Source organism: Oncorhynchus tshawytscha, linkage group LG02 (genome assembly GCF_018296145.1).
Source record: "Oncorhynchus tshawytscha isolate Ot180627B linkage group LG02, Otsh_v2.0, whole genome shotgun sequence".
NCBI lineage: Eukaryota > Metazoa > Chordata > Actinopteri > Salmoniformes > Salmonidae > Oncorhynchus > Oncorhynchus tshawytscha.
Window position 1 is genome coordinate 30,731,433 of NC_056430.1, and position 144,179 is coordinate 30,875,611.

Consider the following 144,179-nt stretch of genomic DNA (forward strand, 5'->3'; position numbering starts at 1 on the left):
TCATTAAAATACTTCCCCAGGGAGCATGACTTAGCCCCAGGGGATCATTAAAATACTCCCCAGGAGAATGACTTAGTCCCAGAGGATCATTAAAATACTCCCCCAGGGAGCATGACTTAGTCCCCGAGGATCATTAAAATACTCCCCCAGAGAGCATGACTTAGCCCCAGAGGATCATTAAAATAGTCCCCCAGGGAGCATGACTTAGTCCCCGAGGATCATTAAAATACTTCCCCAGAGAGCATGACTTAGTCCCCGAGGATCATTAAAATACTTCCCCAGGGAGCATGACTTAACCCCAGGGGATCATTAAAATACTCCCCCAGGGAGAATGACTTAGCCCCAGGGGATCATTAAAATACTCCCCCAGGGAGAATGACTTAACCCCAGAGGATCATTAAAATACTCCCCCAGGGAGCATGACTTAACCCCAGGGGATCATTAAAATACTCCCCAAGGGAGAATGACTTAACCCCAGGGGATCATTAAAATACTCCCCCAGGGAGAATGACTTAACCCCAGGGGATCATTAAAATACTCCCCCAGGGAGAATGACTTAGCCCCAGAGGATCATTAAAATACTTCCCCAGAGAGCATGACTTAGCCCCAGAGGATCATTAAAATACTTCCCCAGAGAGCATGACTTAACCCCAGGGGATCATTAAAATACTCCCCCAGGGAGAATGACTTAGCCCCAGAGGATCATTAGCTTCTTTAAAAAAATGCATGTATTTCCGTAAATGAATGTATTAATCACAGTAATTTACTGCTCTCATTCTCAGAGTGGAAACGTTGTTTGCAGAGCTCACAACCTGCTACACTTGTGAGAAATGCGTTTTGGTTTATTTCATAGCATTATTTAGGCCCTATGGGTTTTGTGTCTGGTTTGATTCTCTGTCCTGTTAATGTCAACAGTGTGCATGCCTGAGCAAGCATAAAGTAGGCTACCTGGGCTGCTGTGCGCAAATGTTAGAAAGAGCCCATTTGGGGTTGTCTGATATCTGACCACCACTAATAATAAGCTGAGCTTGTCAGTCATTGTTTTCTTCACCTCACACAGTAAGTCAACAAATTCCTCTTTTTTTTATTTTTTACATCCACTGTGAATGATAAGCTAATAGTTCCTCACAGTATTTGTAAAATATTTCCAACACATCCCCCTCAATAATCACCAAGCCTCAGAGTGAAAGAGCAAAATGTCATATATCCAGTTAAAACAACATAAAATGCCTGAACACATTCCCCTTGTGTAAAAACAGCTCTGTCCTGAGCTCACTGGTGTGGAAACTCTGAGGGTCCAGAATAGTTGATACAATGTTGCAAGGTCGCTAGCCAGTTGATTGATTTGATACAATGTTGCACTTCACTAGCAATAGCTCAAGTCAAGACCAATAGAAAGGGAGGCAGACAGGCGGAGTAGACAGATGAATGTGATTGACAGAACCTGAATTTTTATCAGGATATTTTCTACTGTTTTTATTTGTCAGTTTTATGTATTTTTACTTAGTTGACAATGGAAGTTTTCGGCCTACTGCTGAATTGGCCAATTTGGCCAATAGGCTAACTCTGAGTCCCGTGCGCTCATTTCCAATAGCTCGTGGTTTAGACCTATCAATGTGTCCATAAGGCAGAGGCTGGTGCTCTCGCATTAGTTGAATTTGAAATTTTAGATTTTTTATCATTTTCATTCAGATTTGTTTTATTAATCACGTAACAACGATTTTGAGAAAGAAAAACCTTATATTTGAAATGAAACTTCCACAAAAATGCAAATATTAAAATCATAACTGTCACACAGATGGTAGAAATGGTAGAATAAATTCTTAGCTTCCCCAAACATGGAACTCACGTGTCACGCCACCTACTGTATGTCAGCTATTGGCCTACCCAAGTTTATCAGGCATCACTTTGTCTTGGAAAATGCGGTTCGTATTTTCTTCTTCGCCATGATCAGCTAAGAAATGGATGATTAAGTTTAATTATCATGACAGTTTAGCCCAATGAGTGAAACTCCGGGACAGCAGTCATGAGTAGCCTAATTTCATTCCATAGGCTATTGTCCTGCTTTTAGGATATGGTGTGTTTGTTAACATGTTAATTCATATTCACAACGATGCAAATGTGTATTTGCTATGGCGCCATTTAGGCTATTTGATTGGAAACACACATGATGTAAAGAAGTGTCTGTCTCATATCATAAATTCGGTTGCCCTGTGGGCTACTGTGGGCTTTTTCCACTCCTCAGTTGTCCAGTGTTGGTGATCGTGTGCCCACTGGAGCCGCTTCTTGTTTCTAGCTGATAGGAGTGGAACCTGGTGTGGTCGTCTGCTGCAATAGTCCATCCGTGACAAGGATCTATGAGTTGTGCGTTCTGAGATGCCGTTCTGCACACCACTGTTGTACTGCGCTGTTATTTGTCTGTTAGCTTGCACAATTCTTGCCATTCACCTTCGACCTCTCTCATCAATGAGCTGTTTTCGCTCACAGGATTCCCACTGACTGGATGCATTTTGGTTGTTGCACCATTCTGGGGAAACCCGAGACTGTTGTGCGTGAAAAGCCCAGGAGGGCAGCGGTTTCTGAGATAGTCGCTTAGGTCTCCCGTTTCGCCCATTCTAACGTTCAATCGAACAGTAACTGAATGCTTCGATGCCTGTCTGCTTGATTTACAGTATATAGCAAGCCACGGCCACTTGACTCACTGTCTGTAGGAACGATCCATTTTCGTGAACGGGGTGGTACCTAATAAACTGGCCAGTCAGTGTATGTTAGATGACTTTGATGGAGTGTTGGTTGAGCGCAGCAATGCTCTAGGTTGCGGTCTACTCCTGCCTAGTGGGCGGGCCGGCCCTGGGCACCATTGTTAGTAACGTTACATTGAATTCCTCATGGCAGGATGGCTGTGATGTTCTGACCATATTGTTACTTCCTGCCTTGGTCACATGCTCTTAACCAATCATATTCTGACACAGACGAGCTGAAGGTGAAGCCATGACTTCCTTCCTTCCCCACTTTTCTCCCCATATCCTCAGTAGCCACATTGTCTTTCGTCAGGTGGCATCACTCCTATGAGATACTAGTCCTTTGACTGAGAATTTCACAATCTGACATAAGACAATGTCATAGCCATTTAGGGGCCTAGGGCTGACAGAATATGACTGTGATCCATTGAAAGGATACAGCAGTTATGGATCCTACCCATATCATGGCCTGTTGGCAGCAGTCACGAATGAACAGTTAAACATGCGACTAGTCTGAACTGAAGCTGTCCCACTGTCCATCATAATGCCTCCTTCTCTCTCTCTGCTGCAGGGCAGGGCCATAGAGGCAGGCCATTTACCCCGAGTTAATAATGTGGAAAAAGCACAGGGGAGAATACAGTGGTCACAGAAAACAGTCAAGCCTGGGACACGCAAACTCTCTCCTCAGAAAGCAAACAATCCATTAGGCAGTGGTGACTCAGTGTGTGTGTGTGTGTAGGGGCAAAGAGGGGTCAGGGGGTGAATTTAAAACAAAAATGGACACCAGCAGTCATCAAAAACAGGAAGTCTAAGTTACAGCATTAGAATTAAAAGGACGAAGGTTTCCATTCACAACAAATCTCCTCTGTGGTGGATGAACAGGAGGAATACTATTTTCAGGAATGTTAATGTTGGTTTCTCAAATGATTGCCTGGTTCACCAACTACTTCTCTGATAGAGTTCAGTGTGTCAAATCGGAGGGTCTGCTGTCTCTGGCAGTCTCTATGGGTGTGCCACAGGGTTCAATTCTTGGACCGACTCTCTTCTCTGTATACATCAATGAGGTCGCTCTTGCTGCTGGTGAGTCTCTGATCCACCTCTACGCAGACGACACCATTCTGTATACTTCTGGCCCTTCTTTGGACACTGTGTTAACAACCCTCCAGGCAAGCTTCAATGCCATACAACTCTCCTTACATGGCCTCCAATTGCTCTTAAATACAAGTAAAACTAAATGCATGCTCTTCAACCGATCGCTACCTGCACCTGCCCGCCTGTCCAACATCACTACTCTGGACGGCTCTGACTTAGAACACGTGGACAACTTCAAATACTTAGGTGTCTGGTTAGACTGTAAACTCTCCTTCCAGACCCATATCAAACATCTCCAATCCAAAGTTAAATCTAGAATTGGCTTCCTATTTCGCAACAAAGCATCCTTCACTCATGCTGCCAAACATACCCTTGTAAAACTGACCATCCTACCAATCCTCAACTTCGGCGATGTCATTTACAAAATAGCCTCCAATACCCTACTCAACAAATTGGATGCAGTCTATCACAGTGCAATCCGTTTTGTCACCAAAGCCCCATATACTACCCACCATTGCGACCTGTACGCTCTCGTTGGTTGGCCCTCGCTTCATACTCGTCGCCAAACCCACTGGCTCCATGTCATCTACAAGACCCTGCTAGGTAAAGTCCCCCCTTATCTCAGCTCGCTGGTCACCATAGCATCTCCCACCTGTAGCACACGCTCCAGCAGGTATATCTCTCTAGTCACCTCCAAAACCAATTCTTTCTTTGGCCGCCTCTCCTTCCAGTTCTCTGCTGCCAATGACTGGAATGAACTACAAAAATCTCTGAAACTGGAAACACTTATCACTTATCCCTCACTAGCTTTAAGCACCAACTGTCAGAGCAGCTCACAGATTACTGCACCTGTACATAGCCCACCTATAATTTAGCCCAAACAACTACCTTTTTCCCTACTGTATTTATTTTATTTATTTATTTAGCTCCTTTGCACCCCATTATTTTTATTTCTACTTTGCACATTCTTCCACTGCATCTCTACCATTCCAGTGTTTTACTTGCTATATTGTATTTACTTCGCCACCATGGCCTTTTTATGCCTTTACCTCCCTTATCTCACCTCATTTGCTCACATCGTATATAGACTTGTTTATACTGTATTATTGACTGTATGTTTGTTTTACTCCATGTGTAACTCTGTGTCGTTGTATGTGTCGAACTCCTTTGCTTTATCTTGGCCAGGTCGCAATTGTAAATGAGAACTTGTTCTCAACTTGCCTACCTGGTTAAATAAAGGTGAAATAAAAAAATAAATAAAACATGTAATTGATGCTTATAACATGTTTATTTCAACTGTTCACAATACATTCTAAAACTCAATTTCACTCCAACATTCTACAATGGTTCATTCCAACATTCTAGAACTCTTGCTTTTGAATCGATGGTGTGTCAAACAGGGCTTGTAAATCAGTGGCTTAAAAATGTAAGAGTAATGCTTATGTTTCACCTATTTTTCCCAGGTTAGCATTTTTCATCATGAATCTTGTTCAGGAGGCAGCTCTGCAGAAAGTTTACTAGCTGGCACAGCCACAAAGTCAGAAAATCTTACTTTTAACCTAACCATAACCTTAACCCTAGCCTTAAATTAAGAAAAAAAAGCACATTTTAGTTTTTTAGAATTTTTACAATATAGCCAATTTGATGTTCCAGCTGGCCTATCTAGCGGGAATTGCTCAGTTCTGCCTCCAGGACAAGACTCATCCCAGTAAATGTCAACCTGCCTATTTTTCTCACCTTGGTATTTTCTAAAGACAAGTGTTTCATGGCGCAGTTATAAATTCACTGGGTCATTGAGTTTGAGGGAGAAGGTACAAAACTGAGCGTGTGTTTGCATAGTTAGTGTGAACTTGGATCATTTGTTTTATCATGCTTTGACCTATTGCCAGGGGCCCCAGGCAAAGGCCAGCCTGAGCCCAGACCCCCTCCCCTTAATGTGCCATGAACACAATCATGAGGTTTTCATCTGATTGTCAAACAAATCACTTCAAAAGTAGGCTACCTTCTCACATTCATCCACAATAATTCCAGTATCCAAAAATCAGAGTGAGCAAAACAGCACCCCCTGTCTTACTATATGTAGCCCATGTATTGGATGCTGTCTGGCCAAATGACATGCCATACTCTTTATGACTTGACCGCATCAGATATGTGGGCTGCACATACAGCACATGTTCTATCAGCAGCAGCTGTCTTTTTACTAAAGAAATGCATTAACTTAGGTCATTCTTCTGTTAAAATGAAAATGACATTTTTATTTTCTTTGCCCCGCTCTGAAAACACCTCATTTTTGCATGTTAATTTCAATGAAAGTCCCATTTACAATCATATCATGTGAAACAATGCACGAGAACTCTGTCAGGGGGGTGGGGGTAGCAGCAGTTGGTGGGCCTTGAGACGGAGCATGGCAGGGCCTCAAGCGGAGAAAAAACAAACATTACTAGTATAGTTTCACGAGACCCCTTGATTGATGTGAGGCCTGATGGTAAATCCGCCACTGCCTATTGATACTGTCAAACCAAAACGACTGTTGAACAAAAGGATACGTACACCATAAATGGTGGCTATGTATATGGTGCCAACACTGTGAGGATTTTAAGCCTGTTTAGAATGTTTTAAATCTCCCACAATTTATAGTTTATATGTTGTTTAATTGCCATCTAGTGGTGAATAGTGAGATTGCAAGGCCATTTTCAACACCAACCAGATGCAGAGAATTGATAACAATTAAACAAAAATGATATAGATATAAGCACACTAGATACAGGTAGGAACTGGATGCACTCTATGGATTGTTTTTTTTAAAACTTCTGTTGTTTTATTTTCTAAACAAGTTAGAAGAATATCTCATTGAACCCATACTGACTGTAGAAGTATCCATCTACTAGTTTGTGCTTATTAAATCACATCCTGAGAATGAAGCTATTCATGAATGATATTTCACATCAATCAATTGCCAATACACAGTGCACTAATGACAAACCCTAACATATGAACCAACGATTATTATTGCAGCTATGAGTATAACATATTTTCTAATATTGGGATGTTAAAGAGCTCTTTCTCCCAAACAAAACTTAAATAAGATTGAATAACACAACTGAATATACACCATTTGATATATACACTATATACTCATTGACTAATATATGAAAGTATGATATCACACCAATAGAATTCATATTGCCATAGCCAATACAAAGGCTACACTATCAAATGTGTGGAACAGTCAACTTTGGATAATTGCACTCTGTTTCCGTACAGTGTAGTTTTTCAGATACATGATTTGGATCGGCTCAGGATATCTGCATGCTCCAGTTAAGTGGAGCTGGAAACAGTGCTTGTATTCATGCCAGTCCAAGCAACTGCATACTGTACGTCAGGAGTTGACTGTACTTTAGGCCCTAGAAATGGGTGGACACTGACATGAGGTCATTTGCATCTACAGTATGAACTGCAAACTGTTGACAAACTGCACACATTTCCTATACAACATATATATATATATATATATATATATATATATATATATATATATATATATACAGAACTCTAAGTACCAAAACAAACTGTTGACAAACTGCACACATTTCCTATACAACATATATATATATATATATATATATATATATACAGAACTCTAAGTAACAAAACAAACTGTTGACAAACTGTTTTACCTTACTTTAGCCTTTACTTACTGTTAAGATATCATCTATATTTCCTGTCGAAAACATTTAATGCAAGGCAATCAGTAAGTCTACAACAATATATGTAAAAGTAAAAAAATATTGAAGACCTTTCTAAGCTTTCTAAGATAATTCTAAAGCAGGGTTCTCCAACCCTGTTCCTGGAGAGCTACCGTCCTGTAGGTTCACACCAACCTTGTTCCTGGAGAGCTACCGTCCTGTAGGTTCACACCAACCCTGTTCCTGGAGAGCTACCGTCCTGTAGGTTCACACCAACCTTGTTCCTGGAGAGCTACTGTCCTGTAGGTTCACACCAACCCTGTTCCTGGAGATCTACCGTCCTGTAGGTTCACACCAACCCTGTTCCTGGAGAGCTACCGTCCTGTAGGTTCACACCAACCCTGTTCCTGGAGAGCTACCGTCCTGTAGGTTCACACCAACCTTGTTCCTGGAGAGCTACCGTCCTGTAGGTTCACACCAACCTTGTTCCTGGAGAGCTACCGTCCTGTAGGTTCACACCAACCTTGTTCCTGGAGAGCTACCGTCCTGTAGGTTCACACCAACCTTGTTCCTGGAGAGCTACTGTCCTGTAGGTTCACACCAACCCTGTTCCTGGAGATCTACCGTCCTGTAGGTTCACACCAACCCTGTTCCTGGAGATCTACCGTCCTGTAGGTTCACACCAACCTTGTTCCTGGAGAGCTACTGTCCTGTAGGTTGTGAACCTATAGGATGGTAGATCTCCAGGACCAGGGTTGGCGAGCCTTGCCCTAAAGGGATATCACACACACAGTGCAGAGGAATCTTCTCATTACTAAAACTCGTATATATAACTTATTTACAGAGAAAGCCAGCTCCTCGTCTGTGTAGAGTATATTTGGATGCTGTGAGTCAGTATGATTATTATTGGGATCAATTCTGTGTGTGGGATCTAATCTGTGTTTGTTTGAGTGTGTATAGACAACCCAGCAGAGAGCAATGTTCTGTGTTTGTGGCATGACTTCCCCTTCCTTACTATTCTGCTGTAGATCTTTGGAAAATATTGCACTTGTCCAAGACCAACAGCCGTTCTGAAAGCACTGGAGCCACTGATCTTGAATAGAATGTTCCATGAATCTTCTTGCTGTCATCCTGCTGTCAATCATCATGTAAGGGGCATGTCCTTGAGCCTACAGACACTCCTCCTCTTTTACGTACAGGATCTCATGGGCTGAACTAGGGACCTTATAGACAGACAGAGACAAGACAGTCAAAAAAACAAGTGTGTGTAACGGTGACTAACCCCATTCCGTACAAATCTGCGGAGGAAAGTTGAAAAAACAGACCCCTCTGACGCTGTACGTTAAATTGTGACCGTGTCATGACGTGAAGCACAGCGAGCACAATGCAACTCATTCTGTGTCGTACAGCCTCTCTCCACCATGGGTAGCACTTCTCTCTCAGATTAAAAACAAGAAAAGGGACAGGGACAAGGTACGGCGGATATCTAGTCATTTTTTGCTTCATCACTTGCAAGCCATCATGACTCTCACTGTTTACTTCTGAAAATAACTTTGAAGGCGCCCTAAAAACCAGATTCAAATTCGACACAAACCTTCAAATAGGTATGTAATGACACGTTATATAATCTCTTTATAGTGTTTTATTTACATTTTTGAGGTCATACGTTGGACAGATCAGGTGAAATAAGCCGTTTCCCCACACTACACATCTGTCCTTTTCACTATCACGGAAGAGGATTCGCTTCCCCACACTACACATCTGTCCTTTTCACTATCACGGAAGAGGATTCGCTTCCCCACATAACATCTGTCCTTTTCACTATCACGGAAGAGGATTTGTTTCCCCACACTACACATCTGTCCTTTTCACTATCACGGAAGAGGATTCGCTTCCCCACATAACATCTGTCCTTTTCACTATCACGGAAGAGGATTCGCTTCCCCACACTACACATCTGTCCTTTTCACTATCACGGAAGAGGATTTGTTTCCCCACACTACACATCTGTCCTTTTCACTATCACGGAAGAGGATTCGCTTCCCCACACTACACATCTGTCCTTTTCACTATCACGGAAGAGGATTCGCTTCCCCACACTACACATCTGTCCTTTTCACTATCACGGAAGAGGATTCGCTTCCCCACATGACATCTGTCCTTTTCACTATCACGGAAGAGGATTTGTTTCCCCACACTACACATCTGTCCTTTTCACTATCACGGAAGAGGATTCGCTTCCCCACACTACACATCTGTCCTTTTCACTATCACGGAAGAGGATTCGCTTCCCCACATAACATCTGTCCTTTTCACTATCACGGAAGAGGATTTGTTTCCCCACACCAGACATCTGTCCTTTTCACTATCACGGAAGAGGATTCGCTTCCCCACACTACACATCTGTCCTTTTCACTATCACGGAAGAGGATTCGCTTCCCCACACTACACATCTGTCCTTTTCACTATCACGGAAGAGGATTCGCTTCCCCACACTACACATCTGTCCTTTTCACTATCACGGAAGAGGATTCGCTTCCCCACATAACATCTGTCCTTTTCACTATCACGGAAGAGGATTTGTTTCCCCACACTACACATCTGTCCTTTTCACTATCACGGAAGAGGATTCGCTTCCCCACACTACACATATGTCCTTTTCACTATCACGGAAGAGGATTCGCTTCCCCACACTACACATCTGTCCTTTTCACTATCACGGAAGAGGATTCGCTTCCCCACACTACACATCTGTCCTTTTCACTATCACGGAAGAGGATTCGCTTCCCCACATGACATCTGTCCTTTTCACTATCACGGAAGAGGATTTGTTTCCCCACACCAGACATCTGTCCTTTTCACTATCACGGAAGAGGATTCGCTTCCCCACACTACACATCTGTCCTTTTCACTATCACGGAAGAGGATTCGCTTCCCCACACTACACATCTGTCCTTTTCACTATCACGGAAGAGGATTCGCTTCCCCACACTACACATCTGTCCTTTTCACTATCACGGAAGAGGATTCGCTTCCCCACATAACATCTGTCCTTTTCACTATCACGGAAGAGGATTTGTTTCCCCACACTACACATCTGTCCTTTTCACTATCACGGAAGAGGATTCGCTTCCCCACACTACACATCTGTCCTTTTCACTATCACGGAAGAGGATTCGCTTCCCCACACTACACATCTGTCCTTTTCACTATCACGGAAGAGGATTCGCTTCCCCACACTACACATCTGTCCTTTTCACTATCACGGAATAGGATTCGCTTCCCCACATGACATCTGTCCTTTTCACTATCACGGAAGAGGATTTGTTTCCCCACACTACACATCTGTCCTTTTCACTATCACGGAAGAGGATTCGCTTCCCCACACTACACATCTGTCCTTTTCACTATCACGGAAGAGGATTCGCTTCCCCACACTACACATCTGTCCTTTTCACTATCACGGAAGAGGATTCGCTTCCCCACATGACATCTGTCCTTTTCACTATCACGGAAGAGGATTCGCTTCCCCACACTACACATCTGTCCTTTTCACTATCACGGAAGAGGATTCGCTTCCCCACATAACATCTGTCCTTTTCACTATCACGGAAGAGGATTTGTTTCCCCACACCAGACATCTGTCCTTTTCACTATCACGGAAGAGGATTCGCTTCCCCACACTACACATCTGTCCTTTTCACTATCACGGAAGAGGATTCGCTTCCCCACACTACACATCTGTCCTTTTCACTATCACGGAAGAGGATTCGCTTCCCCACATGACATCTGTCCTTTTCACTATCACGGAAGAGGATTTGTTTCCCACACTACACATCTGTCCTTTTCACTATCACGGAAGAGGATTCGCTTCCCCACACTACACATCTGTCCTTTTCACTATCACGGAAGAGGATTCGCTTCCCCACATAACATCTGTCCTTTTCACTATCACGGAAGAGGATTTGTTTCCCCACACCAGACATCTGTCCTTTTCACTATCACGGAAGAGGATTCGCTTCCCCACACTACACATCTGTCCTTTTCACTATCACGGAAGAGGATTCGCTTCCCCACACTACACATCTGTCCTTTTCACTATCACGGAAGAGGATTCGCTTCCCCACACTACACATCTGTCCTTTTCACTATCACGGAAGAGGATTCGCTTCCCCACATAACATCTGTCCTTTTCACTATCACGGAAGAGGATTTGTTTCCCCACACTACACATCTGTCCTTTTCACTATCACGGAAGAGGATTCGCTTCCCCACACTACACATATGTCCTTTTCACTATCACGGAAGAGGATTCGCTTCCCCACACTACACATCTGTCCTTTTCACTATCACGGAAGAGGATTCGCTTCCCCACACTACACATCTGTCCTTTTCACTATCACGGAAGAGGATTCGCTTCCCCACATGACATCTGTCCTTTTCACTATCACGGAAGAGGATTTGTTTCCCCACACCAGACATCTGTCCTTTTCACTATCACGGAAGAGGATTCGCTTCCCCACACTACACATCTGTCCTTTTCACTATCACGGAAGAGGATTCGCTTCCCCACACTACACATCTGTCCTTTTCACTATCACGGAAGAGGATTCGCTTCCCCACATAACATCTGTCCTTTTCACTATCACGGAAGAGGATTTGTTTCCCCACACTACACATCTGTCCTTTTCACTATCACGGAAGAGGATTCGCTTCCCCACACTACACATCTGTCCTTTTCACTATCACGGAAGAGGATTCGCTTCCCCACACTACACATCTGTCCTTTTCACTATCACGGAAGAGGATTCGCTTCCCCACACTACACATCTGTCCTTTTCACTATCACGGAATAGGATTCGCTTCCCCACATGACATCTGTCCTTTTCACTATCACGGAAGAGGATTTGTTTCCCCACACTACACATCTGTCCTTTTCACTATCACGGAAGAGGATTCGCTTCCCCACACTACACATCTGTCCTTTTCACTATCACGGAAGAGGATTCGCTTCCCCACACTACACATCTGTCCTTTTCACTATCACGGAAGAGGATTCGCTTCCCCACATGACATCTGTCCTTTTCACTATCACGGAAGAGGATTTGTTTCCCCACACTACACATCTGTCCTTTTCACTATCACGGAAGAGGATTCGCTTCCCCACACTACACATCTGTCCTTTTCACTATCACGGAAGAGGATTCGCTTCCCCACACTACACATCTGTCCTTTTCACTATCACGGAAGAGGATTCGCTTCCCCACATAACATCTGTCCTTTTCACTATCACGGAAGAGGATTTGTTTCCCCACACCAGACATCTGTCCTTTTCACTATCACGGAAGAGGATTCGCTTCCCCACACTACACATCAGTCCTTTTCACTATCACGGAAGAGGATTCGCTTCCCCACACTACACATCTGTCCTTTTCACTATCACGGAAGAGGATTCGCTTCCCCACACTACACATCTGTCCTTTTCACTATCACGGAAGAGGATTCGCTTCCCCACATGACATCTGTCCTTTTCACTATCACGGAAGAGGATTTGTTTCCCCACACTACACATCTGTCCTTTTCACTATCACGGAAGAGGATTCGCTTCCCCACACTACATCTGTCCTTTTCACTATCACGGAAGAGGATTCACTTCCCCACACTACACATCTGTCCTTTTCACTATCACGGAAGAGGATTCGCTTCCCCACATAACATCTGTCCTTTTCACTATCACGGAAGAGGATTTGTTTCCCCACACTACACATCTGTCCTTTTCACTATCACGGAAGAGGATTCGCTTCCCCACACTACACATCTGTCCTTTTCACTATCACGGAAGAGGATTCGCTTCCCCACATAACATCTGTCCTTTTCACTATCACGGAAGAGGATTTGTTTCCCCACACCAGACATCTGTCCTTTTCACTATCACGGAAGAGGATTCGCTTCCCCACACTACACATCTGTCCTTTTCACTATCACGGAAGAGGATTCGCTTCCCCACACTACACATCTGTCCTTTTCACTATCACGGAAGAGGATTCGCTTCCCCACACTACACATCTGTCCTTTTCACTATCACGGAAGAGGATTCGCTTCCCCACATAACATCTGTCCTTTTCACTATCACGGAAGAGGATTTGTTTCCCCACACTACACATCTGTCCTTTTCACTATCACGGAAGAGGATTCGCTTCCCCACACTACACATCTGTCCTTTTCACTATCACGGAAGAGGATTCGCTTCCCCACACTACACATCTGTCCTTTTCACTATCACGGAAGAGGATTCGCTTCCCCACATAACATCTGTCCTTTTCACTATCACGGAAGAGGATTCGCTTCCCCACACTACACATCTGTCCTTTTCACTATCACGGAAGAGGATTTGTTTCCCCACACTACACATCTGTCCTTTTCACTATCACGGAAGAGGATTCGCTTCCCCACACTACACATCTGTCCTTTTCACTATCACGGAAGAGGATTCGCTTCCCCACACTACACATCTGTCCTTTTCACTATCACGGAAGAGGATTCGCTTCCCCACATGACATCTGTCCTTTTCACTATCACGGAAGAGGATTTGTTTCCCCACACTACACATCTGTCCTTTTCACCATCACGGAAGAGGATTCGCTTCCCCACACTACACATCTGTCCTTTTCACTATCACGGAAGAGGATTCGCTTCCCCACATAACATCTGTCCTTTTCACTATCACGGAAGAGGATTTGTTTCCCCACACCAGACATCTGTCCTTTTCACTATCACGGAAGAGGATTCGCTTCCCCACACTACACATCTGTCCTTTTCACTATCACGGAAGAGGATTCGCTTCCCCACACTACACATCTGTCCTTTTCACTATCACGGAAGAGGATTCGCTTCCCCACACTACACATCTGTCCTTTTCACTATCACGGAAGAGGATTCGCTTCCCCACATAACATCTGTCCTTTTCACTATCACGGAAGAGGATTTGTTTCCCCACACTACACATCTGTCCTTTTCACTATCACGGAAGAGGATTCGCTTCCCCACACTACACATATGTCCTTTTCACTATCACGGAAGAGGATTCGCTTCCCCACACTACACATCTGTCCTTTTCACTATCACGGAAGAGGATTCGCTTCCCCACACTACACATCTGTCCTTTTCACTATCACGGAAGAGGATTCGCTTCCCCACATGACATCTGTCCTTTTCACTATCACGGAAGAGGATTTGTTTCCCCACACCAGACATCTGTCCTTTTCACTATCACGGAAGAGGATTCGCTTCCCCACACTACACATCTGTCCTTTTCACTATCACGGAAGAGGATTCGCTTCCCCACACTACACATCTGTCCTTTTCACTATCACGGAAGAGGATTCGCTTCCCCACACTACACATCTGTCCTTTTCACTATCACGGAAGAGGATTCGCTTCCCCACATAACATCTGTCCTTTTCACTATCACGGAAGAGGATTTGTTTCCCCACACTACCTATCTGTCCTTTTCACTATCACGGAAGAGGATTCGCTTCCCCACACTACACATCTGTCCTTTTCACTATCACGGAAGAGGATTCGCTTCCCCACACTACACATCTGTCCTTTTCACTATCACGGAAGAGGATTCGCTTCCCCACACTACACATCTGTCCTTTTCACTATCACGGAATAGGATTCGCTTCCCCACATGACATCTGTCCTTTTCACTATCACGGAAGAGGATTTGTTTCCCCACACTACACATCTGTCCTTTTCACTATCACGGAAGAGGATTCGCTTCCCCACACTACACATCTGTCCTTTTCACTATCACGGAAGAGGATTCGCTTCCCCACACTACACATCTGTCCTTTTCACTATCACGGAAGAGGATTCGCTTCCCCACATGACATCTGTCCTTTTCACTATCACGGAAGAGGATTTGTTTCCCCACACTACACATCTGTCCTTTTCACTATCACGGAAGAGGATTCGCTTCCCCACACTACACATCTGTCCTTTTCACTATCACGGAAGAGGATTCGCTTCCCCACATAACATCTGTCCTTTTCACTATCACGGAAGAGGATTTGTTTCCCCACACCAGACATCTGTCCTTTTCACTATCACGGAAGAGGATTCGCTTCCCCACACTACACATCTGTCCTTTTCACTATCACGGAAGAGGATTCGCTTCCCCACACTACACATCTGTCCTTTTCACTATCACGGAAGAGGATTCGCTTCCCCACACTACACATCTGTCCTTTTCACTATCACGGAAGAGGATTCGCTTCCCCACATGACATCTGTCCTTTTCACTATCACGGAAGAGGATTTGTTTCCCCACACTACACATCTGTCCTTTTCACTATCACGGAAGAGGATTCGCTTCCCCACACTACACATCTGTCCTTTTCACTATCACGGAAGAGGATTCACTTCCCCACACTACACATCTGTCCTTTTCACTATCACGGAAGAGGATTCGCTTCCCCACATAACATCTGTCCTTTTCACTATCACGGAAGAGGATTTGTTTCCCCACACTACACGTCTGTCCTTTTCACTATCACGGAAGAGGATTCGCTTCCCCACTACACATCTGTCCTTTTCACTATCACGGAAGAGGATTCGCTTCCCCACATAACATCTGTCCTTTTCACTATCACGGAAGAGGATTTGTTTCCCCACACCAGACATCTGTCCTTTTCACTATCACGGAAGAGGATTCGCTTCCCCACACTACACATCTGTCCTTTTCACTATCACGGAAGAGGATTCGCTTCCCCACACTACACATCTGTCCTTTTCACTATCACGGAAGAGGATTCGCTTCCCCACACTACACATCTGTCCTTTTCACTATCACGGAAGAGGATTCGCTTCCCCACATAACATCTGTCCTTTTCACTATCACGGAAGAGGATTTGTTTCCCCACACTACACATCTGTCCTTTTCACTATCACGGAAGAGGATTCGCTTCCCCACACTACACATCTGTCCTTTTCACTATCACGGAAGAGGATTCGCTTCCCCACACTACACATCTGTCCTTTTCACTATCACGGAAGAGGATTCGCTTCCCCACATAACATCTGTCCTTTTCACTATCACGGAAGAGGATTCGCTTCCCCACATGACATCTGTCCTTTTCACTATCACGGAAGAGGATTTGTTTCCCCACACTACACATCTGTCCTTTTCACTATCACGGAAGAGGATTCGCTTCCCCACACTACACATCTGTCCTTTTCACTATCACGGAAGAGGATTCGCTTCCCCACATAACATCTGTCCTTTTCACTATCACGGAAGAGGATTTGTTTCCCCACACCAGACATCTGTCCTTTTCACTATCACGGAAGAGGATTCGCTTCCCCACACTACACATCTGTCCTTTTCACTATCACGGAAGAGGATTCGCTTCCCCACACTACACATCTGTCCTTTTCACTATCACGGAAGAGGATTCACTTCCCCACACTACACATCTGTCCTTTTCACTATCACGGAAGAGGATTCGCTTCCCCACATGACATCTGTCCTTTTCACTATCACGGAAGAGGATTTGTTTCCCCACACTACACATCTGTCCTTTTCACTATCACGGAAGAGGATTCGCTTCCCCACACTACACATCTGTCCTTTTCACTATCACGGAAGAGGATTCGCTTCCCCACACTACACATCTGTCCTTTTCACTATCACGGAAGAGGATTCGCTTCCCCACATAACATCTGTCCTTTTCACTATCACGGAAGAGGATTTGTTTCCCCACACTACACATCTGTCCTTTTCACTATCACGGAAGAGGATTCGCTTCCCACACTACACATCTGTCCTTTTCACTATCACGGAAGAGGATTCGCTTCCCCACATGACATCTGTCCTTTTCACTATCACGGAAGAGGATTTGTTTCCCCACACTACACATCTGTCCTTTTCACTATCACGGAAGAGGATTCGCTTCCCCACACTACACATCTGTCCTTTTCACTATCACGGAAGAGGATTCGCTTCCCCACATAACATCTGTCCTTTTCACTATCACGGAAGAGGATTTGTTTCCCCACACCAGACATCTGTCCTTTTCACTATCACGGAAGAGGATTCGCTTCCCCACACTACACATCTGTCCTTTTCACTATCACGGAAGAGGATTCGCTTCCCCACACTACACATCTGTCCTTTTCACTATCACGGAAGAGGATTCGCTTCCCCACACTACACATCTGTCCTTTTCACTATCACGGAAGAGGATTCGCTTCCCCACATGACATCTGTCCTTTTCACTATCACGGAAGAGGATTTGTTTCCCCACACTACACATCTGTCCTTTTCACTATCACGGAAGAGGATTCGCTTCCCCACACTACACATCTGTCCTTTTCACTATCACGGAAGAGGATTCGCTTCCCCACACTACACATCTGTCCTTTTCACTATCACGGAAGAGGATTCGCTTCCCCACATGACATCTGTCCTTTTCACTATCACGGAAGAGGATTTGTTTCCCCACACTACACATCTGTCCTTTTCACTATCACGGAAGAGGATTCGCTTCCCCACACTACACATCTGTCCTTTTCACTATCACGGAAGAGGATTCGCTTCCCCACATGACATCTGTCCTTTTCACTATCACGGAAGAGGATTTGTTTCCCCACACTACACATCTGTCCTTTTCACTATCACGGAAGAGGATTCGCTTCCCCACACTACACATCTGTCCTTTTCACTATCACGGAAGAGGATTCACTTCCCCACACTACACATCTGTCCTTTTCACTATCACGGAAGAGGATTCGCTTCCCCACATAACATCTGTCCTTTTCACTATCACGGAAGAGGATTTGTTTCCCCACACTACACATCTGTCCTTTTCACTATCACGGAAGAGGATTCGCTTCCCCACACTACACATCTGTCCTTTTCACTATCACGGAAGAGGATTCGCTTCCCCACATAACATCTGTCCTTTTCACTATCACGGAAGAGGATTTGTTTCCCCACACCAGACATCTGTCCTTTTCACTATCACGGAAGAGGATTCGCTTCCCCACACTACACATCTGTCCTTTTCACTATCACGGAAGAGGATTCGCTTCCCCACACTACACATCTGTCCTTTTCACTATCACGGAAGAGGATTCGCTTCCCCACACTACACATCTGTCCTTTTCACTATCACGGAAGAGGATTCGCTTCCCCACATAACATCTGTCCTTTTCACTATCACGGAAGAGGATTTGTTTCCCCACACTACACATCTGTCCTTTTCACTATCACGGAAGAGGATTTGCTTCCCCACACTACACATCTGTCCTTTTCACTATCACGGAAGAGGATTCGCTTCCCCACACTACACATCTGTCCTTTTCACTATCACGGAAGAGGATTCGCTTCCCCACATAACATCTGTCCTTTTCACTATCACGGAAGAGGATTTGCTTCCCCACATGACATCTGTCCTTTTCACTATCACGGAAGAGGATTTGTTTCCCCACACTACACATCTGTCCTTTTCACTATCACGGAAGAGGATTCGCTTCCCCACACTACACATCTGTCCTTTTCACTATCACGGAAGAGGATTCGCTTCCCCACACTACACATCTGTCCTTTTCACTATCACGGAAGAGGATTCGCTTCCCCACATAACATCTGTCCTTTTCACTATCACGGAAGAGGATTTGTTTCCCCACACTACACATCTGTCCTTTTCACTATCACGGAAGAGGATTCGCTTCCCCACACTACACATCTGTCCTTTTCACTATCACGGAAGAGGATTCGCTTCCCCACACAACATCTGTCCTTTTCACTATCACGGAAGAGGATTTGTTTCCCCACACTACACATCTGTCCTTTTCACTATCACGGAAGAGGATTCGCTTCCCCACACTACACATCTGTCCTTTTCACTATCACGGAAGAGGATTCGCTTCCCACACTACACATCTGTCCTTTTCACTATCACGGAAGAGGATTCGCTTCCCCACACTACACATCTGTCCTTTTCACTATCACGGAAGAGGATTTGTTTCCCCACATAACATCTGTCCTTTTCACTATCACGGAAGAGGATTTGTTTCCCCACACTCACATCTGTCCTTTTCACTATCACGGAAGAGGATTCGCTTCCCCACACTACACATCTGTCCTTTTCACTATCACGGAAGAGGATTCGCTTCCCCACACTACACATCTGTCCTTTTCACTATCACGGAAGAGGATTCGCTTCCCCACACTACACATCTGTCCTTTTCACTATCACGGAAGAGGATTCGCTTCCCCACATGACATCTGTCCTTTTCACTATCACGGAAGAGGATTTGTTTCCCCACACTACACATCTGTCCTTTTCACTATCACGGAAGAGGATTCGCTTCCCCACACTACACATCTGTCCTTTTCACTATCACGGAAGAGGATTCGCTTCCCCACACTAACATCTGTCCTTTTCACTATCACGGAAGAGGATTTGTTTCCCCACACTACACATCTGTCCTTTTCACTATCACGGAAGAGGATTCGCTTCCCCACACACACATCTGTCCTTTTCACTATCACATCTGTCCTTTTTTTCACTATCACGGAAGAGGATTCGCTTCCCCACACTACACATCTGTCCTTTTCACTATCACGGAAGAGGATTCGCTTCCCCACACTACACATCTGTCCTTTTCACTATCACGGAAGAGGATTTGTTTCCCCACACTACACATCTGTCCTTTTCACTATCACGGAAGAGGATTCCCCCCACACTACACATCTGTCCTTTTCACTATCACGGAAGAGGATTCGCTTCCCCACACTACACATCTGTCCTTTTCACTATCACGGAAGAGGATTCGCTTCCCCACACTACACATCTGTCCTTTTCACTATCACGGAAGAGGATTTGATTCCCTCTGTCCCCACACTACACATCTGTCCTTTTCACTATCACGGAAGAGGATTCGCTTCCCCACATGACATCTGTCCTTTTCACTATCACGGAAGAGGATTTGTTTCCCCACACTACACATCTGTCCTTTTCACTATCACGGAAGAGGATTCGCTTCCCCACACTACACATCTGTCCTTTTCACTATCACGGAAGAGGATTCGCTTCCCCACATAACATCTGTCCTTTTCACTATCACGGAAGAGGATTTGTTTCCCCACACTACACATCTGTCCTTTTCACTATCACGGAAGAGGATTCGCTTCCCCACACTACACATCTGTCCTTTTCACTATCACGGAAGAGGATTCGCTTCCCCACACTACACATCTGTCCTTTTCACTATCACGGAAGAGGATTCGCTTCCCCACATGACATCTGTCCTTTTCACTATCACGGAAGAGGATTTGTTTCCCCACACTACACATCTGTCCTTTTCACTATCACGGAAGAGGATTCGCTTCCCCACACTACACATCTGTCCTTTTCACTATCACGGAAGAGGATTCGCTTCCCCACACTACACATCTGTCCTTTTCACTATCACGGAAGAGGATTCGCTTCCCCACACATGACATCTGTCCTTTTCACTATCACGGAAGAGGATTTGTTTCCCCACACTACACATCTGTCCTTTTCACTATCACGGAAGAGGATTCGCTTCCCCACACTACACATCTGTCCTTTTCACTATCACGGAAGAGGATTCGCTTCCCCACATGACATCTGTCCTTTTCACTATCACGGAAGAGGATTTGTTTCCCCACACTACACATCTGTCCTTTTCACTATCATGGAAGAGGATTCGCTTCCCCACACTACACATCTGTCCTTTTCACTATCACGGAAGAGGATTCGCTTCCCCACACTACACATCTGTCCTTTTCACTATCACGGAAGAGGATTCGCTTCCCCACACTACACATCTGTCCTTTTCACTATCACGGAAGAGGATTCGCTTCCCCACATGACATCTGTCCTTTTCACTATCACGGAAGAGGATTTGTTTCCCCACACTACACATCTGTCCTTTTCACTATCACGGAAGAGGATTCGCTTCCCCACACTACACATCTGTCCTTTTCACTATCACGGAAGAGGATTCGCTTCCCCACATGACATCTGTCCTTTTCACTATCACGGAAGAGGATTTGTTTCCCCACACTACACATCTGTCCTTTTCACTATCACGGAAGAGGATTTGTTTCCCCACACTACACATCTGTCCTTTTCACTATCACGGAAGAGGATTCGCTTCCCCACACTACACATCTGTCCTTTTCACTATCACGGAAGAGGATTCGCTTCCCCACACTACACATCTGTCCTTTTCACTATCACGGAAGAGGATTCGCTTCCCCACATGACATCTGTCCTTTTCACTATCACGGAAGAGGATTTGTTTCCCCACACTACACATCTGTCCTTTTCACTATCACGGAAGAGGATTCGCTTCCCCACACTACACATCTGTCCTTTTCACTATCACGGAAGAGGATTCGCTTCCCCACACTACACATCTGTCCTTTTCACTATCACGGAAGAGGATTCGCTTCCCCACACTACACATCTGTCCTTTTCACTATCACGGAAGAGGATTCGCTTCCCCACACTACACATCTGTCCTTTTCACTATCACGGAAGAGGATTCGCTTCCCCACACTACACATCTGTCCTTTTCACTATCACGGAAGAGGATTCGCTTCCCCACATGACATCTGTCCTTTTCACTATCACGGAAGAGGATTTGTTTCCCCACACTACACATCTGTCCTTTTCACTATCACGGAAGAGGATTCGCTTCCCCACACTACACATCTGTCCTTTTCACTATCACGGAAGAGGATTCGCTTCCCCACATAACATCTGTCCTTTTCACTATCACGGAAGAGGATTTGTTTCCCCACACCAGACATCTGTCCTTTTCACTATCACGGAAGAGGATTCGCTTCCCCACACTACACATCTGTCCTTTTCACTATCACGGAAGAGGATTCGCTTCCCCACACTACACATCTGTCCTTTTCACTATCACGGAAGAGGATTCGCTTCCCCACACTACACATCTGTCCTTTTCACTATCACGGAAGAGGATTCGCTTCCCCACATGACATCTGTCCTTTTCACTATCACGGAAGAGGATTTGTTTCCCCACACTACACATCTGTCCTTTTCACTATCACGGAAGAGGATTCGCTTCCCCACACTACACATCTGTCCTTTTCACTATCACGGAAGAGGATTCGCTTCCCCACACTACACATCTGTCCTTTTCACTATCACGGAAGAGGATTCGCTTCCCCACATGACATCTGTCCTTTTCACTATCACGGAAGAGGATTTGTTTCCCCACACTACACATCTGTCCTTTTCACTATCACGGAAGAGGATTCGCTTCCCCACACTACACATCTGTCCTTTTCACTATCACGGAAGAGGATTCGCTTCCCACACTACACATCTGTCCTTTTCACTATCACGGAAGAGGATTCGCTTCCCCACATGACATCTGTCCTTTTCACTATCACGGAAGAGGATTTGTTTCCCCACACTACACATCTGTCCTTTTCACTATCACGGAAGAGGATTCGCTTCCCCACACTACACATCTGTCCTTTTCACTATCACGGAAGAGGATTCGCTTCCCCACATAACATCTGTCCTTTTCACTATCACGGAAGAGGATTTGTTTCCCCACACTAGACATCTGTCCTTTTCACTATCACGGAAGAGGATTCGCTTCCCCACACTACACATCTGTCCTTTTCACTATCACGGAAGAGGATTCGCTTCCCCACACTACACATCTGTCCTTTTCACTATCACGGAAGAGGATTCGCTTCCCCACACTACACATCTGTCCTTTTCACTATCACGGAAGAGGATTCGCTTCCCCACATAACATCTGTCCTTTTCACTATCACGGAAGAGGATTTGTTTCCCCACACTACACATCTGTCCTTTTCACTATCACGGAAGAGGATTCGCTTCCCCACACTACACATCTGTCCTTTTCACTATCACGGAAGAGGATTCGCTTCCCCACACTACACATCTGTCCTTTTCACTATCACGGAAGAGGATTCGCTTCCCCACACTACACATCTGTCCTTTTCACTATCACGGAAGAGGATTCGCTTCCCCACATGACATCTGTCCTTTTCACTATCACGGAAGAGGATTTGTTTCCCCACACTAGACATCTGTCCTTTTCACTATCACGGAAGAGGATTCGCTTCCCCACACTACACATCTGTCCTTTTCACTATCACGGAAGAGGATTCGCTTCCCCACACTACACATCTGTCCTTTTCACTATCACGGAAGAGGATTCGCTTCCCCACACTACACATCTGTCCTTTTCACTATCACGGAAGAGGATTCGCTTCCCCACATAACATCTGTCCTTTTCACTATCACGGAAGAGGATTTGTTTCCCCACACTACACATCTGTCCTTTTCACTATCACGGAAGAGGATTCGCTTCCCCACACTACACATCTGTCCTTTTCACTATCACGGAAGAGGATTCGCTTCCCCACACTACACATCTGTCCTTTTCACTATCACGGAAGAGGATTCGCTTCCCCACACTACACATCTGTCCTTTTCACTATCACGGAAGAGGATTCGCTTCCCCACATGACATCTGTCCTTTTCACTATCACGGAAGAGGATTTGTTTCCCCACACTACACATCTGTCCTTTTCACTATCACGGAAGAGGATTCGCTTCCCCACACTACACATCTGTCCTTTTCACTATCACGGAAGAGGATTCGCTTCCCCACACTACACATCTGTCCTTTTCACTATCACGGAAGAGGATTCGCTTCCCCACATGACATCTGTCCTTTTCACTATCACGGAAGAGGATTTGTTTCCCCACACTACACATCTGTCCTTTTCACTATCACGGAAGAGGATTCGCTTCCCCACACTACACATCTGTCCTTTTCACTATCACGGAAGAGGATTCGCTTCCCCACACTACACATCTGTCCTTTTCACTATCACGGAAGAGGATTCGCTTCCCCACACTACACATCTGTCCTTTTCACTATCACGGAAGAGGATTCGCTTCCCCACACTACACATCTGTCCTTTTCACTATCACGGAAGAGGATTCGCTTCCCCACACTACACATCTGTCCTTTTCACTATCACGGAAGAGGATTCGCTTCCCCACATGACATCTGTCCTTTTCACTATCACGGAAGAGGATTTGTTTCCCCACACTACACATCTGTCCTTTTCACTATCACGGAAGAGGATTCGCTTCCCCACACTACACATCTGTCCTTTTCACTATCACGGAAGAGGATTCGCTTCCCCACATAACATCTGTCCTTTTCACTATCACGGAAGAGGATTTGTTTCCCCACACCAGACATCTGTCCTTTTCACTATCACGGAAGAGGATTCGCTTCCCCACACTACACATCTGTCCTTTTCACTATCACGGAAGAGGATTCGCTTCCCCACACTACACATCTGTCCTTTTCACTATCACGGAAGAGGATTCGCTTCCCCACACTACACATCTGTCCTTTTCACTATCACGGAAGAGGATTCGCTTCCCCACATGACATCTGTCCTTTTCACTATCACGGAAGAGGATTTGTTTCCCCACACTACACATCTGTCCTTTTCACTATCACGGAAGAGGATTCGCTTCCCCACACTACACATCTGTCCTTTTCACTATCACGGAAGAGGATTCGCTTCCCCACACTACACATCTGTCCTTTTCACTATCACGGAAGAGGATTCGCTTCCCCACATGACATCTGTCCTTTTCACTATCACGGAAGAGGATTTGTTTCCCCACACTACACATCTGTCCTTTTCACTATCACGGAAGAGGATTCGCTTCCCCACACTACACATCTGTCCTTTTCACTATCACGGAAGAGGATTCGCTTCCCCACACTACACATCTGTCCTTTTCACTATCACGGAAGAGGATTCGCTTCCCCACATGACATCTGTCCTTTTCACTATCACGGAAGAGGATTTGTTTCCCCACACTACACATCTGTCCTTTTCACTATCACGGAAGAGGATTCGCTTCCCCACACTACACATCTGTCCTTTTCACTATCACGGAAGAGGATTCGCTTCCCCACATAACATCTGTCCTTTTCACTATCACGGAAGAGGATTTGTTTCCCCACACCAGACATCTGTCCTTTTCACTATCACGGAAGAGGATTCGCTTCCCCACACTACACATCTGTCCTTTTCACTATCACGGAAGAGGATTCGCTTCCCCACACTACACATCTGTCCTTTTCACTATCACGGAAGAGGATTCGCTTCCCCACACTACACATCTGTCCTTTTCACTATCACGGAAGAGGATTCGCTTCCCCACACATAACATCTGTCCTTTTCACTATCACGGAAGAGGATTTGTTTCCCCACACTACACATCTGTCCTTTTCACTATCACGGAAGAGGATTCGCTTCCCCACACTACACATCTGTCCTTTTCACTATCACGGAAGAGGATTCGCTTCCCCACACTACACATCTGTCCTTTTCACTATCACGGAAGAGGATTCGCTTCCCCACACTACACATCTGTCCTTTTCACTATCACGGAAGAGGATTCGCTTCCCCACATGACATCTGTCCTTTTCACTATCACGGAAGAGGATTTGTTTCCCCACACTACACATCTGTCCTTTTCACTATCACGGAAGAGGATTCGCTTCCCCACACTACACATCTGTCCTTTTCACTATCACGGAAGAGGATTCGCTTCCCCACACTACACATCTGTCCTTTTCACTATCACGGAAGAGGATTCGCTTCCCCACACTACACATCTGTCCTTTTCACTATCACGGAAGAGGATTCGCTTCCCCACATAACATCTGTCCTTTTCACTATCACGGAAGAGGATTTGTTTCCCCACACTACACATCTGTCCTTTTCACTATCACGGAAGAGGATTCGCTTCCCCACACTACACATCTGTCCTTTTCACTATCACGGAAGAGGATTCGCTTCCCCACACTACACATCTGTCCTTTTCACTATCACGGAAGAGGATTCGCTTCCCCACACTACACATCTGTCCTTTTCACTATCACGGAAGAGGATTCGCTTCCCCACATGACATCTGTCCTTTTCACTATCACGGAAGAGGATTTGTTTCCCCACACTACACATCTGTCCTTTTCACTATCACGGAAGAGGATTCGCTTCCCCACACTACACATCTGTCCTTTTCACTATCACGGAAGAGGATTCGCTTCCCCACACTACACATCTGTCCTTTTCACTATCACGGAAGAGGATTCGCTTCCCCACATGACATCTGTCCTTTTCACTATCACGGAAGAGGATTTGTTTCCCCACACTACACATCTGTCCTTTTCACTATCACGGAAGAGGATTCGCTTCCCCACATGACATCTGTCCTTTTCACTATCACGGAAGATGATTTGTTTCCCCACACTACACATCTGTCCTTTTCACTATCACGGAAGAGGATTCACTTCCCCACACTACACATCTGTCCTTTTCACTATCACGGAAGAGGATTCGCTTCCCCACACTACACATCTGTCCTTTTCACTATCACGGAAGAGGATTCGCTTCCCCACACTACACATCTGTCCTTTTCACTATCACGGAAGAGGATTCGCTTCCCCACACTACACATCTGTCCTTTTCACTATCACGGAAGAGGATTCGCTTCCCCACACTACACATCTGTCCTTTTCACTATCACGGAAGAGGATTCGCTTCCCCACATGACATCTGTCCTTTTCACTATCACGGAAGAGGATTTGTTTCCCCACACTACACATCTGTCCTTTTCACTATCACGGAAGAGGATTCGCTTCCCCACACTACACATCTGTCCTTTTCACTATCACGGAAGAGGATTCGCTTCCCCACACATCTGTCCTAACATCTGTCCTTTTCACTATCACGGAAGAGGATTTGTTTCCCCACACCAGACATCTGTCCTTTTCACTATCACGGAAGAGGATTCGCTTCCCCACACTACACATCTGTCCTTTTCACTATCACGGAAGAGGATTCGCTTCCCCACACTACACATCTGTCCTTTTCACTATCACGGAAGAGGATTCGCTTCCCCACACTACACATCTGTCCTTTTCACTATCACGGAAGAGGATTCGCTTCCCCACATGACATCTGTCCTTTTCACTATCACGGAAGAGGATTTGTTTCCCCACACTACACATCTGTCCTTTTCACTATCACGGAAGAGGATTCGCTTCCCCACACTACACATCTGTCCTTTTCACTATCACGGAAGAGGATTCGCTTCCCCACACTACACATCTGTCCTTTTCACTATCACGGAAGAGGATTCGCTTCCCCACATGACATCTGTCCTTTTCACTATCACGGAAGAGGATTTGTTTCCCCACACTACACATCTGTCCTTTTCACTATCACGGAAGAGGATTCGCTTCCCCACACTACACATCTGTCCTTTTCACTATCACGGAAGAGGATTCGCTTCCCCACACTACACATCTGTCCTTTTCACTATCACGGAAGAGGATTCGCTTCCCCACATGACATCTGTCCTTTTCACTATCACGGAAGAGGATTTGTTTCCCCACACTACACATCTGTCCTTTTCACTATCACGGAAGAGGATTCGCTTCCCCACACTACACATCTGTCCTTTTCACTATCACGGAAGAGGATTCGCTTCCCCACATAACATCTGTCCTTTTCACTATCACGGAAGAGGATTTGTTTCCCCACACCAGACATCTGTCCTTTTCACTATCACGGAAGAGGATTCGCTTCCCCACACTACACATCTGTCCTTTTCACTATCACGGAAGAGGATTCGCTTCCCCACACTACACATCTGTCCTTTTCACTATCACGGAAGAGGATTCGCTTCCCCACACTACACATCTGTCCTTTTCACTATCACGGAAGAGGATTCGCTTCCCCACATAACATCTGTCCTTTTCACTATCACGGAAGAGGATTTGTTTCCCCACACTACACATCTGTCCTTTTCACTATCACGGAAGAGGATTCGCTTCCCCACACTACACATCTGTCCTTTTCACTATCACGGAAGAGGATTCGCTTCCCCACACTACACATCTGTCCTTTTCACTATCACGGAAGAGGATTCGCTTCCCCACACTACACATCTGTCCTTTTCACTATCACGGAAGAGGATTCGCTTCCCCACATGACATCTGTCCTTTTCACTATCACGGAAGAGGATTTGTTTCCCCACAGACATCTGTCCTTTTCACTATCACGGAAGAGGATTCGCTTCCCCACACTACACATCTGTCCTTTTCACTATCACGGAAGAGGATTCGCTTCCCCACACTACACATCTGTCCTTTTCACTATCACGGAAGAGGATTCGCTTCCCCACACTACACATCTGTCCTTTTCACTATCACGGAAGAGGATTCGCTTCCCCACATAACATCTGTCCTTTTCACTATCACGGAAGAGGATTTGTTTCCCCACACTACACATCTGTCCTTTTCACTATCACGGAAGAGGATTCGCTTCCCCACACTACACATCTGTCCTTTTCACTATCACGGAAGAGGATTCGCTTCCCCACACTACACATCTGTCCTTTTCACTATCACGGAAGAGGATTCGCTTCCCCACACTACACATCTGTCCTTTTCACTATCACGGAAGAGGATTCGCTTCCCCACATGACATCTGTCCTTTTCACTATCACGGAAGAGGATTTGTTTCCCCACACTACACATCTGTCCTTTTCACTATCACGGAAGAGGATTCGCTTCCCCACACTACACATCTGTCCTTTTCACTATCACGGAAGAGGATTCGCTTCCCCACACTACACATCTGTCCTTTTCACTATCACGGAAGAGGATTCGCTTCCCCACATGACATCTGTCCTTTTCACTATCACGGAAGAGGATTTGTTTCCCCACACTACACATCTGTCCTTTTCACTATCACGGAAGAGGATTCGCTTCCCCACACTACACATCTGTCCTTTTCACTATCACGGAAGAGGATTCGCTTCCCCACATAACATCTGTCCTTTTCACTATCACGGAAGAGGATTTGTTTCCCCACACTAGACATCTGTCCTTTTCACTATCACGGAAGAGGATTCGCTTCCCCACACTACACATCTGTCCTTTTCACTATCACGGAAGAGGATTCGCTTCCCCACACTACACATCTGTCCTTTTCACTATCACGGAAGAGGATTCGCTTCCCCACACTACACATCTGTCCTTTTCACTATCACGGAAGAGGATTCGCTTCCCCACATGACATCTGTCCTTTTCACTATCACGGAAGAGGATTTGTTTCCCCACACTACACATCTGTCCTTTTCACTATCACGGAAGAGGATTCGCTTCCCCACACTACACATCTGTCCTTTTCACTATCACGGAAGAGGATTCGCTTCCCCACACTACACATCTGTCCTTTTCACTATCACGGAAGAGGATTCGCTTCCCCACATAACATCTGTCCTTTTCACTATCACGGAAGAGGATTTGTTTCCCCACACTACACATCTGTCCTTTTCACTATCACGGAAGAGGATTCGCTTCCCCACACTACACATCTGTCCTTTTCACTATCACGGAAGAGGATTCGCTTCCCCACACTAACATCTGTCCTTTTCACTATCACGGAAGAGGATTTGTTTCCCCACACTAGACATCTGTCCTTTTCACTATCACGGAAGAGGATTCGCTTCCCCACACTACACATCTGTCCTTTTCACTATCACGGAAGAGGATTTGCTTCCCCACACTACACATCTGTCCTTTTCACTATCACGGAAGAGGATTCGCTTCCCCACACTACACATCTGTCCTTTTCACTATCACGGAAGAGGATTCGCTTCCCCACATAACATCTGTCCTTTTCACTATCACGGAAGAGGATTTGTTTCCCCACACTACACATCTGTCCTTTTCACTATCACGGAAGAGGATTCGCTTCCCCACACTACACATCTGTCCTTTTCACTATCACGGAAGAGGATTCGCTTCCCCACACTACACATCTGTCCTTTTCACTATCACGGAAGAGGATTCGCTTCCCCACACTACACATCTGTCCTTTTCACTATCACGGAAGAGGATTCGCTTCCCCACATGACATCTGTCCTTTTCACTATCACGGAAGAGGATTTGTTTCCCCACACTACACATCTGTCCTTTTCACTATCACGGAAGAGGATTCGCTTCCCCACACTACACATCTGTCCTTTTCACTATCACGGAAGAGGATTCGCTTCCCCACATAACATCTGTCCTTTTCACTATCACGGAAGAGGATTTGTTTCCCCACACTACACATCTGTCCTTTTCACTATCACGGAAGAGGATTCGCTTCCCCACACTACACATCTGTCCTTTTCACTATCACGGAAGAGGATTCGCTTCCCCACTACACATCTGTCCTTTTCACTATCACGGAAGAGGATTCGCTTCCCCACACTACACATCTGTCCTTTTCACTATCACGGAAGAGGATTCGCTTCCCCACATGACATCTGTCCTTTTCACTATCACGGAAGAGGATTTGTTTCCCCACACTACACATCTGTCCTTTTCACTATCACGGAAGAGGATTCGCTTCCCCACACTACACATCTGTCCTTTTCACTATCACGGAAGAGGATTCGCTTCCCCACACTACACATCTGTCCTTTTCACTATCACGGAAGAGGATTCGCTTCCCCACATGACATCTGTCCTTTTCACTATCACGGAAGAGGATTTGTTTCCCCACACTACACATCTGTCCTTTTCACTATCACGGAAGAGGATTCGCTTCCCCACACTACACATCTGTCCTTTTCACTATCACGGAAGAGGATTCGCTTCCCCACATGACATCTGTCCTTTTCACTATCACGGAAGAGGATTTGTTTCCCCCACACTACACATCTGTCCTTTTCACTATCACGGAAGAGGATTCGCTTCCCCACACTACACATCTGTCCTTTTCACTATCACGGAAGAGGATTCGCTTCCCCACACTACACATCTGTCCTTTTCACTATCACGGAAGAGGATTCGCTTCCCCACATAACATCTGTCCTTTTCACTATCACGGAAGAGGATTTGTTTCCCCACACTACACATCTGTCCTTTTCACTATCACGGAAGAGGATTCGCTTCCCCACACTACACATCTGTCCTTTTCACTATCACGGAAGAGGATTCGCTTCCCCACATAACATCTGTCCTTTTCACTATCACGGAAGAGGATTTGTTTCCCCACACTAGACATCTGTCCTTTTCACTATCACGGAAGAGGATTCGCTTCCCCACACTACACATCTGTCCTTTTCACTATCACGGAAGAGGATTCGCTTCCCCACACTACACATCTGTCCTTTTCACTATCACGGAAGAGGATTCGCTTCCCCACACTACACATCTGTCCTTTTCACTATCACGGAAGAGGATTCGCTTCCCCACATAACATCTGTCCTTTTCACTATCACGGAAGAGGATTTGTTTCCCCACACTACACATCTGTCCTTTTCACTATCACGGAAGAGGATTCGCTTCCCCACACTACACATCTGTCCTTTTCACTATCACGGAAGAGGATTCGCTTCCCCACACTACACATCTGTCCTTTTCACTATCACGGAAGAGGATTCGCTTCCCCACACTAACATCTGTCCTTTTCACTATCACGGAAGAGGATTCGCTTCCCCACATGACATCTGTCCTTTTCACTATCACGGAAGAGGATTTGTTTCCCCACACTACACATCTGTCCTTTTCACTATCACGGAAGAGGATTCGCTTCCCCACACTACACATCTGTCCTTTTCACTATCACGGAAGAGGATTCGCTTCCCCACACTACACATCTGTCCTTTTCACTATCACGGAAGAGGATTCGCTTCCCCACATGACATCTGTCCTTTTCACTATCACGGAAGAGGATTTGTTTCCCCACACTACACATCTGTCCTTTTCACTATCACGGAAGAGGATTCGCTTCCCCACACTACACATCTGTCCTTTTCACTATCACGGAAGAGGATTCGCTTCCCCACATAACATCTGTCCTTTTCACTATCACGGAAGAGGATTTGTTTCCCCACACTACACATCTGTCCTTTTCACTATCACGGAAGAGGATTCGCTTCCCCACACTACACATCTGTCCTTTTCACTATCACGGAAGAGGATTTGCTTCCCCACACTACACATCTGTCCTTTTCACTATCACGGAAGAGGATTCGCTTCCCCACACTACACATCTGTCCTTTTCACTATCACGGAAGAGGATTCGCTTCCCCACATAACATCTGTCCTTTTCACTATCACGGAAGAGGATTTGTTTCCCCACACTACACATCTGTCCTTTTCACTATCACGGAAGAGGATTCGCTTCCCCACACTACACATCTGTCCTTTTCACTATCACGGAAGAGGATTCGCTTCCCCACACTACACATCTGTCCTTTTCACTATCACGGAAGAGGATTCGCTTCCCCACACTACACATCTGTCCTTTTCACTATCACGGAAGAGGATTCGCTTCCCCACATAACATCTGTCCTTTTCACTATCACGGAAGAGGATTTGTTTCCCCACACTACACATCTGTCCTTTTCACTATCACGGAAGAGGATTCGCTTCCCCACACTACACATCTGTCCTTTTCACTATCACGGAAGAGGATTCGCTTCCCCACACTACACATCTGTCCTTTTCACTATCACGGAAGAGGATTCGCTTCCCCACACTAACATCTGTCCTTTTCACTATCACGGAAGAGGATTCGCTTCCCCACATGACATCTGTCCTTTTCACTATCACGGAAGAGGATTTGTTTCCCCACACTACACATCTGTCCTTTTCACTATCACGGAAGAGGATTCGCTTCCCCACACTACACATCTGTCCTTTTCACTATCACGGAAGAGGATTCACTTCCCCACACTACACATCTGTCCTTTTCACTATCACGGAAGAGGATTCGCTTCCCCACATAACATCTGTCCTTTTCACTATCACGGAAGAGGATTTGTTTCCCCACACTACACATCTGTCCTTTTCACTATCACGGAAGAGGATTCGCTTCCCCACACTACACATCTGTCCTTTTCACTATCACGGAAGAGGATTCGCTTCCCCACATAACATCTGTCCTTTTCACTATCACGGAAGAGGATTTGTTTCCCCACACCAGACATCTGTCCTTTTCACTATCACGGAAGAGGATTCGCTTCCCCACACTACACATCTGTCCTTTTCACTATCACGGAAGAGGATTCGCTTCCCCACACTACACATCTGTCCTTTTCACTATCACGGAAGAGGATTCGCTTCCCCACACTACACATCTGTCCTTTTCACTATCACGGAAGAGGATTCGCTTCCCCACATAACATCTGTCCTTTTCACTATCACGGAAGAGGATTTGTTTCCCCACACTACACATCTGTCCTTTTCACTATCACGGAAGAGGATTCGCTTCCCCACACTACACATCTGTCCTTTTCACTATCACGGAAGAGGATTCGCTTCCCCACACTACACATCTGTCCTTTTCACTATCACGGAAGAGGATTCGCTTCCCCACACTAACATCTGTCCTTTTCACTATCACGGAAGAGGATTCGCTTCCCCACATGACATCTGTCCTTTTCACTATCACGGAAGAGGATTTGTTTCCCCACACTACACATCTGTCCTTTTCACTATCACGGAAGAGGATTCGCTTCCCCACACTACACATCTGTCCTTTTCACTATCACGGAAGAGGATTCGCTTCCCCACATAACATCTGTCCTTTTCACTATCACGGAAGAGGATTTGTTTCCCCACACCAGACATCTGTCCTTTTCACTATCACGGAAGAGGATTCGCTTCCCCACACTACACATCTGTCCTTTTCACTATCACGGAAGAGGATTCGCTTCCCCACACTACACATCTGTCCTTTTCACTATCACGGAAGAGGATTCACTTCCCCACACTACACATCTGTCCTTTTCACTATCACGGAAGAGGATTCGCTTCCCCACATGACATCTGTCCTTTTCACTATCACGGAAGAGGATTTGTTTCCCCACACTACACATCTGTCCTTTTCACTATCACGGAAGAGGATTCGCTTCCCCACACTACACATCTGTCCTTTTCACTATCACGGAAGAGGATTCGCTTCCCCACACTACACATCTGTCCTTTTCACTATCACGGAAGAGGATTCGCTTCCCCACATAACATCTGTCCTTTTCACTATCACGGAAGAGGATTTGTTTCCCCACACTACACATCTGTCCTTTTCACTATCACGGAAGAGGATTCGCTTCCCCACACTACACATCTGTCCTTTTCACTATCACGGAAGAGGATTCGCTTCCCCACATGACATCTGTCCTTTTCACTATCACGGAAGAGGATTTGTTTCCCCACACTACACATCTGTCCTTTTCACTATCACGGAAGAGGATTCGCTTCCCCACACTACACATCTGTCCTTTTCACTATCACGGAAGAGGATTCGCTTCCCCACATAACATCTGTCCTTTTCACTATCACGGAAGAGGATTTGTTTCCCCACACCAGACATCTGTCCTTTTCACTATCACGGAAGAGGATTCGCTTCCCCACACTACACATCTGTCCTTTTCACTATCACGGAAGAGGATTCGCTTCCCCACACTACACATCTGTCCTTTTCACTATCACGGAAGAGGATTCGCTTCCCCACACTACACATCTGTCCTTTTCACTATCACGGAAGAGGATTCGCTTCCCCACATGACATCTGTCCTTTTCACTATCACGGAAGAGGATTTGTTTCCCCACACTACACATCTGTCCTTTTCACTATCACGGAAGAGGATTCGCTTCCCCACACTACACATCTGTCCTTTTCACTATCACGGAAGAGGATTCGCTTCCCCACACTACACATCTGTCCTTTTCACTATCACGGAAGAGGATTCGCTTCCCCACATGACATCTGTCCTTTTCACTATCACGGAAGAGGATTTGTTTCCCCACACTACACATCTGTCCTTTTCACTATCACGGAAGAGGATTCGCTTCCCCACACTACACATCTGTCCTTTTCACTATCACGGAAGAGGATTCGCTTCCCCACATGACATCTGTCCTTTTCACTATCACGGAAGAGGATTTGTTTCCCCACACTACACATCTGTCCTTTTCACTATCACGGAAGAGGATTCGCTTCCCCACACTACACATCTGTCCTTTTCACTATCACGGAAGAGGATTCGCTTCCCCACACTACACATCTGTCCTTTTCACTATCACGGAAGAGGATTCACTTCCCCACACTACACATCTGTCCTTTTCACTATCACGGAAGAGGATTCGCTTCCCCACATGACATCTGTCCTTTTCACTATCACGGAAGAGGATTTGTTTCCCCACACTACACATCTGTCCTTTTCACTATCACGGAAGAGGATTCGCTTCCCCACACTACACATCTGTCCTTTTCACTATCACGGAAGAGGATTCGCTTCCCCACATGACATCTGTCCTTTTCACTATCACGGAAGAGGATTTGTTTCCCCACACTACACATCTGTCCTTTTCACTATCACGGAAGAGGATTTGTTTCCCCACACTACACATCTGTCCTTTTCACTATCACGGAAGAGGATTCGCTTCCCCACACTACACATCTGTCCTTTTCACTATCACGGAAGAGGATTCGCTTCCCCACACTACACATCTGTCCTTTTCACTATCACGGAAGAGGATTCGCTTCCCCACATGACATCTGTCCTTTTCACTATCACGGAAGATGATTTGTTTCCCCACACTACACATCTGTCCTTTTCACTATCACGGAAGAGGATTCACTTCCCCACACTACACATCTGTCCTTTTCACTATCACGGAAGAGGATTCGCTTCCCCACACTACACATCTGTCCTTTTCACTATCACGGAAGAGGATTCGCTTCCCCACACTACACATCTGTCCTTTTCACTATCACGGAAGAGGATTCGCTTCCCCACACTACACATCTGTCCTTTTCACTATCACGGAAGAGGATTCGCTTCCCCACACTACACATCTGTCCTTTTCACTATCACGGAAGAGGATTCGCTTCCCACATGACATCTGTCCTTTTCACTATCACGGAAGAGGATTTGTTTCCCCACACTACACATCTGTCCTTTTCACTATCACGGAAGAGGATTCGCTTCCCCACACTACACATCTGTCCTTTTCACTATCACGGAAGAGGATTCGCTTCCCCACATAACATCTGTCCTTTTCACTATCACGGAAGAGGATTTGTTTCCCCACACCAGACATCTGTCCTTTTCACTATCACGGAAGAGGATTCGCTTCCCCACACTACACATCTGTCCTTTTCACTATCACGGAAGAGGATTCGCTTCCCCACACTACACATCTGTCCTTTTCACTATCACGGAAGAGGATTCGCTTCCCCACACTACACATCTGTCCTTTTCACTATCACGGAAGAGGATTCGCTTCCCCACATGACATCTGTCCTTTTCACTATCACGGAAGAGGATTTGTTTCCCCACACTACACATCTGTCCTTTTCACTATCACGGAAGAGGATTCGCTTCCCCACACTACACATCTGTCCTTTTCACTATCACGGAAGAGGATTCGCTTCCCCACACTACACATCTGTCCTTTTCACTATCACGGAAGAGGATTCGCTTCCCCACATGACATCTGTCCTTTTCACTATCACGGAAGAGGATTTGTTTCCCCACACTACACATCTGTCCTTTTCACTATCACGGAAGAGGATTCGCTTCCCCACACTACACATCTGTCCTTTTCACTATCACGGAAGAGGATTCGCTTCCCCACATGACATCTGTCCTTTTCACTATCACGGAAGAGGATTTGTTTCCCCACACTACACATCTGTCCTTTTCACTATCACGGAAGAGGATTCGCTTCCCCACACTACACATCTGTCCTTTTCACTATCACGGAAGAGGATTCACTTCCCCACACTACACATCTGTCCTTTTCACTATCACGGAAGAGGATTCGCTTCCCCACATAACATCTGTCCTTTTCACTATCACGGAAGAGGATTTGTTTCCCCACACTACACGTCTGTCCTTTTCACTATCACGGAAGAGGATTCGCTTCCCCACACTACACATCTGTCCTTTTCACTATCACGGAAGAGGATTCGCTTCCCCACATAACATCTGTCCTTTTCACTATCACGGAAGAGGATTTGTTTCCCCACACCAGACATCTGTCCTTTTCACTATCACGGAAGAGGATTCGCTTCCCCACACTACACATCTGTCCTTTTCACTATCACGGAAGAGGATTCGCTTCCCCACACTACACATCTGTCCTTTTCACTATCACGGAAGAGGATTCGCTTCCCACACTACACATCTGTCCTTTTCACTATCACGGAAGAGGATTCGCTTCCCCACATAACATCTGTCCTTTTCACTATCACGGAAGAGGATTTGTTTCCCCACACTACACATCTGTCCTTTTCACTATCACGGAAGAGGATTCGCTTCCCCACACTACACATCTGTCCTTTTCACTATCACGGAAGAGGATTCGCTTCCCCACACTACACATCTGTCCTTTTCACTATCACGGAAGAGGATTCGCTTCCCACATAACATCTGTCCTTTTCACTATCACGGAAGAGGATTCGCTTCCCCACATGACATCTGTCCTTTTCACTATCACGGAAGAGGATTTGTTTCCCCACACTACACATCTGTCCTTTTCACTATCACGGAAGAGGATTCGCTTCCCCACACTACACATCTGTCCTTTTCACTATCACGGAAGAGGATTCACTTCCCCACACTACACATCTGTCCTTTTCACTATCACGGAAGAGGATTCGCTTCCCCACATAACATCTGTCCTTTTCACTATCACGGAAGAGGATTTGTTTCCCCACACTACACGTCTGTCCTTTTCACTATCACGGAAGAGGATTCGCTTCCCCACACTACACATCTGTCCTTTTCACTATCACGGAAGAGGATTCGCTTCCCCACATAACATCTGTCCTTTTCACTATCACGGAAGAGGATTTGTTTCCCCACACCAGACATCTGTCCTTTTCACTATCACGGAAGAGGATTCGCTTCCCCACACTACACATCTGTCCTTTTCACTATCACGGAAGAGGATTCGCTTCCCCACACTACACATCTGTCCTTTTCACTATCACGGAAGAGGATTCGCTTCCCCACACTACACATCTGTCCTTTTCACTATCACGGAAGAGGATTCGCTTCCCCACATAACATCTGTCCTTTTCACTATCACGGAAGAGGATTTGTTTCCCCACACTACACATCTGTCCTTTTCACTATCACGGAAGAGGATTCGCTTCCCCACACTACACACATACATCTGTCCTTTTCACTATCACGGAAGAGGATTCGCTTCCCCACACTACACATCTGTCCTTTTCACTATCACGGAAGAGGATTCGCTTCCCCACATAACATCTGTCCTTTTCACTATCACGGAAGAGGATTCGCTTCCCCACATGACATCTGTCCTTTTCACTATCACGGAAGAGGATTTGTTTCCCCACACTACACATCTGTCCTTTTCACTATCACGGAAGAGGATTCGCTTCCCCACACTACACATCTGTCCTTTTCACTATCACGGAAGAGGATTCGCTTCCCCACACTACACATCTGTCCTTTTCACTATCACGGAAGAGGATTCGCTTCCCCACATAACATCTGTCCTTTTCACTATCACGGAAGAGGATTTGTTTCCCCACACTACACATCTGTCCTTTTCACTATCACGGAAGAGGATTCGCTTCCCCACACTACACATCTGTCCTTTTCACTATCACGGAAGAGGATTCGCTTCCCCACATGACATCTGTCCTTTTCACTATCACGGAAGAGGATTTGTTTCCCCACACTACACATCTGTCCTTTTCACTATCACGGAAGAGGATTCGCTTCCCCACACTACACATCTGTCCTTTTCACTATCACGGAAGAGGATTCGCTTCCCCACATAACATCTGTCCTTTTCACTATCACGGAAGAGGATTTGTTTCCCCACACCAGACATCTGTCCTTTTCACTATCACGGAAGAGGATTCGCTTCCCCACACTACACATCTGTCCTTTTCACTATCACGGAAGAGGATTCGCTTCCCCACACTACACATCTGTCCTTTTCACTATCACGGAAGAGGATTCGCTTCCCCACACTACACATCTGTCCTTTTCACTATCACGGAAGAGGATTCGCTTCCCCACATGACATCTGTCCTTTTCACTATCACGGAAGAGGATTTGTTTCCCCACACTACACATCTGTCCTTTTCACTATCACGGAAGAGGATTCGCTTCCCCACACTACACATCTGTCCTTTTCACTATCACGGAAGAGGATTCGCTTCCCCACACTACACATCTGTCCTTTTCACTATCACGGAAGAGGATTCGCTTCCCCACATGACATCTGTCCTTTTCACTATCACGGAAGATGATTTGTTTCCCCACACTACACATCTGTCCTTTTCACTATCACGGAAGAGGATTCACTTCCCCACACTACACATCTGTCCTTTTCACTATCACGGAAGAGGATTCGCTTCCCCACATGACATCTGTCCTTTTCACTATCACGGAAGAGGATTTGTTTCCCCACACTACACATCTGTCCTTTTCACTATCATGGAAGAGGATTCGCTTCCCCACACTACACATCTGTCCTTTTCACTATCACGGAAGAGGATTCGCTTCCCCACACTACACATCTGTCCTTTTCACTATCACGGAAGAGGATTCACTTCCCCACACTACACATCTGTCCTTTTCACTATCACGGAAGAGGATTCGCTTCCCCACATGACATCTGTCCTTTTCACTATCACGGAAGAGGATTTGTTTCCCCACACTACACATCTGTCCTTTTCACTATCACGGAAGAGGATTCGCTTCCCCACACTACACATCTGTCCTTTTCACTATCACGGAAGAGGATTCGCTTCCCCACATGACATCTGTCCTTTTCACTATCACGGAAGAGGATTTGTTTCCCCACACTACACATCTGTCCTTTTCACTATCACGGAAGAGGATTTGTTTCCCCACACTACACATCTGTCCTTTTCACTATCACGGAAGAGGATTCGCTTCCCCACACTACACATCTGTCCTTTTCACTATCACGGAAGAGGATTCGCTTCCCCACACTACACATCTGTCCTTTTCACTATCACGGAAGAGGATTCGCTTCCCCACATGACATCTGTCCTTTTCACTATCACGGAAGATGATTTGTTTCCCCACACTACACATCTGTCCTTTTCACTATCACGGAAGAGGATTCACTTCCCCACACTACACATCTGTCCTTTTCACTATCACGGAAGAGGATTCGCTTCCCCACACTACACATCTGTCCTTTTCACTATCACGGAAGAGGATTCGCTTCCCCACACTACACATCTGTCCTTTTCACTATCATGGAAGAGGATTCGCTTCCCCACACTACACATCTGTCCTTTTCACTATCACGGAAGAGGATTCGCTTCCCCACACTACACATCTGTCCTTTTCACTATCACGGAAGAGGATTCACTTCCCCACACTACACATCTGTCCTTTTCACTATCACGGAAGAGGATTCGCTTCCCCACATGACATCTGTCCTTTTCACTATCACGGAAGAGGATTTGTTTCCCCACACTACACATCTGTCCTTTTCACTATCACGGAAGAGGATTCGCTTCCCCACACTACACATCTGTCCTTTTCACTATCACGGAAGAGGATTCGCTTCCCCACATGACATCTGTCCTTTTCACTATCACGGAAGAGGATTTGTTTCCCCACACTACACATCTGTCCTTTTCACTATCACGGAAGAGGATTTGTTTCCCCACACTACACATCTGTCCTTTTCACTATCACGGAAGAGGATTCGCTTCCCCACACTACACATCTGTCCTTTTCACTATCACGGAAGAGGATTCGCTTCCCCACACTACACATCTGTCCTTTTCACTATCACGGAAGAGGATTCGCTTCCCCACATGACATCTGTCCTTTTCACTATCACGGAAGATGATTTGTTTCCCCACACTACACATCTGTCCTTTTCACTATCACGGAAGAGGATTCACTTCCCCACACTACACATCTGTCCTTTTCACTATCACGGAAGAGGATTCGCTTCCCCACACTACACATCTGTCCTTTTCACTATCACGGAAGAGGATTCGCTTCCCCACACTACACATCTGTCCTTTTCACTATCATGGAAGAGGATTCGCTTCCCCACACTACACATCTGTCCTTTTCACTATCACGGAAGAGGATTCGCTTCCCCACACTACACATCTGTCCTTTTCACTATCACGGAAGAGGATTCACTTCCCCACACTACACATCTGTCCTTTTCACTATCACGGAAGAGGATTCGCTTCCCCACATGACATCTGTCCTTTTCACTATCACGGAAGAGGATTTGTTTCCCCACACTACACATCTGTCCTTTTCACTATCACGGAAGAGGATTCGCTTCCCCACACTACACATCTGTCCTTTTCACTATCACGGAAGAGGATTCGCTTCCCCACATGACATCTGTCCTTTTCACTATCACGGAAGAGGATTTGTTTCCCCACACTACACATCTGTCCTTTTCACTATCACGGAAGAGGATTTGTTTCCCCACACTACACATCTGTCCTTTTCACTATCACGGAAGAGGATTCGCTTCCCCACACTACACATCTGTCCTTTTCACTATCACGGAAGAGGATTCGCTTCCCCACACTACACATCTGTCCTTTTCACTATCACGGAAGAGGATTCGCTTCCCCACATGACATCTGTCCTTTTCACTATCACGGAAGAGGATTTGTTTCCCCACACTACACATCTGTCCTTTTCACTATCACGGAAGAGGATTCACTTCCCCACACTACACATCTGTCCTTTTCACTATCACGGAAGAGGATTCGCTTCCCCACATGACATCTGTCCTTTTCACTATCACGGAAGAGGATTTGTTTCCCCACACTACACATCTGTCCTTTTCACTATCACGGAAGAGGATTCGCTTCCCCACACTACACATCTGTCCTTTTCACTATCACGGAAGAGGATTCTCTTCCCCACACTACACATCTGTCCTTTTCACTATCACGGAAGAGGATTCACTTCCCCACACTACACATCTGTCCTTTTCACTATCACGGAAGAGGATTCGCTTCCCCACATGACATCTGTCCTTTTCACTATCACGGAAGAGGATTTGTTTCCCCACACTACACATCTGTCCTTTTCACTATCACGGAAGAGGATTCGCTTCCCCACACTACACATCTGTCCTTTTCACTATCACGGAAGAGGATTCGCTTCCCCACACTACACGTCTGTCCTTTTCACTATCACGGAAGAGGATTCGCTTCCCCACATAACATCTGTCCTTTTCACTATCACGGAAGAGGATTTGTTTCCCCACACTACACATCTGTCCTTTTCACTATCACGGAAGAGGATTCGCTTCCCCACACTACACATCTGTCCTTTTCACTATCACGGAAGAGGATTCGCTTCCCCACACTACACATCTGTCCTTTTCACTATCACGGAAGAGGATTCGCTTCCCCACATGACATCTGTCCTTTTCACTATCACGGAAGAGGATTTGTTTCCCCACACTACACATCTGTCCTTTTCACTATCACAGAAGAGGATTCGCTTCCCCACACTACACATCTGTCCTTTTCACTATCACGGAAGAGGATTCGCTTCCCCACACTACACATCTGTCCTTTTCACTATCACGGAAGAGGATTCGCTTCCCCACATGACATCTGTCCTTTTCACTATCACGGAAGATGATTTGTTTCCCCACACTACACATCTGTCCTTTTCACTATCACGGAAGAGGATTCACTTCCCCACACTACACATCTGTCCTTTTCACTATCACGGAAGAGGATTCGCTTCCCCACATGACATCTGTCCTTTTCACTATCACGGAAGAGGATTTGTTTCCCCACACTACACATCTGTCCTTTTCACTATCATGGAAGAGGATTCGCTTCCCCACACTACACATCTGTCCTTTTCACTATCACGGAAGAGGATTCGCTTCCCCACACTACACATCTGTCCTTTTCACTATCACGGAAGAGGATTCACTTCCCCACACTACACATCTGTCCTTTTCACTATCACGGAAGAGGATTCGCTTCCCCACATGACATCTGTCCTTTTCACTATCACGGAAGAGGATTTGTTTCCCCACACTACACATCTGTCCTTTTCACTATCACGGAAGAGGATTCGCTTCCCCACACTACACATCTGTCCTTTTCACTATCACGGAAGAGGATTCGCTTCCCCACATGACATCTGTCCTTTTCACTATCACGGAAGAGGATTTGTTTCCCCACACTACACATCTGTCCTTTTCACTATCACGGAAGAGGATTTGTTTCCCCACACTACACATCTGTCCTTTTCACTATCACGGAAGAGGATTCGCTTCCCCACACTACACATCTGTCCTTTTCACTATCACGGAAGAGGATTCGCTTCCCCACACTACACATCTGTCCTTTTCACTATCACGGAAGAGGATTCGCTTCCCCACATGACATCTGTCCTTTTCACTATCACGGAAGATGATTTGTTTCCCCACACTACACATCTGTCCTTTTCACTATCACGGAAGAGGATTCACTTCCCCACACTACACATCTGTCCTTTTCACTATCACGGAAGAGGATTCGCTTCCCCACACTACACATCTGTCCTTTTCACTATCACGGAAGAGGATTCGCTTCCCCACACTACACATCTGTCCTTTTCACTATCATGGAAGAGGATTCGCTTCCCCACACTACACATCTGTCCTTTTCACTATCACGGAAGAGGATTCGCTTCCCCACACTACACATCTGTCCTTTTCACTATCACGGAAGAGGATTCACTTCCCCACACTACACATCTGTCCTTTTCACTATCACGGAAGAGGATTCGCTTCCCCACATGACATCTGTCCTTTTCACTATCACGGAAGAGGATTTGTTTCCCCACACTACACATCTGTCCTTTTCACTATCACGGAAGAGGATTCGCTTCCCCACACTACACATCTGTCCTTTTCACTATCACGGAAGAGGATTCGCTTCCCCACATGACATCTGTCCTTTTCACTATCACGGAAGAGGATTTGTTTCCCCACACTACACATCTGTCCTTTTCACTATCACGGAAGAGGATTTGTTTCCCCACACTACACATCTGTCCTTTTCACTATCACGGAAGAGGATTCGCTTCCCCACACTACACATCTGTCCTTTTCACTATCACGGAAGAGGATTCGCTTCCCCACACTACACATCTGTCCTTTTCACTATCACGGAAGAGGATTCGCTTCCCCACATGACATCTGTCCTTTTCACTATCACGGAAGAGGATTTGTTTCCCCACACTACACATCTGTCCTTTTCACTATCACGGAAGAGGATTCACTTCCCCACACTACACATCTGTCCTTTTCACTATCACGGAAGAGGATTCGCTTCCCCACATGACATCTGTCCTTTTCACTATCACGGAAGAGGATTTGTTTCCCCACACTACACATCTGTCCTTTTCACTATCACGGAAGAGGATTCGCTTCCCCACACTACACATCTGTCCTTTTCACTATCACGGAAGAGGATTCTCTTCCCCACACTACACATCTGTCCTTTTCACTATCACGGAAGAGGATTCACTTCCCCACACTACACATCTGTCCTTTTCACTATCACGGAAGAGGATTCGCTTCCCCACATGACATCTGTCCTTTTCACTATCACGGAAGAGGATTTGTTTCCCCACACTACACATCTGTCCTTTTCACTATCACGGAAGAGGATTCGCTTCCCCACACTACACATCTGTCCTTTTCACTATCACGGAAGAGGATTCGCTTCCCCACATGACATCTGTCCTTTTCACTATCACGGAAGAGGATTTGTTTCACCACACTACACATCTGTCCTTTTCACTATCACGGAAGAGGATTTGTTTCCCCACACTACACATCTGTCCTTTTCACTATCACGGAAGAGGATTCGCTTCCCCACACTACACATCTGTCCTTTTCACTATCACGGAAGAGGATTCGCTTCCCCACACTACACATCTGTCCTTTTCACTATCACGGAAGAGGATTCGCTTCCCCACACTACACGCCTGTCCTTTTCACTATCACGGAAGAGGATTCGCTTCCCCACATAACATCTGTCCTTTTCACTATCACGGAAGAGGATTCGCTTCCCCACACTACACATCTGTCCTTTTCACTATCACGGAAGAGGATTCGCTTCCCCACACTACACATCTGTCCTTTTCACTATCACGGAAGAGGATTCGCTTCCCCACACTACACATCTGTCCTTTTCACTATCACGGAAGAGGATTTGTTTCACCACACTACACATCTGTCCTTTTCACTATCACGGAAGAGGATTTGTTTCCCCACACTACACATCTGTCCTTTTCACTATCACGGAAGAGGATTCGCTTCCCCACACTACACATCTGTCCTTTTCACTATCACGGAAGAGGATTCGCTTCCCCACACTACACATCTGTCCTTTTCACTATCACGGAAGAGGATTCGCTTCCCCACATGACATCTGTCCTTTTCACTATCACGGAAGAGGATTTGTTTCCCCACACTACACATCTGTCCTTTTCACTATCACGGAAGAGGATTCGCTTCCCCACACTACACATCTGTCCTTTTCACTATCACGGAAGAGGATTCGCTTCCCCACACTACACATCTGTCCTTTTCACTATCACGGAAGAGGATTCGCTTCCCCACACTACACATCTGTCCTTTTCACTATCACGGAAGAGGATTCGCTTCCCCACACTACACATCTGTCCTTTTCACTATCACGGAAGAGGATTCGCTTCCCCACACTACACATCTGTCCTTTTCACTATCACGGAAGAGGATTCGCTTCCCCACATGACATCTGTCCTTTTCACTATCACGGAAGAGGATTTGTTTCCCCACACCAGACATCTGTCCTTTTCACTATCACGGAAGAGGATTTGTTTCCCCACACTACACATCTGTCCTTTTCACTATCACGGAAGAGGATTCGCTTCCCCACACTACACATCTGTCCTTTTCACTATCACGGAAGAGGATTCGCTTCCCCACACTACACATCTGTCCTTTTCACTATCACGGAAGAGGATTCGCTTCCCCACATGACATCTGTCCTTTTCACTATCACGGAAGATGATTTGTTTCCCCACACTACACATCTGTCCTTTTCACTATCACGGAAGAGGATTTGTTTCCCCACACTACACATCTGTCCTTTTCACTGTCACGGAAGAGGATTCGCTTCCCCACCCGCCATTTTTAAAAAGACCCGACGGAGCTCATTGCCATATAGGATCATGCGGAGATGGGCATCATGAAGGTCTCGTCATTGATTTTGTTGGAAAGGGGAGAAATTTTGCTTTACAATGGTATTGATATTACAGTTGAGCTGGAAGTATTACATTTTTTGGGCGCTAAAATAAGGTCAATTGTACAGACCAGCGCGATGTACAAAAGTGAGTTAGTTAATGTTACGTGTGTGACAACATGCAGAGCAATATTCCAGCACCTGGTTAACTCCTCCAACCACCAGCAGGCGGTCCCTGATGACGATGGAGGAGGCGGAGCATCGTGGCATTGCCATAGGAACCAGTCTCTCCCACTTCCTCTTCTGAGGGTGGAAGGCTTCCACCGTGTCGAGAACTGAGGGTTGGTGACCTGGGAACCACACCCGGCCATCACACGTTGTCAAGACCAACTAGGTGTCAACAAAAACACACATATACAGGCACATATACACGCACATTCACACTCCCTCCCTCACCAAGTCCTCCTGCTACAACCATCCTGCCCCTGAGGAAAGCAGAGGCGAAGTCAGCCCTCTTAGTCTTCATGGCCACCGTGTCCTCTGACTTCAGCCATGACCCTGGGGGGACAGGAGAGGATGATGTTAACACTTTTTAGTGGAGGCATTGAAGTGTTGTAAAATCCACTTTGACCACTGCATAAAACATGTTTCTTTGTTCTGCCAATTCTGCAAGCTACAATTTGGTGTTCTTGAATGCTGGTGGCATCACAACTCAGTAATACTGTGCGCACCATGAATACAAATGTCCTCGCACTCACACCTGGGCACAATGCACGCACACACACCAAACTATCAGGTCAGGGCCCAAGATATTGGAAATAAGAAGAAAGAGACAATTTCACGATGAAACCAACAAGTCGGTACATTTTAATCGCTTCAAAGGAGAAAAACAAGATTATTCCCTCCTGCAGTCTGGCAGGAGGTGACCTCTGGAGTAAAATTGCATATTATTTACACTTCTACTTAGGCAAACACTTGTGTGGCTAAAGACGGTGAAACTATTTCAGGGAAACAGCAAATAGGGAGGATACACAGTGCGTTTTTCAAGTCCTCTTTTTAAGCTTTTATGTTGTGCCTCATCTGTCTGTAGGACGTTAAGTATTTCTGGCATCACAATCAGCTCCACAACTCCACAGAGAGAGACAGAGGGGGTGAGAGAGAAACTGAACCAGCAGATAAAAGCACTGTGTTAATAAACTGTTTTGATGCCAGCCCAGACTTGAACTTGAAAGGGAATAAGGCAGAGCACAGCTGGCGACAGGCACACTCCTCTGCCAAGGCCTTTGTTGTTGATGTGGTGGCTGGCTGGCACTCTCAGGGGCTTCCTCTAAATAACTTGTTTTAAACATATCCCATTCAGCAGTAAGGAAGTTCCCTTCAGATTCAGAGTGAGGGGAACACACTAACACACTAGCAGGAAGACAGATCAGAAAGTTTAGTTGCTCTACAACAGATAGCTAAACTAGCAGGGACTGGAGATATTATAGTAAGTGGTGCAGTTAATGTACAGTAACAGTCAAACGTTTGGACACACCTACTTATTCAAGGGTTTTTCTTTATTTGTTACTATTTTCTACATTGTAGAATAATAGTGGAGACATCAAAACTATGAAATAACACATATGGAATCATGTAGTAACCAAAAAAGTGTTAAACAAGATTCTTCAAGGACGCCAGCCTTTGCCTTGATGACAACTTTGCACACTCATTCTCTCAACCAGCTTCATGAGGAAGTCACCTAGAATGCATTTCAATAACAGGTTTTTCTTGTTAAAAGTTAAATAGTGGAATTTCTTCCCTTCTTAATGCTTTTGAGCCATTCAGTTGTGTTGTGACAAGGTAGGGTTGGTACACAGAACATAGCCCTATTTGGTAAAACACAAAGTCCATATTATGGCAAGAACAGCTCAAATAAGCAAAGAGAAACGACAGTCCATTACTTTAAGACACGAAGGTCCGTCAATCTGGAAAATGACATGAACTTTGAAAGTTTTTCAAGTGCAGTCGCAAAAGCCATCAAGAGCTATGATGAAACTGGCTCATGAGGACCACCACAGGAAAGGAAGACCCAGAGTTACCTCTGCTGCAAAGGATAAGTTCATTAGAGTTAACTGCATTTCAGATTGCAGCCCAAATAAATGCTTCACAGAGTTCAAGTAACAGACACACCTCAACATCAACTGTTCAGAGGAGACTACATGAATCAGGCCTTCATGGTCGAATTGCTGTAAAGAAACCACTACTAAAGGACACCAATAATAAGAAGAGACTTGTTTGGGCCAAGAAACACGAGCAATGGACATTAGACCAGTGGAAATCTGTCCTTTGGTCTGATCCGTCCAAATTGGAGATTTTTGGTTACAACCGCCATGTCTTTGTGAGATGCAGAGTAGGTGAACAGATGATCTCTGCATGTGTGGTTCCCACCTTGAAGCATTTAGGAGGAGGTGTGATGGTGTGGAGGTGCTTTGCTGGTGACACTGTCTGTGATTTATTTAGAATTCAAGGCACACTTAACCAGCATGGCCACCACAGCATTCTGGAACAACCTCAACCCAATTGAAATGTTTGGGATGAGATGGACCGCAGGGTGAAGGAAAATCAGCCAAAAGGTGCTCAGTATATGTGGGAAAAGCATTCCAGGTGATGCTGGTTGAGAGAATGCCAAGAGTGTGAAAAGCTGTCATCAAGGCAAAGTGTGGCTACTTTGAAAAATCTCAAATGTAAAATATATTTAGAATTGTTTAACACTTTTTTTTGCCCCCTTTGTTACCCCGCCTTCCACAGTATTCACAGGGTTCAAGGGGAATATCAATCTCCCCAGGGTGAGTGACAAGATGGGACACTGTCCACAAGGGGGCGCCCCTCCTCCATAGGTGGCTCATTACTGTGATTCATTGCTGATTCCTGTCTGTAGCTCACTAGTCCCTATGAGGTGTCTAGTGATACAGGTTATTGGCTCTGTAGGCATTTAGTTATTGGTAGCGGAGTCACGGGAACGAGGAGGGTTGGACACGACCATGCTATTATCCCACACACAGTCTCTGGGGTTCATATGAGCCCCCAAATGAGCTGTCTGTTAAAATAGAAAGGGTCACTGTTTCAGAGCTGTCTGTCCCTTTCCCAGCTAGGTTACAAGGTGCTTTGTCGCCAATACCTATGACTGGTCGGTAGGGTAACCTCCATGATAATGTTTTTTTCTGGGTCTATTTTTAATGCATGCGGTCCAGCGCTGGGTGCCATCCGGTTACCGGAACGCATCTTACCGCCTAAACCAATGAGGGTATGTTACTGGTCACCGGACCCAGAGTGGGACGATCGGTAGGCAAACCTTGGCACATAAACACTCTGTCTTTTTCAACAGAGTTCCACAGTGTTCACCATTGTTAAAGTGTTTCCTCCTGTATGTGAGTTAGATGAAGTCTTCCTTCTCCAAGTTCAGTCACACGGTCATCAAGAGTGGTGCGAATGGAAGAAGAACCAATCTCTCCCAGTCACTTCAGATGACACTACACAGGATTCTCACTGTCTGCTCCAACCAATGGCTGGCATGCGCAGTGTCGCCTTGGATCATGTGAACAGTGATGTCAGGGTACAGGCTACAATTGGTTGTGCGTCCCCCACACTTCTGCAGCGTTGTCATGTCGACTGTTCCCGAGGCCTCAGTGCCCGTTTTGAGGGAGGAAATATCCTCCATCTCCAGAAGCAGGCAATCTGAGTGGTTCCTGTGTCGAAGATCTGGGACTGCTGGTACAGCCGGTACTCCTGGTTACGAAAAGGGGACTTTGTGTCCCATTCTAGAGAATGTGCCCTCATCAAGCATCTCCAGAATCTACAAACAGAATGTGCACGAGCCCCCGGCTATTACAGCGATTGACTGGTGGGAGCTACTGTCCCGTATTCAGTCTCTAGGTTTCATAAGAAACTAGAAAAAGAGCTGTCTGACTGCGCATTCTGTTTCTGGGTCTCGAGCTAAACTCACGGACGGTGTCCGGGTTCCGGCTCTGCTTAGACAAATTCTGTCTGGGTCACAGGGCGTTTTCACCAGTGCCTATGTCTGCTGGGGATGATGGCATCTGTGATGGAAGTTGTTCCCATGAGGCTTTTGTTGGTAAGGCCCGTCCAGCGCTGAGTGCTATCCACTCACCTGGCCGCATCTCACAGCTAAAGCCGGTCGCTTCAGGTGTCCCTGTCAGGGTGTGGTGCGCTGTACGAAGACAACTCGATTAGGGGGGTATGGTCACTGGTGCAGAGTGCACCGCATGTCAGTTATCCGGAGTATGTGGCGCCGGCGAGAACCAGTAATATGTCAGTGGTGGCGTGCATCAACAGATGGAGAGAGACTCCTAAACTCTCCCGCTGGGGAGCGGTGCAAACATACGGTGTCCTCAACTCAGGTGCAGACCTTTTATCCAGGAGGGACCCTCTCTCTCAGTAGTGGAGGCTCTCCCAGGTATGGAACATTTTTGTCACGGCCGACGTAGATCTTTACATATTGAAATAAAACCTGTAGTGTCGTCTATTTTTCTTGATGAGGACACGAGTGTCCCGTTGGGAACCGACGCTCTGGCACACCAGTGGGCCCAGACCCTCCTTTATTTGTTTCCTTAGTGGGTCCCCCGGAAGGGTTTACCATTGATTCTTGTGGCTCTCCATTGGCCCAGGCATTCTTGGTTCACGGAGATCATTCGCCTTTTAGGTGGGGACCCGTGGAAACTCCTGTTGCGCAGGGACCTGTTGCGCAGGGACCTGTTGTCCCTGTTTGTCAAGCGAGGCTAGAGATTTGGTTCCTATGGGCCTAATCTGATGGCTCAAGGTTTACCTCTGAATGTTATTCCTACCATTCAGTCTGCAAGGGCGCCCTCCACGAGAGGGCTGTATGCGTATCAGTGACAAGCGTTTGAGCTCTGGTGCCAAGATAAAGGACTTTTCACTGCTCTGTGAGGGGCATACTTATGTTCTTATAGGGGTTTACAAGCATTCTCCACTTTAAAAGTGTACATGTCCGCTGTATCGGCGTGTCATGTGGGAATTGATGGAACCTCACTGGGGGCTCACCCCCTGGTGGTGCGGTTCCTGAAAGGTGTACGTCGTCTCGGTTTTGTGTGTAGATTGATGAGGGGCAAAATCTAATGAATCCATTTTAAAATAAGGCTGTAACGTAACAAAATGTGGGAAAAGTCTAGGGGTCTGAAGAGCAACAGAGGTTACATGCGTTCGGTGCGAGCTTTACGCAGGTACATTGAACAGACCCAGGATATCCGGTTATGTGATCAAGGTTTTGTCTGATTTGCTAATCCAGCTCGCGGCAGGGCGCTCTCTAAACAGCGCCTCTCCCATTGGATTATGGATATCTTTTGTGAGGTTTTATCTCTGATGTCACTTCTCCCAGTGTAGCTGTTCTTACGGCTGCGACAGGGGAAAGTCACTAGGCAGCGCGCCATGTGCTCAAACACCCAGACTGATGCATCTGGGTGGTCAGTTCTGGGTGGTCAGTTCAGTTCGGCCATGTGCTCAAACACCCAGACTGATGCATCTGGGTGGTCAGTTCTGGGTGGTCAGTTCAGTTCGGCCATGTGCTCAAACACCCAGACTGATGCATCTGGGTGGTCAGTTCTGGGTGGTCAGTTAAGTTCAGCCATGTGCTCAACACCCAGACTGATGCATCTGGGTGGTCAGTTCTGGGTGGTCAGTTCAGTTCGGCCATGTGCTCAACACCCAGACTGATGCATCTGGCGGGGTCAGTTCTGGGTGGTCAGTTCAGTTCGGCCATGTGCTCAACAACCAGACTGATGCATCTGGCGGGGTCAGTTAAGTTCAGCCATGTGCTCAACAACCAAACTGATGCATCTGGCGGGGTCAGTTCTGGGTGGTCAGTTAAGTTCAGCCATGTGCTCAACACCCAGACTGATGCATCTGGGTGGTCAGTTCTGGGTGGTCAGTTCAGTTCGGCCATGTGCTCAACACCCAGACTGATGCATCTGGCGGGGTCAGTTCTGGGTGGTCAGTTCAGTTCGGCCATGTGCTCAACAACCAGACTGATGCATCTGGCGGGGTCAGTTAAGTTCAGCCATGTGCTCAACAACCAGACTGATGCATCTGGCGGGGTCAGTTCTGGGTGGTCAGTTAAGTTCAGCCATGTGCTCAACACCCAGACTGATGCATCTGGGTGGTCAGTTCTGGGTGGTCAGTTCAGTTCGGCCATGTGCTCAACACCCAGACTGATGCATCTGGGTGGTCAGTTCTGGGTGGTCAGTTCAGTTCGGCCATGTGCTCAACACCCAGACTGATGCATCTGGGTGGTCAGTTCAGTTCGGCCATGTGCTCAACACCCAGACTGATGCATCTGGGTGGTCAGTTCAGTTCGGCCATGTGCTCAACACCCAGACTGATGCATCTGGGTGGTCAGTTCTGGGTGGTCAGTTCAGTTCGGCCATGTGCTCAACACCCAGACTGATGCATCTGGGTGGTCAGTTCAGTTTGGCCATGTGCCGTTTAATTTCATTTCCTTTGGGGTCAGCTTGGTACGTGATTATATTTCCCCATAGTACAGCGTTTCCCAAACTTAGACCTGGGCACCCCAGGGGGTGCTGATTGTTTTTGCTATTTTGCACACTGGTTTTCAGTCAACATTCTCTAAGGACATTAAAGAATGGATAAGTATAGCCATGATTGCGATACAGGGTATAATATCCCAGATTCCCTGTGTGTGAGTTGTAGACTCTGTGGGGAAAGAAAGATAATAAAGCAATCTGTTTCTGAATCCTGGAATTGAAACATCTCCCTCCTAGCTATAGCTGGTCTCCCATCTCATCTCCACTTAGATTAGGTTGGGAGGGGGTGTGAATGGGTCTTATTGTTTACCGTGTGTGTGTGTGTCTGTGTGTGTATGTGTGTGTGTGTGTGTCTGTGTGTGTGTGTGTGTCTGTGTGTGTGTGTGTGTAAGTGTGTGTGTGTAAGTGTGTGTGTGTAAGTGTGTGTCTGTGAGTCTGTGTGTGTATGTGTGTGTGTGTAAGTGTGTGTCTGTGTGTCTGTGTGTGTCTGTGTGTGTGTGTGTGTGTGTGTGTGCGTATGTGTGTATGTGTATGTGTGTATGTGTGTGTGTGTATGTGTGTGTGTGTGTGTGTGTGTGTGTGTGTGTGTGTGTGTGTGTGTGTGTGTGTGTGTGTGTGTGTGTGTATGTGTGCCTGAGAAGGGTAGAGTAAATGAATGTATAATACATCTGGAGTAAAACACAGACAGACAGACAGACGGCCACACTGACATTCTCACTGAGGTGTTAGATTAGTATTCAGACTCCTACTGCTCCTTTCATTTGTCTTTGTTTGGGAAAAATACAAAAATACAAATGCGTGACAAAATACCCTACTGTCTGAAATTACTTATCGATTTCTTCTCCCTGGTCTCTTCTCAATTTGATATTTTGTTATTCAGAGATTTCTTTCTGTGAGACGAAAAATAAGTCTTTTTTCCAGGAATATGAGATGTGTGTGTGCAGCATGCAGCCAGCGGGGACAAGCTTCTTACATTTAGAGAATTCATTTTCTTTGGGGAGAAATTCAATAGGATGACTGTCTGACAGGCACCTTTAAAATTAATAGGAGACACTATCACTATCACTCACACACACACACACACACACACACACACACACACACACACACACACACACACACACACACACACACACACACACACACACACACACACACACACCAAACCCACGAGCTGACATGGTACAAATCTGTCGTTCTGCCCCTGAACAGGCAGTTAACCCACTGCTCCTAGGCTGCCATTGAAAATAAGAATTTGTTCTTAACTGACTTGCCTAGTTAATTAAATAAAGGTAAAAAATAAATAAATAAACACACACACTGTTTGTGTATGTCTTTGTACGTGTGTTCTAAATTCTACATGTAGAGAGTGGTCTTTCTCCTAACTCTCTCTCAGATTTGCAGTGTGGCTTTTACAATAGAATAGGACTTTATTGTCTTCCTGGAGAAGGGAATCAGTGCACTTACATGTATGTTTGTGTGTGTGTGTTCTTGGTGGTCTATACCCTGGTTAGTATCAAAGATGTTGACGTTCTTGGTGAATTTGGAGCTCTGGTGGCCTCCTCCCTTCCTCAGCCCCCCCAGCAGACACAGCCTCCCCGAACTGTCCCAGAACATGCCCCCGTACGAACGTTTACACGGCATGTTGGGTAGTGTAGTCCAGGAGCGTGTCTCTGAGTCGTATACCTCGAAGACCTTCAACGTGCGTTTACACTGACGCCCACCTAGGGAGAACACACACACTTAGTATACTCTGCGGGCGCTGATGATGTGGACGTCAATTAAGGCAGTCCACCGCACCTCTCTGATTCAGAGGGGTTGGGTTAAATGCGGAAGACACATTTCGGTTGAATGCATTCCATTGTGAAACTGACTAGCTATCCCCTTTCCTCCTTCCCATTACACATGCAAACATGCACACACACACACACACACACACACACACACACACACACACACACACACACACACACACACACACACACACACACACACACACACACACACACACACACACACACCCCTTCCTTACCTGCCACGTAGATCTTGTTGCCCAGCAGGTGTGCGGTAGCGTCATACCGCGGTGTGGGCATAGGGGGCAGTAGTGCCCACACGTCCTTTCTCATGTCATACTGCTGCAGTATACTACGGGGGAGCAGGTCTGCACCCATACCCCCTACAGCCAACGCACGTCCATCTACAGAGAGGTGAGAGAGAGAAAGAGAGACAAAGACAGCGAGAGGGGGGTAGAGAGAGAGGAGGGAGGGGAGGAGGTAAAAACTGAGCCAAAAACATGTTTCTGGTCATGTATATGTGCAACTAACTATGAACAGTGAGCAACCCCCACCCTACACACCTTTCACAATGATGGCCACCCCCATCAGTGCTTCTCTGAGGGCGCTCCTCTTCCTCCACCTCCCCTCCTCTGTGTTGTACACCTCCACCACCTTCAGAGGGCGCTGGTCATCCCCTACACCGCCCACCACCAGGATCTGCTTGCCCAGCACCGCCACGGCTGTACCTGCCCGAGGGGTGGGCATGGGGGGAAGGCTCAGCCACCGGTCCCCCTGATAACAACAATCAATAAAGTGTAATTACATGGTTGTTTAGTCCTGTTATATTTGAACTGTGTGTGTTCTTTGTTTAATTCTGTGTGTGTGTGTGTGTGTGTGTGTGTGTGTGTGTGTGTGTGTGTGTGTGTGTGTGCGCCAACCTACCTCTGGAGAGTAGAGTTCTAAGGCTGGGGAGGGCCTCCCTGCAGCATCACAGCCCCCCAGCATGTACATCTGCCCCCCCACCTCCGCCAGGGAGTGGTAGACACGCCCGCTGGGCAGCCGTGCCAGGCTCTGCCAGTGAAACTCATGGGCCGAGGGCACAGACATCTCTATCTCAGCCCAGGGAAGGGAAGGGTTGCTGGGGGAGAGGTGAGGGTGAAGTGGGTCCAGGGAACCAGAGGGAGATGGACAGGGTTAGCACCCCGGGGTATAGAGCCGTGTCTTGGGGAAGAGCTACGAAAGTGGTGTTGTCAGGAGATCCAGTGACCCAGGTGGAAAGATAGAGGGTAAAGTAAGGTCCCGCAAAGCCCAGGCAGAGGCTCTTCCACTGGAGTTTACTACTGGCTCAGACTAGGTCCTGCAGGAAATGAGAGAGAAGGATGGTTAGTATGGAACAGGAAGGACATAAAGAGGCCTCATCTAATTTCCCAATTGTCATTGAGCAGATGCTTCTAATCAAAGCAACCAGCCAGTGGCGACCCGTCATTCACTTGTTTTCTGGCTTGCCTGTTTGCATGTTATTTTGGCATTAATACGAGTCACATATCAGTTTGCAAACAATGTAAAAAAAAAATATATATATATAATTGAGTTAATAAAGCCGCATACAAACATGGTCTCTTTGTTGTTTTCTTGAGTAAGGCAGCTCCAAAATGCAGGTGTTTCAGCCTAGTTCAGTGCTTTCTATTGTGGTGGGGCAAGCCAGCAGAAAATATGGAGCGTTGCGCCGTGATAGGCTCAGTGTTCTGTCACTCATGGGGACACTACGTCACCGCCAACTCTAAGGGTAGAGCTATAAAATTCTAGCCCCTTGGGTGCTGCCATAGAGTTACATTAGAAGTGCCCATCCATGAAGGCTCAAGGTCATTGACCAAATCACGTTATATGTACAGTAGCTTTGATTGAACTGATCATGTCAACATCATATTTTCAGTCATCATCACGAATCAAGTCAACAATCTACTGGCAAATCCTTTCTAATCCTTGTCATATGAAGAGAAATTATAGATAAAACGTATCGGTGCTCATCGGCGATTGGACATAAACATTACACAAGTTGGAAATCGCAAATTCAACAATGCGTGGTTTGGAAGGAATCAGTGACAGTGGCTAACTGCAAGCATTGCATAGCAATCACTAGCCTGCTATTCAGTGGAGTGGCTGTGATCACAAATCTGGGATTAAGGGGCTCTTTTCCAAGTTTAAAATTATAAACATTCAACATTACCCATCCTGTCAATGAAGCATGATTTGTGCCGCGCTCAAAACAACTGCTACATCGGAACTGCGAAAACTTGACAGTGAGTTCAAGACAACTGGGAAGTCGGGAATAAACAAGCTCCGACTGGGAAAATATGTTTTGAATGGTCATCCAAATCCAAATCTAAATCCGGCCTCTTTCTAGAGCTATGACCTGAAGATCAATGACGTCATCATGATTCACCTTGTTTTTTTCCAGAGTTCCCAGTTGTTTTGAAAGCACCATAAATCCAAAGAATGCCAGACTCTAATGACAAAATTTGCCCACAAAGGACCCTTGTGCCACCTTCCTGTTCAAGTGAGCACAGCAAAACAAGTTTAGTCCAAAAATGTATTGAATGCTGCTGCATAAATGATGTAATATGTCAGGGAGATATGTATACTGTAGCTAAGAAAGTAATACTACGTGTATGTTGTGTAGTAACATGTTAGTAGCCCATTTTCCTCACCCTAATAATTTGGTCTATTTACCCCTCTTAATTTCACCTACTTTTCTGACTTGGTGGTGCACATGTAGCCTACAACCTGTTTTAGAGAAATGTAATCATTGAATATTGTAAGAGCTTTCATTGTCTGCTTATATGTCCCCTTTATTTATCCTACGGTTCTGACTTGGTGTACAGGGAGAACACTGTAAGAACGGCCCATGTTCTGAATTCTGTCGCTGTACATTTCAAAAGTGCAAAACAAATAGTTATATTGACTACGTCCGTCCTAGGTAGATTGCCTTGTATCCTCTTGTCGTCCCCTTATGCCATAGTTTGTACATCTCAGTTGTCATTAGAAACCACATTTGTTTAAGCAAGTCAGCCATAACAGCTATGTTTTTTTTAAAGGTAGTAAATGAGGCTGAATGAATTGTTTCGCTGCCAGACAAGGCTGATGTTGGGACAGCTTTATGTAGGTCCTAACAGTTTGTGGGCACCGTTTGTAACCGTTATAGTGCAATTAATGTATTGTTTAGTGTTGTGGCTTTGCTGGCATGCATCCCACTTGTTATTTTTTTGTCCCCACCAACATTTCCATGCTAAAATTGCCACTGCCTACAGCAATTTACTTTTGAACAGATTGGATGTTCACTCAAACATAATTGGTCACTCAAACATAATTGGCTTACTTCAGTACAAATTTGTGTGGGTTTGGCACATTCAACAACGGAAGTTTAGTTCGTCTCTCCATCCATTTTCACTGTTTGACCACAATGCACTATATTCCCTAAAGAGTTCCCACTACTGTCAAAGTGTGCATATGCAGTAGACAGATTCTTTATCTCTCTGTCTCTCCCTCATCCCTCCTTCTGTCTTTGTCTGCTCTCTCTCTCTCTCGTCAGGCTGTCATACCTTTCTTCCAATCGCAAACAGACAAATAAAAGGAAGAGAGAGAATGAAGAGAGAGACACTTCTTTAGAATATTTTTTATTCTCTTTGGAACATTTGAGTGCAGGGATGGGTTACCATAGAAACAGTGACATGTGTTGTTGTGAGGGTACAGAGTTCCACCCAGTCAGTATATTGTTTGGTTTGGTTTTAATAATGGATTAAAGAAAAGCATAACAGCAAATAAAAGCTGTGGTGTTGTTCTCCACTCTGACCCAGGCAGGCAGAGTCTTGTTAGTGAGACAGGATTGCTTCCTCCTGTTGTGCCTTGCAGAGCATATTAATTGCAATCTGTAACCGATTTTGCTTCACCACATCTTTCTTTAATTAACTGCTTGAACATTTTGAGATCAACAGAAGTTCCACCAGCACCCACGTAAGTCGTTCACAATCAGCATGCATCTCTTTCCAAACTTTTAATTAGTTAGTCTCCCTCGGCTCGTTCCCTTTATATCCACAAATTGTCCCCTCGTACAGCAGTTCCAACAACAGTGTTCATGCTGGGTTGGGTTTAAATAAACGGACACCCAGGAGAGCCAATCAATGCTAGGGCCATAAAACTGCTGCTCTAACGTCGTCATCAAATCCAATTCAATGCAGCACAAACACAGTCCAACACGGCTTCATTCCACTCATACAAGGCTGTCCACACTAAGGTGGATGACTCACTGACTTCCAACACAGTACAATAACGGTGCTGGCCCCATGAGACCCAGACAGAGACGAGATCCAGATATATACAAACCTACCTAGAACTGTCCATGTAGTATCTTTTAATACACTACTCCTGACTGCAGTTCTACACTGGTGTTTTACCAGCCTGGGGACTTGCTATACAGCAATATACTGCTTATGCTATTATTCTTTGTTTACAGAGTTACAGCACAGTACAGTGCAAGAAGGTCGTCTATCACAGTGTCACACCACCCTGCAGGCTATCGTTACTCCTTAGAACTATTTGAAGAGCAAGAGAAACATTCTCTCCACAGGGCCAAATATAGGAATTAGAAAATCTCATCCTCATGTTTCATCACTACAAAAGTTGTATCAAGGATCGGTTCTGCCTGCATTCATTAGTATCCGCAATGCTCTCCTGCTTCCTGATAATAGAAAATGTGTTTTCAATGAAAACGATGACAAGAACAACCTAGACGTTTGGTTTAAATGTCTCCACTGTTAGCTTGAGGCAATAACTTTCTTTCAATACTTGTTGTTGTACAGTATGTATGTTCACACACAGAAACACACGGACTTTCAGCTACATCTTCCCAGTTGTATCAGCAACTGACACACAAACAGCAAATCAATAACCATGAGAAATGCATCTCTTGGAGCTACTGTACTCAGTGAAGGGCAGTGGTCACCAACCCTGTTCCTGGACACCTACAGGGTGTGCAGACTTTTGTTACATCCCATCACTAACACACAGAAATTCAGCTAATCATGGCCCTGCAGTTGATTAGTAGAATCAGGCGTGTTAGTGGTGCTAGATTAAAGGACCAAGGTTGGACCAGCTGATGTAAGGCTGTTGGCTGAGGCCAGGCCACTAAGTGATTATCCACATGACTAATTATATCTAACAGCTCATTGTCTCTCTCTCACTCAGGGGGTTTGAACTGATGAGCCTTGGGTCAATACACAATGGCAACGATGAGAGGAGGCCAAGTCAGCTCTCTCTCTCTGTCTCTCTCTGTCTCTCTCTCTCTCTCTCTGCTGTTTATACAGTAACTTACTGACAGCCAGCTACCTGTAAATTACTGTAAAAATGTATGGTAACTTAATATACCCTTTTCTTACAGTTACTTACAGGTAACTGGCTGCTAGTAAACACAACAGGATATTTGTTTTTACAATGTAGAATCAGGCGCTGTCTGTCTCGCCCTCCTGGCATCGCACGTGTGTTTGTGTATGTGTGTGTGTCTGTGTGCTGTCTGTGTGTGAGTAAATGTGCTCTCTCGCTCGCATGCTTTTCGGTAAACAGCTGCTGTAAAAGCAGACCAATCGTTTCCATAGCAACCCAGCAGCATGCATACAGGCAGCACAAGCGGATGCAAGGCGGAATGACCAAGAGGTGATGATGTCACAATGAGAGCTGAGAATATCAAAAGCTGAGACAGAATGACACCCTATCTGCCAAATAACAGACCACTGTAGACTAGAACATGTCTCTAGACCAGAACATGTCCCTATAAATGAATATAAGGCCCGACACCCATCCCAACAATAAGCTAATATTCCTTTTTAATTATAAGATAGGTGCATTTGTCCTATTTCACACATATACAAGTGTGTATTATAAGCATGTGAATTGTATATTATTTGTTGTCACGTTCTGACCTTTATTTCCTTTGTTTTGTATTTATTTCTCCTTCACCACAGGAAAACCCTTACAGAATCACCCACCTTAACAGGACCAAGCGGTGTGGTAAACAGCAGCTGCAGCAAAAGCAGCAACAGGAGAAGGAACAGAGGCAGCAGCAGCTGGAACAGCAACAGGAGAAGGAACAGAGGCAGCAGCAGCAGGAACAGCAACAGGAGAAGGAACAGAGGCAGCAGCAGCAGGAGAAGGAACAGAGGCAGCAGCAGCTGGAACAGCAACAGGAGAAGGAACAGAGGCAGCAGCAGCAGGAACAGCAACAGGAGAAGGAACAGAGGCAGCAGCAGCAGGAACAGCAACAGGAGAAGGAACAGAGGCAGCAGCAGCAGGAACAGCAACAGGAGAAGGAACAGAGGCAGCAGCAGCAGGAACAGCAACAGGAGAAGGAACAGAGGCAGCAGCAGCAGGAGAAGGAACAGAGGCAGCAGCAGCAGGAACAGCAACAGGAGAAGGAACAGAGGCAGCAGCAGCAGGAACAGCAACAGGAGAAGGAACAGAGGCAGCAGCAGCTGGAACAGCAACAGGAGAAGGAACAGAGGCAGCAGCAGCAGGAACAGCAACAGGAGAAGGAACAGAGGCAGCAGCAGCAGGAACAGCAACAGGAGAAGGAACAGAGGCAGCAGCAGCAGGAACAGCAACAGGAGAAGGAACAGAGGCAGCAGCAGCAGGAACAGCAACAGGAGAAGGAACAGAGGCAGCAGCAGCAGGAACAGCAACAGCGAGGTCAGGATTTCGGGACATGGGAGCAGAATCTGGACTACACAACTTGGGAGGAGATAGACAGGTGGGCGGTCGACCCAGGGAGAGTTCCAGAGCCCGCCTGGGATTCGATGGAGCAGTGCGTGGAAGGTTACAGGAGAATGAGGTTGGCAAAGCGAACACGGCTGGCAAGGAAGCCCGAGAGGCAGCCCCAAAAATTTCTTGGGGGGTGGCACACAGGAAGTGTGGCGAAGCCAGGTAGGAGACCTGCGCCAACTTCCTGTGCTTACCGGGGGGCGAGAGAGACCGGGCAGGCACCGTGTTATGCTGTGGAGCGCACGGTGTCCCCAGCTCCGCGTATCGGCCGGGCTAGAGTGAGCATTGAGCCAAGTGCCATGAAGCCGGCCCTACGCATCTGGTCCCCAGTGCGTCTCCTTGGGCCGGCTTACATGGCACCAGCCTTGGCACGGTGTCCCCGGTTCGCCAGCACAGCCCAGTGCGGGCTATTCCACCTCGCCGCACTGGCAGGGCGACCGGGAGCATTCAACCGGGTAAGGTTGGGCAGGCTCGGTGCTCAAGAGCTCCAGTGCGCCTGCACGGTCCGGTCTATCCAGTACCACCTCCACGCACCAGCCCTCCGGTGGCAGCCTCCCGCACCAGGCTGTCTCTCCGTCTCACCCCTACAGGTGCTCCCGCCTGTCCAGCGCTGCCGGAGCCTTCCTCCTCTCCAGCGCAGCCGGAGTCTCCCACCTGTTCGGCGCTACCAGAGCTACCCGTCTCTCCAGCGTTGCCGGAGCTTCCCGTCTGCCCAGCGCCATCTGAGCCACCCGTCTGCCCAGCGCCGCCTGAGCCACCCGTCTGTCCAGCGCCGCCTGAGCCACCCATCTGCCCAGCGCCATCTGAGCCACCCGTCTGCCCAGCGCCGCCTGAGCCACCCGTCTGCCCAGCGCCGCCTGAGCCACCCGTCTGCCCAGCGCCGCCAGTGCCGCCCGTCTGCCCAGCGCCGCCAGTCTGCCAGGAGCCGCCAGTGCCGTCAGTCTGCCAGGAGCCGCCAGTCTGCCAGGAGCCGCCAGTCTGCCAGGGGCCGCCAGTGGCGCCAGTCAGCCAGGGGCCGCCAGTGCCGCCAGTCAGCCAGCGGTCGCCAGTGCCGCCAGTCAGCCCAGAGGCGCCAGAGCCCCTCTGTCCCGAGCAGCTCCACCTCTGTCCCGAGCAGCTGCACCTCTGTCCCGAGCTGCCCCTCTGTCCCAAGCTGCCCCTCTGTCCCGAGCTGCTCCTCTGTCCAGTGGGGTCATTGAGAGGGGTTGCCATGGTTAGAGAGCCACGGAGGCAGACAATGAGGCGGAATAAGACAATGGTGAAGTGGGGTCCGCGTCCCGCGCCAGAGCCACCACCGCAGACAGACGCCCACCCAGACCCTCCCCTATAGGTCAAGGTTTTGCGTCCGGAGTACGCACCTTTGGGGGGGATACTGTCAAGTTCTGACCTTTATTTCCTTTGTTTTGTATTTATTTAGTATGGTCAGGGTGTGAGTTGGGTGGGCAGTCTATGTTTGTTTTTCTAGGTTTTGGGTATTTCTATGTTTCGGCCTAGTATGGTTCTCAATCAGAGGCAGGTGTCATTAGTTGTCTCTGATTGAGAATCATACTTAGGTAGCCTGGGTTTCACTGTGTGTTTGTGGGTGATTGTTCCTGTCTCTGTTTGCACCAGATAGGACTGTTTAGGTTTTCGCACATTTATTGTTTTGTTAGTTATTTCATGTCTAGTTCCTTTATTAAAGAACATGAATAACCACCATGCTACATTTTGGTCCACTTCTCCTTCACCACAGGAAAACCCTTACATTTGTGCATATCATATACCCACTGAGCCACCCTCAGAGAGTGGGGTCAAGGCCAGGGATCAGCCATTATTGACAGCAACCCTGGAGCAATTAGGGTTATGTGCCTTGATCGAGGGCATTTCAAAAGAATGTTCACCTAGTCAGCTCAAGGATTTCAACCAGCAACCTTCAGTTACTGACCCAATGCTCTTAACCGCTAGGCTACCTGTTGCCCATGTTTAACGTTGGCCAAACAGATATAGTCTTCATATATGTAGGCATCAAGGCAAAGAATGGAAGACACTGGAGCTGCTACTGTATAGATCAATATGATGTAATCATCATGACATAAGTTACCAGACACGGTCTCAGGGATGGCTAACCCTAGAGATCCCTTCAATCGCCATGAGTTAGGTAAATCTGCTTTTAGTTTTTATGAGCATCAAATGTGGAGAAAAATCTCCAAACATCCTTGTGTAATTGATGTGTATATAAATGCAATATGTATAGTGTCATGGTTGTTTATTGATTTGTTCATGCAGATCTCATCTGTGAAAGAGACTGTGGTGTCAGCATGACTCCCTGCTTAAATTAAGGTTAAATATAAAAAAACAAATCACAGCACATGCTGCAGGCATTCTGTTATTCAGACCAATGGACTTTATACTCAGTCAGACATACTGCTTTTAAATGCTAGTAAAACTAAGTGCATGCTCTTCAACCGATTGCTGCCCACACCCTCCCGCCCGGCTAGCATCACTGCTCTGGATGGTTCTGACCTAGAATATGTGGACAACTACAAATACCTAGGTGTCTGGTTAGACTGTAAACTCTCCTTCTAGACTCACATTAAGCATCTCCAATCCTAAATTAACTCTAGAATCGGCTTCCTATTTCGCAACAAAGCAACCTTCACTCATGCCGCCAAACATACCCTGACTATCCTACCAATCCTTGACTTTTGTGATGTCATTTACAAAATAGCCCCCAATACTCTACTCAGCAAACTGGATGTAGTCTATCACAGTGACATCCGTTTTATCACCAAAGCCCCATATACTTCCCACCACTGCGACCTGTATGCTCTCGTTGGCTGGCCCTCACTACATTTCCGTCGCCAAACCCACTGGCTCCAGGTCATCTATAAGTGTTTGCTTGGTAAAGCCCCGCCTTATCTCAGCTCAATGGTCACCATAGCAACACCCACCCGTAGGATGCGCTCCAGCAGGTACATTGCACTGGTCATCCCCAAAGCCAACACTTCCTTTGGCCTCCTTTCCTTCCAGTTCTCTGCTACCAATGACTGGAATGAATTGCAAAAATCTCTGAAGCTGGAGTCTTATATCTCCCTCTCTAACTTTAAGCATCAGCTGTCAGAGCAGTTTACCGACCACTGTACCTGTACACAGCCCATCTGTAAATAGCACACCAGACTACCTCATCCCCATATTATTACTTACCCTCTTGCTGTTTTGCACCCCAGTATCTCTACTGGCACATCATCATCTACACATCTATCACTCCAGTATTAATGCTAAATTGTAATTATTTCACCTCTATGGTCTATTTATTGCCTACCTCCCTACTCTTCTACATTTGCACACACTGTACATATATCTTTCTATTTTGATTTTATTTGGTGTTATTGACTGTACGTTTGTTTATGTGTAACTCCGTGTTGTTGTTTTTGTCGCACTGCTTTGCTTTATCTTGGCCAGATCGCAGTTGTAAATGAGAACTTGTTTTCAACTGACCTACCTGGTTAAATAAAGGTGAAATAATAATAAAAAATAAACACTGCAGGCTTACTGCACTGTACATTACTCCTGCAAACACACACAAACACACAGACACAGTCAGTACACTGGCTGCTGGGTGGGAGAACCATTAGAAATGCCAATGTGGCAGCCTGGAAAAGCCATGAGCGCAGAAAGAGAGAGGGCAAAGAGCGAGAGTAAAGAGAGTGGGAAAGAAGGAAAGAGAGATGAGGGGAGTATTGAGTAGGAGTGGGATAAAAGAGGGAGTATTGCTAAGGTAGATAATGAGAGTGAGATGACTGATAGAGCAATAAAGGGATGGAAGAACAAGTAGAGGTATTGATGGTAGTTCTATTACAGAGGGGAGCCAGGGACACAGTACCCCCTATAGGATTTTATACTTAATTACTACTACTGTGTGTGTGTGTGTGTGTGTGTGTGTGTGTGTGTGTGTGTGTGTGTGTGTGTGTGTGTGTGTGTGTGTGTGTGTGTGTGTGTGTGTGTGTGTGTGTGTGTGTGTGTGTGTGTGTGTGTGTGTGTGTGTGTGTGTGTGTGTGTGTGTGTGTGTGTGTGAGAGAGAAATGAGAGGGGGAATAAGGGGAAAGAAAGAGAGCCTACAGAACCAGTCTAACTATTTCTCCCGTGTCAGCAGAACGTGTCACTCTCTGCTGTGCTGACTGGGCCAGCAAGATGGAGACAAAAAGTGAGAGGGGTGAGGGGGAAGGGGGCTGCCAAGGCTCCCAGCAGTGAGAGGTAGCAGACTGACAGGCCAAACTCCAGAGCTGTTAACTTTGGCAGAGTGGTCGTGGGCCTCAGTCTTCTGTTTGCACAAGCAATAAGGAGAGTTACCCAGAGCAGCTTTACAATGGCCTCAAAAGTGTTTGTATTTATTTCGCATGAACCACAAGTATCTCCATGCACAATGCACAGGTCCATTGATTTATAGGGCATTCATGACTGTAGGTAATTAATAGATGCTAAGAGGAGTGGAGGATGGAGAGAAGAAGTAAAGAGAGGAGAGGATTTCAGTCGCTATTCAACTCAGTGGGTGACCCAGATCTCCCAGCCATGCTACTAGCTGTATTGCGTGTGTTTGAGTCTGGGTTACACAGCCAGCCAGTCAGCATACAAATTACCTATCAGACTGAAAATGGCATGAGTCATTATTAATTCTCCTTTTCAGCACTATTCTCCTTATCACTACCAAGAGTACAGTCATGACCAACAACAACACCATCCTCGTCACTACTACCACAATCATCATCATCATCATCATCATCATCTTACCACTTGTAAAAAATAACAAGTTAGAACTGGAAAAGAGATAATAGGTCTAGTACAATTAATAATAGGTTTATAAGCTACTGTATGTATCGCACACTTATCTGTGATTTATTGAGGTGCACTCACCAGCATGGTCACATAAACTAGCTGTAACATAGTACACAGAAATACAGGAAATTAAAATTAGTATATGTTACTTTTGGTATGGGTACATAAGACAGAAGGTTAATTAAAGGTTGGTCGGGATGGATGGATGATGATGGGCGGGTGTATAACGTCTAGCAACCCAAAGGTTGCGTGTCCGAATCTCATCACCGGCAACTATTTACCGGGCGGGCATATAACGCCAACATCTAGCAACCCAAACTTTGCAACTACTTAGCATGTTAGCTCTCCTAACCTTAACCCTAACCTTAACCCCAATCTCTAACTCCTAGCCTAGCTAAGGTTAGCTAACGTTAGTGTTAGCCACGTAGCCACATACCTAACGTTAGCCACAACACATTGGAAATCGTAACATATCATAAGAAATGGATGATCGACATCCACAAATTAATACAAACCATACCAAACATAACATATCATACTAATTGGAGTGTCCCGGATTCACGTTTACTATGTTAAGTCTACACCTGAGTCCAGGTTGCACACACACACACACACACACACACACACACTGGCCTCAGAAAAGTTGAACACAAAGCGGACACGGCGCTTGCAATGACAGGTCGGTCACATTAAGCGACAATATTTCAAATAATCCTTCTCACTTACTTTTCTATCCTCACGCTGTCCGATTTCTCCCAGATATTCTCTCCGTCTGCGTCTTTGCTGGGAAGGCTGAGAGATGGAGAGAGAAGCTTCAGTGCAATAATCCACCCGAGAAATAGACACTCCCTCCTTCCTCTCTTCTCGCTGGTTTAGCAGTGTGTTTTCGCAGTAAAACAGGCACTGGTAGTAGCGCACTCTAAAAATGTATGTTCAAATAAGCCCAACCACTTCCATCCTTCGTCATTATGTGGGTCACACTTGAAATAGGAATTTCTGCTTTCGCCGTAGCCTACTGGTTGTCATTCATACATGAATTGTGGAATAAGGAGGGTCGGCCGCTGTGCCATGCCGATAACCCACATCGCACTCTGACACACGCTGACACTTTTTACACCTTTTAATTGTAGGCCTAGCAGCCATTTTTCATACAAAGAAAATCACTGAAATGTTTTTCCCTTCATAAATATTTTATAAGTGAGTACATAAAGCGCGTGGGGATTTTAGCATGTACATATTGGTGGGGCAAACACATCATTTTTGTGGGGATGCATGCCAGCAAAGCCACTACACAACACTAAACAATACATGCACTATAACGGTGATAAACGTTGCCTACATAAAGCTTTCCCAACAGCAGAGCTTTCTTTTCAGCACCATGGAGTGAATCCTTGCCACTGCTACACCTGGCTATCAGCTGAGCCTCGACTTGCAGCGAAACAGTTCATTCATTTACTGCCTTTAAAAAAAACATAGCTGATATGGCGGACTTGCTTAATCAAATCTGATTTCTACTGACAGTTGATATGCACAAACTATGGCATAAGGGAACGACGAGCAGATAAAAGGCAATCCGTAATTTCGATTAAGACCTTAATGAGCGGGCTAGGATGGATGTGGTCAATATAACTATTTGTTCAGCACTTTTGGAATGGACACTGACATAATTCAGAACATGGGCAGTTCTTACACTATTCTCCATGTACACCAAGTCAGAACCGTATGATAAATAAAGGGGGCGATATTCAATGATTACATTTCTTTAAAAACAGGCTATAGGCTACATGTGCACCACCAAGTCAGAACAGTAGCCTAAGTTATGAGGGGAAAAGGGACCAAATTATTAGGGTGAGCCACATGGGCTACTAACATCTTACTACACAACATACACTAATTATTACTTTCTTAGCTACAGTATACATATCTCCCTGGCATATTCCATAATTTATGTAGCAGCATACAAGACATACAAGCCTTAGGCCTATTTTTGGACTCACCTTGTTGTGCTGTGCTCACTTGAACAGGAAGGTGGCACGGCGGTCCTTCTTGTGGGCAAATTTTGTCATCAAACAACTGGGAACTCCGAAAAAAACAAGGTTGAATCATGATGTTAGTGATCTTCAGGTCGGAGCTCTAGAAAGAAGCCTGACTTCCTGACTTCCTGACTTAGAATTCCGAGTTGGATGACCAGCTTGCAGTAAGTCACTGATTCCTTCCAAACCACTCATTGTTGAATTTGCAATTTCCAATCTGTTTTTTAATGTTTATGTCCAATGGCCGATGAGCAATGATACATTTTACATATAATTTCTCTTCATGTGACAAGGATGAAAAGGATTTGCCAGTAGATTGTCGACTTGATTCATGATGATGACTGCTTGTCTAGCTTGATAGCTAAAATTTTGAAAGTATGACGTTGACATGATCAGTCCAATGAAAGCTATGGTAGATATAACGTGATTTGACGTAATTTAATCTGTGGCAATGACCTTGAGCCCTCTTGGATGGGTACTTCTAATGTAAATTCATGGCATCACCCAAGGGGCTTGAATTTTCTAGCTCTCCCAGTAGAATTTGTCGTGACCTATTGTCCCCATGAGTGACAGAACACTGAGCCATTCACGGCGCAACTAGAGAACATTACCAACCCCTATACTCTGTATTTTCCACTGGCTGCTCCATGACCACAGAAAGCACTGAGCTTGGCTGAAACACCTGCATTTTGGAGCTGCCTTACTCAAGAATGCAAAAAAGAGACCATATTTGTATGTGGCTTTATTAACTCAATGACACATATTAATGCCAAAATAACATGCAAAACAGGCAAAAGAAAACAGTCATATATACAGTACCAGTCAAAAGTTTGGACACACCTACTCATTCAAGGGGTTTTCTATTTAAAAAAAACTATTTTCTACATTGTAGAATAATAGTGAAGACATCAAGATATATATAAATATATGTATTTTTTTTTTTTTGTAATTTTTATTTATTTATTGCTGAACAGGTGGGGCTCATAACAGGTGGGGCTCTGACCAAACTGCCCTGAATGACAGGTCACCACTGTATATAGCTCTGTTTGATGTTTATTGTCATAATAAACATTGAGAATTGAATGTTTCCCCCCTCAAGGCAACTCAGGACATGCCAGTAGGGCCTACTGGAATGATTCATTTCAATCTCATAGCCAACTTTCCTTTTGTTTTTGTTTTTGTTTATCTGTTTAACTGTCAACTTTTTCTGTCAATTTCTGTGCATCAGTTCAGTGCCATTGATTTAACTCATTATTTGTGTCATTATGTACTCTGTAAGCACATTTCCTTTCATTTCTGCTGATCTATGGCTACATACATTCATCATGGAGAAGAAACGTTAGTTGGCTGGAGTGATGTGGATGCGTAACCAGACAACATTTTCTTGATCTGGATTGCCTCTCAACTTTACAGCAGGCCTACATCATGAAGCTCAAAGCTTTCCTCATAATTACACTTCTGTTCATCTGTACTTAATTACTCAAATCAAGTAATTACAACATATTGAGTCTCTCTCTTTCTCTCTCTCTCTCACTCTCTCTCTCTCTCTCTCTCTCTCCCTCCCTCCCTCCCTCCCTCCCTCCCCCTCCCTCCCTCCCTCCCTCCTCCCTCCCTCAGTTATGTATGATGGAACAGTGTGTCCTACATACTCACAGTTAAACAAGTGGACTCATTCTGTCTGCTCTGCTATCTGGAGGGCCACATGGGACCTAACCTGCTAATGGTACTATTCCTCACTCTATCTTTATTCCTGCCTCCTCGCTCGCACTCGCGCACACACACACGCACACATGCACAGGCGCACACACACACACGCACACGCACACACACACACACACACACACACACACACACACACACACACACACACACACACACACACACACACACACACACACACACACACACACACACACACACCGGTGGAGGCTCCTCAGAGGAGGAAGTCACTAAATAACTGATTAAAATGTACTGTTTTGCAATGAAGTTTACAGTAGCCTCAACAGCACCCTCTAGGGTAGCTCCATGGTGTAGCCGGAAGACAGCTATTTTCCAAACATTGACTTCAATACTAAACCTAGGAGGCTCGTGGTTCTTCTGACCCTCTTCCATAGATTTACACAGTAATTTGATAACTTCCAGAGGACGTTATCAAACCTATCAGAGCTCTTGCAGTATGAACTAACATCTCGTCCAATCCAATCAAAGGATTAGAAAATTATATCTAGTACTGAAAGCATAAGCTACAGCTAGCTAGAAAGCACTGCAGTGCATAAAGTGTCACCACACTTTATGCAGTGCAGTGCTTGCTAGCTGACTCAAGTTGACTCAAAGAGAGAGAAAGGCAACCATTTTGAACAAATACATTTCTTTAAAAAATAAGACGCAGAAGAGAGAGAGAGAGAGCTAGCTATATTTTGTATATTTTTTGTCTTAGTTTACCTTTCACTTACTTAGCTAGCTAATGCAGCTCATTTAGTCTACTCAACAACCTGACTCAAACAGAGAGGAATGCTATGTATGTTAGCTAGCTGGCTAAGGCTATCCAATACTACAACTATTCCAAGTCAAGGTAAGCTTTTGGTTTTATTAATGTATTGGCTCCGGGGCCCACCGGTAGAACTGCTAAACTTCTTGCTGTACACTGTACTGCGTGATTGTACACATATATTTTATTGCGTGTCTCATTAGTTCTAGTTGCTGCTTCGTAAACAAATGCTTTGTAAACAACAGGTGTAGACTAAAAGTGAGATGCTGATTTATGGGCCCTTCCTAACACAGCAAAGAGGAATATAAAAATAGTAGAAAGATAATAACACAAGGAATATATGCACAATGAGTAACGATAACTTGGCTATATACACAAGGTACCAATACAGAGTCAATGTGCAGGTGTACGAGGTAATGGAGATAGATTTGTACATATAGGTATGGGTAGACTAGGGAACAGGATAGATAATAAGCAGTAGCAGCAGCGTATGTCATGAGTCAAAATAATTAGTGCAAAGGGGGTCAATGCAGATTGTCCGGGTAGTTATTTGGTTAACTATTTAGCAGTCTTATGACTTGGCGTTAGAAGCTGTTCAGGGTCCTATGAGTTCCAGACTTGGTGCATTGGTCCTGGATGGCAGGGAGCTTGGCCCCAGTGATGTACTGGTCAATTCGCACTACCCTCTGTAGCGCCCTGTGGTCGGATGCCAAGCAGTGTCCATACCAAGTGGTGATGCAGCAGTCAAACTTTTTGAGGATCTGAGGGCCCATGCCCAAACCTTTCAGACTCCTGAGGGGGAAGAAACGTTGTCGCGCCGCCTTCACTTAATTCCTTAGTGATGTAGACACAGAAGAACTTAAAGCTCTCGACCCACTCCACTACAGACCCGTTAATGAGGAGGGGGGTGTGCTCAGCATGCTCAGCTCACATTTTCTGGTGTCCACGATCATGCTCCTTTGTCTTGCTGAAGTTGAGGGAGAAGTTGCTGTGCTGGCACCACATTCCCAGGTTACTGACCTCCTCCCTATAGGCTGTCTCATTGTTGTTGGTGATCAGGCCTACCACCATTGTGTCATCAGAGAACTTACGGGGCAGACAGTAAGTAAGTCCAGGATCCAGTTGCAGAGGCAGGTGTTCAGTCCCAGGGTCCTGGGCTTATTGATGAGCTTGGAGGGCACTATGGTGTTGGACGTTGAGCTGTAGTCAGTGAACAACATTCTCACATAGCTGTTCCTCTTATCCAAGTGGGAGAGGGCAGTGTGGAGTGCAATAGAGGGTGCGTCAACTGTGGATCTGTTGGAGCGGTATACAAATTGGAGTGGGTCCAGGGTGTCTGGAATGAGGTGGAGATATGAGCCATGACCCGCCTTTCAAAGCATTCCGTGACTAAAAATGTGAGTGCTATGGGGCAATAGTAATTTAGACAGGTTACCTTGGTGCACAGAAAATATGGTGGTCTGCTTGAAACATGTAAGTATTACAAACAGGGTCAGGGAAAGGTTAATCAAGTGCATGCTTTGAGTACCTGTCCTGGTAATCCTTCTGGCCCCTGCGGCCATGTTAACCTAATTTAAGGTCTTACTCACATTGGCTACGGAAAGCGAGATCACACAGTCGTCTGGAACAGCTGATGCTCTCATGCATGGTTCAGTGTTGATTGCCTCGAAGCGAGCGTAGAAGGCATTTAGCTCGTCTGGTAGGCTCGCGTCACTGGGCAGCTTGCAGCTGGGTTTCCCTTTGTAATCCGTTATAGCTTTCAAACCCTGCCACATCCAACGAGCATCAGAGCCGGCGTAGTAGTATTTGATCTTAGTCCTGTACTGACACTTTGCATGTTTGATGGCTCGTCTGAGTTCGTAGCACTTTGCATGTTTGATGGCTCGTCTGAGTTCGTAGCAGGATTTCTTAGAAGCTTCCGGATTAGTGTACCGCTCCTTGAAACAGGCAGCTCTAGCCTTTAGGTCAGTGCGGATGTTGGCTGTAATCCATGGCTTCTGGTTGGGATATGTATGAACAGTGCATTCAGAAAGTTTTCAGACCCCTTGACTTTTTCCATATTTTGTTACATTACAGCCTTATTCTAAAATGTATTAAATAGTTTTCTCCCTCATAAATCTACACACATAACCCTATAATAACAAAGCAAAAACAGGTTTTTAGAAAAATGGAAATAAAATGGAAATATTACATTTACATAAGTATTCAGACCCTTTACTCAGTACTTTGTTGAAGCACGTTTGGCAGTGATTACTGCCTCAAGTCTTCTTGGGTATGATGCTTGGCACACTTGTATTTGGGGAGTTTCTCCCATTCTTCAATGCAGTATCATTTCAAGCTCTGTCCGGTTGGATGGGGAACGCCGGTACACAGTTATTTTCAGGTCTTTCCACAGATGTTTGATTGGGTTCAAGTCCGGGCTCTGGCGGGGACACTCATGGACATTCAGAGACTGGTGCCGAAGCAACTCCTGCGTTGTCTTGGCTGTGTGCTTAAGGTCGTTGTCCTATTGGAAGGTGAGTGTTCCTCCCAGTCTGAGGTATTGAGTGCTATGGAGCAGGTTTTCATCAAGGATCTCTCTGTACTTTGCTCCATTCAATTTTCCTTGATCATGACTAGTCTCCCAGTCCCTGCCACTGAAAAACATCCCCACAGCATGATGCTCCCACCACCATGCTTCACCGTAGGGATGGTGCCAGGTTTCCTTCAGATGTTACTCTTGGTATTCAGGTCAAATAGTTCAATCTTGGTTTCATCAGACAAGATAATCTTGTTTCTCATGGTCTGAGAGTCCTTAGCTGCCTTTTGGCAAGCTCCAAGTGGGCTGTCATGTGCCTTTTACTGAGTATTGGCTTCCGTCTGGCCACTCTACCAAAGGCTTGATTGGTGGAGTGCTGCAGAGATGGTTGTCCTTCTGGAAGGTTCTCCCATCTCCACAGAGGAACTCTGTAGCTCAGTCAGAGTGACCATCAGGTTCTTGGTCACCTCCCGGACCACGGTCCTTCTCCCCCCGATTGCTCAGTTTGCCCGGTTGACCAGCTCTAGGAAGAGTGTTGGTGGTACCAAACTTCTTCCATTTAAGAATGATGGAGGCCACTGTGTTTTTGGGGACCTTCAATGCTGCAGTACCCTTCCATAGATCTGTGGCTCGACACAATCCTGTCTTTTGTCTCTACGGACAAATCCTTTGACCCCATTGCTTGGTTTTAGCTCTGACATGCATTGTCAAGTGTCCAATCAATGGAATTGACCACAGGTGGACTCCAATCAAGTTGTACTGTAGAAACATCTCAAGGATAATCAAAGGAAACAGGATGCACCTGAGAACAATTTCGAGTCTCAAAGCAAAGGGTCTGAAAACTTATGTAAATAAGGTATTGCTGTTTAAAAAAATGTTTTATACATTTGCACAAATTTCTAAAAACCTGTTTTTGCTTTGTCATTATGGGGTATTGTGTGTAGATTGAAGAGGGAAAACAATCATTTAATCTATTTTAGAACAAGGCTGAAGCTGTATGTGGCTGGTATGTAAGTGAACTGTGATCAGATCAACTAACAACCTTACGATGGGTATAGGGCAAATTCCAGTATCATGTTGTAGCTTAAACCTATCGATGTTGTATACATTAAGCTGGGCTAATGGAATATGAATGATAGTCATCCAATATGCTGTGATAGAAATACTGTAAGGCCATGCTCACACAAAAAAATGTCATCCCAAATCTTGAACGGCACCTATCGCCACTGACACACACACACACACACACATATCACACTGTCATCCACCGTGATGGGAGAGAGAGGCCCCATCCAGAAATAGCCCATAGCCCAAAGGTACATTGTAGATTCTGGAGGGGAAAATGCAGTAACTACCATATAGCTATCAAATTGTTTCAGATCAACATGAAGTGCCTAGGAGGTGGTTGTGTCTGTTTGGGACCTCTGACACTTAGTGTTGTGGATCAATGGTGGGAGGCAACATCATTGGGTAGTCAAAACAACACTCTCTTTCATCCATCGGCCAGAACTGAGGCCTGGAGAGTAGAACTCCTGTGGAGTGAATAACTACAGTATCGCCCACACACACATCTCTCAGTAAGAGGGATGATTCACCCAATTACACTTGATGCAATTACACTTGACTTTATCATGCTAACAGGACCCCATTCAATCCCATTGCTGTCTAGGCATCAATGCTGATGGCAGTCTTGCATGACTCAATGAGGGTTAATTTACTGGCCAAGAATCAAATGTCATGATATGGTTATTTTTATAGCAACTCCCTCTGTGTGTTTCTAAACTGAGACCCATCTGTGTGTTTTTTTTCGAGCTTAACTGAGGAGAAGGAAAGTAGAGCATTACTCTCAGCCCCACACGTCTCACACACACACACACACACACACACACACACACACACACACACACACACACACACACACACACACACACACACACACACACACACACACACACACACACACTGTAGAGTAGAGAACCAAAGAACACATTACCCATGCACAGAACAGAGTGTGCCCCAGGCAAGTCTCTCTGTCTGGGGGCGTCTCGCTAACTGTCTGCCCTGTTCCGCTTTGATCATGGAGCCGAACAAAGTGGAATCAGAAAGGCTTGGCAATCTCAAGCCTGTGATGAGATGCAGTGTAGTGACGTCTTGGGTGGTACCAGGCTTTTGTATGGTAATTTGTTCATTAAGAAGGGGGAGTTGTTTTTCAAAGGAGTGTTTTGAAGGTTCATGGAGATATGAATGGGGGTAGAAGATTATAGTAGCTGCAGAATGCCGGGTCCAAGACAATGAAGGTGGAGATGAAAGCAAGTGAAAACATGTCAGATAAGGCCTTTAAATGCCTTTAGCCCAGCAGTAAGTAACTGTAATCTGCATGGGGATTCTAGTCTGTGGACCAAGTGAGGATTTTCTACCCTGTATCTGTTGGCTGCCATTCTGCTCATTCACAGGCAGCCAGAGATGGCTCAGTCCCAGGGGAGAGGGCATTCAGATGTTGATGGGAGACAGACAGACAGACAGATAGACAGATGGCAGCTCCCTGGATAGGTGACAGGAGACAGCCAGCTAGGAGGGAGAGAATGGAGAAGTGACAGGTAGGGGAAATACAGGAGCAGCAGTGCATCATGGGACAGTTCAGAGAGTATCCAACAAGCATTTATTTACTTCAACTTATTAAAATGTACTGTTTACACAAACATCTACACACACTTGTGCACACACATACGCATGCACGCACACATACACACACACAAACAGATATGCAATCCACAGAGCTGACAAATTAGTGTAGCGAGGGTTGGCCTCCCACGGCAACGCGTCACACAAATACACGACACATGTGCGTGCTGATAAAAACACTACAGGGGACCAACACATGCATTGTTTAAAATAACCCAAGCATTGGGGCGAGTTGTTGCAGTGAGAGATTGCTGTACTCAAATAGGCCATATTGCTAAAACTGGGACACACGTAGTAGTCTCAGAATAAAATCCCTCAGTGTGTCTCTGTAGGCAGGATGTGAGTGGCTGTGTGCTCGTTATCTGAACAAACAGAACAGCGAGCTGAAGAATAGAGAACACACAGCGTTTCACAGAAAAGGGATGAAAGCCAGAAGGAAAAACCAAACATTCCCAATGAGGAACAGAACACATAACAGTAACATAAGAGAAGGAGAATTATTCAGAGTGTTTCATACATTGTAAGTCTAGCAAGCAAAAACAAAGATATAGTAGATATTGTGTTCTGAAAAATGTAATATGAAACAAAATCAAGATCAGTGTTCCATTTTACAGATTTAAACCCGTAGAGTGTTTTTTAGTGTCTCTAAAATAATAAACAGTACCAACATAATCTCTTTTCAATCCCCTTAGTGTGTCAGCTTTTGTAGGCCTACATTGTCCTTGTTTTGGTAAGTGATGGGAGTGTGTAGGTTTCTGTAAGACAAAGGGATCAACCCTATCTTTGACTATTTCTCCGGCTTGGATTAGAGGCTGTGGCTGTGATGACTGGGATCCAACTCTGTGGTACAGTGATAAGCCTGCCTTTTTATTTGACATCCCTTATCTCAAACCAAAAACCATTAAAACCCTTGTCAGTGATCTGAGCCTCCGTCCGCCCAGAACTGCAGTGACTGCCCAGTTTTTCTCAATAGTTTTGAGGGAGAATGGATCTCAGGAAGAGATAAACGTGTAAGACTAAGAAGTGACGGGATATGCAGAGTCTTTGATACGAGCCGCTCAAAGAGCCTCACAACTCAATAGGATGCGTCTAGACGTCTGGGAGCTGCACACTGATATATTACTCCCATGCCAGATGGAGTCAGTGGACAAGTGTTCTTATCACTATACCTGGGTCGTTCCACGAAATGAGTGCCTTTTACGCTCTTTTGATATTTTAAGTAGAGATTGTGCACAAATATTGCATTTTAAAAGCCTGGTATACTAAATGAAGGGCCCTTTAATACATGTCATTGATAAAGACTTGCTTAAGTGGCAACATTCAGCATTTGGAAATGTCCCTCTGTGACTTCTGTGAAGATTTTAAACCACTTAACCCCAACACACCCCACATTTTCACCATCATTGTAATTCCCATGTTATTTTGTTACATTGGCAAAGTAATTTCTGAAGATTATGATTTATTTCATGTGATTAGTGAGCTTGCATTCATTTGCCTCTCTCTGTTGTATGAAATAAGCTTCCATTCCCCCTGTCACATGGGGATTTGTGGCCGATATTTCTGCTGAAATCGTCAACCCTGTTACGGTCAACCCTGTTACGGTCAACCCTGTTACTTTATTTGGCACTTAATAGGCACTTACTATAGTCCTTTTTTAAATGTAACCTCTTGAGATGGGATTTTATTTATTTTTATTAAGTTGAACATGTGCTCTTTATGACAGGCTGTTACGATTAGGTGAAATAAGAAATGTTATTAAAGAAATTAGGTTACACTGCTCAAAAGGCATCTAATTGGTGAAATGACCCACCTGTGTACAGCATTGTCTGGCCGCATATTTCATCAATTCAAATTCACCTCTGTAATCTACTGGTTTGTGTTGGATGATTTGTTCACATATGAGTTGTATTGATCGGTAAGGTGATTATGTGACGTTGTAAGGTCAGTCTTTTCACAGTAAAAAGATAGATCTGCAGTATGTAGCTCAGCCAGGAGATGTCACTGCTCCACTAGTAACAGGTCTGATATTGAGGCCCTTTCTCCAATCTGGGCCTTGAGATCTGTTTCTCATTCTTCCTCTCTTTTCAGACATTGATTCGGATCTGGAACTCCAGGTGAGCAGAATCTTGGCTTTGACAGACAGATAAATAAACAGAGAGGTGTGTGTGTCCATATCCTTCAGCAGTAGAACAATCAGAGGCGTCATGCTCATAGGGGGCACAAAGGCACACGCCCCCTCAGATTATTATATGTACATTTTTGTGTCAAATGCATTTTTTATCTTCATTTTTATGCCCATGTTTTTTCATAATTATTTATAAAAAGATCTGTCAACAGTATTTTGTGGAGGGGGCACACTGACTGGACCAGGCAAAGAGTACCCCCCTCTTATTCTCCCTAGTAAATGGTTCCTTCCAAGGTGCACCACGGAGCAGAGATATGCTATGCAGGATGATAGATACTCTAGTGCAGGGGTACTCAACTCTTACCCTACGAGGTCCCGTAACCTGCAAGCTTTCCCTTCTACCTGATAATGAATTCCACCCACCTGGTGTCCCAGGAGTAAATCAGTCCCTTATTAGAGTGGAACAATGAAAAAATGCAGTGGAACTGGCTTCGAGGTCCAGAGTTGAGTTTGAGGGCTCTAGAGCATGCAGACAAAATTGTCAGAGGAGGAGGAGATAGAGTGCAGAATGAGTGACACATGCAGTGTTTGATTTGATTTTAGCTCCCGGTGATGGGCAGGACTCACAGGAGGTATGTTTGTAAATTAATTTGATCAAGCTATGTAGGTTATTGATTCAGTCTTGATTAGTAAATAAAACAAACATGTTTTGTTTTTCTCTGTAATACCAGCCACCTAGCAATTTGATGAAGTTGGCTTTAGCTATAGCCAGGTATATAGGTTCCAATTTCACAACCTCATAAATAGCTACTAAGCCATTTCAGGCTATCAATAAAGTTAGAGTAGCTTGTCTAACTATATTAGCTGGCATGGCTGCTGGCAAAGTTGCTAGACTTTAGAAAAGCAAAGAATTATGAAATATACTGAGTAAGACTCATTCCTTTGACTTATTTGCCCAGATTTTAACAGAGATGCAGAGAAGCATTGGCCTATTTACACCAGTCAGGTGGATACAGACAGCTCAAGAGGTATGCTTAGACATGCAGAAAGATACTTGGTTTATATTTTGTATTTGCATTTATTAGGATCCCCATTAGCTGATACTCTTCCTGGGGTCCAGCAACATTAACATACTTACAGTACATATAATTATAAATGTACATATTACATTTCATAACACTTTTCACAACACATTAAGTGTGTTCCTTCAGGCCACTACTCTAATACCACATATCTACAATACAAAATCCATGTCCGTGTGTGTAGAGTGTGCGTAATTGTATCTGCTATTCAAATCTGATGCTACTGCTTGCATCAGTTACCTAATGTGGAATAGAGTTCCATGTAGCCATGGCTCTATGTAGTACTGTGAGCCTCCCATAGTCTGTTCTTAATTTGAGGATTGTTAACAGACCATTGGTGGCATGTCTTGAGGGGTATGCATAGGTGTCTGAGCTGTGTGCTAGTAGTTTAAACAGACAGCTCAGTGCATTCAGCTTGTCAACACTTCTTATAAAAACAAATAGTGATGTAGTCCATCTTCCCTCCACTTTGAGCCAGGAGAGATTTACATGCATATTATTAATGTTAGCTCTCTGTGTACATTTAAGGGCCAGCTGTGCTGCCCTGTTCTGAGACAATTTTTGTGTCACCTGACCACACAAATGAACAGTAGTCCAAGTGCTACAAAACTATGGCCTGTAGGACCTGCCTTGTTGAAAGTGTTGTTAAGGATGCAGATCAGTGCTTTATTATGGACAGACTTCTCCCCAACTTAGCTACTGTTGTATCAACATGTTTTGACCATGACAGTTACCAATCCAGGGTTAAATTTAGTTAAATTTAGTTAAATTTAGTCCAAACAATTTAGTCACCTCAACTTAATCAATCTCCACATGATTTATTTGACAATTTAGTTGAGGTTCAGGATTTAGTGAATGATTTGTCCCAAATAAAATGCTTTTAGTTTTTAAAATATTTAGGAGTAACATATTCCTTGCCACCCATTCTGAAACTAACTGCAGCTCTTTGTTAATTGTTGCAGTAATTTCAGTTGCTGTAGTAGCTGATATGTATACTATTGAGTCATCCGCATACATAGACACATAGGCTTTTCTCAAAGCCAGTGGCATGTCATTAGTAAAGATTGAAAAAAATAAGGGGCCTATACAGCTGCCCTGGGGAATTCCGGGTAGCCATTTGGTTAGCTGTTCGGGAATTTTATGGCTTGGGGGTAGAAGCTGTTAAGATGCCTTTTGGACCTAGACTTGGTGCTTACTGTGCGGTAGCAGAAAGAACAGTCTATGACTAGGGTGGTTGGAGTCCTTGGCAATTTTTAGGACCTTCCTCTGACACCGTCTGGTATAGAGGTCCTGGATGGCAGGAAGCTTGGCCCCAGTGATGTGCTGGGCCGTATGCATTACCCTCTGTAGTGCCTTGTGGTCAGAGGCCGAGCAGTTGCCATACCAGGTGGTGATGCAACCAGCCAGGATGATGTCGATGGTGCAACTGTATCACTTAAGGGGGAATAGGCGTTGTCGTGCCCTCTTCACGAATGTCTTGGTGTGTTTGGACCATGACAGTTCATTGGTGATGTGGACACCAAAGAACTTGAAGCTCTCAATCTGCTCCACTACAGTCCTGTCGATTAGAATGGGGGCGTGCTCGGCCCTCCTTTTCCTGTAGTCCACAATCATCTCCTTTGTCTTGATCATGTTGAGGGAGAGGTTGATGTTCTTGCACCACACTGCCAGGTCTCTGACCTCCTCCCTATAGGCTGCCTCATCGTTGTCTGTGATCAGGCCTACCTGTTGTGTCGTCGGCAAACTTAATGATGGTGGTGGAGTCGTGCTTGGCCATGCAGTCGTGGGTGACCAGGGAGTACAGGAGGGGACTGAGCACGCACCCCTGAGGGGCACCCATTGTAGAGGATCAGCTTGACTACCCTTAATAACCTGGGGGTGGCCCTTCAGGATGTCCAAGATCCAGTTGCAGAGGGAGGTGTTTAGTTGCAGAATCCTTAGGTTACTGATGAGCTTTGAAGGCGCTATGGTGTTGAACGCTGAGCTGTAGTCAATGAATAGCATTCTCCCGTACACTACCGGTAAAAGGTTTTAGAACACCTACCCATTCAAGGGTTTTTCTTTATTTTTACTAATTTCTACATTGTAGAATAATAGTGAAGCCATCAAAACTATGAAATAACACATATGGAATCATGAAGTAACCAAAAAAGTGTTAAACAAATTAAAGTATATTTTATATTTGAGATTCTTCAAATAGCCATCCTTTGCCTTGATTACAGCTTTGCACATGCTTGGCATTCTCTCAACCAGCTTCACCTGGAATTTTTTTCCAACTGTCTTGAAGGAGTTCCCACATATGCTGAGCTCTTGTTGGCTGATTTTCCTTCACTCTGCAGCCATACTCATCCCAAACCATCTACCAACGCCCATGGGATAATGTACATTTGCTGAAGCATTATGACAACTCAGCGACACAATGGTAGGGATTAACTGAGATAGTCTTGGGTCATTGATAAGTAATTGTCTTAACACAGCCTTATAATGATGTGAACGCATCCAGGAACCCAAAAGATTTGGGTGGATCCCATCCTCTTTATAATATGACCTTTGTTTCCAGACGGTATTAACATTTTCAATGAATGTTACACCCAAAGAGCTACAATAGTCAGGTAGCCAGTTATGAAGTGCTAAAAGTCTGCTGAAATGTTCAATGCCTGGAATTAGGGAGGGCACAGGGCCAGATATTATGGGGCATTTGTTGGTGTCAAGCAGAGACCCAATCAGTACATTATATTATTTGTGTATTAATTATGATGCCACGATATGTGCCTGTATTAATGTGTGTTATGATCCCATGTCCAGTGTTGTAATTTGGATGTAATATCCTAGGCATGTTAGTGCAGTATATTGAGATGTGCGATTTACAAGAGTCAGAATGACACCCTCATTTAAATGACAATTGAAAAGTTAAAATGGGTAAGCTTAGATAACCTATGCATCAAAATGTTCATATTGTTTTTATAGAATAAGGCATAGTGATTATGGCTCTAGATTACAGGGAAAAGCTGTTTCAGGTGTTTTCTCAATTCTCCAACCACCCCCCCTCCATCCTCACATACTTCGTGCCCCCTCTAAACTAGTAGGTGCATGATCCCCTAGAGAACAATTGCCTGATCAGGACTGCTAAAATTATGTAATTTTGTTTTTATGGAGATATTCTACTCTGTTATCCCAGAGAGGTATCCTCTCTCTCTTTTCCTCTCTGGTCTCCTTTTTATTCTATATCTTTCCTGATGTAAATGTGGAGAGAAAACAATCAAGTAAATCAGCCTTATTTATTATAAATAGAGGTTGCTAAATTCAATCCAAATCAATGATCAGCACTTGGCTATTCCTACAGGAACATAGTGTCTATATTCTGAAACAAGCAGTCAACAATTCACAATCGTTTCACGCCAGAGAGGCAATATTACTTTGCACGCTACACAATTGTTTTCTCTCTCTTTCAGCGTGTCAGAAATTACAGAGGCGCAGGCAGCGAGCGAAGCAATTTCCTCCTCATTAAAAACCTGCAGGAATGAAGTGTCTGCGTAACATACTAACACACATGCGCGCACGCACACACACACACACACACACACACACACACACACACACACACACACACACACACAGATGCAGAGTGATGCTGGAGTGCTTTACTCACACTAACACAACCTGACGGAGTAATCAGTCATACACATTGCTTACCACTCTCTCTCCCTCTTTCCAATCTATTCTATCTTGCTCTCTATCTTCATCTCCTTTGTCCTCCTCATTCTCTTCCCTCTCTTAGGGACAGATCAACATTTACTGGACGGTGGGGGGTTCCAATTCAAGGTGTCGTAAAATAATGAACCCCCTCCACAACATAAAAAATATTTTCACATGACCCTCCCCTTGTGCTGTGAAATAAATTGAACACCCTCCTCCTCTGCGGATGCCTCATCAGGACCCGCAGAAGGCGAGTAGGAAGTTGCCATTACCGTCAATACTACTCGCCAACGTGCAATCATTGGACAATAAATTAGACGAGGTACGATCACGAATATCCTACCAACGGGACAACAAAACTGTAATATCTTATGTTTCACGGAACCGTGGCTGAATGACGACATGTATATTCAGCTAGCTGGAGGATGGATAGAATAGCACACTCGGGTAAGACGAGGGGGAGGGGGGGGCGCGGTCTGTGCATATTTGTAAACAACAGCTGGTGCACGAAATCTAAGGAAGTCTCTAGATTTTGCTTGCCTGAAGTAGAGTATATTGTGATAAATTGCAGGCCACACTACTTGCCTAGAGAGTTCTCAGCTATACTTTTCGTGGCTGTTTATTTGCCACCACAGACAGATGCTGGCACTAAGCCCGCACTCAGTCAGCTGTATAAGGAAATAAGCAAACAGGAAACCGCTCACCCAGAGGCGGCGCTCCTAGTGGCCGGAGACTTTAATGCAGGGAATCTTAAATCAGTTCTACCAATAAATTTAATATCCATAACTTTTATGATTATTTATTTGAATTGCGCGGCCTCTAGTTTCACCAGAAGTTATTCCGCTAGCAGGACGCCTAGCCTTAAGTTAACAAAGTCAGTCAGCCCGTACAAGGAAATAAGCAAACAGTAAACCACTCACCCAGAGGCGGTGCTCCCAGTGACCGGGGACTTTAATGCAGGAAAGATTAAATCAGTTTTACCTCATTTTTATCAACATGTTAAACGTGCAACCAGAGGGGAAAAAATTCTAGATAACCTGTACTCCACACACAGAGATGCGTACAAAGCTCTCCCTCGCCTTCCATTTGGTAAATCCAACCACAACTCTATCCTCCTGATTCCTGCTTACAAGCAAAAATTAAAGCAAGAAGCACCAGTGACTCGGTCTATAAAAAAGTGGTCAGATGAAGCAAATGCTAAACTACAGGACTGTTTTGCTGTCACAGACTGGAACATGTTCCGGGATTCTTCCGATGACATTGAGGAATACACCATATCAGTCACGGGCTTTATCAATAAGTGCATCGAGGACGTCGTCCCCACAGTGACTGTACATACATACCCCCAACTAGAAGCCATACAGCTGCAACATCGAGAGCATCCTGACCGGTTGCATCACTGCCTGCTACGGCATATACTCGGCCTCCGACAGCAAGGCACTTCAGAGGGTAGTGCGTACGGCCCAGCACATCACTGGGGCAAAGCTGCCTGCCATCCAGGACCTCTACACCACGCGGTGTCAGAGGAAGGTCCTAATAATTGTCCAAGACCCCAGCCACCCCAGTCATAGACTGTTCACTCTACTACCGCATGGCAAGCGGTACGGGAGTGCTAAGTCTAGGACAAAAAGGCTTCTCAACAGTTTTTACCCCCAAGCCATAAGACTCCTGAACAGATAACCAAATGGTTACCCGGACTATTTGCATTGTGTGCCCCCACCCCAACCCCTCTTTTACACTGCTGCTACTCTCTGTTTATCATATACGCATAGTCACTTTAACTATACATTCAGGTACATACTACCTCAATTGGCCCGACCAACAAGTGCTCCCGCACATTGGCTAACCGGGCTATCTGCATTGTGTCCCACCACCCGCCAACCCCTCTTTTTACGCTACTGCTACTCTCTGTTCATCATATATGCATAGTCACTTTAACCATACCTACTGTACATACTACCTCAATAAGTGCCAATGCATCACACAACCAATAAACAAAACATACTGACATGGTTTGCGTTTTCAACACCACAATAAATAGACGATGTAAATCTTGACAAACCTTGACAAACCTCCCTACCTTGTAGGCACATCCCTCCCTACCTTGTAGGCACATCCCTCCCTACCTTGTAGGCACATCCCTCCCTACCTTGTAGGCACATCCCTCCCTACCTTGTAGGCACATCCCTCCCTACCTTGTAGGCACATCCCACCCTACCTTGTAGGCACATCCCTCCCTACCTTGTAGGCACATCCCTCCCTACCTTGTAGGCTTGCCCACTATTGAATCTTTGAATATCATTTTGGTGTTTTGTAACAGATGTCTCTTTCCATTCATCAAATTTACTCTGCACAGTTTGGATTGATTGATTGATTTTATTTGTAGGTTAAAAAAATACATATATACACAAATCATTTTGAAAGTTCCTGGGATTGCACAATGAAGTCGGGGACTTATTTCCATTGTGGACCATACATTTGCTGTAGCATATGCTGCAGTAATATAAGGACTGAATGCATGTCTAATTTACACATCTCCATCTGGCCTTTGGGTGTCACCTTATTATAATTAACAGCTACATCTACACTCAAATTAAATTATTTTTCACAGCAATCTACAGTAGGCTAGATTGTTGTACTCACTTAAAAACAAGAATGCAATTATTCGTTGTATTGTGGTGTTGTAGGCTAGTCCAGGGCAGGATCATTGTGGTGTTGTAGGCTACACTGGGTAGGATCATTGTGGTGTTGTAGGCTACACTAGGGAGGATCATTATGGTCTTGTAGGCTACACTAGGCAGGATCATTGTGGTGTTGTAGGCTAGTCTAGGTAGGATCATTGTGGTGTTTTAGGCTAGTCTAGGTAGGATCATTGTATTGTGGTGTTGTAGGCTAGACTAGGTACGATCATTGTGGTGTTGTAGGCTACACTGGGTACGATCATTGTGGTGTTGTAGGCTACACTGGGTATGATCATTATGGTCTTGTAGGCTACACTAGGTAGGATCATTGTGGTGTTGTAGGCTAGTCTAGGTAGGCTCATTGTGGTGTTGTAGGCTAGTCTAGGGTAGGATCATTGTGGTGTTGTAGGCTAGACTAGGTACGATCATTGTATTGTGGTGTTGTAGGCTAGTCTAGGTAGCAGAGGTGGGACCAAGTCATTGTTTTACAAGTCACAAGTAAGTCTCAAGTCTTAGCACTCAAGTCCCAAGTCAAGTCCCGAGTCAAGACAGGCAAGTCTGAGACAAGTCTCACATCAAGACCGTCAAGTATCAAGTCAAGTTAACTTTGAATTTCGAGTCTTAAACAACTCATAATGTGCTCTTCACCAAATGTAATACCATTTCATATTTTTAACAAGAGTAATAGTTAGTATATTACATTTACGCAAATCATGAATGCTTTTAAAAATATCTATAAATGTATTACTTTCCAAATAAACTTTATATTTCCATGGAATACATGGGTAGCCATGAGAAAGACCCCCCCACACCCCAATAGTGATCGACTATCGAGGATCGCTATGGGCGATGTAGACTTGTACACAATCGCCCAACCTTGTTTTAAGAACATCAGGCAGGATTTAGGCTACCAACTGCCTAGCCAGTTGTAGCTCAATCTTGGGTGCAATGATCACATTCCCACACTGACTGACTGTGTGGAGGCTCATTTATTTAACGTTACGCTAGCCTACATGATACACTAGTAAAGTAATAAAATATATAGCTGTCGGCTATATTAGCCATGACTTACTGTTCTTTGTGCGCAACTTCAAATGTCGAACAAAGTTGGAAGTTGTTGCGCCTCCCTCCGTCTGTAATTTTCTTTCTGGATGTTTTGCAAGTTGCAATCTGTTTTTTGATGATACAGCGTCATCTTTATATCCGAAAATAATAATTTTGTTTACCATCTTTCCAAGGGCTCCATCTGAGTTCACCCGCAGACGTTCCTCTGCACTGCCAAGCACAACATTTCTCAGCTGGCACAATTTGATTGGCTGCTGTCCGATACAAACTGTATTCCATTAAATGAAGAGTTGATGCGCTGCACACTGTTTTTAATAGCATAATTTTTAATATTTGGGCTTTTTTAAATATATTTTTTTACCTTTATTTAACCAGGCAAGTCAGTTAAGAACAAATTCTTATTTTCAATGACGGCCTAGGAACAGTGGGTTAACTGCCTGTTCAGGGGCAGAACGACAGATTTGTACCTTGTCAGCTCGGGGGTTTGAACTTGCAACCTTCCGGTTACTAGTCCAACGCTCTAACCACTAGGCAGGGAGGGTATCAAGTCAGGTCGAGTCATAAGGCTCAAGTCCAAGTCAAGTCACGAGTCATTGGTGTTAAAGTCAAAGTCGAGTCATATTTGTGACTCAAGTCTGACTGGAGTCCAAGTCATGTTGTCTAGCCCTGACCTTAGAGCTTTTTAAGTCTCTATTTTGGTTTGGTCAGGGTGTGATGTGGGGTGGGCATTCTATGTTCTTTTATATATGTTTTGTATTTCTTTGTTTTGGCCGGGTATGGTTCTCAATCAGGTACAGCTGACTATCGTTGTCTCTGATTGGGAACCATACTTAGGTAGCTTTTTCCCACCTATGTTTTGTGGGTAGTTGTTTTCTGTTTAGTGTTCTGCACCTGACAGGACTGTTTCAGTTTCGTTTTGCACTTTGTTATTTTTGTTTCAGTGTTCAGTTTAATAAAAGTCATGAACACTTACCACGCTACGCTTTGGTTCGATTCTTCCTCATCAGACGACGACGACCACACCTCTGCTAGGTAGGATCATTGTATTGTCCCTAAACAAGATCAATTGGGGAGATGTTTGAGCTGTGCGTCTCATGTCTTCACTGTTTTTTCATGCACAATGATCTCCGCTGCCTATCAGCTATTTCTATTGTTCTTGTCGATTCATAGAAAACATGTATGCAGATTTGAATGTTGTAATGTATGGTATGAATGCTGGATGGAAGACATTACATTGTCAAATCTGCAAAAGAGCAACGAGGGTAGAAAACGCACTACCCTCGCCTGTGCCCAATAAAAAATAAAAGTTTGACAACACTCCCCTATTTTGGAACATCCTTCCCACCCAGTAAATTGGTATCTGTCCACTCCCTTCTATGTTTCTCTCCACCCTCTTTCCCCATTCTCTCATATCTCCTCTCATATCTCCCTCCCCTCTTTCTCTTCATCCTTCTCTTTCTCCCATCTCCCTCTTCTCTTTCTGTGTTCACATCAGATGCTGGAAGCCTATTATACAAAGGACATGACAGGCCAGCCCAGTTTTAACAGCCCTCTCGTTTGTTCTCTGTTTCCTCCCTCTCTCATTCTCCTTCTCCCTCACACTCTCACTCGTTCTCTCTCTTTCATGCTGTTCTCTGGGTGGAGGTGGAATGCAATGCAGAGAGAGAACTGGAGCGAGACCAAGCCGTATCTCAGTCAGGGAGAACCAGGTTCACACAGGGCTGGGTTACACCTCGCTAAACCTACTCACATACACCCACGCATACACGTGCTTACACACTAGCATGCACGCACGCACACACACTCATTCACTGGTGGTAGCAATTTCCATTTTCTTTTTGTATGTATCTGTGTGTGTGTGTGCGTGTGTGTGTGTCTATCACTGTGTGTTTTTGTGTGTATACATTATACACCAGCTGCAGTGCTGTCCATCTGTGAAAAGGTAAATTGAATTTTACAGACACAAAGCGGAGTTCCCTGCGGTCCTTTGGAAAAAGCCCACTGTGAGTCTAAAGCTTTCTAAAGCTTTTCTCTCTCTGGAAATGGAGGTGTGAGAACGACTGATCAATAAGCTATTTAAAGAGCTCCGTCTTTCTAATGCTCCGTCTCAACGCAGCTCCACAGGAAACACAACACACAGAGGAAAAAAACACCTCAGATAACAGCTTTTAAAATAGTTCCTTATCTTAAACCTACCCTCACACCTCTAATGATGTGTTCCAAAGAACTACTCAGAATAGTTTTCCTTCTATAACTACCCAAACACAGGGTCTTTTTTTTGTGTGTGTAAAACTGCATTACCCCAAACACAGTAGAGATCAGTTGAATTGGGGAAATGGTACCAGTGGGGGTTCTTTCTCTCAGCTTGGGCCCACCTGGGATCTTTCCTGCATATTGTCTCTGAGCTTTCTACAATATGTTAATCAGCTCTATTATTAGAAGCCTGTATCTTGTTTTGTGCCAGCTATTACTGTCACGGAATGCACACAGGCACGCACACGCACCCACGCACACGCATGCACACACAAACACACGCACGCACGCGCACACGTACACGCACACGCACACACAAACACGCACATACACGCACACACAAACACACGCACGCGTGCGCACACATACACGCACACACAAACACACGCACGCGTGCGCACACATACACGCACACACACACATAGGGTTTTGTGATGTGTTGTTTTTGTTCTTGTAGTTTTTACGAGAGTACCATACAGTATGGTGTGTTGTGAGGTGCCAGAGAACAGATCAACAGCTGGGGAGAGAGTCTGCCCACACAATTAATTCACTATGAAGGTGTCAGGATAGAACCCAAATAAATCACTTAGAATCTCATTAAAGGAAGAGATAACGCCTACACTACTCTGCCTTATTATTTGTGTGTGTGTGTGTGTGTGTGTGTGTGTGTTTTGTATGTGTGTGTGTTTTGTGTTTGCGTGTGTGGAACAAAGTTAACTTTGGTATGTACTAAGCTCTTGTCTTGACATTCTTGCAGAAGAGTATTCAACTAGATTTATCCTCCATCAGTCCAGGTGATGGACAGGAGACAAGTAGCAGAGAGAAGACCCTCTATAGACTATTGAGATAGACCCTAGTACACCCTAGGAGTCCTGATACTTTGCTGGGTTCAGTGGCTGGACTGACCAGTTCTGGTTGTCAGGGTTACCAGGTCCCTGCGGAGGGTCAGGGTTCCGTTGCTATGCTAATGAGACTGGATCAAAGTGAGGGGGGGGGGTGTAAATGATGATTAGAGCGTGGGCAAGACAAACTTGAAAGCTAATGAGGCATATATCTGGATGAGGGTAGGAATGACGTGTGTATGGGTGGGTGTGTATGTGTCATTACCACACTGCTTATGTGATTACCACAGGGTCAAAGAGAGGCAAGAGCTTTCTTAATTTGAAATGCAAAGGAAATCATGAAATTGTTAAATTGACCAAATAACAGCAACTATTTGCCTAAGGGCTCTTAATGGCTTTTTCTAGATTTTTTTCTTATTTTTCCATACCTCCAATTCCATGCCTCTTTCTGTCTCTCTCTCTCTCTCTCCATACCTCCATACCTCCATACTTGTCACGTTCTGACCTTAGTTCTTTTGTTATGTCTTTGTTTTAGTATGGTCAGGGCGTGAGTTGGGGTGGATAGTCTATGTTGTGGTTATGTGTTTGGCCAGGTATGGTTCTCAATCAGAGGCAGGTGTCGTTCGTTGTCTCTGATTGAGAATCATACTTAGGGAGCCTTTTCCCACCTGTGTTTTGTGGGTGATTATTTTTACGTGTCAGTGTTTGTTCCACACGGGACTGTTTCGTTTGTTTAGTTTATACACGTTGTTATTTTGTATTTCAGTGTTCAGGCAAATAAACATCATGAACAGGTACCACGCTGCGCATTGGTCCGATATTTCCTCCTACTCCTCAGACGAGGAGGACCACGAGCGTTACAATACTTCCATACTTCCATCCCTCACATATACTCTCTCCCCTCCCCTCCCCTCCCCTTCTCCTTCTTTCTACCCCTGTCTCCCTCTTTATCACTCTCGGAACATTTACCTTGGTGAAGCACTGGCAGTGAAATCATGTGCTTTATAAGAGAAGAGAGGTATGGGGGAGGAGGGAGGATGGGTGGAGGAGGGAGGGGGAGGATGGGGGAGGAGGGAGGGGGAGACAGCATACATCTTTATTATGGCCTCCCATTAATGTGTCTTTATTAAGCTGCAGTCATCACAACCAGTGCTGCCTCTCTCATATCACTGTCACTTGCCAGGTAGACAACTGGCCAGGTAGACCACTGAGAAATGGTCTTCTCCACTTTATTATACATCTCTGAAAATATCACCCATCAACTGTATATTTACAAACAGGACGGTTTTATTAAAAAACTCTCAGCGCAGTTGTGAAAACCATACAAATGTAAACGTCAGGGAGTCTCAGTGCAAAACAAGAGAGCTTTAGCGCTCATTTACCGGAACAGAAACAGGAAAGAAATTGCAAGAAATAAAAATATAAATGTATTCATCAGAGATGCAGGAATTACAATATAATTTCATCATGGCTTCCTGGCAGTTTGGGTTCTTTAATAATCACAGTGCATAGCAATCTATTACTTATTCATAAACACAGATTTAGAAGGCACACAGACACACCATAGGCAGTCTCCACAGAGATGACACAATCAAATATACATGAATATCATATTACTGTAGGAGGGGAATAGTTTTGGGAGAACATAGTTTAAACACTGTTGATGTAGAGAGGGACATGGAAAAAGGGAAGATCAGGGAGTCTTCAGGGAGGGGTCAAATCCCACCCATACAACTTATCAGGTGCAGGACAGATCAAAGAAAAAAGCAATGTCTGCAACTGTGGTGTGCTCCCATGGGGATTTGATCTGACGCAAGAAAAGACAAGGTTTCGAGCCGAGTTGGATCTTCGTCAGGTCTTTTTTTGTGTGTCTGATTAAATCACCATGGGAGCGAACATTCTTTTTTTTCTTCTAACAAACCCATTCCCTCCCACTCAAACACTGTGTTATACCACAGTGTCCTGAGAAAGATTTATATAGTATTTCATATGTGTTTGTGTGCGTGCTTGAGTTCCTCAGTGTCTCTTTCACTCTCTCTATTTCTCTCTATCTCTCTCTATCTCCTTCCCTCTCTGTGTGTGTGGTCAGGTCTGGTCTGGCTGTAGATAGCTGTGTTAAGGCGAGCCTCTTTAATGAGACTTTGCTGCAAGGAGAACTTCACAGACCTCGAACGTGCTCTGCATCCCAAGCACACAGCCCTCCACCTCACACACACACAACCCTCCCTCCGGCGTGTGTGTGTGCATGCACGTGTGTGTGTTAATGATGGGTGTCAGACAGTGTCAGACTTCGCTGGGTGTGTGGGTGATAGCCTGTCAATATTGTCTGATCCGAGGGCCAAAGTCTGTCTCTGAGGATCGATACCCAGCCCTTTCCTCACACTGTCTCTTTACCTCGCCCCAGGCCTTCGGGTGGACATTTAATACAAGGCTCAGGTTAACTAGAACCTGTCTGTTTAGAACAGATATCTGCTCTGAACAACATACTCTGGAGTCTGAAATATCTGAGATCCCTCCCACGAAGGTCACTTCGATATTCTTTAAGCTGGGTTTTAGAAGACTGTTTTACTGTGGCTGTAAAGTTTCATGAATAACCCCCTTCAATCTGGGAGTAATGTATCTGATACTGTATCTCTCAGTGCGGAAATGTTTGGCTGCTCTGTCTGAGTCCTTTACCCTCTCTGTTTCTCTCTTCCTCTATTCCTCCACCCCTCTCCGCTGCTCCCTCCCTGCCGCAGAGCCCCAGGAGGATGAATAATGTAACAGACTCTTGCAGAAGCAGATTACCCCAACGTGCTCTCTCTCTCTCTCTCTCTCTCTCTCTCGCTCGCTCTCGCTCGCTCTCTCGCTCTCTCTCTTGCTCTCTCTCTCTCTCTCGCTCTCTCTCGCTCTCTCTCACTCTCTCTCTCTCGCTCTCTCTCTCGCTCTCTCTCTCACTCTCTCACTCTCTCACTCTCTCACTCTCTCTCTCACACACACACTGCTGTGCTGATGCCAATCAGATCTCACAAACAACAGAACAAAGTCGACAAACACACTGACAGAGAGAAACATACCTTGTGTTTGGAGTTACAGCACAATACCAGGGTCTCTCATCCTTACATTACAATGGATGACTGCAGTACTAAGGATTTTCTTCCCACCCTAAACCCTAGAATGCACCCATATACTATACACGAATAACACTATTGGATTTTGAAACAAGAATGATTCTACAGTACACAAGGCATGCTTTTGGTTTCACCATATCGCTGCAGAGAACTGGGGACTCTGTTTGAGAGACAGTTCTGGGTCTAGTTTTTGAGAGACACAGTTCTGGGCCTAGTGTTTGAGAGATACAGTTCTGGGCCTAGGATTTGAGAGACACAGTTCTGGGCCTAGTGTTTGAGAGACACAGTTCTGGGTCTAATGTTTGAGAGACACAGTTCTGGGTCTAGTGTTTGAGAGACACAGTTCTGGGCCTAGTGTTTGAGAGACACAGTTCTGGGCCTAGTGTTTGAGAGATACAGTTCTGGGCCTAGTGTTTGAGAGACACAGTTCTGGGCCTAGTGTTTGAGAGACACAGTTCTGGGCCTAGTGGTTGAGAGACACAGTTCTGGGCCTAGTGTTTGAGAGATACAGTTCTGGGCCAGTTCTGGGTGTTTTGAGATACAGTTCTGGGCCTAGTGTTTGAGAGATACAGTTCTGGGCCTAGTGTTTGAGAGACACAGTTCTGGGTCTAGTGTTTGAGAGACACAGTTCTGGGCCTAGTGCTCACATCAATCAATAAGTCACCATGTGTGTCTGATAAATTAACAGCTTTAATGGCAGAGGCTTTGCAGTGAGTGATGCATTCTAGTCAAGTGATGTGTGTGTATGATTGTGTGCATGAATGTGTGTGTAGGGGGTTGTATCGCAGGCAGGCACACACACACACACACACACACACACACAAACTTAATCAAACAACGTTTAGAGCAATCCCTCAGACTGTAACTGTAAGGTTCCAGTCTGAAACCCCCAGAGAAATCAAATATTAATTTAGACGAGAGCCACTGCTCAATATCGACTCTCCAATCGATGTGTGCGTGTGTGCATGCAAGGAGAGAAAAAGAGATGCAGGACAAACAAGAGATTGAGTGAAGAGAAAAAGAGTCAGAGAGGAAGAAAGAGAGAAAAAGATGAGTCCCTAGGACTCCAGCCTCAATCACAGAAGTTTGATCAAAGTTCTCTGTTTCAGTATACATTTCTGAACAGCAGGCCCGATTCAAACAGCTCAACTGCATGCACAGTAGGGGGGAAGACAATCAGTGTAGCGCTCCCTTTTCATCGAGAAATGATGAGAATACAAGCTATAGCGGCCTTCATTCTCCTCCAGTCACAAAGCAACTGGTCTGTGATTGCCCTGGACCCCTCGTTAGGCACCAAGAGCCTGTCCAATCAACTCCATCATTCCACTACAGTGCATGTGTGTGGGTGTTTTGTGTGTGTGATGTCTGAAGACAGACACAAATTGGCAATCAGGTAACGCTATCATGGATTGGACTTTCCTCAGAGGGATCCTGACTCCAATACCTTCTTCCTTTCCTCTCCTCCATCTCCTCGTCGCTCCGGAGCGGCTCCAGCTCGACCCTGACAGGTTCTCCTGACAACTTATTACCATACAATTACACGAGCTCTCTCTCTCTCTCTCTCTCTCTCTCTCTCTCTCAATCACTAAAGTTTCTCACTTGTCTTAACCCTCAATCCCTGTCTCTCCCTCTCTCTTTCTCACCCCTCCTCTTTTATCACTATCTCTATCCACTTCTATCAATCTTTATTGGTTCCCATCTCCTAGGCCCAAATAGAGCATTAGAGTACATGGCTCACTTTAATCTGCATTAGGGAAGAGATGAGAGGGCAATGAGGAGAGGAGGAGAGAGGAGAAGGTGAGGAGGAGAGAGGAGAAGGTGAGGAGGAGAGAGGAGAAGGTGAGGAGGAGAGAGGAGAAGGTGATGAGGAGAGGAGGAGAAGGTGATGAGGAGAGGAGGAGAGAGGAGAAGGTGATGAGGAGAGGAGGAGAGAGGAGAAGGTGATGAGGAGAGGAGGAGAGAGGAGAAGTTGATGAGGAGAGAGGAGAAGGTGATGAGAGGAGGAGAAGGTGATGAGAGGAGGAGAAGGTGACGAGAGGAGGAGAGAGGAGAAGGTGAGGAGGAGAGAGGAGAAGGTGATGAGGAGAGGAGGAGAAGATGATGAGGAGAGGAGGAGAAGATGAGGAGGAGAGAAGGTGATGAGGAGAGGAGGAGAAGGTGATGAGGAGAGGAGGAGAGAGGAGAAGGTGATGAGGAGAGGAGGAGAGAGGAGAAGGTGATGAGGAGAGAGGAGAAGGTGATGAGAGGAGGAGAAGGTGATGAGAGGAGAAGGTGATGAGAGGAGGAGAGAGGAGAAGGTGAGGAGGAGAGAGGAGAAGGTGATGAGGAGAGGAGAAGATGATGAGGAGAGGAGGAGAAGGTGATGAGGAGAGGAGGAGAGAGGAGAAGGTGATGAGGAGAGAGGAGAAGGTGATGAAAGGAGGAGAGAAGAGAAGGTGATGAGGAGAAGGTGATGAGGAGAGGAGAAGGTGATGAGGAGAGAGGTGAAGGAGAGGAGGAGAGAGGACAGGGTGATGAGGAGAGAGGAGAAGGTGATGAGGAGAGAGGAGAAGGTGATGAGAGGAGGAGAGAGGAGAAGGTGATGAGGAGAAGGTGATGAGGAGAGGAGGAGAGAGGAGAAGGTGATGAGGAGAGGAGGAGGGAGAAGGTGATGAGGAGAGGACGAGAGAGGAGAAGGTGATGAGGAGAGGATGAGAGAGAGGAGAAGGTGAGGTGATGAGGAGAGGAGATTGTGATGAGGAGAGGAGAAGGTGATAAGGAGAAGAGAAGGTGATGAGGAGGGGAGGAGAGAGGAGAAGGTGATGAGGAGAGGAGGAGAGAGGAGAAGGTGAGGAGGAGAGAGGAGAAGGTGATGAGAGAGAGAGAGAGGAGAAGGTGATGAGGAGAGGAGCAGAGAGGAGAAGGTGATGAGTTGGAGAAGGCGATGAGGAGAGGAGGAGAGGAGAAGGCGATGATGAGAGAAGGAGAGAGGAGAAGGTGATGAGGAGAGGACGAGAGAGGAGAAGGTGAGGTGATGAGGAGAGGAGAAGGTGACGAGGAGAGGAGAAGGTGATGAGGAGAGGAGGAGAAGGTGATGAGGAGAGGACGAGAGAGGAGAAGATGATGAGGAGAGGACGAGAGGAGAAGGTGATGAGGAGAGGACGAGAGAGGAGAAGGTGATGAGGAGAGGACGATAGAGGAGAGGAGGAGAGAGGAGAAGGTGATGAGGAGAGAGGAGAAGGTGATGAGGAGAGGAGCAGAGAGGATAATGTGATGAGGAGGAGAAGGTGATGAGGAGAGGAGGAGAGGAGAAGGCAATGATGAGAGGAGGAGAGAGGAGAAGGTGATGAGGAGAGGAGGAGAGAGGAGAAGGTGATGAGGAGAGGACGAGAGAGGAGAAGGTGATGAGGAGAGGAGGAGAGAGGAGAAGGTGATGAGGAGAGGACGAGAGAGGAGAAGGCGATGAGGAGAGGACAAGAGAGGAGAAGGTGAGGTGATGAGGAGAGGAGAAGGTGATGAGGAGAGGATGAGAGAGGAGAAGGTGATGAGGAGAGGACGAGAGAGGAGAAGGTGAGGTGATGAGGAGAGGAGAAGGTGATGATGAGAGGAGGAGAGAGGAGAAGGTGATGAGGAGAGGAGGAGAGAGGAGAAGGCGATGAGGAGAGGAGGAGAGAGGAGAAGGTGATGAGGAGAGGAGGAGAGAGGAGAAGGTGATGAGGAGAGGAGGAGAGAGGAGAAGGTGATGAGGAGAGGAGGAGAGAGGATAAGGTGATGAGGAGAGGAGGAGAGAGGAGAAGGTGATGAGGAGAGGAGGAGAGAGGAGAAGGTGATGAGGAGAGGAGGAGAGAGGAGAAGGTGATGAGGAGAGGAGGAGAGAGGAGAAGGTGATGAGGAGAGGAGGAGAGAGGAGAAGGTGATGAGGAGAGGAGGAGAGAGGAAAAGGTGATGAGGAGAGGAGGAGAGAGGATAAGGTGATGAGGAGAGGAGGAGAGAGGAGAAGGTGATGAGGAGAGGAGGAGAGAGGAGAAGGTGATGAGGAGAGGAGGAGAGAGGAGAAGGTGATGAGGAGAGGAGGAGAGAGGAGAAGGTGATGAGGAGAGGAGGAGAGAGGAGAAGGTGATGAGGAGAGGAGAAGGTGATGAGGAGAGGAGGAGAGAGGAGAAGGTGATGAGGAGAGGAGGAGAGAGAGAAGGTGATGAGGAGAGGAGGAGAGAGGAGAAGGTGATGAGGAGAGGAGGAGAGAGGAGAAGGTGATGAGGAGAGGAGGAGAGAGGAGGTGATGAGGAGAAGGTGATGAGGAGAGGTGAGAGGAGAGAGGAGAAGGTGATGAGGAGAGGAGGAGAGAGGAGAAGGTGATGAGGAGAGGAGGAGAGAGGAGAAGGTGATGAGGAGAGGAGGAGAGAGGAGAAGGTGATGAGGAGAGGAGGAGAGAGGAGAAGGTGATGAGGAGAGGAGGAGAGAGGAGAAGGTGATGAGGAGAGGAGGAGAGAGGAGAAGGTGATGAGGAGAGGAGGAGAGAGGAGAAGGTGATGAGGAGAGGAGGAGAGAGGAGAAGGCGATGAGGAGAGAGGAGAGAGAGAAGGTGATGAGGAGAGGAGGAGAGATGAGAAGGTGATGAGGAGAGGAGGAGAGAGGAGAAGGTGATGAGGAGAGGAGAGGAGGAGAGAGGAGAAGGTGATGAGGAGAGGAGGAGAGAGGAGAAGGCGATGAGGAGAGGAGGAGAGAGGAGAAGGTGATGAGGAGAGGAGGAGAGAGGAGAAGGTGATGAGGAGAGGAGGAGAGAGGAGAAGGTGATGAGGAGAGGAGGAGAGAGGAGAAGGTGATGAGGAGAGGAGGAGAGAGGAGAAGGTGATGAGGAGAGGAGGAGAGAGGAGAAGGCGATGAGGAGAGGAGGAGAGAGGAGAAGGAGAGGAGGAGGAGAGGAGAAGGTGATGAGGAGAGGAGGAGAGAGGAGAAGGCGATGAGGAGAGGAGGAGAGAGGAGAAGGTGATGAGGAGAGGAGGAGAGAGGAGAAGGTGATGAGGAGAGGAGGAGAGAGGAGAAGGTGATGAGGAGAGGAGGAGAGAGGAGAAGGTGATGAGGAGAGGAGGAGAGAGGAGAAGGCGATGAGGAGAGGAGGAGAAGGAGAAGGTGATGAGGAGAGGAGGAGAGAGGAGAAGGTGATGAGGAGAGGAGGAGAGAGGAGAAGGTGATGAGGAGAGGAGGAGAGAGGAGAAGGTGATGAGGAGAGGAGGAGAGAGGAGAAGGTGATGAGGAGAGGAGGAGAGAGGAGAAGGTGATGAGGAGTGAAATTGAGGGTTTCCTCTTTCTCCTTATTCCACTATAGATCAGTTTAATTGTCTCTCTTCCTCCCCACTTCCCCCCCCCATCTTGCAGGTGTGCAATAGTGTGGTATTGAGTAGAGAGAGAGAGGGAGAGAGGGACAAAGAGAATGCGAGAGAGAGAGACAAAGGAAGAAAGAGAGGGAGAGAAAGCAGCAGTGAGACAAAGGGAGAGAGAGTGATTAATCTCCTCCGTATGAAACACCCTCTGCCTCACTTGCTCTTCCCATCTTTTCTGACCCGAATCTAATCTGACAGCACTCGTTCTCTCTCCCTCTCCCTTCCTTCCTTTGCTCCTGCTATTATAGTGGTCGCGTACTCCCCTCTATTTTTAGCTGTTTGTCCTTGAGTAAGGCTCGGTGAGCATGGATATGATCCATAGAAGTCTACACATAGTCACTCAGGTGAAAAACAACCCTCCCACAGATAATAACAAACTGTTATTCATTTCAGCTCCTCTTCATTATTCAAGCGAATCCTTTCTTTAACGTGATGGAGGGAGCATTAAACGAATGTAATGCCGGGATCCTCTCGCCTCAGAGAGTTAGCAAATGTAGCCAATTAGCATGACTGCCGAGTATTAGCTCCCTCTTCCATTTTCATCCCTCTCTCATTAACTGTTCTCTCTCTCCCCCTCTCCCTCTCTTTCTGGTTGAAAAGTCTTTCTGTAGCATGGTGACTCATATCTGCTCCTGTCTGTGAAATGGCTTTGTGTTATCCCATTTCACTTTCCCTCAATGGTAGAATGGATAAATACACAATCAACCCTATCGCTTAATCTATTCTTATAAACACACACACACACACACACACACACACACACACACACATACACACACAGGCATCCTACTCCTTCAACTGTAAAGCAGCTGTTGTGTTCTTGGCGAGAGGGCTCCCTGAGTGAGAGTCAGAGTGCTGGTGTTAATCTATGGGTGCTGCCAGCCAGGCAAGGCCATGCTCACTGCCCAGAGAACATGTGTTTTACTGAGAGATAAAGAGCAGGAGAGAGAGGGATGTGGGCAAATTGATTGAGAGAGGGGAGAAAGGAGAGGGAGACAGGGAGGGAGACAGGGAGAGTGGTGGAGAAAAGAGGTTTCGTAGCCAGACAGACAGACAGACAGACAGACAGACAGACAGACAGACAGACAGACAGACAGACAGACAGACAGACAGACAGACAGACAGACAGACAGACAGACAGACAGACAGACAGACAGAGTTAAGCAGAGAGAAAGACAGAGAAGGACTTGGGGACAAGAAGAGGGAGAAAGAGAAAGGAGGGAAGATGAAGGGAGAGGAGAGGTAATTTGGCATTATTAGTGTTTTAAGCCTTGGACAGAAATATGCGTGAGGGGATTATCATTGAATGCCAGCCGCTGTCTTTGACACTTTATTTCCGTGACACCAGACGTGTGTGCGTGCATGTGAGTGTGTCAGACGTCCAGATTGCTGTTTCCTGCTGGAAAAGGTTAATTACTTCTCCACTGGCCAACTGGACGTGCCATGCATAATTACACAGGCTAATGAGACCTGCGTGTGTGTGTGTTTGCGTGCATGTGTGCTTGCGTGCATGTGCGTGTAAAGGGCATTCATTCTGCAGCATATGCTTATCTTAACTGGTAGGTGCAGTCCTGCAACTCTCTGTGGTCCCGCTGCAATGAAGTCTCAGTGCACACACAATCACATTCACTACTTTCATCATAAACAGGTGATAGGTGTCCCTACACCCCACTGGCATTCATAGACCTACACAGGACTTTAATTAATGCGTGTGTGTGTGTGCACGTGTGTGTGTGCGCACGTGTGTCTCCGTGGTGTAGGAGATAGTAAAGAACGTTAGTTTTGAGCTTTGACCTATACCTATGCACTCCAGTGAAGCTGCTGATTGAACAGCTGCTGCAGGTGGAGGAGAGACGCATAACAGCGTGAAGAAAATGATCTGGATGTAGAAATTAGAATGCCGTCACAATCGTCTCTGAGAGAATGAAGAGGAGGGTGAAGTCGCTCCAGTCTTCCTTCACACCTCAGTCTCCTGATCCCTCCGTTTCTCCTGCATCTCATCCTGTTCCTCCCCTTTCTGCTTTTTCTTTTTCCTCCGTCTCCGGCAGAAGCCGTGCAGACTGCAAAAACAGGTGAAGGTGAACTGGGGCGTGGTCTGACTAAGACATGTAGTAACTGCAGAGAGAAAGAGAGACAGGTGAAGGTGAACTGGGGCGTGGTCTGACTAAGACATGTAATAACTGCAGAGAGAAAGAGAGACAGGTGAAGGTGAACTGGGGCGTGGTCTGACTAAGACATGTAATAACTGCAGAGAGAAAGAGAGACAGGAGAAGGTGAACTGGGGCGTGGTCTGACTAAGACATGTAATAACTGCAGAGAGAAAGAGAGACAGGAGAAGGTGAACTGGGGCGTGGTCTGACTAAGACATGTAATAACTGCAGAGAGAAAGAGAGACAGGAGAAGGTGAACTGGGGCGTGGTCTGACTAAGACATGTAATAACTGCAGAGAAAGAGAGACAGGAGAAGGTGAACTGGGGCGTGGTCTGACTAAGACATGTAATAACTGCAGAGAGAAAGAGAGACAGGAGAAGGTGAACTGGGGCGTGGTCTGACTAAGACATGTAATAACTGCAGAGAGAAAGAGAGACAGGAGAAGGTGAACTGGGGCGTGGTCTGACCAAGACATGTAATAACTGCAGAGAGAAAGAGAGACAGGAGAAGGTGAACTGGGGCGTGGTCTGACTAAGACATGTAATAACTGCAGAGAGAAAGAGAGACAGGAGAAGGTGAACTGGGGCGTGGTCTGACTAAGACATGTAATAACTGCAGAGAGAAAGAGAGACATGTGAAGGTGAACTGGGGCGTGGTCTGACTAAGACATGTAATAACTGCAGAGAGAAAGAGAGACAGGAGAAGGTGAACTGGGGCATGGTCTGACTAAGACATGTAATAACTGCAGAGAGAAAGAGAGACAGGAGAAGGTGAACTGGGGCGTGGTCTGACTAAGACATGTAGCAGAGAGAAAGAGAGACAGGAGAAGGTGAACTGGGGCATGGTCTGACTAAGACATGTAATAACTGCAGAGAGAAAGAGAGACAGGAGAAGGTGAACTGGGGCGTGGTCTGACTAAGACATGTAATAACTGCAGAGAGAAAGAGAGACAGGAGAAGGTGAACTGGGGCGTGGTCTGACTAAGACATGTAATAACTGCAGAGAGAAAGAGAGACAGGAGAAGGTGAACTGGGGCGTGGTCTGACTAAGACATGTAATAACTGCAGAGAGAAAGAGAGACAGGAGAAGGTGAACTGGGGCGTGGTCTGACTAAGACATGTAGTAACTGCAGAGAGAAAGAGAGACAGGTGAAGGTGAACTGGGGCGTGGTCTGACTAAGACATGTAGTAACTGCAGAGAGAAAGAGAGACAGGAGAAGGTGAACTGGGGCGTGGTCTGACTAAGACATGTAGTAACTGCAGAGAGAAAGAGAGACAGGAGAAGGTGTTAAAGTATAATCCACTTTTTATGTCAGTAAATACTGCTGCACAAGTAGGCAAACTTCTTATCCAGAAGGCAAAAGAACACTTCAGAAATTATTCAAATTGAAGCTAAACTGAAACTTTCAAAGGGGATGTTGAGGTGTGAGAACGTTAGAATGTTTGAGGTTAATAGATTCCTGATATTTTGTGTGGGAAACTTAATGGAGAGAAAGTTTCTGTGCCAATCGATATCTCAGCCCATAACTAGCCTAAAACTAGCACAAAACACGCACGCACGCACGCACGCACGCACGCACACACACACACACACACACACACACACACACACACACACACACACACACACACACACACACACTGAGTTGAGGATTAGATAAACATTTTATCGAACTCTGCCACTCAAGCAGGAGGCAAGCTCATTTCTTATCAGACTCTCCCTACAGCATTACAGGACGGAACTGACTAGCATCAGGAGTTATCACAACTGAAATAATGTATTATGACAGATTACAGTCCAGCTGAGGCAGAAAGAATACTCACTGTGATATACAAGTGATATGCAGCACACACTTTAGTTTGCTTGATTGTCAGCTACAGTCTATATATCTATTTGACAATTGAGGTGCAATCTTTGGTTTGTCAGAAAAGACAGTTGTCAGGAGCCCACAGATATGCCTGGCTGGAGAATACTTTAACACACCTTTGTGGTCATTTGAATCTTTCTCTCCCATATGGACTAACAGTCACAGATCTTCCTCTCTGCCATTAGCCAATCACATGCTACTGTGAGATTAAGAGACAGGTGGTACAATTGAGAGCTTCATTAGATACCAACCTGAGTCAGCATGAACAAGTGTCCATTAGGGAGTGTATGTGTTTTGTTTGTTTGTGTGTGTTGTAGGGAAATGTTGCTCTGTTCAACCTGTCTCATACTGGGCCAGTTCATTCTGAGCCTGAGCTTGGGCTGCTACACCTCAAGGCATGACATTTTATTTTCATGTCAAATCATCAGTTGACAACCCATCCCGTTCTGGATTAATTGACACATAAACAAACATGACAATACTTCACTGTGATCATTCTTCCGGTATTCTGTGCACTGCGCACCGCATAAACAGTGACAAATGAATGAATACGTAATAGTAAGTAAGGTTATCCATGCAATGATTATAACCCTAGAGCAGTAAAAATAATACAAATAAATAAATATGTATATATGCACTGGAAGAAGTATTATCACTGAATGATCACAGTGAATTATTGCAATGTTTGTTTATGTGTCAATTAATCCCATAAGGGATGGGTTGTCAACTGGCGATTTGACACGAAAATAAAATGTAATTTCTTCATTCAAATGTAATTCATACAGATAAATAAATAGAGGAAAATGAAACGAAAGGCGTTCGAACCCAGTCTGGCACAAAGAGGAGATTGAAGTGTGTGTTGAGTTATGCTGCAGATGAGTTAAAACCTGTCCTTCCTCAATCCCTGATGATCCCATTGCTCTCCTCTTTCTTTAGCAGATGTTCCACTCTGTACCCAATGGCTTTGGACCCTACGTGACAGTAGAGAAAATCACATAGGAATAGAAAGCCATAGAAAACAGCAGCGAGTTTGTCACAGAGACACCCAACTCCCCAACCCCCATATAGACGTGTGACTGTATTTTTGTTTTAGTGTCTGAGTACTTGTGAGCATCCTCTCCTCTCAACCTTAGCATTTTTGTCGATATAACTGTGTGTGTGTAGCCTTCTCACTCTCGTTGACTTTAACACTTTCAGCTTGTCTGACAGCGGGGAGTTACAGTAATACTGGAACACCAGTCTATCACATCCACCACTCTCTTCCACTCCGTCAACTCCAATGCCCTTCATCTCAGTCAGTAGCCTTACTGCTGTATCCAATGCTCCATCTTTATTCTGACCATACAATCATTTATTTCATACTATCATTTGTACATGAAGCCCTCTGCTATGGCCACTCTTTAATCTTCAAATCCATTTTAGCTCTGACATCATGATATAATCCTGCAAATGCATTATGCCTATCTCTTCTTCATCTTCTTCTTCTTCACTCTCCATCTCTCATGCTCCCCTTTCCTCTCCTCCCACCCTTCTCCTCTTATCCACTTGCCAATGTATAGTCCCAGTAAGTATTAAATGGAACGTTGCAGCCCTGCCCGTCTGTGGAGAAAACAACCCATGGTTACCTTGGTTTCCCAATTGGCTCACAGCAAAAACTTGACCCTTTTCAAACTCAATTGTCTTGTTGTCTTCTTGTTTTAGTCAATTACAAAACTACATTTAAGAAAAGTACAAAATGTCTAAAGATGACTTTTCAACCTTGCATTCTCACTAGTTAGAAAAACCTATTATTGTAGGGCTTCCCTCATTTCTCTTTTCATCACGGTGCTAAAGTTAGCCACATGAGTGCTAGCTACAGTAACTACCAACCAGGACATGAAGCTTGCCAAGACCAACAACACAAACCAACAGAGTGTAAAGCTACAGGTTGTGAGTGGAGCTCCAAACGGACTATAAAGCTACAGGTTGTGAGTGGAGCTCCAAACGGACTATAAAGCTACAGGTTGTGAGTGGAGCTCCAAACGGACTATAAAGCTACAGGTTGTGAGTGGAGCTCCAAATGGACTATAAAGCTACAGGTTGTGAGTGGACTATAAAGCTACAGGTTGTGAGTGGACTATAAAGCTACAGGTTGTGAGTGGAGCTCCAAACGGACTATAAAGCTACAGGTTGTGAGTGGAGCTCCAAATGGACTATAAAGCTACAGGTTGTGAGTGGACTATAAAGCTACAGGTTGTGAGTGGACTATAAAGCTACAGGTTGTGAGTGGACTATAAAGCTACAGGTTGTGAGTGGACTATAAAGCAACAGGTTGTGAGTGGGTCTCCAAACTGACTATAAAGCTACAGGTTGTGAGTGGATCTCCAAACTGACTATAAAGCTACAGGTTGTGAGTGGACTATAAAGCTACAGGTTGTGAGTGGACTATAAAGCTACAGGTTGTGAGTGGACTATAAAGCAACAGGTTGTGAGTGGATCTCCAAACTGACTATAAAGCTACAGGTTGTGAGTGGATCTCCAAACTGACTATAAAGCTACAGGTTGTGAGTGGAGCTCCAAACGGACTATAAAGCTACAGGTTGTGAATCGATCTCCAAACTGACTACAAAGCTACAGGTTGTGAGTGGAGCTCCAAACGGACTATACTAAATGAGTTAAATGTCTAACCTGTGATTAAATGTTTCCCACACACAGTCTACTTGGACACCGGGTCCCCACAATTTCCCACTCTTCCACACAAATAGCCTGAAGCCACAGGGCTCTTCTCTCAGGCTTTATTTCCCTATGTTGGAACATTGCGAACCGTAGGTCGGGAGTTTTGACCTGGTACATTGAACAACACAGCAGCCTTTCGGCATATGCTTTGTTATTTCTGAATAACAAAAAATCGAGAACGAAGCTGGCTCTGTTATAATGGATGAGAACAAATGTTTGTTTCCCCAATTTGTCGGCGTGGTCAAGGGGAATTCCTTCTTATGAAATGAATAGCAACTCAGAGTATCCCCCTGCCCTCTCCTCTATCCTCTCGTCTTCTCACTGTGTGAGTCATCGTCTTCTCACTGTGTGAGTCATCGTCTTCTCACTGTGTGAGTCATCGTCTTCTCCTTCCATCTTGTTTCGAGGAGGTCATTATTGGTGATATGTTGCAGAAGATGAGAGAGTAAAAACAGCCTCTACATTATTAACTGGGAATATGGACAAGTCAACAATCAGTGGCCTAGGAGAGGTAATACCACATATGCACACACACTATAAACATAGTTTGGTTATTCATTCTGAAAGTTGATCCCACAGAACAACGAGCTGTTTTGTAGTTTCAGAGCTCCTAGAGTTTCAGAGGTGTATATGGGATAGATGGAGTAGAGGGGAGAGAGGAGGGACAAAGAGAAGGAGAGAGGGATCGAGGGAGTAGAGGGGAGAGCGGAAGGATGGAGAGAGGGGGTAGAGGGGAGAGAGGAGGGACAAAGAGAGGGATAGAGGTATTGGAGAGAGAGGAGGGACAAAGAGAGGGATAGAGGGAGTAGAGGGGAGAGAGGAGGAACAGAGAGAGGGATAGAGGGAGTAGAGGGGAGAGAGGAGGGACAGAGAGAGGGATAGAGGGAGTAGAGGGGAGAGAGGAGGGACAAAGAGAGGGATAGAGGGAGTAGAGGGGAGAGAGGAGGGACAAAGAGAGGGATAGAGGGAGTAGAGGGGAGAGAGGAGGGACAGAGAGAGGGATAGAGGTATTGGAGAGAGAGGAGGGACAAAGAGAGGGATAGATGGAGTAGAGGGGAGAGAGGAGGGACAGAGAGAAGGAATGAAGGAAGACCTGAAATATCATTAACTAAAACTGAAAGGGGTTAAGAGAGAGAGACTGAGAGAGAAGAGGGATGAAGGAAGTTGAGAATGATAGAGGGAAAGAAGGTGAGACAGAAACAGATAGTAAAAGGAGAGGTAGAGAGAGCTATAATCAAAGAATGTGTTTGTGGTGGGAACAGGGTTGAATTACGTATACCATTTCTCTGTGTGTGTGTGTGTGTGTGTGTGTGTGTGTGTGTGTGTGTGTGTGTGTGTGTGTGTGTGTGTGTGTGTGTGTGTGCTGAGTGCTGATAAGCCGAGGTCTTGGCTTTGAGTGACATAATCCTAGAGCTGATCCCTATGGTCAACAGCCAGGCAAGTTTGATGGAATATGGAAAGCGTATTAGCTTATTCTACATTTATTTACAGTAAACACACTCACAGATATAAACCAGACTCTGTTGCCTGAGTCCACTACACACACATGACAGCAGTGATAAGTGTATGTGTCTGTTTCTGTGTGTGTGTGCGGTTATTAGTCACTATTTCCGGACCCCGTTCTGGATTGGATTGATTACATTGTTCCAGCCTTCCATGAACACCAAAACAAACAAGGAAAGGAGGCTGTCCAGACAGTTCGAAGCTCTCCACCCCGCTTTCTTTCATCTCTCCATCCCTCCATCTCTCCCTTTCTCAGTTCAATGTATTTTCTGCGGAGGGAGGAGAGAAGCGAGAGGCGCCCTGGCTGCAGTGATAACAGACCTTTAGATAAGACACCTAACGATCTTCGCCCCCGGAGAAAGAAGAAGCAGGTGAAGGGAGGGGGGGGAGAAGGGAATAGAAAAGGGGAGAGGGAATTGAAGTGAGGGGGTGACAAGATGGGGAGGTTAGCAGAGGGGAGGGGTTGTAGAGTGTTATGAGTCATCCCCCAGAGTCCACAAATAACTCCAGTGACACATTAGGATCAAATGTGATGTCCTGTCTTCCAGACACATTCCGACCAGTTTCATCACTTTAGAGAACTCAGAGATTACTTCAGTCTCTTGTTAACTCAAACCCCCTCCACGCACAAACGCGCACGTACTCACACTCACGCGCATCGGAACGTTCCCTTGTTGAAGCCCCTCCTCCTTGCAAAGAGACTATGGTGTCCCTGTGTTCCCCTAAGCCAATGACACCCAACCGGGATCTACCATTAGTTATGAATACAATAAGTTCTATTGGCTGCGTCATAAACAGTATGGGTTGTGTCGTCATCAATTCTAGATGAAAAGAGACGATATAGCCATTCTTCTTCTAACGACATGAGTTAAGACAATCCTCTGAACAGTACAATAAGTATATTGATATATCTCCTGACTCTACTATATGGTAAAACTACATCAGAACAATAAGTATATTGGTATAACTCCTAACTCTACTATATGGTAAAACTACATCAGAACAATAAGTATATTGGTATATCTCCTGACTCTACTATATGGTAAAACTACATCAGAACAATAAGTATATTGGTATATCTCCTAACTCTATGATAAAACTACATCAGTACAATAAGTATCTTGGTATATCTCCTGACTCTACTATATGGTAAAACTACATCAGAACAATAAGTATATTGGTATAACTCCTAACTCTACTATATGGTAAAACTACATCAGAACAATAAGTATATTGGTATAACTCCTAACTCTACTATATGGTAAAACTACATCAGAACAATAAGTATATTGGTATATCTCCTAACTCTACTATATGGTAAAACTACATCAGAACAATAAGTATATTGGTATATCTCCTGACTCTACTATATGGTAAAACTACATCAGAACAATAAGTATATTGGTATAACTCCTAACTCTATGATAAAACTACATCAGAGCAATAAGTATCTTGGTATAACTCCTAACTCTATGATAAAACTACATCAGAACAATAAGTATATTGGTATAACTCCTAACTCTATGATAAAACTACATCAGAACAATAAGTATCTTGGTATAACTCCTAACTCTATGATAAAACTACATCAGTACAATAAGTATATTGGTATAACTCCTAACTCTACTATATGGTAAAACTACATCAGAACAATAAGTATCTTGGTATATCTCCTAACTCTACTGTATGATAAAACTACAACAAAACAATAAGTATCTCGGTATATCTCCTAACTCTATATCAGAACAATAAGCATTTTGGTATAACTCACTACTCAATGAATAAACCACAACAGAATTTCAAAGACAGAAGCACGGAGAAGGGAGAGGCAAGGAGAGGGAGATAGAGGGTAGGTTCGGAGAGAGAATAGGAGATGAAACGAGGATATATAGGTAGGGAGAGGCAAGGAGAGGGAGATAGAGGGTAGGTTCGGAGAGAGAATAGGAGATGAAACAAGGATATATAGGTAGGGAGAGGCAAGGAGACGGAGATAGAGGGTAGGTTCGGAGAGAGAATAGGAGATGAAACAAGGATATATAGGTAGGGAGAGGAAAGGAGAGGGAGATAGAGGGTAGGTTCGGAGAGAGAATAGGAGATGAAACGAGGATATATAGGTAGGGAGAGGCAAGGAGACGGAGATAGAGGGTAGGTTCGGAGAGAGAATAGGAGATGAAACGAGGATATATAGGTAGGGAGAGGCAAGGAGAGGGAGATAAAGGGTAGGTTCGGAGAGAGAATAGGAGATGAAACAAGGATATATAGGTAGGGAGAGGCAAGGAGACGGAGATAGAGGGTAGGTTCGGAGAGAGAATAGGAGATGAAACGAGGATATATAGGTAGGGAGAGGAAAGGAGAGGGAGATAGAGGGTAGGTTCGGAGAGAGAATAGGAGATTAAACAAGGATATATAGGTAGGGAGAGGCAAGGAGAGGGAGATAGAGGGTAGGTTCGGAGAGAGAATAGGAGATGAAACAAGGATATATAGGTAGGGAGAGGCAAGGAGATGGAGATAGAGGGTAGGTTCGGAGAGAGAATAGGAGATGAAACGAGGATATATAGGTAGGGAGAGGCAAGGAGACGGAGATAGAGGGTAGGTTCGGAGAGAGAATAGGAGATGAAACGAGGATATATAGGTAGGGAGAGGCAAGGAGAGGGAGATAAAGGGTAGGTTCGGAGAGAGAATAGGAGATGAAATGAGGATATATAGGTAGGGAGAGGCAAGGAGACGGAGATAGAGGGTAGGTTCGGAGAGAGAATAGGAGATGAAACGAGGATATATAGGTAGGGAGAGGCAAGGAGAGGGAGATAAAGGGTAGGTTCGGAGAGAGAATAGGAGATGAAACAAGGATATATAGGTAGGGAGAGGGAGATGGAGGGTAGGTTCGGGGAGAGAATAGGAGATGAAACGAGGATATATAGGTAGGGAGAGGCAAGGAGAGGGAGATAGAGGGTAGGTTCGGAGAGAGAATAGGAGATGAAACAAGGATATATAGGTAGGGAGAGGCAAGGAGAGGGAGATAAAGGGTAGGTTCGGAGAGAGAATAGGAGATGAAACAAGGATATATAGGTAGGGAGAGGCAAGGAGACGGAGATAGAGGGTAGGTTCGGAGAGAGAATAGGAGATGAAACAAGGATATATAGGTAGGGAGAGGGAGATGGAGGGTAGGTTCGGGGAGAGAATAGGAGATGAAACGAGGATATATAGGTAGGAAGAGGCAAGGGGGAGCAGAGGAGTGAGAGGTATGTATTTCACTGCTTTCCCTACTCTCTGCCTCAGCCACTCAAAGCATTGCAACACACCACAGATAATACACCCATAGCATGATGTCTTCTGCACACTAAATCTACCATCGGATTCATACTCAAAGCCCCATATTCCATAAGCCAATCAGTCAATGCAAATGAAAATACTAACGTAACAGACCACACCCTCTCCTCTCCTCTCCCTCTCCATATCTCATGCTGTACTCACCCTTATTCTCCATGTTCTTCTACAGGAGATGGTAAAGGAAGTATTGTGACTGTCCTCCATGAACCTATGTTCATTTTGTTGAGACTACTCAATAAAACATCAATGGGTCTCCATTTCTGATATCTGCTAGCCTGAACCCATCCATGTGTATGCACCTGTTTTTGCTCTATCTATCTCCCTCCCTCCCACCCCTTTTTCTCCCACCCCCTCTCTTCTCACACACAGTGCTCCCTGTGTATTAGCCACAGGTAGGTCAACAGCCCCCCCTCTCCCCTCCTCCTGGCCAGATAAAGCAGAGGGCCAGGAACAAGGAAACAGTTTCAGTTGTTCAAAGACAGAAAGAGAGACGGGGAGGCAGAGATGGAGGGGGGAGGTACAGATCTAGAGAGGAAGAGCCAAAGAAGTAGCGACGTAGAGAGGCGGTATAGAGAGAGGGGGAAGAGTATTATAGGACAGGCTTTCAGGATGAGGTATTTCAGGATGAGCTATTTCAGGATGAGGTATTTCAGGATGAAGTATTTCAGGATGAGGTATTTCAGGATGAGGTATTTCGGGATGAGAGTGTATGTGTGGATTGGGGCCCAGGGTTGCTTGGATGAGGGGGGGCGGGGGGGTTGTCAGGTATTGCGGTGTGTTCAAGTCTCTCTCACGGCTCACTGTCTCTCAGCCCTGCTAACAAAGACCCTATTCAAATATCCACACAGGGGCTTTCTCTCTCTGCTAGACACACACATGCACCCTCCTACATTCAGTGACAATTTAACTGCACCCTACATACACCATAGACTGGCTCAACTCTTCCCTCTTGTGGGTAAAGGAAAGAAACACGGGGAACAGGAGCTGTTCTACCCTCAATTACAGAGGATTAAGCTATCAAAGATATTATACAAGGGGCCTTAGAGCAGCTATAAGCTGTCTCACCCTGTCTAAACATGTACAATACAATCTATAGCTGGTAGGATAGTGCATATGATGCTGATACCAGGGATGACTGGGAGGCTATAAATCAACCCAACCCTTTCTCAGAGTCTCCGTCACTCAGCTCAACTCCCAGACACCAGCCGCAGAGGAAAGGGCAAGAACTAAGAGAGGAATGTGTAAAAAGAGCAGAAAGAGAGAGAACCAGTGTCTGAGCTAAGTATGGGGCTGGAGGGATTACCTGAGTCTGGGAAGAGAGGGAAAGAGAGAAAGGTCACAGTAATCTCAGAAAGGGACGTGAGTGAGGAAGGCAGGGGAAGACAGGGAGGGAGGAGTCTGGGAAAAGAAAATGACTAATGAATGAGGAATTGATGTCAGCTCAGCATAGATCTCTTCAAGCAGGCAAGACAAGAGAGAAAAGGAGACCAGGGAGCTAGACCGAGGGAGAGAGAGGGCAGCCTGCCCCAGATAGCTCTCTGTAAGCTGCTCACAAAGTAGAAGTGGCAATGGGCCATGCAGAACGAGAGAAGAGAGGAGAGGAGATGGACATAACAAGAAGAAAGAGGGATAGAAATGCTGTCTAGAGAAAGGATTAGTGAACAAAGGATGTGGACGGGTAGTTCCTGACCTCTTACACATGCACGCCACCAACCACACTGTTCAGATCATTAGACTCCACCCCCGGATAGAACATTCCTCTTCGTCTTCCAAATGGCCTTTACCTGACCTGATGTTTAATTCATCTAACACACCCTTCTGCTGTTGGAACTGACCTGCTCTGCACCCCAAATGAGGACTTGAGGGGAGAGGGATGGAGATGGATAGAGAGAGAAAAAAGTTGAGCGAGATGATGAAATAGATAGGGAGGGAGAGGGAACACACTTGCAGAGTGAGGAGGAGGAGAGACTTTAAAAAGTTCACTGCTAATCAGGGCATCCTCCCTCTCAATCTCTCACAGCAACCTTGTCCACGCAATCACACACCTACTACCACAAACACACACACACGCGAGGGTGCACACACACACAGCCCTGACCTACACTGGCCCACGCAGCTTTTTGGAATTCGGCTGACCTGATTGGCTGATGACGGCTCATTAATCTTGATGCTGCACCTGCAGAGGGGCTAAGCGCTACCTATAATCTCATCCCAGTGTATGTGTGTGTGTATTTCATCCTGCTATACCAGCTTTATCCGTGACAACACCGCCCTTGCAACACATTACGCAGTCCCTCACCTGAGGAGAAGGAGGAAAACGAGGGGAGGGAAGGAGGGGAGACGATCGACAGAGCTGAAATTAATACTGTGTGTGTGTGTGTGTGTGTGTGCGTGTGCGCGTGCGTGTGAATGTCTGCAACAAATTCTCACCGTTTGACCAATTTGATTTCAGATTCTGACGTTTGTCCACTTTTCTCTAAATGTCAAATTTGGAAGTTTTTACGTTTTTGAGGTGTTTTGGATACCCTGGGTTGCTCTTCGCGGCTGGATTAGGCATTAATTCCGCAGGGTTAAGTAAAAATGTAAGGTTTAGGTAGGGTTAAAACAAAATCAACTTCACGATCAAGTTTAGGCATCAATTCCAAATGGTTAAGTTAAGGGTTAAGATTTGGAATATGGTAAAATAAAAAATAAGTGCCTATCACTGGGATTATACACGCTATCCTCAGAGCTCAAACTCACGGTTTACACCAGCCTGACCACAACACCCGAGCAAAACCCAAGCCTACTTGATGGTAATAGTGCTCACCGTTGCCCCTAGTGGTCGGTTATGAAGGCATCTCCCGACGTGCTGGGTACCTGGACAAACGTCGGATTTCGAAATGGATCTTGATGTGTCTGTGTGTCTGTGTGTCTGTGTAAGATGACGCAAAAATCAATACTGATCATATAGAGAGAATAACTAAACCCAGACGGTCAGTACACTGCCAGAGACGTGTCTCTCCCTTCCTCCCTCTCTTTACCTGGCTGCAGTGATAGAGAGAGAAATTGTGTGAATTCATGGATTTTCCTCTGGTCCTCGTTCTCTCCCTCTCTGCTCACTCCCTGGCTGCGATGAGAGACAGAAAGAAGGGAAGAGTTTGAACGGATGAGTTTTGGCTTGACTTCCCTCACGCACGGCCTAAAGAACCCTGCCTGACTGGTGGTTACAGTGGAGGATTCACTGGATGGGAGTTTAAGCCGCAGCCTCTGGCTCTGAGGGTCACATGTTCAATCCCAATGCTAGGCACTTGTTTTTTAGTTTTTGTTTTAAGCCTTTCCCAAACCTTAACCATTAACTTAACCAGTAGGAATTAATGCCTGAACTTAAGTTGAAGTTTCACTTTTGTGGAGTTTAACTAACACCTAAGATATGGCAACACATGGCGTCATTAAACGTTGAGCCATGGCGTAATTAAACGTTGAGCCATGGCGTAATTAAACGTTGAGCCATGGCGTAATTAAACGTCGAGCCATGGCGTAATTAAACGTCGAGCCATGGCGTAATTAAACGTTGAGCCATGGTGTAATTAAACATTGAGCCATGGCGTAATTAAACGTTGAGCCATGGTGTAATTAAACGTTGAGCCATGGTGTAATTAAACATCAAGCCATGGCGTAATTAAACGTCGAGCCATGGTGTAATTTAACGTTGAGCCATGGTGTAATTAAACGTGAAGCCATGGTGTAATTAAACATTGAGCCATGATGTAATTAAATGTCGAGCCACGGTGTAATTAAACATTGAGCCATGGCGTAATTAAACGTCGAGCCATGGTGTAATTAAACGTGAAGCCATGGTGTAATTAATCGTCGAGCCATGGTGTAATTAAACGTCGAGGCATGGTGTAATTTAACGTTGAGCCATGGTGTAATTAAACGTCGAGCCATGGTGTAATTAAACGTCGAGCCATGGTGTAATTAAACGTGAAGCCTTGGCGTAATTAAATGTCGAGCCATGCCGTAATTAAACGTGAAGCCGTGGCATTATTAAACGTCTAGCCATAACGTAATTAAACGTTGAGCCATAATTAAACGTCAAGCCATGGCATAATTAAACGTCTAGCCATGACGTAATTAAACGTTGAGCCATGACATAATTAAAAGTCGAGCCATGAGGTAATTAAACGTCAAGCCATGGCGTAATTAAACGTTGAGCCATAATTAAACATCAAGCCATGGTGCAATTAAACATCAAGCCATGGTGTAATTAAACGTCAAGCCATGGTGTAATTAAACGTCAAGCCATGGTGTAATTAAACGTCAAGCCATGGTGTAATTAAACGTCAAGCCATGGTGTAATTAAACGTCAAGCCATGGTGTAATTAAACGTTGAGCCATGGTGTAATTAAACGGTGAGTCATGGTGTAATTAAATGTTGAGCCATGGTGTAATTAAACGTCAAGCCATGGTGTAATTAAACGTTGAGCCATGGTGTAATTAAACGTTGAGCCATGGTGTAATTAAACGTCAAGCCATGGCGTAATTAAACCTCGAGCCATGGTGTAATTAAACGTTGAGCCATGGTGCAATTAAACGTCAAGCCATGGTGTAATTAAACGTCAAGCCATGGTGTAATTAAACGTTGAGCCATGGTGTAATTAAACGTTGAGTCATGGTGTAATTAAATGTTGAGCCATGGTGTAATTAAACGTCAAGCCATGGTGTAATTAAACGTTGAGCCATGGTGTAATTAAACGTCAAGCCATGGTGTAATTAAACGTCGAGCCATGGTGTAATTAAACGTTGAGCCATGGTGTAATTAAACGTCAAGCCATGGTGTAATTAAACGTCGAGCCATGGTGTAATTAAACGTTGAGCCATGGTGTAATTAAACGTTGAGTCATGGTGTAATTAAATGTTGAGCCATGGTGTAATTAAACGTCGAGCCATGGTGTAATTAAACGTCGAGCCATGGTGTAATTAAATGTTGAGCCATGGTGTAATTCTGTTACTGCTGCTATGCCACAGGTTGTTGTATTATTTGGAGACTGGGTTGCACCCTTCCTCTGTTTTCTTTCCTTTTTCTCTTTCACCCTTTTCATCCTTTCTTGCTTTCCCACTTCACTTCTTCTTCCTGTTCTCCTCCTCCTGTCTCCTTATTCACTACACTCCTTTGTCGTTATCCCATTTAGTTGTAACAAACAGGTGTTTGTTTGGATCTGGCCTTCACTGCTTCTCCTAATCTCTCCCCCTTTACCCCCCAGCTTTGTAAAACCAAACCAGAGTCAGATGGTAATCCCCTGTTCTAATCCTCATCTGAATCCTAGTTTTGATTTCAGATCTCATCCTGATCTCAGATGGACTACAGGAGCAGGCTCTCACTGAGCTCCTGAAGACACTATGATATCTCAAACACCAAATGTAAACTTGTAAAGCACATTCTGTCTGAATGATTCAAGCACAAAGTGAACAATCAAATATGATATTGTGCAGCAGCAGCTGAGCTGCAATGTGTTTGTCTGCATGTGTGTGTGTGTGTGTGTGTGTGTGTGTGTGTGTGTGTGTGTGTGTGTGTGTGTGTGTGTGTGTGTGTTGCAGGACTGCAAGTGTTATGGGGGTAGTTTGAGCACTAGCCCTCTGCTCAGTCCTGATTTAGAATTAGATCTATTTCTGTTCACCCCCGGGAAATACTCAAATCTGCCATGGAATGCGATGTGTGTGTGTGTGTGTGTGTCTACATGCTTAATGCGAAATAGCAGGGAGTGAGGCTGAAGCCATGGTCAGTAATTCATAACCAGAGCATTATAGTCCAAGCCAGTCTCACCCTGGGGCTCCATAAACACACAAACACACACATGAACACACACACCAACATTGGCACGTACACACATTGGCACATACCCGCACATTGGCACAGGGAACCGGGTGATCCTTGAGATATCTGAACATCAAGTCTACCACAGTCATATCTCGTACTCCACATACCATTCCATGGGGATTACAGAAACCTGACTTAATTAACCCCTTTGACACACTCCTCTTACTGATACTACACATAGACACACAAAAACACACGCAAGCACTCAGACACACAGAGAAAAAACAGCCAGACACACAGAGAAAAAATTGCCCGACACACAAACACAGTCCTCATGTGACACCAAACAGAGGAGGATTTGGTATGGGAAAGAATCGGTGAGTACTCACCTCAGGCTCCCCCTGTGCTCCGCGGCTCCACTGCAGAATGGGTTGGTTACGCCGTACACACACTCACACTAAAACACTCCGGCTGTGTGTGAAGACAATGAGACCGGGCAAGTGAGGGAGCAGCAGGCAAAGAGAAAAAGAAGGGAGGTGTGAGGAGGGGGGATTGGAAAGAGTGATAGAGAGAGAGAGAGAGAAGGGGTTGTATGGAAGATATATGGTGTTCTTATAGCCTATGTGGAGAGATGGAGAGATGGAGGAGAGGAGAGATGGAGGAGAGACATAGGAGTAGAGAGATGGAGGAGAGAAGAGATGGAGGACAGAAGAGATGGAGGACAGAAGAGATGGAGTAGAGGAGAGATTGAGTAGAGGAGAGATGGAGTAGAGGAGAGATTGAGGGGAGATATAGGAGTGGAGAGATATAGGAGTGGAGAGATGGAGGAGTGGAGAGATGGAGGAGTGGAGAGATGGAGGAGTGGAGAGATTGAGGAGAGATGGAGGAGAGATGGAGTAGAGGATAGATGGAGGAGAGGAGAGATGGAGGAGAGGAGAGATGGAGGAGAGGAGAGATGGAGGAGAGGAGAGATTGAGTAGAGGAGAGATTGAGTAGAGGAGAGATTGAGGAGAGATGGAATAGAGGAGAGATGGGGGAGAGGAGAGATGGAGTAGAGGAGAGATTGAGGAGAGGAGAGATTGGGGGAGAGGAGAGATTGAGGAGAGATGGAGGAGAGGAGAGATGGAGGAGAGTGGAGAGATGGAGGAGAGTGAAGAGATGGAGGAGAGTGAAGAGATGGAGGAGAGATGGAGGAGAGTGAAGAGATGGAGAAGAGATGGAGGAGAGTGAAGAGATGGAGGAGAGTGAAGAGATGGAGGAGAGGTGGAGGAGAATGATGAGATGGAGGAGAGTGAAGAGATGGAGGAGAGTGAAGAGATGGAGGAGAGGTGGAGGAGAATGATGAGATGGAGGAGAGTGAAGAGATGGAGGAGAGTGAAGAGATGGAGGAGAGATGGAGGAGAATGATGAGATGGAGGAGAGTGAAGAGATGGAGGAGAGTGAAGAGATGGAGGAGAGATGGAGGAGAGTGAAGAGATGGAGGAGAGTGAAGAGATGGAGGAGAGATGGAGGAGAGTGAAGAGATGGAGGAGAGATGGAGGAGAGTGAAGAGGGCAAAGAGGGAAAAAATAAATGGGTGCTAAAAACAAAAAATCCTGAAAAAAAGGGTCCCAGACGAAGCCAGGTTTCTCTCATTCTGTTCTTTTGTGTGTGAGTGAGTGTGTGAGTGAGTGTGTGCGTGTGTGTGTGCGTGTGCGTGTGTGTGTGTGCGTGTGTGTGTGCGTGTGCGTGTGTGTGTGTGTGCGTGTGTGTGTGTGTGTGTGTGTGTGTGTGTGTGTGTATTTGGCACTTTGCCCTAAGAGAGAGACAGACCAGAAAGCAAAGAGGTTGAAGGGGCTGACAGTATGAGAATTTGTTTGTTCGTCAATTGACTTCTGTCTTGTGCATTCTTCTCAGTCTGGGTGACTTGCTGATGTTGTGAAGGGGCCGATGTCTTTTCTCCTCGTCTCTTCTCTCCTCTTCTCTGTCTTGTCGTTTATTTGCTCACTCTGTCCATCCACATCACTGGTTGGGCTTCAAGTGAAAGCAGTACTTTCCTTCTTTTCTCCCCTCACACCCCTTCTCAGGGAAATACTTCTACCGGATTAGTGCTCTACTGTACTACCTTTTTCTCTCACTCCCTCTTTCCTTTTCTCATTTTTCTGTCATGCCCAGTTCACACTAGTGTGGTACACCCCCACCCAAAGCCCCTAGGGATAAGTCAGAGACACACTCATCCACACACACACTCGCACACAACCAGGTGTGTGAAGGATTGGGAGAGCTCACAGAAAAGCCAATCTCCACTCCCAATTATTCTGCTCTCAAGTCGCCGGATGGAGAGAAGGAGAGAGAGAGAGCGAAGGAAGGAGAGAAAATCTCTTTGAGTGTCTGCACAGAGGGGAATTAATTAGAATGGAAAGAAAGATAGAGTGGGTCTCTCTCGTTCCTCTGCTGGAGTCCTGAGAATACTCCACAATTAGCCAGAGTCCCAAACACAGCCTGCAGGGCTGGAGACAGGAGAGAGGGAAGGAGGGAAAAGAGATAGAGAAAGAGAGGGAAAGAGATTAAACCGAAATGAAAAATGCCAAAGGGACATTTAGAAGCAGAAGTTGTTAGGAAATGATTTGAGTTTTTATATATATACCCGTCACACGGACTGGCTGTCCGGAGTGCAATTCCTTTTTTCTCTCTTCTCTATTCGTCTTTTTCTTTTCTCCTCCACTCCTCCATACGTCCATGGGGCTCTGGATAATCCATAGAGGAAACTGGAACGTTTGGAGTATCTTAAATGGACAGAGTTCACTCTTCCTCTCTTTCTCCACTCTTTTTCCTCTCCTCTACCTCTTCCAGCTTGTTGGCTGATCATTTTCTTGACCACGGTGGTGACACAGAGTGTGTGGGTTAGAAGGGCGTGGGGGCTGGAGAGAAAAAAAGAAGGATGGCTGGATGGATGGAGTGAGAGGGAATAAGATACAGGTGGAGTGATGACACTGGGAGAAATAGGAGCGATGGAGGCAGGTGGAAGGGATGAAGTGCAGCAGTCTGTGTGTGTGTGTGTGGAGGGGGGATCCTTTCCCACACACCTCCACCACCCCATCACTGAAGCAGAAGACAATAAAGAGAAAGGAGGGATGGATGGATGGGGTGGTGGTGAATCAGCCGACTGCCTCATTCCTTTTCTCTCCGCTCTCCTCCCTCTCTCCACTCTCCTCCCGCTCTCCAATCTCCTCCCGCTCTCCACTCCCCTCCCGCTTTCTGCTCTCCTACCTCTCTCTGCTCTCGGCTCTCCTCCCGCTCGCCACTCTCCTCCCGCTCTCCGCTCTCCTCCCTCTCTCCACTCTCCTTCTGCTCTCCATTCTCCTCCCTCTCTCAGCTCCACCCGCTCTCCGCTGTACTCTCTCTCTCCACTCTCCTCCCGCTCTCCGCTGTACTCTCTCTCCACTCTCCTCCCGCTCTCCGCTGTACTCTCTCTCCACTCTCCTCCCGCTCTCCGCTGTACTCTCTCTCTCCACTCTCCTCCCGCTCTCCGCTGTACTCTCTCTCCACTCTCCTCCCGCTCTCCGCTGTACTCTCTCTCTCCACTCTCCCCCTCTCTCCACTCTCCTTCTGCTCTCCATTCTCCTCCCTCTCTCAGCTCCACCCGCTCTCCGCTGTACTCTCTCTCTCCACTCTCCTCCCGCTCTCCGCTGTACTCTCTCTCCACTCTCCTCCCGCTCTCCGCTGTACTCTCTCTCTCCACTCTCCTCCCGCTCTCCGCTGTACTCTCTCTCTCCACTCTCCTCCCGCTCTCCGCTGTACTCTCTCTCTCCACTCTCCTCCCGCTCTCCGCTGCTCTCCTCCCGCTGCTCTCCTCCCGCTGCTCTCCTCCCGCTGCTCTCCTCCCGCTGCTCTCCTCCCGCTCTCCGCTCTCCTCCCGCTGCTCTCCTCCCGCTGCTCTCCTCCCGCTGCTCTCCTCCCGCTCTCCGCTCTCCTCCCGCTCTCCGCTCTCCTCCCGCTCTCCGCTCTCCTCCCGCTCTCCGCTCTCCTCCCGCTCTCCGCTCTCCTCCCGCTCTCCGCTCTCCTCCCGCTCTCCGCTCTCCTCCCGCTCTCCGCTCTCCTCCCGCTCTCCGCTCTCCGCTCTCCTCCCGCTCTCCGCTCTCCTCCCGCTCTCCGCTCTCCTCCCGCTCTCTGCTCTCCTCCCGCTCTCCGCTCTCCTCCCGCTCTCCGCTCTCTGCTCTCCTCCCGCTCTCCGCTCTCCTCCCGCTCTCCGCTCTCCGCTCTCCTCCCGCTCTCCGGTCTCCTCCCTCTCTCCGCTCTCCTCCCTCACACCGCTCTCTCCCCTCTCTCCGTTCTCCCTCTCTCTGCTCTCCTCCCTCTCTCAGCTCTCTCCCCTCTCTCCGTTCTCCCTCTCTCTGCTCTCCTCCCTCTCTCAGCTCTCTCCCCTCTCTCCGTTCTCCCTCTCTCTGCTCTCCTCCCTCTCTCAGCTCTACTCCCTCTCTCCGTTCTTCCTCTCTCCGCTCGCTCTGCCCTCAAAGAACAGAAATGTCTCATATTCACAGAATACTCCCTCCTTCCCTGACACACACACACAGTTCATTAACATTCACTGGTTCTCACTGTGACACGCTTGGCTAACCCACTCTCAGAGACGGGGCTGAGCAAGGAGTAGAATTTTAATAGAGGGAGGTGAGAAAGAGAGAGGTTGTGAAAGAGGGAGGGAGAGGAAAGTACTGAGGGAGGGAGAAGAGAAGGATAGGGAGAGAAAAGGGAGAGAGAGTGAAAGAGGGAGGGAGAGGAAAGTACTGAGGGAGGGAGAAGAGAAGGATAGGGAGAGTGAAAGAACGGTGGAGGGAGTAAGAGGAGGGGGGTGTATCAGACTAGCAGGTGTCCTCTGTCTGATTCTGTCAGTGAATAGACTGTCCTTCTATACCAGTTTGCATTGTTCTGTGTGTGTTTGTGTGTGTGTGTGTGTCTGTGTCGTTCTAAGCTGCACTCATGGGGATAGCTAGGTACTGAGCTGAATGGCAGATGGGAAAGAAAAACATGATTTTCCTCTAAATATTCATAATCTCATTTTTCTCAATAGAACCCAATACCTGTAGGTTTGGTGTTGGCTCACCTTTCATCACTGACTTTCTGATTCAATTCATATTGTCTCCAGGTTTCACAGTCTATTATAACTTCAATCTCATAGGTTTCTTTACTCACTGATATAATTACATTACCTATGAAACACAAAGAAACTGTAGTTGTTCTTGATAATAATAACCATTCTTTATTACAAGATGTTTGTCATCATCTCTGTGGTTATGAAAAACCCTGTGTTTGTGTGTGTGTGAAAACTGCTTTTCTTAAATGTCAGGTAGAGCACAGGCGTCCCCATCCCTCCCCCATACCTCAGGAAGCTCAAGGGTAATACTTTTATTAAAGATCATGGTGATTGGCTGCTGAGAAGCCAGTGCCCTTTTCCACTGCTATGACTGACAGAAGTGAGGGGGTCCTGGGAAAGAATGTTGGGGGCGGTTAGAAGGATTGTGTGTGTGGGTATCCTTCCTCTGATCTCTGAAATGCAATAAATCTCTCAAACAGAGAATGTGCCTGTTACACTGTCACTATCATGCAACCGTATATGCCCCCCCCAACTGTCTAGCTACGTGTGTTGGACAGTAGGATGTGGACACGGTTATACAGTACAGTATGAGTGAGTGTCGTTTCTTCAATAAGGGAACAGTCAGTGAGCTTCCCTTTCTTTCTTTGAGAGCCTGTGCCTTTTTCACGGTCTTTGTGTGTGTGTGTGTGTTTTTGTGTCTGTGTATATGTGTGTGTGTGTGTGTGTGTGTGTGTGTGTGTGTGTGTGTGTGTGTGTGTGTGTGTGTGTGTGTGTGTGTGTGTGTGTGTGTGTGTGTGTGTGTGTGTGTGTGTGTGTGTGTGTGTGTGTGTGTGTTTCACATGGCTTTGTCTGGCCCCTCTGAGGCTGAGGGCTCGACTCAAGACAGCCATGTCCATCGAAGCCATTCGTCACGCCTAAGGAGTGTGTGTGTGTGTGTGTGTGTGTGTGTGTCATAGCCGAGCGGTGTTGGACCCCCAGACACAGAGGATAAGTTAGCCTCCACCCTGTTGCCATGGCAGTGTCTAGCTTTATTAGTGTCCCACTTGGAGTACCACACATGCCACACCACCCTACCCCAAGGCGCTTGCGTTTTGGAGCAGTTAAGAAACTTGTCAGGAATGAGAGATGGGTGATGCGTGGCTAAATGAAGCGGAATGGAGGAACCGCCACACGATTTCACACTAGGGTAGCCTGCGGCACAGACACACAAAGCACACACAGCAGACACACACACTCACACACTCGCACTCACACACACGCACATACACACAGAGGCAAAACGAGATGCCCGAGATGAATGTACTTTAAATACAAATTCCTATTCTCACTCTGCAATACTGTATCAATATTCACCAAACCATACCCATATCCCATAACATTTGTTCTGAGAACTAACTCCCATATCAATACCCTATAAACCCAACCCCATATCTAGTCTATGAACCATATTCCATTTCCACATCGATTACAACTAAGCCTGCCACAGTCCATTAACCAAATGACCCAGTCTTACCAAACCAAACAGCCCAATAGCTATTTAGTGTGTCAGACAGTTCAGTCTGGAGACCTGGGGATCTGATGATCTGGAGACCTGGGGATCTGAAGATTTGGGGATCTGAAGATCTGGGGACCTGGGGATCTGAAGATCTGGGGATCTGGAAACCTGGAGATCTGGAGACCTGAAGATCTGGAGACCTGAACATCTGGAAACCTGGGGATCTGAAGATCTCTAGACCTGGGGCTCTGGAAACCTGGAGATCTAGAGACCTGAAGATCTGGAGACCTGGGGATCTGGAGACCTGAAGATCTGGAAACCTGGGGATCTGGAGACCTGGGGATCTGGAAACCTGGGGATCTAAAGACCTGGGGATCTGGAGACTTGGAGACCTGGGGATCTGGAGACCTGGAGACCTGGAGACCTGGGGAGCTGGAGACCTGGAGACCTGGGCAACTGTTAACCACTGTGGATGAACGGGGGCTAATTGGACAGCAGGGAAGATAACAGTCCCTCTGGAAAAGTGGAACGAATGACATTTTTACATTTTCTATTCTCTTTCCCCTCTCCTCTCCTCTTTTTTTTTAGCTATTGGGCTATCAAGTGTTGGTGTTCTCCTCCCAAAGAGCAGAGAGGAGAACAGGGATGCAAGGACGCATGTCGTAGAGAATACTAAACACTCTGAGGGTTCTCAGACACAAAGGCCTGTACACACACACACAAACAAACAGACACACACGTACACTTACACACGTGTACACACACGTGTACACACACACACACACACACACACACACACACACACACACACACACACACACACACACACACACACACACACACACACACACACACACACACACACACACACACACACACACACACTCATACACACACACACACACACGTACACTTACACACACATACACACACTGTTGGGTATTAGAGTACCCCTGGCGGGGGCTGAATAGAATGTGTTTGTATCGGCTGCTCAAACACTAAGGATTATGGGGGATACGAGGGGAATGCTAAAACCAGGAGGGAGGGCAACGACCTTGGCAGTGGGGAGGAGCGGGTAGGAGAAGGGGGAGGAGGAGGGGAGTTGAGAAAGAAGGAGTGAAAACGATGGAGAAGCAAGCAGTGACACAATATAAAGCATTTTAAGGCACACACGCAGTTGCTCTCGCCAACGACACACACACACACACGCACCTACAATACACACACCTACACACCTAAGCACACACACAGGGCCACTCAGCTCAGAGAAGTCAGCTCAGACAGATCCAGCTCAGCCCCTGAGCTCCATCACTATCAGATATTCATTTAGAATGGAAAATGAAATGTTCATGCAACAATTGTTAGTTCATCGTATTGTATTGAATCCAACTGAATCACATTGATTCGTTCCACTAATCAAATCGAATCGCACCGAATCATTTCAAACTAAAAGTATCATTCCTGTATCGTATCGGAGCCCATGTATCTACACTCTTAGAAATAGGTGCTATCTGGAACCTAAAAGGGTTCTTCGGCTGTTCCCATATGAGAACCCTTTGAAGAATCCTTGTAGGTTCCAGGTAGAACACTTTTGGTTCCAAGTAGAACCATTTTGGGTTCCATGTAGAACCCTTTGCACAGAAGGTTCTACCTGGAACCATAAAGTGCTTTACCTGGAGCCAAAAAGGGTTCTCCTTTGGGGACAGCTGAAGAACCCTTTGGAACTTTTTTGAAGAGGGTAGGTGCTTATCAAATCATGTTTGTAAAGAGATGCACATTCCTAGAATATATCCTATACTTCTACAAGCGGCAGGAGAAAATAAAATTGCAGTTTTCATTTGGGTCCTGTAATAGGGTGGTATGTGGGAACATGCTGGGGCTGTGTGTTAATGTGTGTGTGTTAATGTGTGTGTGGTGATGCGTCTAGCAGGGTAATAACCGCAGATTGGATCGTCAGATCATTTCTACAAGCGAGGAGAGAGGCAATCAGGGAGGGAGGGGGAAGCGGAGGTTGAGGGGGAAGTGGAGGTTGAGCAGGGAAGCGGAGGTTGAGGGGGTTGAGTAGGGAAGCGGAGGTTGAGGGGGAAGCGGGGGTTGAGGGGGATGAGGGGGAAGCGGAGGTTGAGGGGGATGAGGGGGAAGCGGAGGTTGAGGGGGATGAGGGGGAAGCGGAGGTTGAGGGGGAAGCGGAGTTTGAAGGGGGAAGCGGAGGTTGAGGGGGAAGCAGAGGTTGAGCGGGAGCGGAGTTTGAAGGGGGAAACGGAGGTTGAGGGGGAAGCGGAGGTTGAGGGGGAGCGGAGGTTGTGGGGGAAGCGGAGATTGAGTGGGAAGCAGGGAGCAGAGGTTGAGGGGGAAGCGGAGGTTGAGGGGGTAGCGGAGGTTGAGGGGGTAGCGGAAGTTGAGGGGGCTACATCTCAGCTCATCAGTCATTGAGAGAGGGGATAGGAAGACAGGTAAGAAGGGACAGAAAAAGGGAGCGGGGAAGGAGAGGGGTGAGTGGGGAAGGAGAGGGGTGAGCGGGGAAGGAGAGGGGTGAGCGGGGAAGGAGAGGGGTGAGCGGGGAAGTAGAGGGGTGAGCCGGAAAAGGAGAGGGGTGAGCGGAAAGGAGGAGAGGTGAATGAGGAAGGTAAGAAAGCATAGAGAAAGAGAGTGGGGTAGGGATGGGAGGAAGGGAAAGGAGAAGGCATAGAGAGTAGGCGATGGTGCTGTATTCCAAGCTCGTGTTGAATCTTCCCAGATAGGCTTTACAAGGCTTGGTTAGATGAGGCTCTATGTATGTCTTTTGTTTCTTGTATGCGTGTTTTTCCTTGGTATTTGTGTGTGTGTGTGTGTGTGTGTGTGTGTGTGTGTGTGCGTGTTCCCTTTGGGCATAGCCGCGGGAGGTAGGGGTGCTGAAAAATAGAAATAAATCAAACATAACATAGTAATGGACCTTTACTAGTATTGGTGGACCGTTATAGACGTCTGTACCGCAGGCCTAAAACAATTTCAGCATCTCTGCTATGGCAAGAAAGGTAGTTATATAATTAAGAACAGTATCCTGCAGGATTCCATAGTTGTAATTGTAAGTTGTTGTTGTTGCCCTGTCCATTTCTCTGTGATTGTCATTCTAATAGAATCCAGAAAGAAGAAAACCTGTCCTCAAACATTTACATCAAAAGGTGCAAAGTTATGGGCAAAGACACAAAACATACACATCAAATTAATTCATTTGTCTTGATCAAATAACATGGAAAGCAACCACTTGTGTGCAGTATTAAATTACCATCCTTACAAACCACGTAATGTAAATATGCATATATATGCACTGTATTGTACATAGGCTGGTCATCTACAGTTGAAGTCGGAAGTTTACATACACTTAGGGTTGTCATTAAAATTCGGTTTTCAACCACTCCACAAATTTCTTGTAAACAAACTATAGTTTTGGCAAGTCGGTTAGGAAACTACTTTGTGCATGACACAAGTAAATTTTTTCAACAATTGTTTACATACAGATTATTTCACTTATAATTCACTGTATCACAATTCCAGTGGGTCAGAAGTTTACATAGACTAAGTTGACTGTGCCTTTAAACAGCTTGGAAAAGTCCATAAAATTATGCCACTGTTTTTGAAGCTTCTGATAGGCTAATTGACATCATTTGAGTCAGTTGGAGGTGTACCTGTGGATGTATTTCAAGGCCTACCTTCAAACTAAGTGCCTCTTTGCTTGACATAATAGGGAAGTCAGCCAAGACCTCAGAAAACAAATTGTAGACCTCCACAAGTCTGGTTAATCCTTGGGAGCAATTTCCAAATGCCTGAAGGTACCACGTTCATCTGTACAAACAATAGTATGCAATTATGAACACCATGGGACCACGCAGCCGTCATACCGCTCAGGAAGGAGACGTGTTCTGTCTCCAAGAGATTAATGGACTTTGGTGCGAAAAGTGCAAGTCAATCCCAAAACACCAGCAAAGGACCTTGTGAGGAAGCTGGAGGAAACAGGTACAAAGTATCTATATCCACAGTAAAACGAGTCCTATATTGACATAACGTGAAAGGCCGCTCAGCAAGGAAGAAGCCACTGCTGCAAACCAGCCATAAAAAGCCAGACTACGGTTTGCAACTGCACATGGAGAAATTTTTTTAGATTTTTTTTTAGAAATTTCCTCTGGTCTGATGAAACAAAAATAGAACTGTTTGGCCATAATGACCATCGTTATGTTTGGAGGGAAAAGGGGGAGGCTTGCAAGCCGAAGAACACCATCCCAAACGTGAAGCACGGGGGTGGCAGCATCATGTTGTGGGGGTGCTTTGCTGCAGGAGGGACTGGTGCACTTCACAAAATAGATGGCATCATGAATAGGAAAAGTTTGTGGATCTAATGAAGCGACATCTCAAGACATCAGTCAGGAAGTGAAAGCTTGGTCGCAAATGGGTCTTCCAAATGGACAATGACTCAAAGCATGCTTCCATAGTTGTGGCAAAATGGCTTAAGGACGACAAAGTCAAGGTATTGGAGTGGCTGTCAAAAAGCCCTGACCTCAATCCTATAGATAATTTGTGGGCAGAACTGTAAAAGTGTGTGCGGGCAAGGAGGCCTACAAACCTGACTCGGTTACACCAGCTCTGTCAGGAGGAATGGGCCAAAATGTACTCAACTTATTGTGGGAAGCTTGTGGAAGGCTACCTGAAATGTTTGACCCAAGTTAAACAATTTAAAGGCAATGCTACCAAATACTAATTGAGTGTATGTAAACTTGGACCAACTGGGAATGTGATGAAGGAAATAAAAGCTGAAATAAATAATTCTCTCCACTATTATTCTGACATTTCACATTCTTAAAATAAAGTGGTGATCCTAACTGACCTAAAACAGGGAATTTTTACTAGGATTAAATGTCAGGAATTGTGAAAAACTGAGTTTAAATGTATTTGGCTAAGGTGTATGTAAACTTCTGACTTCAACTGTAATTATGAAAGTCAAGTTACAAATGCTGGTAAAAACTCAAATACGTTGCTTAAATATTTCTCACAAAAGTAGTGCACCTGGCCTTTACTAGTCCTGTATTAGCAGACCAAAATAGACAATGTGGGGAGGGAAAAAAACAGCATTTTTTTCTGCAGCACCCCCACCCCCAAACTACTTCCCGCGGCTATGCCTTTGGGTGTGTGTTCCCTTGGTGTGTGTGTGTCAGGCTGATGCTAAGGTGAGGTGATGGGTCAGTCTATATCACACAGGGACCACCCTACCCCAGCCTCCCTCCAATTCCCCCCACCCCCCTCCCCTCCGAGGGCTGTTAAGGTCATGTTGTCCCTGTGGCATTAACATCATCCCCAAATGCCACTGACCGCCAACGCAAGGAAAACAGCCAGGTTGTTACCGTGGAGACAAGCTAAACCAAACGTCAGTATGTCTAATATCCAGTGCATCAGGTGTGACTGGGCTGGTTAACACCGGAGAGACACAAACATCCATTTGGATGACAAATATTGGATAGATGAGTTGGGCAGTAATGGAACTGGAGAATATAGGTTCCCTTAATTGGAAACTGAGGTAGAGCACACACAGACACAGATACAAAATAAGATTGTACCCCCATATACTCAGTCATACACACAAACATACACAGTAGGCGACCAGGGAACACAAAGCAGAAAGACTATTCTCTCTCTCTCTCTCTCTCTCTCTCACAGTTAACAGGTAGTTAGAGTGGAAATTCCTCTTGCTGCTCTCAGAGTGGTATTGTTCAGACGAAGGCTTTGGAGGAGCAGGTATGAGTCTTCTACTTGACACATACAGTACACAGAGGAAAACACAAGCATATGGCAAACACAAGCATATGGCAAACACAAGCATATGGCAAACACAACCATATGGCAAACACAACCATATGGCAAACACAAGCATATGGCAAACACAACCATATGGCAAACACAAGCATATGGCAAACACAAGCATATGGCAAACACAAGCATATGCACATACTCTCCTTCTCTCTTTCCAGCCTCAAATATTTTTGAGCTAATTGGGCTTTCAGCTCCAGGTGTGCACTCTGTGCTGATCAGTGTTGGGGGTAATGCGTCACAAAAGTATCGCACTGCGTAATAAGATTACTTATTATGAGTAACTAGTAATGTACCCCATTACCTTTTTTTAAACTGGGTAAAATAATTATAGTTACTTTCAGAATAATATTTCTACCGGGCGTGTTTCCATGATCCGATCTTGACTTCCTCATTTTGTTCTGCTGTCCGTAAATATGTATAAAGGGGGCATCTCTGATCTTTGCCATTGATCGTTTATGTGATAGCAGAGCCAATAGAGGGCTTCACTGTCTAGTGGCAGGTGTGCCCAATCTACATCTCTATGCAGCGGTATATACAGAACTGGCGGCTGGAGAGAAAGATTTTGAAAAGGAAGGAAATCTGTACAGATGTTTAGCTTAAAATATATTAGGCTAACTAAGCCCAGATGAAAGCACAGCACTTGTTTACTAGGACAGGAAAGTATACTGCCACATATGAAAGTAGAAACTAATGATACCTGTGTTAAGTAGACTTTGGTAGAGCACGCTCCCTCCGACATTCAAACAAACAGTGAGGGTGTCACGCCTTGACTGTAAAGAGGCTTTTAATGTCTCTATTTGGTTTGGTCAGGGTGTGATTTGGGGTGGTCACTCTATGTTGTGTTTTCTATGATTTTGTGTTTCTATGTTTTGGCCGGGTATCGTTCTCAATCAGGGACAGCTGTCTATCATTGTCTCTGATTGGGAACCATACTTAGGTAGCCCTTTTCCCTCCTTTCTTTGTGGGAATTTGTCTTTAATTGTTGGCACTATGGCCTTAAGCTTCACAGTTGGTTTTTGGATTGTTTATTGTTTTTGTCGGCGTCATATAAATAAAATAAATATGTACACTCACCACGCTGCCCCTTGGTCCAGTTCTTTCGACAGCCGTGACAGAGGGTTTGAGATTTTTTTCATGAAAGTAACTCAAAGTAATATAACACATTACTTTCCATGCAAAATAATATTGTTAAGTAAAGTGTTACCTTTGCGATATGTAACAAGTAATATGTAATAGATTTCAAGTAACTTATTCCAACATGGGTGCTAATACATTGTGACAGCCTCTCCTCTCCTCCCTAACACTGACACGCTGCTGGTTAGTGGCTAATTAAGATGCATGAGTCACCTCTCTTCTTCTGCTCCTCTCCTCTACTCCTCTTCTCACCCTCTTATCAACTCTCATCCTTCCCCCTCTCTTCTACTGTCTTCCTTAGTCTCATCTCTCCGCTTTCCTCTCCTCCTACACTCCTAGGAAAAAAAGGTGCTATCTAGAAACTAAAAGGGTTCTTTGGCTGTCCCCATAGGAGAACCCTTTGAAGAACCCTTTTTGGTTCCAAGTAGAACCTTTTTGGTTCCAGGTAGAACCATTTTGGGTTCCATGTAGAACATTTTCCACTGAGGGTTCTACATGGAACCCAAAATGGTTCTATCTGGAACCAAAAAGGGTTCTCCTATGGGGACAGCTGAAGAACTTTTTTTGGAACCCTTTTTTCTATGAGCGTATAGCCCAATCCCTCCTGTCCTCACTAGTCTGTTTCATGCTACACATGAATGGTGCTGTCTAGGGTGTAATTGGCACAAGTGAATGGTTTTGCAGCCAGGAAAAGCATCTAATTCAGGGATGACACACACGAGAGCTCAATCGTACCCACGCCACACAGAAACATTTCAGAGTAGGCAAGCACTTTGAGTTACACCATCCAGGTTCCACGCTGTTAGTATAACACACACACAATGTTTCATAATTGAACATTATGAAACATTGAAGATATCAGGCCTGGTCTTCATAGAAGATTTTGAAAAGGCGCTTGATAAAGTACAACTAGAATTTATATATAAATGCCTTGATTACTTTAATTTAGGTGAATCTCTTTTACAATGGGTTAAGTTATGTACAGCAACCCCAGATGTAAAATAGTAAATAATGGTTACTTCTCAGAAAGTACTGAGCTTTAAGAGAAAAAACAAGGCTGTCCGTTGTCTCCATATCTATTTATAATGGCCATTGAAATGCTAGCTATTAAAATTAGATCCAACAAGAACATCAAGGGGTTAGAAATCCATGGGATAAAAACTAAAGTGTCAATGTATGCCGGTGACTCAAGTTTTTTCTTAAGGCTGCAATCTGGATCACTGCACAGTCTCATTGAAGACCTTTATCACTTTTCTAGCTTCTCTGGATTAAAACCTAATTATGACAAGTGCACAATATTACATATTGGCTCATTTAAAAATACAGTGTTTACACTACCTTGTAGTTTACCAATATAATGGACAGATGTTGAAGAAGACATACTTGGTATTCACATCTCAATAAATATAAATGATCTTACCACAATTAATTTCAATAGAAAGTTAGCAAAAATAGATACGATTCTGCAACCATGGAGAGGTAAATACTTGTCTATTTATGGAAAATTACATTGATTAACTCTTTGGTCCTATCACAGTTTACTTCCTTACAAATGGCACTGCCTACTCCAGATCACTAGTTTTTTAAGTCAAATGAGCAAAAAATATATAATTTTATTTGGAATGCTAAGCCAGACAAAATTTAAAGCTGACTATTTATATAATGACGATAAGTTTGGGAAGCTAAAATGATTAAATATTAAAGCTTTAAACCTCTCACTAAAAGATTCAATGATACATAAGTTATACTTAAACCTAAAATGGTTCTCCAGTAGATTATTAAAAAAGGCTCGTCATTTGTTCAAAAATTGCCTTTTTGCCTTTATACAGATTACAACTTCTCATTTCAGACTAATTGAAAATGAAATTTTGTTTAAAGTACAGAGTGACAGAGAGAATTATGATAGTATGAGGTCAGTTGGGTGTGGGAGTGTAGAGTGGACAGAATTAGGCTATCATCATCACACTTCAAAGCCCCGCACATTTTCAAACCTGTTAGGTTCTGAACAAATAGAGTAAAAACTCACGGACAACTAGAAAAAGCTCAAACCAAGTTTATTCACCCACTGGGTCAAACAGCTGAAAAAGACAAAGACATGTTTACACAAGCACATACATTTATACCCTCCTACTAGCTGGTGTCAACTCCTTGCACATCTAGACAGCCAATACATCTCTGTTGCTGGTCAGGAACTTAATTTGTTCTTCTCACTGGTGTAGTCTCATGCTAGAACCTTCGTGGGCATGGAATTATATGTGTGTTCCTTCTCACTTCATCTTATCTGACCTCGGTCCGAATTCCTCGCTCCTCCCTGATCCACGAATGTCATACCTTAACAGTGGCTGAAACCAGACTGCTGCCTTTTGCCTCCCTCCTTAGGAGCCATTTAACAATAACATGTTTTTACAGAATGTAAACTTTCTGCACTCCCCCTTGTCTCACTCAGGAACATTCCATATACCTAGTTCTTATCCACCCTCCATTGACCCCAGCTTATATACTTGTACAGCAATCAATAAGTTCTAGAATGGTAACATGAATAAATATATTTCAAGCTAGAACCCAGCTAGTAACTCCATACTGTTATTATATGAACTTTGAAATTACTTATAAATGAACAGAAAAGAAAACATGATCAACTTTCTCAGTTGATTTTTGTGTTTACACCTCCAAGGCCTCTGACCTCTAATCACACTAAATGGGATTCTTCTTCCCCTTCCTGATAATGACATTTCATCTGGAGCTTTTGACTTTCTCTTCCTCCTTCAGCATCCTAAGAGAGTGATAGAAAAAAAACTTGAAAATAAAAATAAAACACAAAATATGACAATTATTAGTAATGCGTTAAGCTATGGATAAACATAAATGGCAAAAACCAATCCGTACTTTATACCTTAGGGATACTGTTCTGCTGGGGTCTACAAAAATTAAGACTATACACTTCCTCATGCTTGTACCCTTTCTCCTCAGTCTGCAGGTTTTACAAGAGGTTAGTTCAATAGTTCACAATCTGTAGTATTAACTCTATCATATGCCACCTATCTCAGTCTTATGGAAACATACTGTCTCAGAGACAGGCCCCCTATGTACTTTGCCGCCAGCCACAAATGCTTTTGCATATACATCATTCTGTCTAACCCATAACATTTTAATCACTACTGCTAGGCCACTTATATAGTTATAAAGATACTAAAACATGTTCAAGTCAATTAGTCAGTTTCCAACAAATCCTAATACAAAATTTCACCCCCACCCCATCCCGTCACACAATATCGTCTTCACCATCACGCCCCCCCACACACACACACACACACACACACACACACACACACACACACACACACACACACACACACACACACACACACACACACACACACACACACACACACACACACACACACACACACACACACACATTAACATAGGCACACAAACACAGTGCATTGATAAGTTCCCTTTCTGCTCCACACAAAATGTCATCACATTATGTCCAGTTTGTCTGTGTCATAGCCTGGGTGAGGGGCTTGGGTGGGCAAGCCCATTGCACACACCAGCACATACAGTACACAAACACAATGTGGGCATAGAGGAATGTATCACCCCATGTCCCTGCTCTGTTTCCCCTTCCACTCTCACTCTGCAGTATCTTCTCTCGTAGTTTTCTGAACATGTCACATACCTTCTTCTTTATCTGGCTACATTTACCTCATTTCTCTATGTTCATGAAGATAGAAAGGCAGGCAACCACTGATAAATGCACAACAGGTCAGGGGTTGGAAACAGAAAACCGGAAAATAACTAAATATTCTGCCTAGATTAAAACAACTACAGCTTGCCTGCTCCACAGCAAGCTGCTCCATCCGTATGGATTGGTGAATTAATTTAATGTCGATCAGAGGTTCAAAAAGGAACAGAAAGGATCGATATTAACCCATACTTTTTTGGGGTTTGAACCATTCATAACTTTATTTTGCATCGTCGGAACTGTGGAACGAGAAAAAATAATGGTTCTGTTCAGAACGAAACGATTGGAAAATAATGTTGGTTCCAACACCTGCAACAGATAGCTCGGCACGTCTCCATCTCTATCTCACTCGCACATGCCTCCTCCCCGTTAGGGTTATTCCTGCACCTGTGTGGATTTGTCTCTTTATCGTTGTTCCTGTATAAGGGAATAGGAATGAGCACGGAACAGTCTGTCCTTATCTCTCCCTCTGTCCATTCTAATCAATTCAATTCAACTGCATTCAGTTCAAATCTGTTCTAAAAACCTTTATTGGTATAAAAAGTAAGGGAACTTATAGTACATCGCCAAACAAATTATGGCATTAACAACAACAACAAACAGTATCATTACAGTTAACAATAGCAATAATAATCATATGAAAAAGAGTAGTCACCAAATACAAGATAAAGTATACATATTCACAAGATAGTACACACAATCTCTTTTTGTGTTGTTCTCGTTCTCCTCTTTCAGATATCCAGACAGCACAGACAGTTCAGATTAGAGTTGTATTACTATTATCACACACTGGCATCTTGTCCTTGCAGGCCACCGTACAAACCAGACATGATTACTCCATAAATACATGAGCATAAAACCTAATGGGCAATGACATTTCAGTTTTCCACTGAATACAGGAGTTCAATATAAGTCTGATTGCATTGTACTGTAGAAATAAGCAGTATCATGCAGTTCTGTTTGGGAGGTACACTGTGCTGTCCCACAGTTAACTGTGTTGATATGAACACAAGCCCAATAAATGCATGATATGAACCAGGGAAGGCCAACTCCAGTCCTCGGGGCCTGACTGGTGTCACACTTTTGCGCCAGCCACAGCTGACTCCAATAATCAGCTGTCATCAGGTGTGTTAGCTATAGGGCTGGGGAAAAGTGTGAAACCAATCAGACCCCTGAGGACTGGAGTTGCCCAACCATGAACCCAGTATTTATTTACAATAACATAACCATGCTATGCCACTTGATATTAACATAAATTCACTTCTGTTAATATTTTAACAAAATAATTGAGAGGTGATCCCTGTATATGCAATTTTATCATCAAAATCAATCAACCACTCAATTACACATATAAAAAGTGTTGAGTGATGATTCACTAGTGCAGATTCCCTCTGCTTGTGTCATCATACCGTTCCATAAAGAGTGATATAAAATGAGGAATAGCTCCACTTGGCTGGTAGGTATCATGGGCAGGCTGTGGAGGGTAATGAGTTTTTGATGACCTTGTTTTAGACAGGAGTCTGGGGAGGAAGAGAGAGGGGTGTGAAGGTGTGTCTCAGAGCTCTTCTCCTTTTCTCTAGCTTGTACCATGGAAGTATATCCAGCCTTGGGCTGTGCCTCTGAGAGTACTGTCTGGAACAGATACTTTTTGTCAAGGGATGTGTCCATACTGTCCTACAAAGCCAAAATACAGTAACTACGAATTTGGTCTAAAATCTTAGACCTTTGTTGTAATGATCAGATTTATGTATGGGATAAACGCCAACATTTTGTACATTAACTTTGATTTAAAAAAACGTTTATTTACCTTTATTTAACTAGGCAGGTCAGTTAAAGAACAAATTCTTACTTTCAATGATGGCCTAGGAACAGTGGGTTAACTGCCTTGTTCAGGGGCAGAATGACAGATTTGTACCTTGTCAGCTCGGGGATTCGAACTTCAAACCTTTTGAATATTAGTCCAACGCTCTAACCACTAGGCTACCCTGCCGCCCCCATAGTAGGTGACACAGCGGGACGAGACGGAGCCGAGTCCCTTTGCGTAGTACATTTTTCCAGCGGAGGTGTTTATCCTGCTTATACCACAGTTGCCAAAGTAAACAATTTGAAAGCACACATTTACCTTTCGAAATATTATCTTTTAAGTCGATATTTTAATTTTTCTAAGCGAATTCAAACTTTTTTGGTTGCTAGAGTTTGATAATAGTTAATAGTTAATTAATAGATAATTACGGATGCGACCCAATCGTTCTTTATGTTCCATGGCTACGTCTTCTCCTTTGCTTGCTGCTAGTAAGCCAACTAGCTATGGCTACAGAGTCTCAACCACTGCAGCCAGAATATCAGTTTACTGCATTACGTTTGTTTAACATGTTTATCCCACTTATACCACAATTGCCAAAGAAAACAATACTAAGCACATATTTACCGGTAGAAATAAAATCATTTTTATAAGCAAATTCATACTTTCTCATCTTTTGGTTGCTATAGACATGACCCAGTCGCTCATTCGATTAGTTATAACGTTATATATATGGGCGCAACCCAGCACAACCCCTGTTTTCTGTTGACATTCATTTGGATACATCAATAACAATGAGCTGATAATGCCCGATTTTGCCTGGCATAGCTAGAAAAGTTTGCCTTCTCGTCAGGACACTTGTCAACACTCACTGTTAATTACGAGAACATCCTATTGCATATCAAACACCAGGCTAGAAGCTAGCTAAATATATAGTTTGTTGCTAGCAAACCATGTTCATCACTCTCAATATTAGGTCATCAGATGCTCCAAAAAAAGATGTTTCTGCAAAAACAAAACAATGCATGCTATCTAGCTAGTTACATAAATTCCTTGTTGGACTTGCATTGACATTGTATGCAATTTCAGTTTCTATTCAAGTATTCAACAATGCTGTGGTATAATATCTGATTAATGTGGTATTTATTTTCCTGACACAAGAACAAGCCAGTTGATCAGAATATACCATGCAGTATCAGAAATTGCTGTCTGTCTGGACAGAAAAATACTAAGTCAGATTTCAACGTAAAACAATTACGTAGTTATTGCGCTTTGCCTTTGACTGCATAGTTCTCCCACAAATTACAACATAAATCAGTACAATTTAACATTGTTCATTCATAGATCACGTCACAGGTGTTTTAAATATAAACAATTTTACAATATAATCTTAATTTGTAATACATGCAGAAACTAGGCAATGATGCTCAACTCAATGATCATACTTCCAAGTATACCATTTTAAGTGTAAAACTGATCTTCCATGTTTCCTGCCACCATGTCTTCTATCTCCTCCAGCAGCTCCAGGACATCATCCCTGCCAAGGTTTTTGAAGACATGATAACTGTTCTCACACTTCTCAACAAGCCGCTGAAGGGCCTCCACTTCACACTCAATGTACTGCTCAATGGTCGCATCTCCCAGCCACTCTCCATTAGTGAACAGCACTATAGTTGTTGTTCACTCCAGACTGTCTTGCCAAGAAGTTACATGTGCTCCTCTACTGCCATTCTTTCTTCCTCTGTGAACATATAGTCCATCTTTAGGACCAGGAAGAAAACATGGGTTGCTGGGAACACAGTGACACAGTGCACACTATTTCCTATTTATCCAACTCTTGCACAGGAGCTTTCTTCAGAAATTCCCTCCACCAGGCTGGTGTGTTGACCACAGTGACCTGTCTCCCCGCCACTCTTCTATGTCTCTTTACACACTGAACAGTCAATGGTGGGAATGGATCACACCTTGTGCCAAAGATGGTGTCTCCTTCTGAAGTAAAAGTTGAGGGGAATCACATAAAGAGAGAACAACATAATGGTATATTTAATATACAGTATGATCATATAAAGATAATACTGTATTTGCCACAAAGCCTGCTTTAGCATGGACAGAGGCATAGAGGGCTTCCACCATTTAGGTCGGGATTCATTTCAAGGCACATTATAGCGTAGTGCCCTGTAATACTTTACATACACCAAACATACAACGTTTCTATATTGTTTTATATTGGTATATATAAATATTGTTTTGAATATCCATGTAGACAAAACTAAGGTAGTACACAAGGAATTTCTCAGTGCCTAGAACACATTGTATGTTTACCTGTGGTCCTGCCACATTAGATGTCAGTGAGTACAAGTATCTGAGGTTGATTATTAATGTATTTTTTAATTTTTATAATGTGTCTCAACCCTCCTGCTGTGTTCTGGTCAAATTGGACCGATTTACACATTTCTTCTCTGAAAAATGTAGTTAATTTAATCTGATTGTCATAAGGTTCCATTACTTTGTCCACACAGGGCATCTGAACACACAAAATACATTTTGATAATTTGCATTACATTTTGGGTGTTTTATTTAACTTTTATACACCTCTGGTGTTCCCAGTCAAAAATGACCGGTCATTAGAAATGAATGGGTCAAATCAAATCAAATGTTAAATGCTTCCTTACAAGACCTTAACCAACAGTGCAGTTCAAGAAGAAGAAATATTTACCAAGTAGACTGAAATAAAAAGTAATAATTAAAAGTAACACAATAAGAATAACGATAACAAGGTTATATACAGGGGGCCCTGGTACCCAGGCAGTGTGGAGGCTATATACAGGGGGCCCTGGTACCCAGGCAGTGTGGAGGCTATATACAGGGGGCCCTGGTACCCAGGCAGTGTGGAGGCTATATACAGGGGGCCGTGGTACCGAGGCAGTGTGGAGGCTATATACAGGGGGCCCTGATACCCAGGCAGTGTGGAGGCTATATACAGGGGCCCTGGTACCCAGGCAGTGTGGAGGCTATATACAGGGGCCCTGGTACCCAGGCAGTGTGGAGGCTATATACAGGGGCCCTGGTACCCAGGCAGTGTGGAGGCTATATACAGGGGCCCTGGTACCCAGGCAGTGTGGAGGCTATATACAGGGGCCCTGGTACCCAGGCAGTGTGGAGGCTATATAAAGGGGGCCCTGGTACCGAGGCAGTGTGGAGGCTATATACAGGGGCCCTGGTACCCAGGCAGTGTGGAGGCTATATACAGGGGGCCCTGGTACCCGGGCAGTGTGGAGGCTATATACAGGGGGCCCTGGTACCCAGGCAGTGTGGAGGCTATATACAGGGGGCCCTGGTACCCAGGCAGTGTGGAGGCTATATACAGGGGCCCTGGTACCCAGGCAGTGTGGAGGCTATATACAGGGGGCCGCGGTACCGAGGCAGTGTGGAGGCTATATACAGGGGGCCTCGGTACCCAGGCAGTGTGGAGGCTATATACAGGGGCCTCGGTACCGAGGCAGTGTGGAGGCTATATAAAGGGGGCCCTGGTACCGAGGCAGTGTGGAGGCTATATACAGGGGCCCTGGTACCCAGGCAGTGTGGAGGCTATATACAGGGGCCCTGGTACCCGGGCAGTGTGGAGGCTATATACAGGGGGCCCTGGTACCCAGGCAGTGTGGAGGCTATATACAGGGGGCCCTGGTACCCAGGCAGTGTGGAGGCTATATACAGGGGGCCCTCGTACCCAGGCAGTGTGGAGGCTATATACAGGGGCCCTGGTACCCAGGCAGTGTGGAGGCTATATACAGGGGGCCCTGGTACCCAGGCAGTGTGGAGGCTATATACAGGGGGCCCTGGTACCGAGGCAGTGTGGAGTCTATATAAAGGGGGCCCTGGTACCGAGGCAGTGTGGAGGCTATATACAGGGGCCCTGGTACCCGGGCAGTGTGGAGGCTATATACAGGGGGCCCTGGTACCCAGGCAGTGTGGAGGCTATATACAGGGGCCCTGGTACCCAGGCAGTGTGGAGGCTATATACAGGGGCCCTGGTACCCAGGCAGTGTGGAGGCTATATACAGGGGGCCGCGGTACCGAGGCAGTGTGCAGGCTATATACAGGGGGCCTCGGTACCCAGGCAGTGTGGAGGCTATATACAGGGGGCCTCGGTACCGAGGCACTGTGGAGGCTATATAAAGGGGGCCCTGGTACCGAGGCAGTGTGGAGGCTATATACAGGGGGCCCTGGTACCCAGGCAGTGTGGAGGCTATATACAGGGGGCCCTGGTACCCGGGCAGTGTGGAGGCTATATACAGGGGGCCCTGGTACCCAGGCAGTGTGGAGGCTATATACAGGGGCCCTGGTACCCAGGCAGTGTGGAGGCTATATACAGGGGCCCTGGTACCCAGGCAGTGTGGAGGCTATATACAGGGGGCCGCGGTACCGAGGCAGTGTGGAGGCTATATACAGGGGGCCTCGGTACCCAGGCAGTGTGGAGGCTATATAAAGGGGGCCCTGGTACCGAGGCAGTGTGGAGGCTATATACAGGGGGCCCTGGTACCCGGGCAGTGTGGAGGCTATATACAGGGGCCCTGGTACCCGGGCAGTGTGGAGGCTATATACAGGGGCCCTGGTACCCGGGCAGTGTGGAGGCTATATACAGGGGCCCTGGTACCCAGGCAGTGTGGAGGCTATATACAGGGGGCCCTGGTACCCAGGCAGTGTGGAGGCTATATACAGGGGGCCGCGGTACCGAGGCAGTGTGGAGGCTATATACAGGGGGCCCGGTACCCAGGCAGTGTGGAGACTATATACAGGGGCCCTGGTACCGAGGCAGTGTGGAGGCTATATACAGGGGGCCCTGGTACCCAGGCAGTGTGGAGGCTATATACAGGGGTCCGCGGTACCGAGGCAGTGTGGAGGGTATATACAGGGGGCCGCGGTACCGAGGCAGTGTGGAGGCTATATACAGGGGGCCCCGGTACCGAGGCAGTGTGGAGGCTATATACAGGGGGCCGCGGTACCGAAGCAGTGTGGAGGCTATATACAGTGGGCCCCGGTACCCAGGCAGTGTGCGGTGGTTCAGGCTAGTTGGGGGGTCAATGTAAATTGCCTGTTGGCGATTTTATGAATTGTTCAGCAGTCTTATGGCTTGGGGGTAGAAGCTGTTGAGGAGCCTTTGGTGAGACTACAGTACAATTAGTATATATAATTGAGTTCAGGCACATGCCAATTCATCAGACCGACACACTTCCTCTCCCAGACCCGCACATGCATGTGTGTCTGAGCACACACACACACCACACACACACACACACACCTCACTCCCCTTCTTGACTTCCATGGCAACCCCCACAGAATCTTTCCCCAGTAGAATATTTCCACCACGAGAATCACACCTGTTGGCATTCTCACAAACAATTGCAACATTGTTTCAATAATATATAGAACTTTTCTCGCAGCTCTGGTTTATAAAACTTTTTTGAGGCTTTGCTCAGAATTCATTCTGTGGCAACACAAGACCAAACTATATTCTGTATGTGAGGCTCTTGATCATATCTTTGATTATGACACTGGTGAGGAGGAGAGAAGCCAGGAACCTGACAGTGAAGATACATTAGAGGAGGAAGTGTCAGAGGTTGAAGACAACACAGAATATCATCCAGACCAACAGACAAGCGATGTGGAACATTCCAGTGATGAGGAAGAGGGCCCTGCTGAGGTTGTTGTTACATTCCGGTCAAAGAATGGGAATTTGTCCTGGTCGTCATCCCCACCTGAGAGGAGAGGTCGGCTGTCGGCTGAAAATGTTATCAGGATGACCCCAGGGCCGACGGCGATACACCATATCCTGGGTTAATGACATAAAATCCTGCCACTATTTAAACATTTGAAATGGTTTCAAAACAAATGTCCTTGTTAAACTTTGACACAAAGTAGTCTGTGATAAATAGCACAATATGTTTCATCTGTGTATTTGTTATAGTTGAAAACCAGTTGTATGAGCTCAGGTCAATGAGTCCTACAGGCCATAAATAGCTAATAGAAGTTGAAAACGTTAATGTTCACAAGAACTTAATAAAAAGATCTAACACAACATTAGGTGATAATATATGTATTATTATGGATTTATAATCAGCTGTAATGGGGCGCTCATTTTAGACCGGGAACACAGAATGAATTAACATGAAACGAACACAACAGGAGGGTTAAGTACCTATCTAACTTTGCAAATTTTGCCCTTGGTGCCGTAATTGCAAAGTGTAAAGCCATGGGTGGCCTACATTTTCAATGTTTTACTAAACTGTTTGATTCATTGGTGCTACGTATCATTACTTATGCTGCAGCAGTATGGGGGCACAGAATTGATTATTGTGTTAATTCTGTTTTTAACCGTGCCTGCAGATTTTATCATGGATTTGATACATTTATGCCAAAGCGATGTGGGCTGGAAAACTCTTTTGGCATAACCCATGGCTATGTATTTTATATCATTGACAGAGATTATGCGGCATGCCAAATGAACATTTATGTAAGCTCGTATTTTTATGGGCTAGTGATGTTGCAATTGCAACAATAACAAAAAATATACCATGTCAGTCTTTTATTTTTGCTCCATTTATATAACTCACCTCAGCACTTTCAATGAGTGAAGAACTTAAATGGCAACTGATAAACAAACATGAAAGTAACAAACTACACACATACTGCTTATTTGCACATTTTAGATGTGGAGTGGCCCCTCTTGTTATTGAGATTGGTCGATACACAAACACTCCCCTAGATAAACGTTTCTGTTATTTTTATGCCTACCACAGTGCATTGATTTTAATTTGAGACCTTTCAATGACCTGAGGATTTCTCTCTCTTCCTTCACCTTTTTCAGTCTCTGTTTTGCAGCCTTTTCCATTCTGTCTTCTTTACAACTACTCTACCCATTTCAAAATGTTTACCATCTTTGTCTGTCACCATGTTGTCTATTTTCCACAGAAGCTCTGGGACCCGTTGAAAGTTGAAGACGTGATACCTGTTCCCACATTTCTCAACCAGTCACTGGAGGGCCTCCCCTTCACTCAGAAGTACTCCTCGATGCCTGCCTTTCCCAGACATTCTCCATTGATGAACAGCACTATAGTGTGACTCCAGACGTTATCACTGAGAAGCTCAATGTGATCCTCCACTGCTCTTCTACGTTCCTCTGTAAATGAGTGGAATGCCTTTATGACCAGGAGGATTGCATGGGGTCCTGGAGGACACAAAGATGCACTCGCTTTTATCTGCTTTTTAACCAGCACAGAAGTTTTTTCTTCAGGACAGGAATTCCACCAGCCTGGCGTATCAACCACAGTGACCTTCCACCCTTCTACTTTCCTTTGTTTCTTCACACACAGTATAGCTCTCTTCAATAAGGAATAGCTCCATTTTAATCTGGCCGGAATGGTGTTCCCTACTGCATTCTTTCCACTACACCTGCACCCCAGCAGCACAATCCTTATGTGACGGTGAAGAGGACGATCTAAAATGGAGAGGGAAGGAGAGTCAAAAAGAAAATGACATGGATTAGCTGTCTTGTGTCAGGCCTAGTAAATGGATTGATCGTCTCCACATCAAAATCAACTTAGCTTTTATTAAAGTAGACTCTGGGATCTGGGTCATTTCAATTCTTGATATTTACCCATTAGGCACTTACCCATTGTCACGCTGGATCAGGCCAACACATGCTAGTGTCAGAGAAGTTTGAAAGTCAAAAGATGCAATAAGCAATTCCATTACTTACCATAACGCCTGCAAGTGCGAGGAATATTCAGACAGAAGGCAATGGCATGTTCTTATAGAAGTAATGGCTATTTGAGTCCATTGTGATTCTGTGTGTCTGGCTCTGCACCCCTGCACCCGTTTAACTTTCTTTTCTGAAAGGCTGACTGGACTAGCACGAGAGAGTTGAACAATTTCAGCTGCTGACAGTGTGTAAATCAAATCAAATCAAATCAAATTTATTTATATAGCCCTTCGTACATCAGCTGATATCTCAAAGTGCTGTACAGAAACCCAGCCTAAAAAGTGCTGCTTAGCCCGCCCATTGCGACTCGCTTGTGGGCGTGCTGGCAGCATATAGCATATCAAGTTTCAAGTGGTATTTACAGTATGTATTAATTTGTGATGCTATCCTTGATATGATCCTGTTATTGTCACATCTACACATGAACATATGTGTGCCCATGCATCTATCAATCCAATGTTACCTTGATTTGTTATCAGGGATATTATACTTTAGTAATCCACAATGACCTGGTAATGTAAAAGTCTAATAATTACATTGTTCTCCATATTCCTACAGATACCTTGTAACTGGAGATTCCTTCAAAACGATTGCCTACAGTTAACGTGTAGGGCACTGCAAGGTTGGGTGACCAGGGCCATCTGGGACAGCCTCCTGGAGGAATTCAGGTGTGTGAATAACTTCATGAGGATGGACACAAGAGGATCTGTAGCTCACCACCATGTGCCAGAGGAGAAGTCTGCTGTTCTGCAGGATGTTTCAAGGGTGGGGTCTAACCACGCAGCAAGAGAGACAATCCGTGTGCGGGAGCTCTTCACCTCCTACTTCTTCGAAGAGGGTGCTGTTCCCTGGCAACACCATAGACTATACTATGCACAACCAAAGTCTCTTTTTAGAGCCATTCACATTGCAATAAGAGTATTCTTCCATTTACTTAGCTATGTCAACTGCAGTTATTCAATGCCCAGTTTCTCTCCCTTTGATTCCTACTTCTCAGGTGAGGGTGCTGTTTAGGTAAGGGTGTGATGTCTGTATAAAAACAAAACAGGCTATTTTAACCTGTTGAGTGTAGGGGGCAATATTTTGATGTTTGGATGAAAAACATACCCAAATGAAACTGCCTATTTCTCAGGCCCAG

The 144,179-nt window shown here is 45.5% G+C and overlaps 1 protein-coding gene across 1 annotated transcript; it reads right to left on the reverse strand.

The window, feature by feature from the left end:
- Positions 1 to 8,158: 8,158 nt before the first annotated feature.
- On the reverse strand, positions 8,159 to 67,952 carry LOC112218246 (kelch domain-containing protein 8A-like). Its single transcript, XM_042296403.1, has 8 exons — positions 67,624 to 67,952; positions 56,221 to 56,635; positions 55,860 to 56,070; positions 55,536 to 55,700; positions 55,009 to 55,227; positions 47,406 to 47,507; positions 47,151 to 47,299; positions 8,159 to 8,742 (listed from the first exon to the last, which is right to left on the reverse strand). Exons 2-8 carry the CDS (start codon positions 56,383 to 56,385, stop codon positions 8,689 to 8,691), a joined length of 1,065 nt encoding a protein of 354 aa, XP_042152337.1. The 5' UTR covers positions 56,386 to 56,635; positions 67,624 to 67,952; the 3' UTR covers positions 8,159 to 8,688.
- Positions 67,953 to 144,179: the final 76,227 nt, after the last annotated feature.

Bases quoted from the DNA above. Each gene is read 5' to 3' on its own strand.
- LOC112218246 (XM_042296403.1), bottom strand. From the start codon at position 56,385: ATGTCTGTGCCCTCGGCCCATGAGTTTCACTGGCAGAGCCTGGCACGG. The intron at 55,228-55,535 runs GTAAGGAAGGGG...TGTTCTCCCTAG, and splicing joins CAACAAGATCTACGTGGCAG to GTGGGCGTCAGTGTAAACGC. The intron at 8,743-47,150 runs GTGCTGGAATAT...TCTGTCTATAAG, and splicing joins TGGTTGGAGGAGTTAACCAG to GTCCCTAGTTCAGCCCATGA.